Source organism: Mus musculus, chromosome 1, assembly GCF_000001635.26.
Source record: "Mus musculus strain C57BL/6J chromosome 1, GRCm38.p6 C57BL/6J".
Taxonomy (NCBI): domain Eukaryota; kingdom Metazoa; phylum Chordata; class Mammalia; order Rodentia; family Muridae; genus Mus; species Mus musculus.
The window spans coordinates 89,296,094-89,422,516 of NC_000067.6; the positions used below are offsets into that span (position 1 = coordinate 89,296,094).

The window sequence follows — 126,423 nt, forward strand, 5'->3', positions numbered from 1 at the left end:
GTGCCCACGTGCACATACTGCACACACACCAATAATATAACAGCAACAACAATAATAATAATAACAAACAATACTTTTAGAAGGCAGGTCTTTGGTGTGGTTGGCTTAAAACAAAGAAAGAGAAATATGACAAGATCTAGCACAAAAAGACCCATGAGGTGGAGAAACACAACAGGGCCAGAAGGAAGACAGACATGGCATCAGAAGATGTGGGAAGAGAGCTATGCTGAAGAGCACTGGCTGCTCTTTCAGAGGTCCCAGGTTCAGTTTTTAGCACTCAGGGGCTCACAACCACCTGTAACTCCAGTTCCAAGGGATCTAACACATTCCTCTGATCTCCAAGCACACACGTGGAACAGACTTAAATGCAGTCAAAACATTCATATACATAAAGTAAAATAAAAAATAAAACTAAAGCCAGGAGTGGTGGCACATGCCATTAATCCCAGCACTTGGGAGGCAGAGGCAGGCAGATTTCTGAGTTTGAGGCCAGTCTGGTCTACAAAGTGAGTTCCAGGACAGCCAGGACTATACAGAGAAACCCTGTCTCAAAAAAACCAAAAAATAAAATAAAATAAAACTTAAAAAAAAAAAACCAAAAACACAGGGTCAGATATGGGAGAAACCCATCGTCTTAAAAGAAGGGACTATAGGAGTCACAGGTGAAGGACATTAGGCTAGCAGCAGAAATTGCACACCCAACTGGTCTGCAGCTGGCCAGGAGACTGGGACGCCAGCCCCTATTAGGCCATGGTCTACCCTGCCCCCTACAGCAGAAAGTGCCACTAGAGACCCCTCAGGGCTGCTGTGTGATTATCACCCCTGTACAGAGCTGCAGTGAGGAGTACACAAGGGACAGGGACAGAAGAGCAGCTGCTACAGGACATCACTCACCGTTGTCCCAGTGCAGGTAGTCATGGCCACTCCCATTGCTGTCTGGAAAATCCCAGAAGATGGACAGGGTCTTTGTAAGCCATGAAGCCCTTTTCAACATGCAAAGTAGAATTTAGTGGTGGCGGGGATTGTATTTTTTCACGGGTTCATAAAGAGTTTCTCAATACATGTTAAGGCAGAAATGTGTCCCTCTGTATTTATGGCCCCAATAAAACAAGTTCTCATACCTGTCATCTATTGTAAAGCTGGAGAAAGGCCAGATTTTTAAGCTCCCTTTCCATTAATAGTTACAAAACAAAGAAACTAAATAATTCAACAGTCAAATGATTTGTAAGGTGTGGAAAATAAAACACCACATGCTAAAGTATAGTTATAATAGTGAATCAAGTCAAGTCTTAAAATTGAATTGGGCATTAGAATTTGGAGGTAGGGTTAATTTAGGAGCTTTCAAGTAATAGGGGAAAAATCATGAAATAAACATTCAAAAGGTTTGGTAATAAAAATGTTTAAAATATATGTCCAGATGAACTGAGATTAAATGTTCTCAGAAATATTTATATTATAAAATTCACAGAAATTGGTTAGAAAAGAGTTGAATACTAAGCACACAGTGTCAAAGGATTTCAACCCACGCATGGGACACATCTTATTAATTCATTCATGGGGGTCACAGATCAAACACCCGTGTGTTCTCTGTGTGTCCACGTGGTGTTCTAAGCACTGGCGTGCTGAGCCTTCACCTCTACAGCAGCCTTCTCAAAGCTCCTGTCGCTTCTCTTTTACAGATGGGGATCGAGGCGCAACGAGGTGAACTAACTCCTTGCAGCCATGCTGCCAGGAAAGGGCAAAGCCATGGTTCACACTCAAGGTCTATTTTCTCTCACTCATGATATTCCATGATGGAAGACAAGGAAGAGGGGCGACGCATCCAAGGCAGTGGGGGATGAGCAAGCTTTGCAGCAGTCAAGGCAGCAGGAGCAACCGAGGATGTAAGAACGCTGGAATGAATTAGTGCCTCACAAGCACGGAGCTATGTTTGCAGTAACATGTTCATGCATGCAGACGATGATGGTTGGGAGTTATGTGTGGCCTCTTAGTATGTCTACTTCCCTGTGACCAAGTATCTGACAGGAGCCACGGTGGGAAGGAAAGGTTTCTTTGAGCGATTGGTTCCCAGGGGAGCTTCAGTCCATCGTGGCTGAGAAAGTATGGTGGCTGGAGTGTACAACAGACTTCTCACACTACTGCTGGCCAGGATGATCAAAACCAGAGGCAGCTACCACCTCCAAGACCTGCTCCTCCTGACTCAACCTCCTCCGGTGAGGCCAAGGCTAAACAATAGCATCACTAGCTGGATCAAGTATTCAAGTACAGGCGCCTGTGGGACATTTTAAACACAATCCCTGCAAAGTGAAGGTGGTTGGCATGGTGATCAGATGCCAAATAGAAGGAAAAGGTCAAGCAGTGTCAAGACTGCCTGTTCCTGGCACACAGTGCACACTTGCTCCCTGCAGAAGCTTCCAGGCACTCAGGGGCCCTTGGATGCATCCCTGGAGGATGCCTGTCTGTTGTGCCACATTCTTTGGGCATCTTTCCGAGTTCCCTGGTCATAAGGCAGCCCAGTCCCATGGTGTGAGGCCCCATTCACCCCAATCCCCATTGTGGAGCCTCAGTTCCCACCACAGACTCAGCCTGGGGTGTAGTGTGAGAGAAAACCCATAGGTGAAGTTCAAAGGTGTCATTACACTCATCCAAAACACACAGCTCTCCTCCCAGCATAAATCCGAGTCCAGAATATCATATTGTCGACTGGGTAGTGCAGAGGGACGCGCACAGGAGGTTTACTGGGTAATTTCTTCTATGGAAGGAGAATACAAGAGCACAATACAAGACATCACACCACTCATTCTGGATTTGAAATGGGACAGTTCCTTGGTAACCAGCGCTTTCAAAACCTGCACATCTTTGCATATAGCACACTTCTGTCAGAAGACGTTTAAGGATGCTGTGTCTGACGTTGACAGTGATCCTGACAAGGGCATTTTTCTGCTTACTCCATTTTAACTGCACAGGTCTGAGGCCTGGGAGCCATTGAAGGTGTGTAATTTAAAACACAAACTCAAAATAACCCTGTCTTAATAGACGGAGTGACTTCTAGGGATGATAATCAGAAGGGGACTGAGCAGAGTTCTTTCTTTGGTCTAGCTTTGTGTGTGAGAGTAACAGATTAGCTCACACTTGCTCAGTACCCTATCATTTTTTTTCCTGTGTGCCCTGTGAAGTCCCCAGGGCTGACCCTGCCCTAAGGACTTAGCCCCAGAGAAACCAAAGTGGTGAGACAAACAAGCCTCAGTTCTCTGTGTCCTCTCTCGGAGGAGGGTGCTTTTGGGTGCCAGTTTTATAGATGAGGGAACTGAAGTAACACTGTTCCACTCTCCTAGCCAATGAATGAAAGATCAGCATTGAGCTGTCAGTTCTAGGTCAACAGATTCTAAGCAGAAGTTCTCAACATGGAGTCCCTGGACACGCAAGGTTGGCATCACCTCACTAGATACTCAGCTCACCTTCCAGTGCCGCATCCACACTCCTGAAGGCAAGAGCCGAATGTGCAAGCCCTGTGGGCTGTTGATGCTCTCTCCTATACCTCCACACCTGCCTGTGTATCTGTAGAGATCACATCTCCATTCTTCTGCTCTGTGTTTGTATAGTTGCGTCTCTATACCATCTATGTCTCTAACACTGGCCACTGTCTCCAAGGTATGAGTCCTAAGCCTACATACTTTCCACCAACCATGTCAGTTCTTCTTAGCTCTGCCTGGACAACTCACCCTCTGCCTCCCAACACACACACACACACACACACACACACACACACACACAAGCAGATAACAACAAAACTCATTGTCCTAACAATGCCCAAGGCAGTTAGACAGGAAGCTCTGTGGTGGTGCCAGGCAGAGCCTGAGAGATGAGATGAGAGAGATGAGACCAGCACGCTATGAACAGGTTTCATAGGCTGTGAAGCTGGCCCACACCCAGACTTCTCCAGCCATACAAGAGCCCTCATGGTTTGAATGTGAACTGATTCTCACAGGCACATGTCTTTAAATTCTTGGCCCCCTGATAGTGGCACTGTTTTTGGAAGGTTGTGGAACTTTTAGAGGGTAGTCTCAGTAGAGGAAGTGGGTTGTAGCTTGACTTTGTAGCTTGGCCTCACTTCCCACTTTCTGCTCACTAACTCAGTTGCAATGTAATCCAGTCACCTCACTCTCCTGCCGCCATGCCTGCCCTACCATGATGGACTAGATTCCCTTAAACTCTGAGGCAAAATAAACCCTTCCTCCTTAAACTGCCTCTGTGTATGGACAGTAAAACCACTGCAGCCCATAACATCTGATGGCCATGCATGTGAGCTGAGATGTTTTACACATCGTGTGTGTGTGTGTGTGTGTGTGTGTGTGTGTTTACCACATGGTGTGATGCCATGTGCAGCGAGGACCACATGGTGTGATGGTGGCCTGTGCATGCTCAGAACCAAGGCTAAAGCAAACTCACAAGATACAACATGAGTAAGCACTGACAAAAATACCCCAGATTCATTTTACATTTGATTTTGAACCATTTTTTGGTCATTAAATGCTCAGTAACCTTTTCCTGTTGCCTAAATTTTTTTCCTAATGTCCCCTACTCCACATTCAGTTATGCCTCCAACCCCATATAAGTATTGTGAACCATGGTTTAAGAACCCCTGCTCTGGTCCAAGGGTTCATACAAACTGTCACTATGGTGCTTCGCAAAGAAGGAAGATCCTGTTATTGGAAGCAGGATGTCTGTGAGCCACCCTTTCCTCTAACACACCCACCCACACACCAGGGTTTGTGCAGTTCCTGCCAGTGGAATTTATCAGCAGTCTTCTGTTGGGTCCCGCCCCCCCCCCCAGCCTGTAGCGTATTTCATCAAAGGGTGCAGGAGAATCAGCATGAAACATGGCCGACCATGGATGTCACAGCCTTAGCCAATAGAATCCCTTCATTTTCGCTACATCCTATTGTCCAGGTAAATGGCTACGTTCAGGCCATTGTCAAGGAGGAAAGTGTCCTATTAGGGGTAGAGACGGTTAGGCCAGGTCTTCATGGAAGCCACCTTAGGAAGAGGGCATTCATGGGTGCTGTATTCGTTTTCTGGGGACTACCCTAACAAAGCACAGACACAGACCACCTTTGACCCTCTAGTCTCCTGTCTCCCCCACCCCTGTCTCTATCCACCCTCCAGCCCAACTCTTCTCTCTGATCTGTTGTACAGTGCTCCTTCCAGGCTGGTGGTGGCAGAAAACTTCCAGTAAATCCCCCGGTGTCACCACCGGGGTTAGGTATGGGTTACGCCCTCCCTGGCAGTGCCTCTTACAGGGGATTACATTTCCCCTCAGTTGCTTCACTGTGGGCATTCCCTGCCCTTCACTCTACTGCCCCCCGCCACTCTCCTCCCTACAGAATTCCAGCCACTTCTCTACTTCCACAGCCAATGGCATGGCTCTTGATGAAACAGATGGGTACACACGCCAGGCTAGAAAAGTCTTTCTAGAGATCATTGTGCAGGGCCTACATCTCAGGCCACCTTTTCAGTTATGAAAGAAGAGAAACAAAACACCCACGTCTTAAATGTGACAGTACTGGGGTCGCGCGAAGGGGCAGATGGCACCACAACCTGGGTGAAGTCCTCAAAGTCACCAGTCCACCCTCCCCCACACCTGACACACTGAGGCCCATGAACTCAGGCCAGGGCAGGTGACCTACAGGGCTCTACCTTGGGGCTCTGCTGACAGAACCCAGAGCTTACCACTCCCTCATGGCTTCCCAGTCCTACAGTTGTGCTTGTTTAGTCAATCCCCTATCTCCTTTCCAATGATGTCCTGGGAACTACGTATAGAGATGCATGTTTGGACCTGGCCTGCTCAGAGACCTGGCCCACCCCATGGCTCAGGTACACAGAAGAACTAAAGACTCCCTCTGGAGAGGAAAGGATAGGTTCTATCAGGAAAGGTTCCTGTGACACTGGAGAGTGATCCAGGGGCCTATTCTGGGTCTGTCACAATGTGCCTGAGAGAAGAGTTTGAGTGAGTTCTACCATTCTGACTCACCATTTCCCAAAGCCCTGATGTCTCACTTGGAAAATGGCATAAGATGAAGACTTATCACATGAACTCTGTAAAGGGAATACAGTTCTTGGGGGGAAGGGGGGAGGGGGCGGGACCTGGGGGTTTGGGAGGGGGGGCATCCTACCATGTGTAAAGCCAATGGTTGTGTGAAGGAAATAAAATCATTGAGACTCAAAGGAGCCTTGGAGGTGCTCCTGTTAAGAAAGAAGTCAAGGTCCTGAACACGTGTTATCCCAGACAGTCAGCAGTCACAGCTGGCCTCTGTCCCCATGCCTGCCTAGCTGTGGGCCCAGTCCATGCCCCGCCCCCACCCTCAGTCTGGGGGTGGGGGGCGGGAAGCTTTCTCGGAGAGCAGACACATTGTCTACGCCCACCAGAGAGAGGTTGGCAGCCAAAATGATGCCCACGAAGCAAACAGCAACATTTCAGGGTGCCCGACAGTGTGAGAGATGCAGAGGAGTCACGCTGCATCTTCCAGACACACACACACAAGCATTTCTCAACCCAGAAATCATTTTCAAAGGAAAACGCCAGGGAGATAATAGTGGGTTTGTAGAAAAAGAGGAAACCAGCACGGCTGGGCATTTCTGCTCTCTTTGGAAACCACAGAAACCACATCAGGAACAAATGAGACTAAAGAAGGCTTCCTGCCAGGGAGGGGAGGCGGATGAGACTCCTGAAGTCCCTGAGACAGAGATGGGAAGCGGAAGATGCTTCTCCAAGCACAGGCTGTTCCCACGGTCGGCAAACACGCGTCTTCCGCGTCTTCCGTGAGACACACAGTTTGACAATTCAGCGTTCAGCCGACTCGGCCGCCATGCAGCCCAGTGCCCAGGAGGCTCCTCAGCAAAGCTTAGTGAGAAGTGGGGGTCCGGGGATCTGACACCAGGCCTGACGGGAGCCCCGCCACAAGAAGAAATGGCATCCCGCTTTCGGTTACATTTACGTTTGTAGGAGATCTTTCTCCGGATCTGCAGCGCGTCTGCTAGCTTTGATTGAGTCACCCTCAGGTTCTCCATCATCCCCTAAAGCTGCGCAGAGAGGAACGCCATGATTCAGAGTTCAGGGTTAAGAGTAGCACCAAATGTCTCCCATCCCTCCAGCTGATGAGTCCAGTCGATGAGCTGACGGTGGTAGCCAAAGGAGACTCGCAGGCCCCTTGGAGGAATGGATCATTAAACTCATTCAGATGGTTCCGGCAGCTGAGTTGGAGGGGGGGGCACCCTGACAGGGTGGGAGCCGGGGAGGGGACAGCTGTGATGACATTTTGCACGGGCACTCCTGATCCCATTACACACCGTTTCTCCTCTTTCACTTTTTAAGATCACATCAACTGCAAATATAATCTCTGGGTGTTCTCGGAGAGATAATGGCACAGCTTTTGGTAGGTACCCCTGTTTTACTACCAGAATTTCTGAAGCATTTGATCCTGGTTGCAAAGCACATTTCTGAGGTCAAGATCAATGCTACTAACCCAGGGAAGTAAGCTAAAATGACTTGGGACACCTGACCACATTACCTTTGCCCTGCTTTTAATTTGTATTTTATTTATGTGTGTGTGTGTGGGGGGGGTATTTTTCCTGCACATGTGTCTGTGCATCATGTGAGTGCTCCCCATTTTGGAACTTTTATTTTTATTTATGTGCATATCTATGTGTCTCTCAGTGTATACCACTTGTGGATGTAAAGATCCCCTAGAGCTAGACTCACTGGCAATTGTGAGCCACTCCATGTGTGCGCTGGGAACCAAATGGGACTCCTCTCAGGAGGAGCAAACACTCGACCTCTGGCCATCTCTCCAGCCCCTACAGAAAGAAGAAAAAAACCATTTTTAAAAGGGGGGTCTTACTATGTAGCCCAGGCTATCCTTGAACTTAATATCCTCCAACCTTAGCCGCCTGAGTGCTAATAGGAGTGTGGTTCCACAGCCATGCGTGTCTGAAACTTTATGAAAGAACGAGTTCTACCAGGGATCTGCAACCCTATAGGTGGAACAACAATATGAACTAACCAGTACCCCCAGAGCTCGTGTCTCTAGCTGTATATATAGCAGAGGATGGCCTAGTTGGCCATCACTGGAAAAAGAGGCCCCCTGGTCTTGCAAACTTTATATGCCCCAGTACAGGGAAATGCCAGGGCTAAGAAGCAGGAGTGGGTGGGTAGGGGAGCAGGGTAGAGGGAGGGTATAGGAAACTTTCAGGATAGCATTTGAAATGTATATAAAGAAAATATCTAATAAAAAATAAAATAAAAAAAAAAAAGAATGAGTTCTACCACAGTCAGGCACACAGCTATAGTTGTGGGATTAGCTTCAGACAACTCAGAGAACAATAGATGAAGGAAGAAAATAGCACACAGACGTCTCAGCAGACGGAGGGAAAGTACTCAGCAGTGTTTACTATGTTTGAAGAAATACTTAGCAAAGTAAAAAGGGGGGATTTCCCTTATTTGACTTGTTGTGTAACAAACATCTGGAGACAGCCAGAAACCCTCTAAAGCCATTCCATGGGGGGCCATGAGATAGAATGGCCATTTCACTGGCATTGGTGGATGCCGTGGTCAACAGCACAAAGGGCTTAAGATTTCAATGGGGAAGGACAAGAGGTCATTACCATGAGATGGTCTACCTGAGGTACACAATGGGTTCCATAGTGTGTTGGAGCCAAAAAATACTGTTCACTAAAGGTTTATTATGAGACCTTTTCAAAATAGACAGTTTTAAAACAACAGGGTCTTGCTATGCAACCCAGTCTGGCTTGGACCTCTCCATCCTCCTGCCTCAGCTTCCAAAGCACTGCGATCACCACCCTGCACCACATCCCTGCTCAGACCTTGGATGTCGTGTTCTAAGCCAGTGAGAAGCACTCCCAGGGTAGCACATGCTTGGGTGCTCACAAGTCAGATGAGCCTGTAATCTGAAGGTTTCTGATGGAGAAACAGAACAGAAGATGTGCTTGAATGGATGGAGAGACGACCCGGACTGTTGGGAGAGGCGGTTTCCTGCCACAAAGATGTTAACTATTCCCAACCCGATCTATAAATTCGGCGGGAGCTCAGTGAGACTTCAGTTTGTTTTTAGAAATGGAGTAACTCATTTGAAAACTTCATGGTGAAATGAAAGTCCACTAATACTTAAGTTGATCTTACAAACAAGGAACAGATGGTTTGAATTAACACATATTAAGTCTGTCTTCAAGGTCGTGGGAATGTGGCATTGAGTCTGGAACAGACAAATAGATGAGTCGGGCAGAACAGCGAGTTCTCAAAGAGGGCACTATGGGAACTCAATGCCTGTTAGTGACACAGTGACACATGCCAGTGGAAGGGTGTATCTTGCCAATGATCTTGGGAAAATTGACTTTATACATGGAAAAAATTCGACAGAGATGCCTAAGCCCAACACCAGGAAGAGAGGCATCTGTTCATATGAAAAACCAAAACGAGGCAGGAAAACTCTGAAGTCAGGAGAAGAAAAGGTCGCATAGTGTGATGAATTGGGTTAGGAAAATCCTTCTGAAATAAAGGTACAGATTACACGGCAAACTTGATAAAAAAGGAATAAGTATATTAAGATAAGGATTTGTATTCAGAAAAGAACATAGTGGACCAGGTGGGTGGAGGACAGTTACTACAGATAACACTGACAGGTGTGCACATGCAAAGCATGCTGGGAATCCTCCAACTCTGTTAGGGAACTGCATAGATGAAGAGCTCAGTAGCCCTTTGATCCCAGCACTTGGGAGGCAGAGGCAGGCGGATTTCTGAGTTCAAGGCCAGCCTGGTCTGGTCTACAAAGTGAGTTCCAGGACAGCCAGGGCTATACAGAGAAACCCTGTTTCGAAAAAAAAAAAAAAAAAAAAAAAGAACTCAGCAGCAAAGAGCTATAAATGAGAAAATTACAGAGAAGAAAGCAAAGTCCCAAGCTGAAGGGGTGGGGCTACACAAAATCATTAACTTGAATCAGAATTAACTTGAATCAGAAAAATACTTATCTGAATCTGCTCAACCTTCCCAGTTTTTGTCTGGCGACACAGCTCAAGCTGCACCACAGTCTTGACTACTATTCTATTGCTTATGATGAAATACCATGACCAAGGCAACTTCTAGAAGAATTTATTGAGGGATTACTATTTCAGAGGGTGAGTCCACTGACCACTATGCAGGATGCAGGGCAGCAGGAAGGCAGACATGGCTCTGGAGCAGTAGCTGGACACTCACATCTTGAGATAACAAGCAAGAGTCAGAGAGAGAAAGAGGGAGAGGGAAGGGGAAAGGAAAGGAGAGGGACAAGAAGAGGAGAGGGGGAGAAAGGGAGAGAGAGAACTAGCTGAAGATGGTTTCGGCTTTTGAAAGTTCATAGCCTATCCCCAGTGACACACCTCCTCCAACAAGGCCACACCCCCTAGTCCTTCTCAAACAGTTCCATCAACTAGGAACAAAGCATTCAGATATAAGAGCCTATGGAAGCCACTCTCATTCAAAACACCACAAGGAGAAACAGAAGTGGAAGAGGGAATGTAGGAGAGTGGGAGATGGGAGCAGGTAGGAAATTAAGGAATAAATAACTAGATAAGCCAAGCCAACTTCCTACATGTTTAAAAATAGACACAAAACAAAATACAAGACAAGGGTACCATGCAATGGATAAAATGGTAAGAAAATGTGAAGCATCCCATGGTCCTGGTGCCATGGGGAGTATTGAAAGTGTGACTTCATATCAAATACTCAGAAATCAGGACTGTTAGTCAGGACTTTGCCTTCATGGTATGAGAGCATATAAATAACAAACTAGTGGAGAAGAGAAAGAGATAAGTTAGGATTAACTAGTAGAAGGGCTAGTCAGAGGGGTGCAGCATCACAGGAGTGAGACAGAATGACAAGGGGATGTGACATGAGGGGCCCCAGAGGCAGAACACCTGTCCAGGGATGCTGCTCAAGCTATGGTTTCTATCTAAATGAGTCAACTCCACCTTCACAGAAGCTGGTGTACTGGGCCAGCCAGCTAGCCCCGCTCTGACTCTTTCCTGGAGGACCTAGAAGCCTGGAAAACAAAGGGGAGATGATCGTAGGAAACAAAAGGGAAGATGTGAGGGATCAGGAGGTGCCAACAGTGTGTGCGCTGTGCTGTGAGAACACACAATACTGTGTACACTGCGCTGTGAGAACACACATAGTGTGTGCACTGTACTGTGAGAACACACAATACTGTGTACACTATGCTGTGAGAACACACATAGTGTGTGCACTGTACTGTGAGAACACACAACAGTGAGTGCACTGTGCTGTGAGAACACACATAGTGTGTGCACTGTGCTGTGAGAACACACAACAGTGAGTGCACTGTGCTGTGAGAACACACATAGTGTGTGCGCTGTGCTGTGAGAACACACATAGTGTGTGTACTGTGCTTGAGAGCGAGCAGACTGCCCATAGTCCCCTCGGGGCCACATTTTATCCTTGGAGCGGCTGGCTGGTCCCAGCCTCCCCTGAGGAGTAGCAACACAGTGTTCCCTGAGCATCTGCACATCTCTTAAGGGCTAAAGGTGTATGGACATTTAAGTAAGTCTCTGAGGGTCCTACAAACCCACATCAGATCCTATAACCATTCTCGGAGCTAGAAGTTCCATCCAGAACTGACAAGGCAGGGTGGCACACAAAAAAAAAAAAAAAAAAAAAAGCCTGGATTCCTGCCTATTATTTAAAAAGAGTTTGGACACTGGAAACATGAGTAAGTAATAAATATTTAAATAAGGAAAGTGGGGCTTAGTGGGGAAATGTGCTTCCTGCCAAGCTTGCTAACCTGTGTTTAATTCCTGGAACATGTATGGAGTAAGGAAAGAGCTGACTCCCACATGTTGCCCACTGACCTCCACATGAAAGCTATGGCATGTAAACGCATGTGAATGCATGTGCATAAGTGTAATAAAAAGAAAGAAAAGGCACATTTTAAGCTTTAAAAAAAAAACAAAACAAAACAAGAGAAGGATAATGTTAGAAAAAGATAATGTTGCAAGAGGGAGGACCAACTGGAAACCCAACAGTGAGAGGCAGAATTAAATGCATTAGTAAGTTAAATACATGATATTAGACTGAACACACTGAACACTACAATTAAAGTAGTGGTGTGTAGCAGGGGAGGAGAAGTGAGACATCTTGAAATTTTAAAGCAGTAGAGTTGAGGAAAGGGCTACCACACACTTTGGTCAGAACCCTAAATATACAACACTAAAAGGGACTGTAGCTGTAGCCAATGGGTTTTAGTTAACGACAATGTAGAATTAAAGGCTCATTCGTTCTCAGATTTATTCCATACTAATGCAAGGTATTACTTAAGGTTGGAGGGAGGGAGAGAGGGGAGGGGAGAGGGAGGGAGAAGGAGGCAGTATCCAGGAATTCTATTCAATTTTCATTTTTTTAATAAACCCAAAACTTTCCCAAAGAATAAAGTCCATTAATTTTTTTTAATGATAAAGCTGTCAACTGGATACAGTAGCAAATCACAACTATGTGTTTCACACAAGAGACAGATTCAATGCAAAATACGGAGAGATGGATGAGCAAAGCCGGGAATATCAACCAAAGCAGGCTGGGCCTGCTGCTCTAATTAAGTGGCATCATTAATAAAGCAGGAAATTGTTAATTGTGGGGCACTCTCAGAACAAGGGCAGCCCGGCCTGCTGGAGAGGCGCTGTTCCAGATTTAAATATACCACACAGCTTAGGCTCAAGGCACAGAGAGCAGAACTCAGCAAACCGGGAGGAGGTAGCGCTGGGCCCAGAGGAGACATGTCGTGAGACACTGGCTTCCAGCCAGATGGGTGTGTGCAGCGCCCCGAGCAGGTCCAGGAACGGAGCTTCCTCCGAGAATCTGCTCCAAAGCCTCCTGCTGCCCAGGCAGTGAACACTGGGCTCACCTTGGAGGGGACCCAGAGGCCGGCGAAATGGCCAGAGGTCCTTCTTCAGAGAGCCTGGCGTAAAATGGAGGAAGCTAGGGAACAGAGACCACGCTGCTGCCAGCAAAGCAGCAGGAGCATGAACCTAGCCTGGCTGGTCTTATTAAATTGTTGTCCACATTTGCGCATGCTTGAAAGGAAGCCCCAAGTTGGGAGGAGACATTAATGGATGGATATGATCAAACTTCATTGTGTAAGTGTCTGGATTTAGAAAGATTAAATGTGAAGTATTATTTAAATAAAAAAGAAAATGCCCTGAACAAGGATTTGTTTGTTTGTCTTAACCAATTAAATGGAGAGTAGAGCTGGAACTGCGGAGCAGACTCCTCAGGACGCTGTCTGATTTTGCCCAAGAAGCCCGAGCAGGTGTCTCATAATGGACTTCCTCACTGGGCGAAGGCCTGAGAAATAGTAGTGCACAAAGGCTGTGTTCAGGGCCCCGAGGGTTCCACTGTGTTCTGAGACAACACCAGCCCTGGCCGGGGTGGTCAAGGTCACTGACCAGGTGGGCATAGCCAGCAGCCAGGAAGGGAGCGAGCAAGGCTCAAATGCATGGCAAACTGCAGTGGCCAACCACAGTGAGCCGCTGAGGTCCAACAATGATGGTGGGTGGGCCCAAGCTGAGGGTCTCCCTGGAGCCTGGCTAGGGCAAGAGAGACCAAAAGCCATAGCAGGGGCAGCTGACGTCCTGGATATTTATTCTTTGTTTAGAGAGACAGTTGTACCTTTTACAAATGTTTGGCAATATAGGAAATAAAAACGAGAAAAGAAGACATCACAAAGCCATCTTAGACACACTGGGGACTAACATTCTTTCTGAGAGAGACAGAGACAGAGACACAGAGGGAGAGAGAGAGAGAGAGACAGACAGACAGACAGACAGACAGACAGACAGACAGAGACAGACAGCACATACCCATTAGGGTACTGAAGGTAATTATGTATGTCTTAAACTTGGAAACATCACCCTGGGCTTTTCCTCAGAGGCTCGTCATTTTAAGACCAGTAGATAAGAAAGCCCATTGGTTTTAGAAAAGGAACTTCAATAAATTATACTAGAAAGTTCCAGAGATACAATCTACCAGCATCCTCATCAGAGGAAAAAGTGGTACCCCACAACACAAAGCCAATAAAGGTGAAGTTGATAGTCAGGGATGTTAGTGGTGGACCTCAAACAGGAACCAAGGCTTCATAATGCTCTTCAAAGTCTTGACATCTCTGTCCCCCATGTACTAAAATCTTCCTGGACTCCTTGAGGATATTAAACAGGTATTTTATTTTAAAAGCAAAATCTAAGGTCTGAAAACAATGGCCAACAGTTCCTTAAGGCACAGGGGGAGTGTCTAAGATATTCAGCTGCAAACTGGGGAGCCATATTTTTCAAGAGCGAGGGAATCAAATGAAATATGCACTAACACGAAGTGCCTTGGGATGTAAATTATATTTCAATATCAATCTGTTAGTATTGCTCATGTGTTTATGTGTCAAAATAGCTTCCCAAAGAGAATGTCTCCACCCATGATTCTGACTTAATATGATACTCAGGCTTGATGTATCGGTGGGTTCGATGTGCTGGTATCCATGACGGCAGGATCAATATTTTAATCATGCAGAGGCCGAGTGAGTTTATCTACTCTCTGGTGCTGTGTGTAATTTACAGCTCAAAAATGATAAATGCAACTCTTCCATGTTGAGGACCGACCCAAATAGCTCAGTTTCCATTAATGTTCCTACACACCCTCAAACCACAAACCACTAATCAGCTCAGCTTTGAAGATAAGCACAGAGCACAGATGTCAATCTTGAAACACGGCTGAAGAGGTCTTGCTCCTGCCTGCTTTTGTTGTTTGTTTGTTTGTTTGTTTGTGAAAAGGTCTTACTATGTAGCCCTAGCTGGCCTGGAACTTTCTGTATGGACCAACTGGCCTCAAATTCACAGAGATCTGCCTGTCCCTGACTCCTGAGTGCTGAGATTAAAGGCATACACCATCATTGCCAGCTCAGTATATTTAGGTATGAGTGTTTCCTGCATGTTGTGCACCATGTACATGCCTGGTACCTATGGAGGTCACGAGAAAGCATACGATCCCCTGGAGTTGGAGTTCTGCACAATTGTAAGCTGCCACACAGAAGCCAGGGATTGCACCTGGGTCCCCTGAGAGAACAGCCAGTGTTCTCAGCCTCTGAGCATCTCTCTGCTTCTTGGCCCTCTCTTGATAAACTTTTCTTTTAAAATGCTAAGTAGAACAAGTTTGCATTTTTAAATTTTGTGATTCCTATTTGTCAGTGTTCTCTGGCCTCCATACTTCCTAAATCAGCCTGCAATACTACTAGCCCAAGGCTTTCTGCCCTCCAGAGCACCTTTCCAATCAATTGCTGCCTCTCTTGGATTTCAGCTAAAGCACGTGGCTTGAGGCTTTGTGGCTCAGATGCAGTGCATAAACAGATGCAGTCACCCCCAGCCCCCATGTGAATCCTGGGTTGATGGCAGTGTCTCTGGAGTGACAGAGACACTATTTCTAGGAGCTTTTGGCTCTCCAGCTTTGTCTCCTAGACATTCATTTCTCTCTCTGTTCTATTTCTCTCTCAGTTTCTTTTCTTCTAGCTCCCGTTTTTCTCGCAGGTAAGTGATTTTCCTCTCCCAAGGCAGAAGGAGAATGTAATGGACTCCAAAGTCCAAGACCTGGTGCATCAGAGTCTCCAGGGGAACAGATCCTCTTGATTTGCAGAGGTCCTGCTCTACAAATCACCGAGAAGACTGAGTGAGTGAATGCTGAGCCCAAGACCATAGTTGTAGAGCATTCGGAGCTCAGAGGGATGCGGGATAGCCAGCAGCCACTAAACGCATGCCCTTAATGTAAATTTCTGTTGTGTGACTCCTGGCTAACGTACAGTCTGTTTGCACATGTGTGTACATATGGGTGGGGATGTAGAGTGTACACATGTGTATGCAAGTGCATATATGTGTACGTGCAGATACATATATGCGCATTGCGCACTTGTGTGTGAGTGTGTGGAAGCCAGAGGCCAGTTCTGGCAGTCATTCCATGCGTTCTATCTTTCTTTATTTCTTCTCTTTCTTTTTTCTTTATGAGACAGAATCTCTCAGTGGGGCTTGGAATCTGCCAAGCAGACCAAGCTCCTCCTTAAGCACTCACTTCCACATCAGTTTTATTTTAAGTAGGTTCTGAGGATCACACCGGGGTCCTTGTGGTGGGCTCAGCTGTGCCGAGTGAGCCAGCTCCCAGCTCCAATGTCCACTCTCCCTTCATTAGCCTGGAACTCCTGGCCAAGGGCAGTACAGCACATGCCTGGAGGAGGTGTGTTCAGACATATTTCCTCCATAAACCTGGTGATAGGAGAGCCAAATAGCTCACTAGCCCTTTTTGGAAGATACTTTTAAACAGCAAAATCACCAACAAAAGTAACAACAATGTAACAGAACAACAATAACAACAACAAAAAATAACAACAATGTAACAAAACAACAACAACAACAAAAAAACTAACTTTAGCTCTAAACAGACTGAAATATATTCTGCAGCCTGACAGAAAGACAGGACCTGGCCTTTGGCCTCAGCAGAGAAAATCCAAAGATGCTTTTCACTTTTTTGTGGATGTTTGCTAATGACTTCAGCGGTGCACGAGGCATCATCAATTTGGGGCTGCAAATAAATTTTAACAAGTAGTCAAATTCCAAAGTAAAGAATCCATAAGTAATGAGCACCAGGAACTGTATTTTATGCCTCCTGTTTGGTCCCAGTCTGCACACAGCATCTTTAGAAGAGGAGAGAGTGGGATGGAGTTGCATGGTTTCCAGCTGCTCTGGGGGACTCACGGGGTGAGAAGCAGGGCCCTCAAGACCTGTGAAGCAAAGATTGCAACCCACTCCCTCCTTACGTTCTCGCACAGCACCTCCTTCCTTCAAGGAAGAACTACTCCCAACCCTCTCGCCATGGAGGCTACAGCTGGATTGAACCACCCAGAGCTGGGCAGGTGGCCCAGTGTGACCCAGCCTGAGACTCACTGCCCCACTTTCCTAGTCAGTAGTCCAAGGAACAGAAACTCTGGGCAGAGCAAAGTCCTGGGCACGAAGTTTCTAGTGCACACTTTTAATAGTGTGTGTCTTCCCGACTGGAGTTGGAGTTCTGCCACCTGAGAAAACGCAAAACACCGATGTGAGCACATTGTGTGGACAGCTTGGGCCCACTCAGCAAACCTTCAAAATTCCTTCTCTGCATTTTAAAGTTCTTTTTCTTTTCCTCACAATCTTCTTTTGCTTCCTTGACCCACTTATAGCACGAGGCTGCTACTGATTTCTTTTCTGGAGATGGAACACACGGGCTTTTGCACACGGTAGGCAGTACTTCAGTGAGCCATGAACATATCCCAATCCTTGGAACTGAAGACCTTCGTGTGTGTGTGTGTGTGTGTGTGTGTGTGTGTGTGTGTGTGTGTGTGTGTTACTGAAGATAGAGTCCAGGACCTCTTGTGTGCAAGGCAGACATTCTACCATGAGCAAACATCCCCTGCCTTCTTTCTGATTTTTGGTTTGTTTGTTTGGATACTGGGTCTCACCAAGTTCTCAAGGGTGGCTTGGAACTTACTTCATGGCCCAGACAGATCTTGAACTTGCAATCCTCCTGCCTCAGCTTCCTAATTAGTAGGGATATCAGGCCTCATTCCAGGGCACAGCTACCTTTTTGAATCCAGCTTTCTGTCTGTTTTTCTCATTCAAGGAGCTTTAGGAAACGGATCTCTTTCCTTGCACGGGCGGTCGTCCTTCCGATTTAAAACAGGTAGTGTCGTCTTTCTAGTTGATGGTTGAAAGGGAACAGTTCATGGCTCCAGGTGCAGCTGGGTGGCGAAGGGAGCAACCGGACTCCAATACCAGCTAAAGCAGCTTCGTGTGGCTTTTGACTCACATTTCTGCAGGGCGCCCTCAGGGCTCTTTCAGTACAGAAGCGGCAGCTTCTGCTTCCCCTTGCTCTCAAGAACTGTTGGAGACTCGTGATGTGTCAGAGTGGAGAGCTAGCCTCCTAGCGGCTCCATCACTCACAAAGCCCAGACCTCTGATCTTGTCCTCTGATCTCCCTTCTGGGCCTGGAGGTCAGCACTGACGTACCTTTGCCTCTCTTTATTCTCTGACCTCCTTCTCACCAGTGTGAGACAGTAGCCACCACCTGCTAGGCTTGTGCTCTGTGTGGCTTGACACAGACATTCATTCAAGAAAGGATCACATAAAGAACAGCTAGGTTGTTTGGACCTTGTAGACTGCTGGTTCTCAACCTGTGGGTCGTGATTCCTACCTAAGACCATCAGAAATCACAGATATTTACATTGAGATTCGTAACAGTAGCAAAATTATAGTTATGAAGCAGCAATGCAAATAATTTTATGGCTGGGCATCATCACAACATGAAGAACTATATTAAAGGTGGCAGCATGAGGAAGGCTGAGAACCACTGTTATAAACTGAGGAAGTGAACGTCAGAGATGTCAAGTGACTTGCCCAGGCTCACACCACTCAAGAGATGAAAGAGGTAGGACCAGAATCTAGCCTGGCTGACTCCAAACAACTAAAATATGACTGCCTCAGCAAAGACGCTGCTGTGAAGTATGAGGAGGGAGGATGCTGGGGAGGGAGGATGCTGGGGAGGGAGGATGCTCTGGTACAAGCATGTAGTACCCTCCTAGAGATTCTGAGATTCTGAGAGCCTAGCTCTCTTACTTGCAATCTTCTCAAAGAGAGGTTCATCTCTATCTCTATCTCTATCTCTATCTCTATCTCTATCTCTATCTCTATCTCTATCTCTATCTCTATCTCATCTCCTACTGAAGCAAGAACTTCTTCTTTTACAGTGGTGTTCCACTATGCAGCCTTAGCTGGCCTGAAACTCCCTATGTAGACTAGATTGACCTCAAGTTCACAGAGCCCTGCCTGCCTTGCCCTCTCTGTATCAGAATTAAAGGCGTGCACCTTCATGCCCAGCCTCTGGAGCAAGAACTTTAATACTTTAGTGAAGAAAAAAAATATATATATATGGAGGAGTTAATTTCCAGTTAGATGGAAACCAAAGTTTTTGTAAAATATATTAGAATACAATTTATATGAATTCAAAGACTTTTAGCAAACAAACCCATTCTAAATTTCCTTTAAATTTACTTAACTGTATTGATAGCTAGAATTTTACAAATTTATCTTTAAGAATGCTGTGCTTCAACCAAAATCCTTTAAGAATAATTATTTTCCTATCTTTTTTTTATCAATATCAAGTGTTGTCTTTTTTTTTGTTTGTTTTTCCCCCTTGTTTATAGTATAGGGACTTACAATCTCATTTTAAGTATCTCTGTAGTGTGGCTTTGAGATCAATTCTATAAACAGCCAAAAACACTGTGAGCTAGCAACACCTATAAATGATTTTAAAAGAGAAAGATTTTTTCTCTTTTTATGAATTTTAAAATTTATTCTCTGACAATTTCATACAAATCCACCCCCGGGTGCCCCTATTTCTCCTCCTTTCACCTGTATGCCTTTTTTTATAACCCACGAAGTCCAATTAGTACAACTCGTATGCGCATGAGCATAGGGCTACCCGGCCCCCCTCGAACATGGACAACCTACCAGCAACTTAAAAATGGATAGCTCTTAACCCAAGTATTGCCCTTTTTACCCTGTCAGCATTTTGAACCAATCGGTGTTCCCGAGAAGCCAAGGATGAAGGCTCAGGTCCTCTACAGAGCATGTTTTGCCTTAGTCTTGCCCAGCACATAGGGAAGGGGTTTGGCAAGCATCCCAGCTGTGACAGGGGCCTGAGTGGAAAGATCAAGGGGAGACAGGTGTGCTTAGAACTGGATGGAGTCAGCTCAGCACTGTCACACCACAGCTGCTAGCCATGTGGGCTACTGGGCCTTGGACAGGACATACCCAAGCTAAACTGTGTGGTCAACATAATGGTCCCAACAGATTTTAGAGAGAGGGGTATAAAGAGTCTCAGCAATAACTTGTTTATGTTGACGAGTTGTCAGGCCTATTGGGCTAAATATGTCTATAACTAACAGTAGTAAGTGGCTCTTTTCTCAAGTTCATTGTGACCCCCACATCATCAGTAACATACTTGATCCACATCTGGGTTCACAATTATGTTTTTGTTATAGAACATTAAACTAGATAAACAAAACACTGGAGCAAATTAGCATTGTTCCCTCCAGAACCTTCTGGAGTATGATGGCTGCTCTTCAGTCTCAACTGGAGTGGATTTTAGAAACACCTTGTACACATCTCTAGCTCTGTGAGTTTCTAGAGAGATTTACTGAGAAGGGAAGACCCACCTTGTGGGTAGCGCCATCCCCTGGGCTGGGGTTCCAGACTGAATGAAAAGGACAAAATAGCATCCTTCATCTCCCTTGGCTTCTCTGGCTTTGGATACAATGTATCCAGCTGCTTCAGATACAATGTATCCAGCACCTCACGCTCTTTTCTCTTTCCTGCCTTCCCTACCATGATGGAAAGTACCCTCAAACTGTGAGTGGAGACAATCCCTTCCTTCCTTCAGATGCCTTTGTCATATATTTTATCACAACGATGAGAAAAGCCACTAATGCATAGAGTTTGGAAGGGGACAGCTACTTAAGGGAAGGATTCAGAAGCAGAAGAGCTCTCAAGAGAAAACTCTATCCAGACAAGCTGTTAGATTTGTAATGTGCATTTTGCTATAGTTAAGAACTTGTAATGGATTAGAATGAAGCACATGAATGGCTTTGGGACATAATTAAAGCTGTGAATTAATCAGATAGACAGTATCCTCGTTTGCTTTATGTTGCTGTGATAAAACACACTAAGAAAGGGTTTATTTGGCTTACAGATTACAGTCTATCAACGAGGGAAACCAAGGCAGGAGCTCAAGACAGGAACCTGGTAGCAGGAACTGAAGTGAAGACCACCGAGGAGGGCTGCTTGCTGGCTTGTCTCTAGGCTTGTAGTCAGCTACCCTTCTTATATCCCCCAGGCCCATCTGCCTAGGGATGGGACCGCCCATAGTAGGCTGAGCCCTTTTACTTCAACTAACAATCAAGCACGATGCTCCACAGGCCAATCTGATGGAGGCAGTTCCCCAGTAGTGGTTCTCTCTTTCTAGATATATCAAGTTGGTAAGCGAAGCTAACTATGGAAGATAGGGTGACCTTGAAGCAGACACTAGTATTCCCTGTTGGTCTCACTGGGATTCCTTCTTAGTAGATGGGATAGATATGGCCTCCTTTATATCTCATGATAGTCAGACTAGCTAGAAGTGAGATAGTGGTAACAGGAAGAGGTTAATATCAGGGCACTTATTTTTGGCCCATGCTATATGGGCACATATGCCACCCATCCTAGAACTCCTGACAGACGGCCACTCTTAGAGCCTGTTCTGGCTGGTTTTGTGTATCAACTTGACACAAGCTAGAGTCATAAGATAGGAAAGAGTCTTCAATTGAGGAAATGTTTCCATGAGTTCCAGCTGTAAGGCATTATCTCATTTAGTGATCAATGGGGAAGAGCCCAGGCCACTGTGGGTAGTGCCATCCCTGGGATGGTGATCCTGGGTTCTATAAGAAAGTAGGCTGAGCAAGCCATGGGAAGCAAGCCAGTAAACAGCACCCTCCATGGCCTCATCAGCTCCTACCCCAATGGACTCAGATGAAATATAAAAATGCAAATTTTACCTGAGGGTTAATTCCCATCATGTTCCAAACATGAGGGGAAGAACACCTTCTAAAGGCAAAAGAAACCAGGAAACCAAACAGTGGGTTGGTTTCTCTGGGGTAACACAGAGCCCTGTGCAGAGCCAGCAGGGTGGCAGGAAGTGGGTATAAAGAAGAGGGAAAATTGCCTCTTAAGCCAGCATCCTAGGCCTCACGCACACGGCTAAGATCTCCCAGCTTTGTGTCTATATTACCCAACCACCCAGCTTCCACATCCCTGTGTGCATGTCCCCTTCTGACTATGGGAAGGCTGGCCCAGAGAGAAGCCTGCTGCCATGCAGACCACAGCTTATTGCGTGCTGACTGGTTAGGGAAATGTAAGCTATCTCTAACCTGACAGTGGCAGTGACCGTTCCTGCAAGTGAGAAGAGGAAGCAGAGACAACTTTTTCTTGACTTTTGGCTTCCTCCTCAACCACCAGCAGATGGATAGTCACTGTGAATCTTCCTCAGATACCACCACCAGGTCTTGGCAGGAAGGAACGATACTGCGGGACACTGCACATGAATCACCTGTCGGCCACCTGCGTGAAGGGAGGTTGTGGCTGCTGGATGGTGCGCGTGGTGCCTCCATCATCTCCTGCCACACCAGAGACCTTGAGGCTAACACTCCACCTGGGTTTGGCTTCACACTGCCTCCTTACCTAGCCCAGAGTCTCTCCCCCCCCCACCCCACCCCCCCCCCCCGCTTCCCATCAGCCTTGCATCATACATCATCCCAGAGAACCTTGCAATCCTTGCCTCTTTCTGGATATCCAGGCCTTGTAATCCTCCTCAGACTTTACTCAGGACAAGCTCTCTTCTCATCCTCGGCTCCTCATTAGAAAGCTGTCAGCACCAGGACTTCCTGGCTTCCCTATCCCCGTACTATACCCAGAGATCACTGTTCAGTTCTCAAAACCCCCTCTCTATGGCTTACACACCCTTATCCTTGGCATTTCAAATCCAGATCTTTGAGCTCTGTGAGTTGCCCATCAGCAAGTATGCCCCTCCCAGCACCGGGTTGAGCATGGAAAATGGAGTGACTTGAAAGCCCCTGAGCAGGACAGAGCCCTGACCCTCCTCCCGTCTCCTATCACTGCCATGGCAGTGGCTGACATTGCCCATTGCTGATGGTTTGCTTGGTGGACACGGTGGGTAGCTATTTTCTCAGCCTTGAAACATCCCCCATAGAGGGAGCAAGCAGGCTTTGTAGACTCTGGAAATAAACAAAGCACTCAAGGTCCAGCAAGCCCCAGGAGAATGGCAAGATCTCAAGGCTCCTCCCCAAGGTCGCACAGTCGGGAACAACTGCTGAGGAGACCTGCCAGTCAGCAGTCCATCCTGCAGCTCCAGGGATGCTGGGGTCAGGTCAGGGGTCTTTTTGGGTGATACAACTGCTCTGAGCCACCCAAGCTTCTTTAAGTGACACCTTTGGCATCTACACTTGTAGGTAACTGCAGTAAGCTCACTGGCTTGCTAAGCCTAACTCAGGTAGGACCATGTCTTTGGTCTTCAGTGCCCTGTCTAGAGTCAAGAGACATTTGTTCACACCTCCCCCAGGCAATGTCACACGACAGACACTCCAGTTCTCTGTCCCATTGGTCCCCTTCCTTCTGGTCTTTCAGATGATGTTGACTCCTTCATCATAGAGAGTAAGAATTTCTTCCACCTCTGCCCCCTGCCCCCTGCCTCTTGCCCCCTGCCCCTTGCCTCCTGCCCACCTCCATATGTCTTCTTCAGAAGAGATCTGGCTTGTCTGCTAGCCCTACTGGCCCAAGTCCCTCCAGACTTCCAGGACTCATCTGTCTCTTGACTATATTCAACAGTGGGATCCTGGCCCATCTATAGGAATGCACTGAAGACCCTGACAGTACAGGACTTGGGCCAGGCTGAGGGCTCACATGGCCTCTTGGGCCCATCTAGGCTTTTCTTTGCTGTCATCTCAGTCTGGTCACCACCATCATCCTCTGCTTTCTACCTCCATCCCCACAAGGTGCCAACCACCCTGCCATCTCAAACACCTGTTCTTTCTTCACCAAAACAGAAGGAATTTTGCATGACCAGGGGTCACTGTTTCTGCCTAGATCCCACCCTCCAAAATGCACACCATTTTCCCTTGTCTACCATTCTCCTTTCATGGTGAGGCCCAGAGGATCTCATTGCATGCTGCCTGGGTCTCTGTCTAAAGCTATTCCTAGCTTCATAACCTGGCATTCTGCGTAGTCTGGCCTGAAGCATCCTTGGACACCCCATGGACACCCTTGTGCTAAAGCCCCACACGGATGATTCCTGCTGCAGATAATCAATTTGCGGTGCATAACAAGTGAATGAATGCTTCTGAAAGGCATGGGTAGCCTGCTGCAGTTATTAGGACAAAGACCACAAAGAGGACTTTGAGATGGCAGGTGACCTGCTCCAACCTCCCCTTCAGGGACACACAAATCAAGCAGGTGGGATGACTGAGTCCCACTTGCACACAGGAAGTGACTCATAGGCTCAGGCTTCCTGGGAAGAGTCAGTGGCTCCGAGAGTTCTGTACATTCTCATTTTAAAGTGGACCACAGAGTTATTCTAAGTGAGACCTAAAGTTAATAAGATATCTAACTTCCCACCCTGACATCTACATGTCATGCTTTCAACCAGATCTGACCTGGAGACCCACGGGAACACTAGCAGTTCAGTCTGTAAGCCCCTGGGAGACTTATGGGAACACGGGCAGTTTGGTCTGTAAGCCTACTGGCTCTGCTAAGCAGGCTCTGTCTTCTCTACCAGCCGCACAGCACGGGGCTATTTGGCAGTCCCTCCTTGTTCTGTGGCCCTGGGTCTTCCTATGCAGCACAAATGAGGCACCTGCTGGTGTCCATCCCATTAGCAGGAGACCCAGGCATCCTTCCAGGCTGGCCTACTTGTCAGTCATTCAAAGGAGCTCAGAGGTAGACATGTGGCCACCAAGAACTCAAAGGGGAGAATGCCTAATGTGTCCTTAGGTCTGCCCAGCTCCCAGCTCCCTGTCACAGTATCCCAGTTCTGTTCTTCTGGAAATTTCTTTGGTCCTTCTCTCTTTTTCTTTCACAATCAAACCATGGGGGGGGGGTCTCTTCCTCTTCATTAGTTCTGTGTCCAAACCTCATCAAGATGACATGACTGTGTTGACCAAGGTGGATTGGTCTCAACCAAAATAACTTGTTTCAAACAACTGAGTATAATGTTAAAAATATCTCCAACCGCACATGACTACGTCCCAAACTGCAAGAGTACAGCATAATCTGGCTTAGGTCGTTTCCTGCTTTCTTTCCTGGTCAGTGCAGGAGGCTGCTGGTGCAGCTGGGTGTGGGGTAGAGTGAGACGACCCCTCACAAGCTCAGCCACCCACCAACCCTAGGCTCTGCAGATCACCTGGGAGCTTCATGGCACCACACAGAACCACGTCTGCTGCACCGTTTGTTTCCACCGCTGGAAGCAGAGCATTTGGGACAACGCCCAATGGTGTTTCTTAGCATTATTGTACTCATTTTCTTGCCTGTGTTGTTGTCTGCACTGGATATGGTTCATATGTTTAAGGCTTGGTTGCCAGCTGATGGCCTTTGAGTTCTTCCCAATGGCTGAATCCCATGATGGATTCATAACACGATAGCATCATTAGGAAGTGGTAGAAAACAAAAATGGGTCCTCATTGGAGGAAACTGATCACAGGGCATACCCTGGAAAGATAGACCTTGTCCAGAAATGTTTGTGAATTCTCTCTGCTTTCTGGCTGCCCTGCGATAGCCATCTGTGTTCTGTCACATACACGCCCCTGCTGTGATGCACTGCCTTGCCTTGGACCAAAGCAATGGAGCCAGCCAACCATGGATGGAAACCGTACGTCAAAGTAAGTTCTTCCTCCTTTAAGTGATTTATATCAGGTGTTATATCACAGTGACGGATAACTGGCAAACAGTGATACAATAACAAAATGTCAGACCCAAGCAGCTCAAGTGATAAAAACTTATTTTCGTACAGGAAGTCCAAGATCAAGGTATTGTCAAATGTGTGGTTCCTCCTGAATCTCCCTGGATTTTGGGTAGCCTCCTTCCTGCTGGATTCTTGTGGTCTTTGTTCCATGCACGTATACTGAATGTCTTTCTGGGTATTCAAACTCCTACTTCCTGTGTGTGTTGGGGGAGGAGAGCTGTTCGTGTGTGTGGTTTATGTACATGAGTGTGTGGTGACTTGTGCAAAGGCAAGAGCAGAAAATTCAGATGTCTTTCTCTATTGCTTCCTCCATGTTACCTCGAGATAGTCTCTCAGGAAACTGGACACTCACACCTTCAGCTAGACTGGCTGCCCATTGAGCCCTAGGGATCCCCCTGTCTCCACCTCACAGTGCTGGGGGCTACAGGCTCATGTAGCCCTGCCTGATTTCTTTCTTTTTCTTACCTCCATGTTGGGGATTTGAACTCAGGCCCTCAATCTTGCAGAGTGAGCACTGTTAGCCTCTGAGCTTTCTTCCCAGTCTCCAAATTCCCACTTTTTATGGGAATTCCAGTCAAATGACATGAGGGTCCAAACCTGATAGCCACATTTTAGCATAGGCACCTTGATTAGAACCCATGGTCTCCTCATCTAGACAGATGCTAGGGCACTGCAGGCTTCTAGAAACTGAATTGTGGTGGTGGTGGTAGTAGTGGGGACATAAGTTAACCTATAATGGACAAGGTTCATTCTCTATTGTGGCTTTAGATACTGGCTGTACCAGTCTAACCATGCACCCCTGAATGTCTTAACCTCTCAAACCACAGAGTTCAGAGAGTGCTGTAGAACATGGGGGCTTCTCCAGTCTGGATAAAACATGCTCTCCCCTCTCAGTTCCCTTCCTCGCCAGCTATGTACCTGCAGACTTGCCTGTCTGGAGCACGCCCATAAGGCACTACAACACAAGCCCTCTCCCAAGAGCTCTACCCTAAGAACCACCCAGCAGCCTCCAGAGCTGTGGGAAGCTGCTGTCCTTTGTTTTGGCAGGGATCTTGTATTTGTATTCTGAGCCTAAAGGAAATCACAGGCATTATTCTAACTTCCTGTAAGGAGAGGCAGAGATTCTGCCTCTGCTGAAGTCACTGAAGGGTTCCAGGGCCATCGCCCATTTGTTTTCCTGACTTTCCATTTCTCAGTTACTATTTAAAGGTAACTTTCTGCGTTTCAGTTTGTTTGTTTGGTTTGGTTGTTTTTCATTTCTCTTGGCCCAATATAGATCCATGATAATTAACATATTGTCACTTAGCAGATTGACACCCACAGTGTTATTTGCACCCAGCCCTCTCCTGACTTTATAAACTAAGGAACAAGATAATTTCTGACTTTTTAAAAAGTCCCCCAAAACGTCATCAACCAAAATTCTGTTTTGAAGATCTTTTAAAAGAATCTTGCATATCTGCTTGCATGTGTGTAGACGCACCATGCATGCAGTACCCACAGAGGCCAGAAGATGGCATTAGATTCCCCTGACACTGGAGTTACAGATCTGTGGGTGAGACTGGAGCCTAGGTCCTCAGCAAGAGTGCTTAGTGCTCTTAACCACTAAGTCATTTCTCTAGTCCCTGAAATTCTATATATATATTTAAATTTTTTATTATTTTTTCCAGTTCTCTGACTTTTTTTAAGCTGGCTTTCAATGGGCACAAGACTTTGAGAAAAGAAAAAAAAATCATTTTTCCAATAATACAGTATTCTCCTCTACTCATAAGCAGTGATATACAGGAGCCTGCTTCTCAGATTCTAATTTCTCCATCTAATCTATTTAAAAATTATTCTACTTTCTACTTGTAAATGCTATCTGGAGCCCACCAACATCCTCAGCTCCAGGTGGCTCTTTTAAAGCAACTACCTGAAAGTATAGGCTGTGGTTCTTGCCCATGGGGGTCCAATTCTGGTTCTCAGAACCTAGATACACCTGCTGCATGGCCACCTGCTCTGTCCCATGTCCCCCTAAAGGTTCACCATGAAGGTCCAATGAGTGGCAATGGCTATCACTGGAATTTTGTGCTAAAGAACAAAAGAGGCTCTTTTTAGTCCTGGGTTCTAGCCATTTGCAGAATGCCTCGCAGTCCAAATTATACTGGCTCTTTCTCTGTCACAGTCTGCTGGTCATTCACTCTACTTCCATGGACAAACACTGTTACCTTTTAAAGGAAGACAGCCAGCCCTTTGCTTTTTCCTCCAGAAAATAGAAGAAAACACACTAAATATGAAACACACACACACACACAACATTGGAGGAAAATCTTTTCCTCAGACTGGACAGAAGATAACGAGAAGATGGGAAAAGATGCTCCTGTTAGTCTGGCCTAGGTCCTGAGTAACTCTCTGCACAAGGCAGAGGCTGTGGTACTGAGTTCACAGGTAGACTATCTCAAATCTCTGGGCCTGACACCACTGCTTGCCTTCATGGGATCCAACATGTTAGGCCACCACAAACACATGTCCTATAGCTTCAGTACAGGTTTGAAAGTCAATGTGCATTAAGTAGGGTCTAGAGAGATGGCTCAGTGGCCAAGAGCACTTGATGAATAGTCATGAAGATGGAATTCAGAATCCAGCATCCATGTAAGATGCCACATGTCCCCTGCACTCCTGTAAGCATATCTCTGAGGGAGGCCAGCCCAGGAGCATCACTTGGTCTTGGTGGCTCCCAAACTACCAAGAAAATGTGAGCCAGGGGCTCGTGGAAAGACTCTATCTCAAAGGAATATATGAATGGGAGAGGAAGACAGACAGCTGGTGTATTGTTCCAGACTCCACACAAAAGCACAGATACAAGCACCTGCATACCCATGCGTGTATATCCTCACGCACAAAGACACATGCACACAGAGATAAATGCATCTTTAAAAATGTATTGAGTGAATAAATGAATGAATGAATGAATCATATGAAGGGCTGGATGAATGAGTAAATGAACACTGGAACAAGAATTACATCTTTCTATCTATGTGTGCCTGAATCTCTATATGACAAATTCTGGGATCTAGGCATTTCTTTGGGAAAGCCCTCTTCCTTCTAAGCTGGAGGGAATACAAATCAAAATGGATACATCCTCACCCTCCCAGATTGCTCATTAAGTATTATGTAAGGCAGAGACTCTTGTCAATGCTTATTTCTCATCTGAACAATGGGATGGAAAGCCTGATGGCCTCCTACCTCACTACAGAGGAAGGGGAGAAAATAAATAAAAAGACAGAAAAACCATGATCTACCAGTGTCAGCAGACAAGGAGACACTCCTATAGAACCTATGGCTGTCAAAAGAGTAACAATGTAACATTAAACAACTCTGTGCTGATAGCCTTGACAACTTAAACTAGAGCGGACTTAAACTAGCAAGCAGAGTCCTGGAAAGACCATCAAACTTACTCAAGAAGAAATAACATCTGTTGTTATGTCTCCCTTTACATTTCTGATTTTGTTAATTAGAATGCTTTCCCTGTGCCCTTTAGTGAGTCTGGCTAAGGGTTTATCTATCTTGTTGATTTTCTCAAAGAACCAGCTCCTCGATTGGAGGGCATCATCCTGAGTGAGGTAACCCTATCACAAAGGAACTCACACAATATGTACTCACTGATAAGTGGATATTAGCCCAGAAACTTAGGATACCCAAGATATAAGATACAATTTGCTAAACGCATGAAACTCAAGAAGAACGAAGACCAAAGTGAGGACACTTTGCCCCTTCTTAGAACTGGGAACAAAACACCCATGGAAGGAGTTACAGAGACAAAGTTTGGAGCTGTGACGAAAGGATGGACCATCTAGAGACTGCCATATCCGGGGATCCATAATCAGCTTCCAAATGATGACACCATTGCACACACTAGCAAGATTTTGCTGAAAAGACCCAGATGTAGCTGTCTCTTGTGAGACTATGCCGCAGCCTAGCAAACATAGAAGTGGATGCTCACAGTCAGCTATTGGATGGATCACAGGACCCCCAATGGAGGAGCTAGAGAAAGTACCCAAGGAGCTAAAGGGATCTGCAACCCTATAGGTGGAACAACATTATGAACTAACCAGTACCCCTGAGCTCTTGACTCTAGCTGCATATGTATCAAAAGATGGTCTAGTCGGCCATCACTGGAAAGAGAGGCCCATTGGACTTGCAAACTTTATATGCCCCAGTACAGGGGAATGCCAGGGCCAAAAAGTGGGAGTGGGTGGGTAGGGTAGTAGGGGGGAGGGTATGGGGGACTTTTGGGATAGCATTGGAAATGTAAATGAGAAAAATACCTAATAAAAATATTTTTTAAAAAAGAAGAAATAACATGCAGGGCATGGTGGTGCACGCCTTTAATCCCAGCACTTGGGAGGCAGAGGCAGGCGGATTTCTGAGTTCGAGGCTAGCCTGGTCTACAGAGTGAGTTCCAGGACAGCCAGGGCTATACAGAAAAACCCTGTCTTGAAAAACAAAACAAAACAAAACAAAAAAGAAATAAAATAAACAGACCAATATTGATCCAAAACATTGAATTTGTATTTTAAAATCTCCCCTCAAAGGAAATCTGTAACTCTAATGGCTTTACCGGTGAACTATAGCAAGTATTTCATGAAAAAGTTCTAGTTCTGAACAAACTTACCCAAGAAATTGGATAAGAAAGACAACTTTTGAACTCATTCTACGCAGGAACCCAAAAACCATTCAAGAGGCTAGGCAAAAGCTGTACAGAATAGCTTCCCTGAACACAAATGTAAAATCTTAACATTTCAGCAAATAGAATTCAGATATAGAAGGAAAGAAGCCAGTTTAGAAGGAAACATACTGGATCACTTAGTCAATGGAAACCCACAGGTCATGCCATGCCTAATGTTAAAATACTGAAAGTTTTCTCCCTAAGATTAAGGATAAGGTCTGGAATATATATTCTTATAACTTCCTCCACTTCTAGAGGTCCTAGCCAGTTCAATACGTAGATAGATAGATAGATAGATAGATAGATAGATAGATAGATAGATAGATAGATAGATAGATAGATAGATAGATAGATAGGGATGTAGCTCAATTGCTAGTACCAGCCTAGCATGCATGAAGCCTTCCATTGGTTGCCAAGGGTAGTGGCTCATACCTGTAATCCCAGGACTTTGGGGGTGGAGGCATAAGATTAGAAATCTACTATAAATGGCATTTAAGTCTGTGTTGGAGAGAGTGGAGGTAGAAAGGATGAAGGAAGAGATTACAGTCACCCTGTGTGGAAAGGGAGGGTTAGAATTGCCTTTATTGTATTGTGACACACCTGCATCCTTGCATAAAGATATCTAAACATTTAAGATGCCACTTACTGTCACACTAAATATAGGAAATAGTTAGGGGATAAATTAGTTGAAAGATGTCTGAGAGGCATATACAGAATCTATCCATGCTTCAAGGGAATCAAAGGGACCTATATAAATGCACGGGACCTGGGGCTTGTTCATGGGTTTGAAGGCTTGACGTTGCCAGGCAACAACTTCCCCCCAATCCTTCCACTGAATCATCAGAGCTCCAGTTCATATCCCAGAAGAGTTTATGGTTTGAAAAAAAATTTCAGGCTGATTCTCAAGTCTAATTTAAATCCTAAGAAAAGGACCTCCAATATAGGAAATAGCACTGAAAAAGAATAAAGCTATAGAAGTAAATTCCTGATCTCAAGAGGTCTAAACCCACAGAAGTTGACACATTTCAGTGTTAGCATAAGGCTTCAAAATAGAATCATCGAAGGAAGTGGAGTGTTCAGAATTAGATCCCCACGTCCATGTGAGCATCTGATTTCAAAACCAATGTGTGAGGGCAATTCGATGGAGAAAATAGTCTCGTCACTAATAAAGCTGGAATCATTTGGCTGGATTCATGCATGTTCAAAAAACTGAATATTGATCCACATCTCATGTCGTGTATAAAACTTAATTCAAAATGGATGGCAGACCCATATACAAAGCCTAAACTTACAGAAGCCTGCACGCTAGCATAGCAGATTCTGGGACCCAAGTTCAGATAAAATCACTTAGATACCATATTTAAAGCATGAGCTGGGGGGCGGGGTAGACTGGACCTCATCTAATTCATATTGATGTGTTTACCAGAGGGGGGATGGGAAGGCTCTTCCCTATTCAAAGGTCTGGGTTATAGAATCATACTGTAACCAGGATAAAGACAAACTCAGGCAAAAACTCATGATGGATACCAAATCTAGGGGAAATTGCAGATTATCTAGTGGCCATTCTAAAATTTAAATGTAAACGCAAAAGATCTAGAACATCAACACAATGAAGGAGGAGAAGGAAGAAGAGGAAGAAAAGGGAGAAGAGGAGGAGAAAGGGGAAGGGAGGAGGGGAAAGAGAGGAAGGGGGAAGGTCAGGAATGAGTTCTCTCTCCAGGCAAACCTGCAGAACTAACCAGAACAGAAAAGGGAGGAGGGGGCAAAGAAGGGAAGGAAGGTGGGAGAGAGGAGGGAAGAAGATCGCATTCATGGAAGGCCTAGAAGCTGACCTCCTTGGATTTCCTGAACCAGGCCACAACCAGGCTATTCTGTGTTCATCCTGCCTTGGAGACACTCTACAGAACAGCCTCATTAGATGGAAACTCCTTTCTGCTTCTATGTGTTAATGGGTCCCAACATGTCACCCTAGGATGTTACTGTGAACCAGGGACAAAACTTTTCCCACATTGGTGGTTTCTGACCGTGAGGTCCACAGATCCTGTCGATCCTATAGACCAAGAACATACTAAGAAAGCCACTGCATGGGGGTTCCTTCCACTTCCTTGCACACCCTTCTTGTACACAAATAGCCAAGCTCTTCTAGCCCATCCCACTATGACAGCGAGGCAGGGAACCTGTGTGTGGTGAGCAAGTACATTCAGGGAAAGCATGGGAAATGGCCAGAGGTTGTGTTTTAGGCCTTTTTCTGTATATGAAAAAGATTTGGGGTCATTTACTGCCCTGGCTGGTTTTATGTCAACCTGACACAAGCTAGAGTCATGGCCTTCATGGCTTGCTTAGTCTGCTTCCTTTTATGACCTAGAATTACCAGTCCAGAGGTGGCACCTTGCACAGTAGGCTGGGCCCTGACACATAAATATTAATCGAAAAAATGTCCTACCAGACATGCCTACAGGTCAACCTGTTGGAGGCATTTTCTCAACTGAGGTTCCTCTTCCTAGATGACCCCAGTTTGTGTCAAGTTAAAAACAAAAAAACAAAAACAGACAAACCCTAACAAGCACAGATACTGATGGCTGTTCTTGGTTGTCAACTAGACTCCATCTGGAATTAACTAAAACACACATAACTGGGCACATTTCTAAGGACTTTTTTCTTAATTAAATCATCAGACATAGGAAGAGATACCTTTTATCCAGATCTTTTGAGGTGGGTAGACACACCTCTAATCTTGGTCACACTTTCTGCTGGCAGCCTATATAAAGGGCATGGAAGAAGTAAGCTGTCTCTCTCTTTGCCTGCTAGCTATCGCTCTTGATCTCCCCAGCAAGTCCATTCCTTCACTAGTGTTAGAGCCTATTTCTTCAAGATTCCAGTGTATACCGAAGACCAGCTGGACATCCAACCTTATGGACTGAACAACTACTGGATTCTTGGACCTTCCCTTGATAGATAGCCATTGTTGGACTAGCTGAATTGCGGCCTGTAGACCAAAGGGTCTTAGCCTGGGGGTTGCAACCCCTCTAGAGGTTGAACAACCCTGTCACAGGGGTTTCATAGCAGATATTTACATTATGATTCATAACAATAGCAAAATTACAGTTGTGAAGCAGCAATGAAAATTATTTTATGCTTGGGGGTCACCACAACATGAGGAACCGTATTAAAGTTCATTAGGAAGCAGAATTAGGAAGGATGAGAGCCTGTCAACCTTTATCAAACCATTAGAAGAGTTTGAAACCATTCTAATAAATCCCCTTTATATTAATATATATATAAATATATATATATATATATATATATATATATATATATATATGGGATATAGATATATAGATAGCCGTAGATATAGATCCAGTTCTGTTTCTCTGGAGAACCCTAATATAGGTGTCTTCTTTCAGAGCCAAGACTTCATGTTCAAACTCAACCTTTTCTGACTTTCAAAACCCTGCTTAAGGAGATCAGTTATTGAGATGATAGTTCTGTTGTTGAAAGCAAGTAAGTTTTAGGATTCAGCTGCAGGCCCTTTTAAATGAGGAACGCTTGTGAAAATCATAGTGTTTTAATCTATAAAATGTCTTTGGAAAGTCACACTTTTCTGAGAAATATGTACATTACACTAAGAAGATTGACCCTTCTCTAGGCAAAGGCACTGTCTTAATTACTTTTCTACTGCTGTGATAAAACACCATGATCAAGGAAGCATTTAATTGAAACACACAGTTCCAGAGGATTAGAGGTCATGACCATCCTGTCAGGAAGCATGGCAGCAGGCAAGCAGGCATGGCGCTGGAGCAGTGACTAACAGCACAAGGCAGAAAGAGAAAGCTAACTGGGAATGGTATGGGGTTTTTTAAACCTTAAAGCCTGCCCCCCCCCCACCCCAGACACATCTCATCCAATAAGACCACGCCTCCTAATCCTTTCAAGCAGTTCCACCAACTGAAGACCAGGCATTCAATACATGAACCTTTGAAGACCATTCTCATTCAAACTACCACATTTCACGCCCTGGTCTCCACGGGCTTGGAGCCACATGTAAAAGGCATTTAGTTCAACCCCAAAAGTCCTTGTAAGCTATCACAGTCTCAACACTGTTTAAATATCCAAAGTCCAGTTTCTTCTGTGGCATGCAGTGACTAACAGCACAAGGCAGAAAGAGAAACCCCTTGTAAAATCAAAAGGTTAATTAAATGCTTCCATACTCAATGATACAGCATATATTATTACCATTCCAAAAGGGAGAGATCTGGTCACATACTGGACCAGAATAAGACCAGAACCCCAAATCCTGTGACTCTATGTCCAATGTCAAAGGGCTTAGATGGCTCTGCCCTTACAGCTTCTCTCTCTTAAACTGTGCAGGGACCAGAAGATGCTGTTCAAGTCCCTGTAACAAATTACAGGCAGTTGTGAGCCACTGTGTAGATGTTGGACATCTGAACTGGGTCCTCTGAAAGAACAGCAAGTGATTGATTGATTGATTGATTGATTGATTGATTATGTAATGTTCTGCCTACATACCAGAACAGGGTGTCAGACCTCATTATAAATAGTTTCAAACCACCAGGTGATTGCTGGGAATTGAACTCAGGACCTCTGAAGAGCAATTAGTGCTCTTAACCTCTGAGCCATCTCTCTAGCCCCCAGTGAGTGATATTAACCACCACACCATCTCTCTAAACACTCTCCAACTTACTTTTCAAGACAGGGTCTAGCATTGAATCCAGAGGTCACAGGTTGGTTAAGCAGGTTAGCAGCTAGTTCCGGAGATCCACCCAGTACTTTTCCTGTCCCCTAAGTACAAAGGTTACAGATATGCACCACCACACACTGTTTTTACGTGGGTACTAGTGATCTGAGCTCAGGCCTTTAAGCTATACATTAGATACTTGGCTGACAGACCCGTCCCCAACCCTTTAGATTTTATGTTTAAGACAAGTTTTCCACTTATTTCTTTGTTATTGTTGAGAGTGATGATTGGTTTTAATAATTAACTTGACACAAGTTTGAGTCATCTAGGAGAGAAGCCATAAAGAGGAGTTATCTTGATTAGGGTGCCTATGGGCCTGCCTGTGAGGGGTTTTCCTAATAGGGTTCACTGGGGTGGGAGCACTCTCTGAGTGTGGATCGCACCATCTCATGGCCCACAACTGAACGAAAGGCTAAGGTGAGTTAAGTACCAGTATGCTTTAGCCATTGCTCTTGACTGTGGATGTAACACGACTGGCTGCTTCAAGTTCCTGTTATCTTCTCTGCAGTGATGGACTACAACCTGGAATTGTAAGCCAAAGAAATCCTTCTTCTCAGGGTATTTTTATCACAAAACCAGAAATGGAACTAAGTCACTAAGGCAGAGTCTCATGTAGCTCAGGCTGACCTTGAACTCATGATGCAGCCAAAGATTACACTGAACTGATCCTTCGGCCTCTACCTCCCAATCTGGGAAATCAGAGACATGCACCATCATGCCTAGCTTTCATCCATTTTCAAAACCCCTGGCTTTGTTTTGTGCTCCCCTCACCAGAAGCTCTCCACTGAGCCTTGGTGCACCTGCAGGCACCACTTCACTGGAGCGTTGGAACTGTGCTTGGGCCCATTGCTTGACACTTCTTTCTTATCTTTACCAGAATGAAACCTAATTTATCCCTTACAAGGCACCGTGGGCTTCATCTACAGGTCTATAAGCCCATGCACTGTCTTATGTAGAAGATCCAACACTGAACTAAAATACAGATCCCTGGTCTGCATTACTCTGAGATTCCAGAGGAATTTCTTCCCAGATTCAGGCTGAGGGCAGGCTGAGGGCATGTCATGTACAGCTATAATCTTTAATTTTTTTTCTTCTGCTGGCTGTTGGTGGGGGCTGTCTTAAGAACCAAGAGGCCTCTCTCAGTCGTGGCCTGTAGCTTCTGTATCTCGGCCCTAGGGTGTTGAAATGTGTTCGTTGTCCTGGCTTCCTTTATAGCCTCTCCAATTTTTAAAAGATTCATGTGATTAGTCCAGGCTCCCTGGATAATCCAGGATAATCCCTCCATTTAAAACCCTCGTTCAATCAGATCCACCAAGTCCCTTTCGCTGTGTCAGATCTTATAGTTACAAGCTCTGAAGTCCGGTGGGAATTTGAGGGCAGCACTGCTCCTCCCGTCACACACCAAGACCGAGTCCTTTTCTCTCTCCAGGAGGTGAGTGTACAGGGAAGGATGCTGAGCTGAAAATGGAATCTACTGGGCATCTCAGGATGGTGTGAATGGATGTGTTGGACTGAACACAGCCTCCACTCATGCCGGTTCTTCCTGGAGCAAGCTGTAAGAAGATTGACACTTCTGTGAAAGGAGATGGTCATTAGTGAACCCTGGTGGCCAACTGCAGTGTCATTCAGGGTGACATCCAAGCCTCCTTGATTGTCACCACCCCAGCTGAGAGCATCCAGTTTCCACAGTGCCAGCTGCAGCTGCTGAGAGCACTGACATCGTTTGACTTCAAGTCACGGCTCTGAGGCCATAACCACTTACCATCAAAATAAACCGCTGCCTTCGAAAAATAACAGGCAAAGCAGGACGAAACAGGCACACGTGTGCACAACTGTGCTTTTGATCCACTGACTTATCTTGTCTCCTAGCAAAGAAGGATGCTGGTTATATAAGAGACTTTGGGTGCCGGGAAGGACTTCTTTGCTCAGGGTAGATGACACCTCTGTGATCCTGAATGGACAAGGTTGTAATGAAAGAAGACAGCTGATACAGGCTGGCACACCATCTCCCCTCCTCTTTGGAATATTGATGCATGGAATTTGTTTTCACTCTGGGCGTGGCCACCAGCTTCCTGTCAATCATCCTGTCACCTTTTCTCCGTATGACGTCAGTGTTTTCCTTGAAGCTTTAGCTCCATCCAGATGTGCTATCATCAAACCCTCAAGGGGTTTTCTCGGGATGATTCGTAGCCATTATTCATCTTCGAAGAGATCTGTGTCTTTAACTGATATGTTGTCAAATGAAACAGCCTGTGTTTGGGTTTAAATGAATCAGAAACTTCTAGAAGTATGATAAAGAAAACCCACAAATTCCTCCGTCATCCCTCCTCTTCTCTCATACTCCGGGGTCTGCTTAGCCTCTTGAGGTTTTTTACTAATACTACCCTACCTATCTCCGTGCACAAAACCATAAGTTCTGATCTGTCCATCTGTTATCCGTTGGTGGCCTTATCTTATTACGTCACCAACATCCTTCCCCACAGAATCATCTCTCATTGTCAGTCACTTCCATGGGCCTGGATGCTAGTCAATCTCTCTCAACCCTACATCTATCTCTTTATAGCTCCTTCCAAAGGATCCATCCAACCCTGTGGTCCAGGGGTGTCTGAGGCAGCAGGCAATAAGATGAGTTTCAAAGAGGATGGTTCAACCCAAGCCAATTTGTAAATCTGATAAATTCCAATAAAATATCAACAAGTAATTTCATGAAGCTACAAAGGTTAACACCAGTAGCCAGAGAGGTGGCTCAGTGGCTAAGAGTGTTTTCTTTGCAGCCGTCAAGGCTGGAGTTCAGAGGCAACCACACAACAAGCCAGGGACCTCACAAACACTTATAACTCCTGTTCCAAGGGATCAAGTGTCTGCTTTTGACCCTTAAGCATGCACTAGCATACAGGTGTGTATACATGTACACATACATACACAAATAAAATTAATCTTTATCAAGAAAAAAACTGTTTATGCTGATGTCCACATGGGAAATTAAAACTATAAAACCAGCCATAGAAACAGCGAGGGGAAAGGAGAAAATCTACAGCAGGCTTGCTAGCCCAGCCTTCCTCTAGCCTCCCCTCAGTTGCCCAGTCCCTGTGAGCTCCAATTAATTCAGCTAGGATTTGCAGAATAAGCACTGTCAGGAGCCAGAGAGACCATGCTCAGGTAAGGGTTATACATTATTTTTGAAGTTTGGGGGGTCAGACTCCGGGGGGGGGCATTTTTTTCTGGCCAGGTGATTGACAGATCCATATGGATTCACTCTTAAGAGAGAAAATGAAATATGTCTGTCCTTTACCAACATCCCCCCATCCCCCCCTCACCCCCACTAGATAGTGAGCTTTTCTTATAAACTATGCCTGGATAGAGTTACTAGAGAAGTCAAAGTTTACTTCCCAATTTTTAAAAGTTTTCTTAGCAGAGGGAGAGAGAGAAGGAGGGAGGGTGGGAGAGAGAGAGAGAGAGAGAGAGAGAGAGAGAGAGAGAGAGAGAGAGAGAGAGAATATAGTCAGACACTTGACACACCACATAGGAAGATCCTTAGTTGTTTCTGAATTCACCCACGAGATGTTGCAGTCTTACAGGCAGATATTTGAGACCACAGAAAGAGAAGAAGACTATGTGCTCACGGGTTTGAAGGACTAACATTGCTCATGTCCAAAATCCTTCTGCTCACCTGTGGTTTTTGTGCAAATGCAAGAGAATACAACAATTCAAGAAAAAAAGTAACAAAAATACAGTTTGGCACTGGGACCTAGGGGTACTTTTCCCTAAATACAAGGTTGTTTCACCCTGTCTATGCAGATGGGAAAAAAACAGCAGCCAGGTATGTGGGGGGAACAGTGATATTCACACAGTGAGAATGGTGGTTAAGTTGGAAAGTTAGAACATTGGAAGAAGGGCCCTGCAATCTTGAACGTGTACCTGGAGGCAGGGCTGGGGAAGGGGCGTCTATTGCTTTGGGAGAAGAAGCAAGCCTGTGAGATGTAGAACTGAGCTGCTGACTGCTCTCTGCAAAGTGGCTGAGGAAAAACCTTGAAGTTGACAGGCAGGAGAGAAGTGCGGATTCCCATGAGGCAATGGGGGTGGAGCACATACTCACTGCAAAATTATACAAAACAGGAGCAAAACCTGTCTGCTTCAAAGTGCAAAAAGTATGTGTGTGGGGTGTGTGTGTGTGTGTGTGTGTGTGTGTGTGTGTGTGTGAATATATGTCATGTGTGTGCAGGTGCCCTCAGAGGCCCTGGAGACAGAGTTATCAGTGGTTGTGAGCCACATGATATGAGTTCTGGGAACTGAACCCTGGTCCTCTGCAAGAATGTCAAGTGATCTTAACCACTGAGCCATCTCTCCAGCTCCCAAATTGAAATTTTTTGCCACCTTGAGAAACTAAAACTCTAAATAAATGAATAAATATGTTTCTAATGTAGACAAATGAAACTACCCTGAATTTTTATGTCTTATACATCAAACTGACCAAAGACATGACAAGGACATCTACTGTGAAAACCAGGAAGTAATAGGCCTTCTCCTACATTTTGCCAAGAATACAAGTTGGCTGGGACTGGGATCTAACTCATTTGGTGTGGCATTTGTCACAAAAAAAGAAAAAAAAATCAAAAACAAAAACCAAACATCTGAAGGTTTCTAGGAAAGATTTGGGCAAGAAGATTGGCCAGAAATTGTCATGCTGCAGTAATATGACTTATGGTAATATGGTTTTAAGACGAATAGATAGATAATATATAAGATAGATAACAGATAGATTATAGATAGATATATGGATAGATAGATAGATAGATAGATAGATAGATAGATAGATAGATAGATAGATAGATTATAGAGATGGAACATGAATGATAGAAGATAGATAAATGATATTGATAAGTAAAAGAAGATAGGTAATAGGTTAACAATAGACTGACAAATGACTGACCAATATGGTAGAAGTTAAAGGAGTGATAGATGATAGATAGATAGCCAGAAAAGATAGACAGAAGATGGATGATAGCTATCGATAAGGAGACATAGATAATAGACTGAGATAGAGTTAGATGACAGATTGATAAATGAGAGCTAGATCCAAAATAGATGACAGAGAGGTGACAGGTAGATAGATGTGACAGAGAGCTTAGATTGACAGGTGGTAGATAGATTAGAGGATGATGGATAACTGATGGTCTGAAAGATGACAGGCAGATAGACGACAGATAACAGGGAGATGCTTGCTTTTGCTTTGTCTGCTGGGAGAGACTGAAACTAAGGATGCCACATAGTCCTTTATAAGCACCACTCACTCTGAGGAACAGGGCTCCAGGCAATGTTCTGTCTCCAGAACTAAAGCTGGGAAACTGCTTATGAGCCTGAAGAGGCTTCTGCTCAGAACCAAGGGGGAGCCCTGGGAACACACCAAAGGACACAGGGCATCCGAAGGCCAAACTGTCCTGCTGGCCAAACCTGGGACTATGTGAGCATCAAAGCAGATAACAAGAAACAGCCATCTCTCCCAGCAGCAATGGAGACAGAATTCTGCCTAGCCCATGAGCCTAAGGGTGTCAGGGAGGGCAGTTACCAGACCAAGAGGGCTCTTCGATTGCAGAGCCAGACCTGTGATAGAGCAGCGTAATGGCTGATCAGACAAAAATGTTCCCCATGTGATTATTCTGTTCTTTGCCTGTCACCATCAGGGGTATGAAGTACAGTACCTACTGCCACCTTGAGAGCAGCAGGGATTTGTTAGCCACAGTTCTCAGGCTAGAAGAATTTCTTAACCAGCTTTAAGGACATCCTGGCAGCAGGTTAACACAGGGCAAAAAAAAAAAAAAAAACAGCCAGCAATCTGCTGCAAAACAGTGAGCCATGATGTAGGAGCAGTGCCCAGACAGGTCCACCCTGGGACATACATCATCCTTGGGATTCATCAGCACAGACACCTTGTCTCTTTGACAGCATATGATTCTAAACCCCAAGTCACAGACTGGGGCTCTTGTACACTCAGGGTCTCCTGTGACTTGCAGTGCTGTTTGGTTGGTTGGTTGGTTGGTTGGTTGGTTGGTTGGTTCATTGGTTGGTTTTGATCATGTCTGTAGTGGCTATTCCTGGTTGCTGACTTGATTACATCTGGAGTGAATTTTAATCCAGAATTGGAAGGCTCACCTGTGATCCTGATTTTCAGGCTTGGAGATGCAAGTTTCTGACCTGGATCTTGGCATGGAGACCTTGAGGCATAGTGGCTATGAATTCCAGAAGATTAAGACTGGGAGATCTCTGAGTTCAAGGTCATCTGGGACAAAGCAAGTCCCAGATCCAGGTGTGGTGGCACACACCTTTAATCTGGGCCACACCTTCTGCTGGAGACCTACGTAAGGATGTTGGAAGAAGGAAGGTTTCTCTCTCTCCTTTGCCTGCTTGCTGTGTGGGACTGAGCAACTGCTAGATCCTTGGGCTTCCATTCACAGCTGCTGCTGACCATTGTTGGGAGTTGGACTGCAGATTGTAAGTCATCAACGAATTCCCTTACTATATAGAGACTACCCGTAAGTTCTGCGACTCTGGAGAACCCTGACTAATGCAATGTCAAGACGTTCCTTGTCACTGTTCAGATGGAGCATGACCTACCTGGGCTGTGTGATCATAGCATGATCAATCTCACTGCCTCTGATGTCCCTCCTGAGTGATGCCCGGGAGAGCAATGAGCTTCTACCACACCTAACTAATTCACACTGACTCCATAACCTGTGTGTGTCCCCACTGCTAATCCTGGCTCTGCATGCCCTAGTTCCTGGAAGTCAGCCTGGTTGGGAATTCAATTAACCATGCACCCTGGAGGAACAATTTCCTCAGTCGCTATGGCTAGGGACACAGACTGGCAGCAGGAAGAGCGAGATTGTGGGTTCCCACGCAGTCCTTTGTGTCTCATGAGCAGCAGGCTGGGTGTGTGGAGAGGAGTAGGGGAGAGCATGAGGGCTCTGCTGCTTCATCTGTCATCGCCAAAGTCCTGTTTTTCCATCTACTCACTGATTACCATCTATCTGTCTTAGCTACAAGCCTCAGAAAACTCTAGTTCCACAATGTCTGGTTGGGAATATCTATGTGACGGCCAAGTTTCCCCTCCTGTCTGTTCTTTCCTCCCACCCGTGGGGCCAAGAGATCCAAATTAAGTGGTCAGACTTGAAGGTGAGCACCTTTGCACACTGAACCATCTCACCAGCCCCCCAAAGGCTGTTTTGAAAGCAGAAGTTCAGCTGCCTAGAGGATTGAAGGTGACCAATGGAGGGGGAAAGGCATTAGGTATGTGCCCAAAGTACAATACAAATATGTCCTTATGAACATATTTTAAAAATTAAATCAATGGAACAAGCATTTTAAATGCTGTGTTCATCTTCCTTTCTTTGTGAATTATTAATTATTATTTTAATCACTCAAATGTTTTGTTCTAAATTGCCCCACCCCCAAAGTCTAAAAAACAAAACACAAAACCCCAAATAGACTAATGAGGTTGTATCAAACTAAGAAACTTTTAGCCTGCGAATAATCAGCGCAGTGCGCAGGCAACTTCCAGAAAGGGAAAATGAAAACATAGTCTTCTCGGAAGAGTTGTGCAACCACCCTGCAGAAAATAGAAAATATTGCCCACAGCTCCAGAGTCACACACAAATGCTTAGTGTTTGTCGAAACTGTTTTTACACAGTCTGCTGTTCAACTTCTGATTTTTATGTAATAGCCTTAATCTTTTTCATAATCACCAGGACCCTAGAATTGGTCTTTCCCAACCCCCACCACTCTAGAGAGCTTATCTACACAGCATGGTGTCCCAAGAAGAAAGCTCTCATTACCACAACCTCCATCCTGACACTGAGCAATTTCTCTGAGCTTTCTGACTCATTTCTAGGTACTTTGCTTTGCTTAGAATTTTGATTCTTAAGATACCTCAAACACAGGAGGGTGTCTTAGTCGGAGTTCCTATTGCTGTGATGAAACACCATGACCAAAGTGACTCGGGGAGGAAAGGGTTTATTCTGCTTACAGTTCCATAGAACAGATCATCATGCAAAGCCATGAGGGCAGGAACTCACACAGCAGAAAAATGGAGGAGGAGCTGATGCAGAGGGCATGGAAGGTGATGCTCAATGACTTGGTCCTCATAGCTTGCTCAGCCTGCTTTCTTATAGAACCCAGGACCACTAGTTCAGGGATGGCAATACCCACAATGGGCTGGGCCCTCCCATGTCAATCACTAGTTAAGAAAATGCCCTACAGGCTTGCCTATGGCCCAGTCTTATGGAGACAATTTCTCAAGGGAGGTTCCTTCCTCTCAGATGACCTCAGTCTGTGTCAAGTTGATATAAAACCAACCAACAAGGAGGGTATTCTCAAGTTCAAGTATATATATATATATAATATCTGTTTGAGGGCTAGAAAGATGGCTCAGTGGTTAAGACCACTTGCTGCTCTTGCAGAGGACCCAAGTTCAGTTCCCAGCACCCACAAGGTGACTCCCAGGCATCTGTCATTCTGGCTCCAGGGGATTCAATGTCGCTTCTGTCCTTTACTCACGTGCATACCCCTGCAACCTAAACACAGGTATACATGACATTTAAGCACTTAAGATAACATTAATCTTTTGAAACTATGCTTTATAAAGATTAATGAGTTAATATAATACAGAAGGAGAATGCTGGTAAGAGTTGTTTTTAATACCCAAGTCATAATCACACGTTTTAAAATACCCTTCTCTGTTCTGGAACTGGAGAGCTCATTTTTATTCATTAATTCCCAGTTAAAGGGACACGTGACTGCAGCTGTCACCCCTCTGTAAGGCAAATTCCATTTTCTTGGGGAGCCACTAATGGGATTTTTTTTAAAAGACCGATCATGGGGGAGAAATAACGTGGACAAAACCTTTTGTCCCCAATAAAGCCTTTGCTGTCACCTGCCCACAGGACCACAGTGTGGTCTCCCCAGGCAGCCACCTCTTTATCCCTAGTGTGTGTGCTGGAGAGAGGGTTTGACCAGCTCAATGCCGAGTACACTGGGGACTACATGGTGAAAGCCACCAACCTTCCTCTAAGAATAATGGGGTTCATAGCATTTCTCAGGGGCTGGGGAACAAGGGGAGCTTGCTCCAGAGTCCTTGGCAAAGGGTCTCAAGCTTTCTTCCAGCTCTTGATTTTTTTTTTGTAGTTTTAAGTCGAGGGTGCTTCTGTGGGAATGGAGACAGAAGAGCTGAACCAGCCACCCTGAGCTGCAGCCTGCCTGGTGCACTGGTCCCCAGTTTTCATTCAGTAAGACTTGAGGGTAAAAGGAAAGGCACAATAGGGTGGCAGCTGTCGCGTGCAGCCTGATACCAGGTGTACATTGTGTTTTTCTCTGAGACTGTATTCCCAGGTTCTGCGATTGTCTGCCTGCCTTCGAACAGGAATACCGGATCACATACCCTGCCTCCACAGCAAGACTCCTGGGGTTCATTCTCCGAATCTTCCCACACAATAGGGACAATGGGCCCTTGTCCTTTGCACCTCCAGCCTTCTTAGCCTACCCTCAGTGACTCAGAGATGCCACAGACTCACTCCACTTAACCCAGACCCACGTGTGCTGGCTGGACACACTTGACCCAACCAGTAAACGTTTCTGCTCTGAGTCTTTTGGATTTCAGGTCACAGAGACTCACCCACTGTCTGTCTCTCTCCACCACCTCTCCCAATACAGATGTTTAGGAAGGAATCAGAGACTTGCAAATGAAGATTTCAAATGATAAAAAAAATGCTGTGAATTTAACAACTTTGGGCTATCTCAATGACTCAGCAGTCAGGTGCCATCTCAACTCTCAAGTAATCACACAAAGACACACCCCACTTCTGTAATCTCAGAAAGACATGCCCCCTCTATAATCTCAGGGAGACACACCCCCCTCTGTAATCTCAGGGGGATGTGCCACATCTCTGGTTTTGCTTCCTCAATTCACATAACTGGCTGTGGGACTTTATATGAAATCATGGGCACCTGGATAGAGCTGTTGTCTTGTTCCCGAGCCCTACACCAAAGGCCACACAGCACAGTTGCTATCTTGAGTCAGGTATCCACTGAAGAGCTAGCCCACTTCAGCCAGCAGGTGTCATGAGGAGCACGAAAGGGAAGAGAGGACAGTAGAACAAACACTGAGAGGGGTGGGCACACTGTGGCGGGCACACGGTGGCAAGAACAACTCCTCCTCCTCCTCCTCCTCCTCCTCCTCCTCCTCCTCCTCCTCCTCACATCCTACCAACCCAGTCTGCATTCCACACCAGTCATTTACACACAGCTCTCATCTGGCTTTTTTTATATGTTTGTGTGTGCAGGTGCACACCTGTGTGAATGCATATGGAGGCTAGAGGTCAACTTGGGCTGCCAGTCTTCAGAAGCCATGCATCTAAATTATTAGGACAGGGTTTCTCTCTCTGTCCTGGAACTTTCCAAGCGAGCTAGGCTGGCTGGTCACCTTCCACCTCCCTAGCACTGGGATCCTAGTCCTGTATCACTGCACCCAGCTTTTCAACATGGGTTCTGAAGATCAAACTCGGACCCTCAAGCTCGCAGAGCTAGCCCTTTACTGACTGATCCTCTCCCCGCCTTGTAAATAGCTCAGAGAGGATCAGTCGCCCTGAAGTTCTCCTAAAGCTCTACACTAGGGCCCTCTGTGCAGTCTCTGGACAGGTCCAATTGGGAAACTGAGGCTTAAACACATCTTCCAGGAAGCACCCTTGTCTGTCACATCCACCAAGGACTAGGCTCTGCCATCTGAGCCCTTCCCAGTTCCAGGCTCACATCTGTTCAGTGTAAGGGAAAGTTTGTCCAATGCCACTAACATGGAGGTGAAGAATTCCCAGTACTAAGAGGAACAACTTCAATATACATTTATTTTTAATTATTTTTAAAAGAATAATTCTTTTTTAAATATTATTTATTTTATGTATATAAGTATACTATAGCTGTCTTCTATACACCAGAAAAGGGCATCAGATCCCATTACAGATGGTTGTGAGCTACTATGTGGTTGCTGGGAATTGAACTCAGAACCCCTGGAAGAGCAGTCAGTGCTCTTAACTGGTGAGCCACCTCTCCAGTCCCTCAGGATAATTCTTAATCTCACTTTTATGTTTTTCCAAAACCATGTCCTTGTCTGGCTTTGTAACACACTCTCTCTCTCCCCCGCCTTGGTCCCTCCCTCCCTCTCTCCCTCTATCCCTCTTCCCTCCCTCCCTCCCTCCCTCCCTCCTCTCTCAATGTGCACTTTTTCTATCTCTCTATATCCTCCTGACATAGGGATTCTTCAGGATGAGTCCGAGGGGTTTCAAGAGATTTTTAATTGTTTTAATCTCTATGACAAGTGTCATTTGTTAACCACACTGTACAAATCGATGAGGCAGAATATTCATGCAAGAAGGGTGGTGTTTTCAAAGGAGTTTCAATAGAAAAACAGAAAAAAAAAAGGAAGGAAGGAAGGAAGGAAGGAAGGAAGGAAGGAAGAAGGGAGGGAGGGAGGGAGACAGGGAGGGAGGAAGGGAGGAAGGAAGGAAGGAAGGAAGGAAGGAAGGAAGGAAGGAAAGAGAATAGCTCCTGCAGACACATATGTGCACTTGCAGAAGTGCACACATGCGTGCACACACACACTTGAACATCCCTGAACACAAATACCCATAGCAAGAAAATATTTTTATAAGGGTTGGAGAGATGGCCCAGGTTTGACTCCCAGCACCTATATAGCAGCTCACAAGCCTCCAGTTGCAGAAGATTCGTCGCCCTCTTCTGGCCTCCAGAAGTACTACATGCGTGTAGTGCATAGACACAGGTAGGCAAAACACCCACACATAAATTTAAAAGAAAGAAATCTTTTTTTCTTAAGATTCCACTATTTATATAAAGCTTTTTTAACATTCAAAAGACATATATAATACCCTGATTCATCCATACAGCATGAATACCACCTTAAATTACATTTAAAGAATCACTGTTCACTGTACACATCTATGAAAATATATCCAGCCCAATCAAGATATATAATTAATTGATCTGTTAGCTAAAAATAAAATAATCCTTAAGTCCTTGGGCCCAAGTACATTGCTATACTCTATACTAATGTATAGAGTTGGCTGGCTCAACAGGGAACTCACCCAAATCATGGACCCATGAGCCTCACTGTTTTTTGCTTTTTAAGCATAAAACCCACATCCTGGGTTGACACAGTTAACAATATTGGTTAGCAAGAAGCAGAACAACAGAAGCCCAAAAGCAAGGTTAGTATATTTAAGAACTTTCCCAGCCACATCCTGGGACCGTTAACTTAGCCTTTGTCTCTGTTTTGGCAGTGGACTAGGTCTTTGTTTCTGCTTTGGCAGGCATTGCTGCCGCCATGCTGTGTTCCAAGGCCTGCAGGGGCTTTTATCATGGTGTCAGTTGTGCTAGGGTCTGGAGGGCCTGTTACAATAATTAAAATTGCTACAAGGGTTCTCTACAGTTTTTCAAATTACCCCAATTTTAGGTACTTTTAGTATCTCCTATATCGATTTACTTCCTCTCTGGCCAAAAGCAGTTTTGAGAGAGAAAGGTTTGTTTGACTTAGATTTTCTCATCTCAGTCTATCACTGAGGGAAGTCAGGGCAGGAACCTAGAGACAGGAACTGAAGCAGAGGCCACGGAAGAATGCTGTTTATTGGCTTGCTCAGTCTGCTTTCTTATAGAACCCAGAACCACCAGTCCAGGGGTGGCATCGCCCAGAGTGGGTGGGACCCGGGTGGGACCCTCCCATATCAATCATTAATCAAGAAAATGCCCCCACAGACACGCCCACAGGCTGGTGTAACGGAGGCAATCCCTCCATTGGGGTTTCCTCTACTTCGTGTCAAGTTAACAAAGGTTAACCAGCACATCTTAGTGCTTAGTGGAGTCTTGGTGAACTTCAGATAAAAAAAAACAAAAACAAAAACAAAAACAGAATTAACTAATTTACAACAACCAGTCAACAGATTTACCCAGGTTGAGCATGGAGTGTAGCTCTCCCATCTTGTCCAACATGAAAGGCCACGCTCACATCCAAGTGACATTTCTCTTAAACTTCATTGACTGTCCTACTAGATACTGGACTGGGACCAGTAATCAAAACCCATTTGGCTTCTAAAAAAAGGAAGTGGAAAGTGACCCACAAAGTTTGTCTGTGTGCGTGTTACACAGAGTGGGCATCAACTCCAACAAAGAGATGCTTCATCTCACCTGCCAGACTGGGCTGATCAAGAGGTTAGAGGGAGTCCTCACTGCCAGCAATAAAGATCAACATTCCAAGACCTGTCTAGTAGCCAGCCTTACACGAGACTGTCTGTGTGCTTAGGGGTTTGGCAGCCTTTGCCTTGCTGCCTTGCTGTCTGGAGCTGACCATGATCTGTGAATATACTTTGCACAGGGCACAGGAATTACTCTCCTTAAAGGGTGTGGACAGTGTCACTACCCTGTTTCGCCTTGGGTGGCGCTGTTGTGCCATTGCAGAGGCTGGCAAGGCTTTACAGGTTGCCGTGGACCTCTGGAGTCCAGGAAAGGAGTGGCCCTCATGGCTGGGATGGGCTGGAGCTGGCTTGTCTCTGCTCACACAAGCCAGTTACAACACTGATAAATGAAACACTGCCAGAGTTTTTGCGAGCCAGGTGCTCGGCCATTGGCAGCTAGAAATCAGCACAATGAAAACTTCTAAGCCACCAGACTCAGTCAGCAATGCAAAGCAGTCAAGAGTGTGGGATTTGAAGCCCTCCCCTGAGGAAGACAATTCTGGGATCATTGTTGCATGCTTGCCAGTGGTGCTGGATCATCCCTTGGCTACCCAGAGTACCCGACAAGTTTACCTGATTGTTTTCTTGGGCTGTTGAAGAGGACCTGATGTCCCAGATGATAGCCAGGGCTCCATCAGAAGTTAACTCCTCCAACTGGTACTAGGAAACAGGACTCCCTTGTGTAAGACGTGGCTGGGATGGATGGTTGTGTCTTAGTTTTCTTTCATTTTCTAGGTTGTCGATCTGAGGGTTGGTGGAATGGCCTGGGAGGCAAAGGTGCGGCTGAAGTGAGTGGCTGATGGGGCCAATGGATGGTCCCATTCCTGGAGTGGAGGTGAACTGCTGAATGCTTAAATGACAGCCAAGGTTCATTATGGACAAGATGATGGCTCATGCATCAAAGATGGATTGAACCCTCCTTACATAGTCTTGGATTTAACCTCACCACGAAATCCACCCTGTCTCTGACCCCAGCACATGCTTCTGTTCACCTAAAGACTTTCAGCTAGAAAACCAAAAGCTTCAAGGAGCCACAGACTGCCAGGAAGTGGTGTGTAAATAGCCAGTGATGTGTCCAGGCTGTTCCTCGATGTTGCTCAGAGTTCCAAGCTGCTGAAGGTCAAGTGCCATTGGCTGAGTAAGACAGTCCTGTTGGATTTCCTTCCTCTTCATCTCTCTCTCTCTCTCTCTCTTTTTTTTTTTTTTAGGTATTTTCCTCATTTACATTTCCAAAGCTATCCCAAAAGTCCCCCATACCCTCCCCCGCACTCCCCTACCCACCCACTTCCACTTTTTGGTCCTGGCGTTCCCCTGTATTGGGGCATATAAAGTTTGTGTGTCCAATGGGCCTCTCTTTCCAGTGATGGCCGACTAGGCCATCTTTTGATACATATGCAGCTAGAGTCAAGAGCTCTGGGGTACTGGTTAGTTCATAATGTTGTTCCACCTATAGGGTTGCAGATCCCTTTAGCTCCTTGGGTATTTTCTCTAGCTACTCCATTGGGGGCCCTGTGATTCATCCAATAGCTGACTGTGAGCATCCACTTCTGTGTTTGCTAGGCCCTGGCATAGTCTCACAAGAGACAGCTATATCTAGGTCCTTTCAGCAAAATCTTGCTAGTGTATGCAATGGTGTCAGCATTTGGAGGCTGATTATGGGATGGATACCTGGATATGGCAGTCTCTAGATGGTCCATCCTTTTGTCTCAGCTCCACACTTTGTCTCTGTAACTCCTTCCATGGGTGTTTTGTTCCCAATTCTAAGAAGGGGCAAAGTGTCCACACTTTGGTCTTTGTTCTTCTTGAGTTTCATTTGTTTTGCAAATTGTAACTTATATCTTGGGTATTCTAAGTTTCTGGGCTAATATCCACTTATCAGTGAGTACATATCCTAGGCAAATGGTTGGACCTGGAGGGCATTATCCTTCCTCCTCATCTCATGGCTTCGTTCTTCACCTGTGTCTCCTGGGACCACACACACACACACACACATACACACACACATTCCTAGAACTGGAATCCTGACCCCAATCCCAGAGGCATTGGACTACCATTTCTTTACTGACCTGTGTTCCTGAGTACTTGACCACCTGTATCCTCCAGTTCATAAAGGAGCTGGAACTTCTCAGAGACAGAGATGGCAAAGCACCACTTGTGGGGTGCATCAGACATCAGAACCTAGGCTGGATGTTGGCCTCAGTATCAAACACTCAAAGACTTCTTCCAACCCTAAACCCTTTAACCTATTTTTAGACTGAAGACTGAGTAGAGGACCAGTGTCTGGAGGGCTCTGTAAGAGTTTTCAAGTAAGCACAAAGTAGGCTGATCAGTACAATGAAAGCTTTTGTCCTCGTCCCAGCTCTGATAGCTATGAGGACATTTATAGCCCACTATTTCCTTCTCGATAACCCATTTTAAAGTAAATCTGAGATATCTCATTTTCCTGTGAACTGTTCCACTAGGTATCACCCAAATGTGATCTCCTGAAAATAACAAGACAAAATTGTCTATTAAAACACACAGCCAATCCCATGCTTGTAGCAAAAGATTAAAGCATTTCCATGAAACTAGGAGGGAGCCTAGAGTCTCAGGAGAGATGATTAAAAAATGTTCTAAAACCAGATTGTGGTTAACAGTTATAGCTTTGTGAATATATAAAAATCACTAAAGTATACACTGTGCATGGTTGGACCATACACCATATGGGCTGTACATAAATATGGAGGGCCTATGAACTACCTGGAAATGGAGACTCCAAGTGTGAGAGGATTTGCTAATGTCCTTGTAGATGAGGGGTCACTGTGAAAGGAGGCCTTTGGAGACAGAGTAAAAGGAAACAGGTGCCTCATTCTTAAAGCCACCAGGAGCTTAGTCCAGCCAACAACTGGAATGAGAGATCACAGAAGGAGAACTCAGTCAGCCCTCCCATCCCTCCGAACCAGTGTAGAGCCAATAAATGGGAGAGCTGTTTGGGTTTCATTTTGATTTGGAGTCTGAGTCTCACTGTGAGAGCCAGGCTGGCCTGAAACTCCATGGATCAAGTGATCCTCCTGCCTCAGCTGCTCTCAAACCCCCTGAGAAGTTTGAAATATAGCATGTCCCTCTGTCCCTGGCTAAGCATATTTTAAGGTACAGTCTTCACAACAAAACAAGAGCAGAGGACGGATGCAGCTGACTGCTTGGTGGCCTGCCCTTTCTGTCGTCTTTCAACAGACCTTCAACAGAGGTCTAGGAACCCACAAAGAATTTTCAAAGGGGAGGCAGGGACACGCATGAAAGCTCACTTTAAAGGGACGGTCCACAGCATCTACACTTTGAAAACATGCAAAGTGACACTTGAGAAATTAAAAAAAAATAGGAGGAAAACAAGCTTTGTAGTCAAGGGGTGAAGGGCAGGGTAATTACCATGAAATTTAAATATTCTACTAGCCAATGTTATAAAAAAAAAAAGTGATGAAAATCAAACAGAAATAGAACAAGCTGAAAGATGTGTCTAAATCTGAAAAGTCCAAAAGTTACCAGAGAAGACGCATAAGAGGGTATTAACATTTAAAAGAGGAACCATACAAGTGTATGGTGTGTATGCATGAGAGTGTGTGTGTCTGTGTGTCTGTGTGTCTGTATGTCTGTGCCTGTGCCTGTGCCTGTGCCTGTATATGAGTGGCTCTGTGTATGGGTGAATGTGGGTATGTGTCCATATATGAGTAGCTCTGGTGTGTGTGTGTGGCTTCATGTGGGGGAAGTGCACATGTGTGTGAGTGTGCTGTATGCATGTGTTGGTGTGGATTTACATGTTTGTGTAGAGCTCAGAGGTCTACACTCAGTATCTTCCTCAATCACTTCTCCATCTTACTTTTTGAGTCAGGGTCTCTGTGATGGTTTGAATATGCTTGGCCCAGGGAGTGGCACTATGGGGAGGTGCAGCCCTAATGGAGTAGGTGTGTCAGTGTGAGCATAGGCTTTAATACCCTTGTCCTAGCTACCTGGAAGAGTTTTCTCCTGTTTGCCCTTAGAACAAGATGTAGAACCCTCAGCTCCTCCTGTACCATGCCTACCTGGATGCTGCCATGCTCTTGCCTTGATGATAATGGACTGAACCTCTTAACCCGGAAGCCAGTCCCAATTAAATGTTGTCCTTATAAGAGTTGCCTTGGTCATGGTATGCGTTCACAGCAGTAAAAGCCTAACTAAGACAGTCTCATTGACCCTTGAGTTTGCTAGGCTGGCTGTATCAAACACTTAACCCACAGAGCCACCCCTCCAGACTCCAGTAATAGAGCTATTTTGGAAGGAACAGAAGTACACCACTCTTAGCCACAGCATGTGGTCTGGTCAAAACCATGAAATAATGAAACAGAAGCAACAGCCAGGACAGTTAAGACTGAGGGCCTTGAAGCCTGAGATTTTAGGAAGCATCTAGAAAGTAGATGCCACTTGGAGGCCAGGAAGACCCAGCAGGCATGACACATCCCTGCATTTTCCTTCCCTCTCCCTCCTAGACAGCCAGTGTCCTGCTAGTGCAGACTTGCAGCTTAAAGCAGGGGCCTGAATGAGCCCTGAGCCTTCTGGAGGGCAGTGCTTTTTCTCCACCCTTCAACCATGTGCAGGGAAATGGGGAGTTACCCTGACTCACAGACAGTCAGCCTCTCTGCCCCCTTACCTAGGTGCCAACAACACCTACCCATGGGAAGTTCCTGAAGTACAGAGAGGCTGCCTGAGTCCCAGAGGCCACTGGATTTCTGGAGGGTGGGGATGGGGCATGGTAAGTCCTGGCAGTAATTCCCAGCTGCCTTGCCTAGACTCTAGCTCTGCCTGACTGTCACAAAAGGTATGGTCATTCCTGCACACTGCTGGCTGGTACCAAAATTATCCAGTCAGACAGACAATCCCCTGGACCATGCCTAACCCAGACTCCAGGGAGAACTTCCACTGGATGGTAGTAGAGACAGGGACCTGGTGACTCCTCATGGCCTGGAACCCTGAGCAAGTGTAACTTGGTATCATTCTGCGACATACATCAGGATAACTCAACGTATGGCTTTAGTTCACTGTCCCCAGAGCATCCACTCTAATGGAGGCTGAACTGTACATGATCCATGTGCCTTCTCACAACCCCATCTGTAGCAGGATTTTTCCCTGTCCAATTAATTTAATTATTATTACAACAAGAAGCCTGTGATTGGACAGGGAAAAGGGAGGTGGAGCGAAGAGTTGCAGGGATGGGGATGGAGGAGACAGGAAGGGAAGTAAGAAAGATGGAGCAAGAGAAAGATGATCCAGATTTTGTGTGGCTTTAAATAGCCACAGGTAGCTATAAATAACACAAAGGGTAGAGTAATTGGGATAACTTGTCTAATCTAGGTAGGCAGCTTGTATCATTATCAATTGGCTCTGAAGTTATTGTGTGGGCATCTTGTGAATTGAGAATTTATTGGTATATAAATCTGACTGGTTAATTACAAGCTTCAAGAATTTTGATCTTACCAAGTTACTGGGTATTGTGACATCTAACCTCGAGGTGGGTGGTCATTTCATGGGGCTGGCAGGGCAGCAACCCGCCAAGGGAACTTAGTGAGTTGTGTGGAAACTTTTCTGGAGCTCCGGGCCAAAGAGTCTGCCGAGCTGAGAACACTCTGCTGGAGCCATGTGGCCCACTGCTACCCTGTGTACTGTAGTGTAATATAGAGTTTTAGCCCCACATCCCCACCAAGGAGCCCCCTGGTGACCTGTGTACCCTTGCAGCTTCCTCCTGAGAGCAGCACTGTGTAGTCTCCAGGACACACTCAGAGGCATGTAGCTGTTTTACTCAGCGTTCACTAAAGCCAGCTCAGATGGCTCAGAGTCCAAGAATGGTCCAGCTCTCTCAATTTCCTAGCTCTTATGCTCAGAGCCACTCTCTCAAGGTCCCGCCCAGCCTTGATGGACAGGAGTACAGAGCTATGTGCCAAGCATAGCTTGATGAAACAGCTACTTTTCTCATAGCCAAGGAGACCTCTCTAGTCTTCAGAAAACAGCCAGTCTCTCAAGAAGATGATAAATCAAAATCAAGTCTTTGAATGGTATAATTTCCAGAGTTGAGAGAAAATTAGAATGAGAATATAAAAAAGGGAACCACATTGAGGGACTTTAAAAAGGATACAATTAAAAAGCAAACAACTGAAGGCTTGTTTGGCACCTGGCTGTCAACCTCCAAAGTCAAATCATTTTGCCTTTATCTCTGTTGGTAGGGGTGGTTGTACAAGCAGGAATCAGCCAAGGGCTCTTGACAGACAGATGGCACTTTCCATTATTACAGATGGAGACAGAGGTCTCCTTATTGGGGAAGGGCCAGTGAGCAGAGTCAAGTCCCTGATCTCAGAATAGAGATGGAAAATAAGCTGGTGCCTGAAGTGAGGTCACTGTGCCCTGCTGCTAATGATACCATAGTGATGACATTGGTGAGAATCCGGGCAGGAACATGACATGCAGCTCAGATGGTGTGGGAATGGCATCCTGTTTAGCAGCATCAGTAACATCAGACACTCCCAGTAACCATGTCAATGGAACTGCCTGCCCATGGCCAACTGCCTCCATTCTCTACTGAAAAATCACGGCTCCAGGGTAAGTGCAGGAGTCTGCAGATCTGTGAGGTCAGAGCTTCAGAAGCCGGCACAGCATTGATGTGTGGCTTCTTCCAGGGCCTCAGAGGCAGGATGGGGACACAGTAGTCAAAGGACACACAATGAGCAGAGGAGATGGCTCAGTGGACAAGTGTTTGCTATGCAATGTGAGGATCTGAGTTCCAAACCCCAGAGCACATGTAAAGCTGGACATGTTGCTATGTTGACATAGGACATAGAAAAAAATGGGAGAATCTCTGGAAGCTCCTGGGCCCAATAGACTGTCAACTTACCTGGTGGTAAGAGACTCTGTCTCAAACAAGGTTAGGACCAAAACCCAAGGTTTCCTCTGACCTGCACATGCCTGCATTCACACACACACACACACAGATGCACACGCACAGGCTCACACACAGGTGCATGCACATACAAAGATTTAAACAAATGGTCACAAGTGACAATTCACAACAATGATTAACAAGAATACATTGCATACATTAAACGTACCAGAAACCTAGAGTGTATTCTCACTACACATGCACACACCTATACATGCATGCAGATACATATGCATATATTTGCATGTACATGCACACATACACACGTGCACACACAAATTGGCAGCTCTGTAAAATGATGGTCGTGTTACATATTGATTAGACTGATCATTTCTCAATGTAGACACATACCTGATCCTCAGATTGTAGACCTTAAATACACACATCAATTTTACCTCAATAAAATTTGAAACCCTTGTGAATCTAAACAGAAGAAAAATAACTGACACTGTAAGTGATTTTGGAATCCAAAACTATATTTTATCCATTCTTCAAACTGGGGTGGAAGTGAAGCAGATGAGAGCTTCAGGATCCCATGTCGAATCAAAGGAGCTGTGGACAGCCAGAGAAATCAACAACACAGGAACAGAACAAGAGCCCAAAGGATGTACTCCTTTGAAGAAAGAAATGGGCTCTGAGGTCTCAATTGCATTGTTACAGACTATGAAAACTCCGCAGAGGGAGTAGACAAGGGCCAGCAGGAGGTCTCCACTTCCAAACCCATCAGAGGCCAAGGAACAATGGCAGCACAAGTGTCACTGAAGTCATTTAGCAGCATCCCTGATCATGTGGGGCCAGTGACATTTGTAGAAATAAGCTTAATATATAGGAAGGCCCAGACGTAGGGTATTTACCCAACAAGTATGAGGCCCTAGGTTTGATACCCAGCACTGAGAAGAGAAGCAGTGCCTTAGTTGGGGTTTCTATTGCTGTGAAGAGAAGCTATAACCATGGAAACTCTTGGAAAAAGAAAGCATTTAATTGGGGCTGGTTTAGACATTCAGAGGTTTAGTCCATTATCATGGTGGGAAGCATGGTAGCATCCAGGCAGATATGGTGCTGGAGAGGTAACTGAGAGTTCTACATTTTGATCCACAGGCAGCAGGAAGAGACAATGAAACACCAGGCCTGGCTTGAGCATCTGAAACCTCAAAGCCCATCCCCAATGACACTCTTCCTCCAGCAAAGCCAGCTACTCCAACAAGGCCGCGACTCCTAATAATACCACTCCCTATGAGCCTATGAGAGCCATTTCATTCAGACCACCACAGTGAGAAAAAGGGAAGAATAGTTAGCGATGGATGCATTCCATATACACAGAGGCACCAACCCCATCAAACGCAGACATCCACCCCTCCAACTGACTGATGAAGAAACACAATCTACATTTGATTTCCTGTATGTAAATCATAGATTTATGATTTACAGTGTGTGTAGCATAAGGCTCTCTTTTTATCAGTGTGTGTGTGTGTGTGTGTGTGTGTGTGTGTGTACTCAGCACATAGGTGCAAGAGTCAGTTCTCTCCTTCCACTATGTGGGAGCCACGCATGGAACTCATTAACCAGGCTTAGCAGCAGACTCCTTTATCCACTGAGTCATCTCACCCACCCGGCATAAGGCTTTCTTCCAGGACTGGAAATCAGTTAATATGTGTAACAGAGTAACCAATCTATGTGTTTAACATCCTAATGAGAATTCCCCCAGGAGAGAATTTATGCAAATGCAATTTCATGCAGATGCACTCCATATTCTCAAGGGGGGCCCATGCATGACTGCCACCTTGAGCTGTGCTTCTCTGCTCTCTGGGAAACGTCACACCTTTTTAAAGCTCTGTCGTGCTCTAAGAGCTTCTTGTTTGGAGCTCTGGTAGCTGCCAGTTTCTGAGACCCACCCACACATATTCACTTCACTTATTGGTGAAGGAATTGACTAGTTCTTACTGACACTCACAATCCACTCTCCCTCACTGTGTTTATGGTTAAATCAATTAGCAAGTAAGTTACAATGTCAAAGGCTGTTGGTTCTGCCAAGGAAGGAAATAGATATTTCACCCTGCTCTACCTGCAGTAAAGGCAATTACTGTCACTCTCTTGGTAAAGTTCCCAAAACACCACACATTTTCTATTGCTTTTCTTATTGGGGCTCATGTTCCCCAAACTACCAATGATATATTTTGTCATTGTGAGTCAAATACTGCCTTAAGTACCTGGTGACCTTTCTTATCGGTGATCAGATTATAGTGACAGAGACAGTCCACAGCTACCACTGTGACCCTGACTGTGCCTAAGTGAGGCACAGGACAGGCAGTCAGGCAGTCCTCTCCCAGAGACACCCCTCCCAGGCCATCTGTGGCACCAACACAGCCTGAAAATCCATTGCCTGTCCAGATGTTGCTCACAATAAATTAAGCCCTGGCTACAGAAAGGCAAAGTCCACAGGAACTGGCATCTGGAAAAAGCCCATTTGGCTACAGAAGAGCCTCAATACTGTGACCCTTAGAGACCATTATCCTCTGAATGCCTCTCCTTTCTGCCTCCCAGAAGAGCCAGATAGAGATGAGAAACAGGAATCAGGGGAAGAGTACATTTTTGGTTTTTTAGTGTTTTGGGACTCGGAGCTAAATATAGCCCAGGTTGTGGTCAAACCTGTGACAATTCTGCCTCTGTCTCCCATTACAGACATACACCTGTCTCTAACAGGAAGGGCACAGAAGCCAGGCCACACAGGCTGCTCCATTAATGTGGCAAGATCCCATAAAGGCTTCCATCCACTGGCTACATGAGACACCACAGGAACTGGTTGCAAAGAGTGCAGGTTAATCTTTGCTCTGGAGCGCAGACATGCCCTCATGTGGGAATAAAAACCTGAAAATCTGCAGCCAGCTTAAAAATATTCACACTGTGTGGGCTTGATAACCAGTCAGCCATAGACAAAGATCAGTGTAGGCCTGTTGTTGGTGAATGGAATCGAGGCCACCTGGGATTGGAAAACAGGAAGGGAGAAAGTCTGATAGCTCCTAGCCCTTTGTAAAGCTGGGGATATAAGAGGGAGGTCCTGATGTGAGGAAGGAGGAGGGAATTATGAGGAGCTCTACATATGGCTGGGGGCAGGGCAGCCCTGAGAAACCTGGGGAAGGAGTCTTGATAAGCAGGGGTATTAGTTACTACTCATCTGCTGCTATGATAAAACACCACTAAGCAACAATATTCTTAGTTAGGCTTATGGTTCCAGGGGGCTGAGAGTCCACCATGGTGATGAGCCATGTCAGCCAGCAGTGAACATAGTGGCAGGACCAAGAAATTGAGAGCTCACATCTTCAACTTCAAGCACTAAGCAGAGAGTATGAACTACACATAGAGTGAGGTTGCCCTGCCCCTGCCACTGACATACTTCCTCTTGTAAGGCTACATCTCCTAAACCTTCCCAAACAGCGCCACCAACTGGGCATCAAGTATTTAAACACCCGAGACTATGAGGGACATTCTCATTCAAACTGCCACAGCAGATGTGTTGGAGAGTCAGGGAGAGGCAGGTGGGAAGGCAGAACCTTACATGTTCTGAAAGCCAAGCTTTAATGCCCAAGAACCACATAGCAGCTCACAACCATCTATAACTCCAGTCCCAGGGGATTTGATGCTTTCCTCTGATCTCTGTGGGTACCAGGCATGCATGTGGTGCACAGACATACATGCAGGCAAAACATTCATATACATAAGATAAATGATCTTTTAAAAATCAGAACATACAGGTATGAAAAATGTACATACCTGCAACATTAGTAAATTTGGTCTCATATTTGTGATTTCATTCACTGTCAAGAGTTGGTCAGATGTCTGCCCCAGAGTTAGGGACAGCAGCTTCCTCTCCACACATTCTGCATGTCCCTCCCCAGTGTGCTGCTCTTCTGTACAGAGGACTGGAAGGGCAGACATCTGCATTTGAAAAACTGTTTGTGGGTTTTTTGTTTGTTTGTTTGTTTTTGTTTTTGTTTTTTGTTTTTGGTCTCTCTGCATGCCTCCCATTTGTTTTCATTACTTGCCCTATTTTTAAAAAAATGATCTACATAAATGCTATGCATCCAGAATATACGATAAAGTTACACAAAGACAAGAATGCACTATCATCTGGTCACACATCCAAGTCCCTCTACCACCACCCATGGGACCTGGCTATAATTATAATGCTAACCAAGAAGTTCTGGGATTGGATTCACTGCAATGGGATATGTCCCTTCAGATGGGGACCCCCCCACCCCATCTTCAGAAACTACTCTTTTATACCATATAGCACAGAGCAAGAAATCCCCCTGCCTCCTGAGTTTATGAGTACAGTAGACAGAAGTTTATTCTTCTAAGAGTACAAGATGCATCTCCAATTCTCTTTCCAGAGCAGAAGGTAGGCAGCTATGCTAGTAGACACCCTGAGACTTGTTAGTGTTGGTGCGATATAAAAAAAAAAAAAAAAATGGATGAGCCACTGTCCTTCACACATGATGTAAGTTGATGCTGAGTGGGAAACACCAGAAGTCTGTGGACCTCTCTGGCATCAGCACTAGTGCCTATGATGATAGCCAGACACAGTTCCCTTCTCTCCACATATCATGGAAGGTACCCAACACAGCCTGCCATCCAAAGCCTCCTGCCGCCTGTTCCTCTTGAAGCCTGACTGTGTAGGGTTGCCCACTGCCTCTCCATCCCTACCCCAAGCCTGAGCATCTGCAAGCTCTTATCTCTTTGACGGGGCTTTCCGATGACCTTTTCTTCCTCATTCAAATACCAGCCCTCCCAGATCTCAGTGTTGCAACCTCCAAGGACTGGTTCTGCTTCTCCAGGTTCCCACCTCTGCTCCTCCATTGCGAATTCATTGATGTCCACAGAATGGCCTGAGTTCACTCATCAAAATGTCCACGTCCACCTGGACCCTCAGAAGGGAATGACTTTAAAACAAGGTCTTGCAGGTATAAGCGGTTGAGTTCATCTCAGCTCAGAGTGGGGACAAAATCTAACGGCCATTGCCCTTATAAGAGAAGACACACAGGTAAAAAGGTCAAATGAAGATGGAGGAAGATATTGGAGTGGTATGCCTAAAAACCAATGGGTAACAAAGGTTGCTGGGAAATTCCAGAGGCTGGGAGAGGCCTGGGAGACTCCCTAAAGGAATCTTAGAGGACCCCAGCTGAACGATCTTGGACTCCTGACCTCCAGAACTGGGTGAAGACAGATCTCTGTTTCTTTTGCTACCTAGCCTGCTGTACGTTGTTACAGTGGCTGTAAGAGATGAGCAGCCTTACTACCCTAACAGCCTCCATACAGACTACAGTGCTATGTCTGCAGCACAGGCTGGTAAGGAATGTTAATATGAACATTTGTAAAATGATCAGGAGAAACCATTCTGGGATCATGCTGTGCCCCACAGAACCCACAGTGGCAGTGGCAGTGGCAGTGGTGGGCAAGCTTATTTTCATTGCAAAAGGGAGCTGCAGCCTGCTGGCTTCCCTGAGTCATCTTCCCAGCTCTGGTTTTATAAAACTGTCAGCTTGTCTCATCACGATAAGATCTTGTCAATGAGCATCTCAAATTACATCTCCCTACCCCCGTGCCAGTCCCAAACCACACCAAAAAAAGTTGTCCTCTTGGACGCTTCAGATTCTGGGGAACCAAAACCAAAAGTAACTACTTAGAAATCACAACCCACAGAGGCCTTGGTGGCCCTGTCCTATTTGTGTCCTTTATGAAAAAGTTTCAGTCCTCCATCTGTGTCACCTGTCAGGACAAATGGAAAGATGTCTCAGCAGTTAAGAACATTGTTCTTCCAGAGGTCCTGAGTTCAGTTCCCAGCAACCACATGGTGGCTCACAACCATCTGTAATGGGGTTTGATGCCCTCTTCTGGTGTGTCTGAGGATAGTGACAGTGTACTCACATACATAAAATAAATCTATTTTTAAAAGGGAAAGAGAGAGGGAGGGAGGGAGGGAGGGAGGAATAGTTGCTTTTGCCTGTGATGTTCTGAATGTGGCATTTTCTCTGCTGCTAAAGTGAAGGTCACTTCACAGCATAGTCAAGCATGGAACACAAGAGTGAGCACAGCCAGCCACTCTCTTAAACCCGTCGCAGAATCGCATCTTCGGATTCCCTCATAAAACGCAGCCTGGAATGGGCTCCACTGGTGTCTAAGTGGCCATGGGACTCACTTCCAGAACTGTTTAGGATGGCAATTAAGGTATGGTCAATTAACTTTGCTGCTAACCAGCTAAGCTTAGGCTTGTCTGTGATGCAGGAATTCTAAACAGAGGAGGTGTCAGGGGAGGATTTGTCCTGACAGGTGACACAGATGGAGGACTGACAAATATGGAGAAGTTATTCAGGGGAAACGTCAATCCAGCGTCGGGGCAGCAAGAACTGGGAGGGCCAGCTTGTCTATGAGCCAGCAGCCCTGAGAGCTGACCAGATCTCCTCGTTTACCAGAGGGTCTCGCTGGTAAGGTCACTGTGGTTCAGGCTTCCCCTGGAAGGGACACCCATGCGGCCTGACAGTGCTGAGCCGCGGGAAGTCTGCAGTGCTCCCCTGAGATCCCTGTGAAATAAAAGGTGGCAGAGTAAGGCTAGAAGAAGCTGATGAGATGGTGACAAGGGAGCTTTACCTCACCAGGTACAGAGTTGACAAGGTCCTTCCCTGCTAGATATCACCACTCATCACCGGGCTGCTTTCCCTGGGGCTGGATAACCAAGGGCCAAGCTGGGTCACTGTCTGATTGGTAACCACGGTTCTATTTACAGGCTACAGCACAGCCATGCCCACTTATTTGTAATCATTTATAGCTGCTGTTCTATCTATCTCCTTGGTGGGGTTACTGCGGCCAGGCCCTGAGGCCCACCAGCAAGACCTCTCCATAGCCCCATTTTTTGTGGTTGTTGAAATATACTGTGATCCAAATAAACATAGTTCTTTGTAAAGTTGTATTTTTATTTTTAATCATGCGTGTGAACGTTACTAGTGTACAGCGACCCAAAGAAGCCAATATGGGGCATTGTATTCTCTACAGCTGGGGTTTCAGGTGGTTGTGAGCTGCGTGATGTGGTTGTTGGGAACCAAGCACCAGCCTTCGGGAAAAGCGGCAAGCACTAGCCACTGAGCAGTCATCTAGCTCCTAAGTGAGCCCGTGTCTGCTTGCTCCATACCAGTCATGCTGGCTGATAGTTTCTCTCAGTGGCCTTCTGGGTGCCCCTACTTGTCACACATAAGCACCCTTTTCAGTGTTTTCACAGATGCCCAATCATACTCACAGGTGGGAGACAGACTAAGTGAGCTGAAAGTGAGGAATCACACCTGCAGGGCATGGGTGGGTGTCTTAGTCTGGGTTTCTATTCCTGCATAAACATCATGACCAAGAAACAAGTTGGGGTGGAAAGAGTTTATTCAGCTTACACTTCCATGTTGCTGTTCATCACCAAAGGAAGTCAGGACTGGAACTCAAGCAGGTCAAGAATCAGGAGCTGATACAGAAGCCATGGAGGGATGTTACTTACTGGCTTGCTTCCCCTGGCTTGCTCAGCTTGCTTGCTTATAGAACCAAGGACTACCAGCCCAGGGATGGCACCACCCACAATGGGCGCTCCACCCTTGATCACTAATTGAGAAAATGCCTTACAGCTAGATCTCATGGAGGCAGTTCCTCAAGGGAGGCTTCTTTCTCTGTGATAACTCCAGCTTGTGTCAAGTTGACACACAAAACCAGCCAATACAGAGGTATCCCTTTCTACCCTCTCCAGGAACTGCCCATAGGTTTGACTATATTTCTTGTAAGTAAGACGATTAAAGTTATTGGATCAGGCTCAGGAAAACCTGAGCAATGAGAAATAGCTCCTTTTGTGGGGGGTATAACACTGAGAGAAATCCACCAATATCCTCGCAGCAGGAGCAGTGGTCTGGCTCTAACAAGATGAAGTCTGATCAGGTTAATTGCTCAGCCTGGTCCTCACAGTAAGACAACAACACAGCTGTGAGCTGCAGCTGATGGAGCTACGCCCAGGGGAGGCTTAGGGGAGTCACTGTGAGTCTCAGCTCACCAGGGCCTGAGCCTCTACAATGATAAGCTTTTGTCTGTAAAATATTGAAGATATTGTAGAGGGGGTTCAGTTCTCAATAATTAAGAATAAAAGTGGAAACCATTGTTTTAAAGAAGTGTTGAGCAATATAGAAGAAATGTCCAGTTATATTAATAATTACAACAAGCAAGAGGGTGTGGGTGCATAACCCAGGATATATCACAGACAATATATATCATAGACAACTTACAAGAGCCAGAGACCACAGTTGATTTTAAAGAGGCAGAAAAGGGTGTCTCAGATGAATGTCGACAGAAATCCAGCAGCCTGCGGCTAGAAAGCAGCAGTTGTAATGCTGAAAATCTGCAATCAAACATTCTTTACTTTCTCCATCTTAATTCTGCACAGCACATTCTCTCTGTGTCTCTCTCTGTCTTTGTCTCTCTGCTTCTTTCTCTCTGTGTCTCGCTGTCTGTCTGCCTCTCTCTGTCTCTCTCTCTCTGTTTCTCTCTGTCTCTCTGTCTCTGTATCTCCCCCCCCCCATGTTAAAGCATAGTCACAGGAGAACAGAGCCTTTGTCTGATCAGTGCCTAGACCATTTCATCCATGGCACAGGATAACTAAAGGATTTTGGAAGGACAAAGAAGCTCCCAAGTCTCCATGGGGAGCGGGGTTCTAGCTAGAGGGAGTCCAGCTGCACCCCTAAGTCCTGGGATCGATAGCTATGGCTCAGGAGACCTCTCCTCCCCTCCCCTCCCCTCCACTACTCTCCCCTCCCCTCCTTTCTCCTCAGCAAAGCCATGGGGAAATGAAAGTCAGGGCTAGAATCTTCCATGTTTTTGCTATGGTTAATTTTTAATGTTGGGCATATTTGAGAGATTACTAATTTCGTCCCTCACTCTCTTACCTCTTTTTCCAAGGCTGTAGACCTGCACTCCCACAGTATGACCACTCTTCATTTAGGTGCCCCATAGACTTCCTACAGCAGACTGAGTCAAGTGCCTATGTCCTTGATCCATAGCCAGTCATCATGGAAGAAAACCCTGGAATCCTTGTAGTCATCCATGCTGTATTTCTGTGTTATTTGCTTCTGGTCCCAGAGCCTTCCAAGGATTGAACAAGAACAGGGACTTGTCATTGCAAGCCTGCGGGCCTGAGTTGGAATCCCTAGGACTCACAGCACTGCAAATCTGTAATCCCAGTGCTCTTTCCTATTGGAAGATGAAGGCAGAGACAACAGAAGTTCACAGGCTGGCTAGCCTAGAGTGTACACAACAGTAACTAAGACATGCCATCTCAAACAAGGTGAAGGTGAGGACTGTCACTTGAAGTTGTCCTCTTGGGTCCACAAGTACCATGGCACTATGTGCCTACACACACACACACACACACACACACACACACACTTCCCATACACACATCAAACACACACTGCATACCTACTACACATATACCACACACATAAACGCCAAATACCCACACATGCACATACCCCGACACATACACAAACTCATACACAAAAGCACCTCACACAAGGACACACCATACCACAAATACACACACTCACAAACCATGCAATTATATACACACCACAAAAACATGTTCACACCATACACACACACACTTTTTAAGTACAAGAAATGTAGGAGCACCCTGAGGTCCTTTAATATAAGTTCAAGGTGCTATACAATTCTTTAATTTAAAGGTAATCATGGCTGGGAGCCTCCCTCTACAGAGAGCCTGCAGAACAAAACTACTTGGCTGGTTCCATTAGCCTCAGCTTGACGTCTCTGGATTGAAAATCAAATCTAGGGAGAAATCAAGGTATTTTTTTTTTCTAGAAATATTTAGGAAAAAAATCCAAAGAAAGATGGTAGGGGTTGCACCTGCTCCCTGACTGCACACGTGGAGGGAGATGCCAAGTATCTTACAAGTAGTAGAAGAAGCATTGGGGAGCGGTTTTCAGGGACTGCAAAGTCTGAGTACTGAACCTCTGGGGAGAAGGCCAAGTGCACACATTCAAACGCCCTTCCCACAGACCTCTAGCAAAAACTCCAAAAGAGAGGTGAGGAGCTGCAAAAGACATAGGAGATGGCTTCCTCTGCAGCGAAGGCCTGGAGAGAGATGTGGTCACAGGTTCAGTTAAGACACGGTACCTCTTGCCAGGCGTGGTGGCGCACGTCTTTAATCCCAGCACTTGGGAAGCAGAGGCAGGCGAATTTCTGAGTTCGAAGCCAGCCTGGTCTACAAAGTGAGTTCCAGGACAGCCAGGGCTACACAGAGAAACCCTGTCTCACAAAACAAACAAACAAACAAACAAACAAACAAAAAACAACCAACCAACCAAACAACAAAAAAGACACGGTACCTCTTAAACATAATCCACCAAGAGGGGCAATGTTTGAGCATCCTGGAAGGGGTGCAAGACCAGCATCCCATACAGCATGAGAGTAGTCCACTGGGCTGGGGGCTGTCTGCCTCCGGCTTGGGTAAGGAAAAGAGAAAAATGGGCCAGTGTTAATAAAGTCCTCACCCACAGGAATAAAAACAGCATTTTCAAAGTCTCAGACTAAAGACTCAGGCATATAATTCTGCCTGAGACTAAGGGCATGACCAGGTTTATGTTTTCAAACTAAGTCCTAGCTTTATGACCGCCCATAACAGGCCCTGGTCAGTTTCCTGCATGGGTTCCCAGCAGTCTACAAGCCAAGCCATGCTGGAACATGGCCCCACCCTGATTCCAGATGCTGTTGACTCCACAACATTAGCTAAGGTAAACCAGGTATTTGCAGCCAGGATGGGGTTCTCTTAAAATTATGTTTAGTTGTGTGTGTGTGTGTGTGTGTGTGTGTGTGTGTACATTTGAATATGGGTACATGAGTGAAATTGCCCAAGGAGTCCAGAGATGTTGGATACCCTGTATCTGGAGTTCCAGACGATCGTGAACCACCTGATGCGGGCACTGGGAACCAAACCTCGGTCCTCTGGAAGAACAGGTGCTCTGGACTGCTAAGCCATTTCTCTTTGCCCCAGAGAGATTCAGTTATGCTCCGACCCTTATATGTTGTCTTAAGGTTTTACTGCTGTGAACAGACACCATGACCAAGGCAACACTTATAAGGACAGCATTTAATTGGAGCTGGCTTACAGGTTCAGAGGTTCAATCCATTATCATCAAGGTGAGAGCATGGCAGTGATCAGGCAGGCATGGTGTAGGAGAAGCTGAGATTTCTACACCTTCATCTGAAGGCCAATAGAGAAGACCGACTTCTAGGCAGCTAGGACGAGGGTCTTACTTCCTTCAACAAGACCACACTTCCTCTGATAAGGCCACACCCTCTAATAGTACCACTCCCTGGGCCAACCATATTCAAGCCATCACATGTTATCTTATCTTCTGTCCCGAATAGTGGGTATCCAACCAGTCTCGATGCTAGCCAGACCCATGCTGCTGTGAACCCCCAGTCACTGGTTTCTATAATGCTGGATCTCTCTGTCTGTTTTCTTCTGTCTTAGCGTTCCTTAGGTTTGATCATCAGACCCTTGGACTGCGTTGCTTTGAAATGCCAAGACAACAAAGAATAGAATCGCCCTGTAACCACCCCAATCACCAGGCTGTATTACTGAGTTAACAAAGTAAGAACACATGCTGAGGGAGATGGGGCATGAGGAGTCCGGCCTGCGGCAGAAGCACACAGGGATGCCCCCACTGCATGTGGAGCGAAAACCTTGAGGAACACACTCCAGCCTCCAGGAAGTGCACAGCAGCAAAGGAGAAATCCTGAGGGGACAGTGATGGATGGAAAACAGCCCTAGCAACAAGAAAACCCAAATTTAACTCAGCTTCTGACTGGAGTGACTCAACCACACATTAACCAGATAGGAAAGAACCATTACCCACCCGAGCATAATTCCCCACAGATCAATCTCCGTAAGATGGTAGGCATCAGCAGGGGAGAGATGTGAGAAAGTGAGACACAGTCATCGTTTTCCAAGAGCCCAGGAAATCCACCAAATCAGCCTCTGATGGCCCAGTTATTGCTTTTCCTCAGATATGAGACTTGAAATGAATATGATTATTAAGAAGTCATGGCTGAAGTGTGTGAACCAGCAGAGAATATCAGTATCAAGGTCAATTGCTACAGGAGCCAAAAGGAAATGCTAGACACTAAAAGCTGAATCGATGGCACCAGAGACAGAGCCTCCCAACACTGCCACCCACCCCACCCCCATTCCCACTCCCACCCCTCTGGGCTCATCAGCGGGTCTGAAATTTCTAGTGAAAGAAAAAACAAGTCCGGAGAGAGACGCTAAAAGAGAAACAGGACATCCCTGAGGATGAGATGGTAATCAGAGACCTCCACTCTAACATTTACACTCATGGAGGGATAAAAGAGATGGAGATGGGGGAGGGCTGCAACAGAAGATGGCTGAGAATTCTCCAAAAATAGCTAAAGATCCAAAAGTATTAGAGGAGTCTCTCCTTGCTGGTGGACTGCCTGGTTCTATCTGTGGAGCAAAGTTGGGTGTCTGTGTTACTCCTTACGTAGGCTGAAGGCATGGAAGTATGTGGTGGCCTCAAGTCCACGGTGTTAGCTGAGGTTCCTGAACTTCAACACAGGAAAAGCCACACGTGAAGGACTTGATATTGGAACTAGTGAGAACTAGGTCAAAACCCTCCCAAGTACCCATGTTGAGGGTGAGTCTTTCCTCCTCTCTGGAAACACCGGACTACACCTCTGGGTGTGTCTCAATCTCCTAATTTAGAATTAGGCGATTCTAAACCCAGTCAGATTGACAATGATGATTAACATTCACACCCTTCTTCACTTTGAAAGCCATAATTAAATCCAATCCAGTTACCTCCGTGTTCCTAACATACAGGCAGTGACTGAAAAGAAGAAATACACATGTAAGCGACATGTAAGCATATTTACCATAAACCCCATCTTTAGAAAAAAAAACTTCCCGCTCAGTCTACCACTTGGTCTTACATCCTTTCACCCTTATATAAGACAGATCAACTCCTGGTTAATATTTATATCAATGCCACCAGACAGCTCACAGGTCTGCCCGAATGCCAGATGGCTGCATGTTAAATACAGCTCAAGGAGGCTGTGCCTGCGGAATGACAAACACCCAGCTGTAAAGGGCGAGCTCCCGTCTGCTCGCTTCATCAGTCACTGCTCTGCAAACGTTTTTTGGCTGCTCCTGGACCATACAAGGGGCATTCCGTCAGGGTCCATTACCCAGAAGCCCCTCCCAGGACAGCGGGACCTGACACCACCTCCATGGTTCCCACTGAGCTAGCAGAAGCAGAGCTCTGTGCCTGCAAACCCAGATCCACACTTCATCCTGATCTGTCATTAAGGAGCCATATGTCCTGGGCAGGTTACTTCCTCTTCCTCCAGGCTCCAATTCCGGGGGTATAAAGTGAAGAATTGGGATTAGTTAAATATTTGTACCTGCCATCTGTCGCATCCTACAGTTTTGATAATTGGTCATTAGTTGTCTGGGAAATCATGTGTGCAATCTGTGTCAATGCAAGGCCAGGTAGTGAGATCAGGAGAGCTTGCTCTGGCTGCCCTAGCTGGGCTTTGGTCCTGCGGTTTGAATGGCATTCAGTGTCCACCTGGTGGTGCTGTTTGGGAAGGTTTTATGACACAGATCACGTTGGAAGAAATGGGTCCCTTGGGACAACCTTGAGGTGGCATAGCCAGGTATACCACCCACCTGCAGTTCACTCTCTAATTACAGCTGCCAATGCCAACATGTCCAGCTGTTTTCTGTTTTTTTTTTTTTTTTTTTTTTTTTTTTTTTTTTCCATCCTGAAGCCCTGCCTCCGTGGTCATGACTGGCTGTAGTCCTTCGAACTGTGAGCCAAAATCACAAAACAAAGCAAAAACCCCTCCTTTTAGTTGCTTTTGGTTGGGTATTTGGTCACAGCAATGAGAAAGTAACCTATACAGGAGTGGAGCTTTTAAGGCAGCCGATTAGATCTCTAGGAGCAGGGAGATCTATCTCCAGGCGGTGTCTTAGGTCTCACAGGGCTGGTGTGGTGATTGAGAGTGGGCTTGTCAAACAAGTTCCACTGCCTGAGCTTGCTATCTTGCTTCTTCTCTCAGCATGGGAGCCCTCGTGCTTGGGTTCTGACTGTATGATGCCATCTGCCACGTGGCACCACCATGCAACCCTCGCCGAGTGCTGGTGCCCTGTCATTAAGACTTTGAAGCCAACAGAATCATGGCAGTAGGTTTCTTTTCTTTATATGTGATCTAGCCTCAGACATCCTATTAGAGAAAACTCAAAAGAATAAGATATATGGCAGCTCCCTCAGGCTCTACCTCATGGCCTATTTGCTCTGGCTACCCCATCATAACCTCAGGTTGACTGCACCAAGCCTAAATGGACTATATGAATCCTTTCCCATCCTTGGGCTTATAAGAAAAGGGCGAGGACACTACTGAACAGTGTGACTTGGAGGCTGGACTTGGATGGAACAAGTGCCCGAATCACATCAAACTTCTCTCAGCCTGGAACACAGGCCAGTCATGTCAACAGTTAACTACACTACCACAACTTGGGTAGAACTCAATAAATGAAAAGTATTGCTACTCTTATCAATCTTTAGCATGGAATTATCAAAACATTACAATGATACAGACAGTCAGAACCCAGAGAATAAATGTCTGCAGCATCAAAGGGGAACTCTAGGTCCCACAATGTTGGAGGAACAGCATGGCCCCCTCTGTATAAACTCAGGGGACTATACAGCATGGATGGAGACCTACCTACAGAATGAGCCAGGACAGGAAGTTAGGGACAGAAGGAATCATCTCAGCGGGAAACCTGCAGAAGAGGGCGCAAGCCCACAGTGTTTCCTTCCAGATGCAGCTCCTTCTCCAGGCTCAGCTCGCCTCCCTGCTGAGCTGGGCTGAACCACAGAGAGACTACAAGACCATGTGTTGCTTGTTTCCCTCCCCATCCCTCCAGACACCCCCCCCCCAGGGGGAGCTGCTTGGAAATCTCCGGGCTGGGACCCACATCTGGAAAGTCAGCTAGCTCCTTTTGGAAAGCATTGGCACACTCTGTTTTAGATAAGCTCGAAGATGGAAGATGGTTTGTGTTTGCCCAGTAGGGCTCATCTCTCTCTCCTTCAGGGCACCACTCTGTTAGTGGTGGCACCCCATAAGCTAGACAAGGTCACTGGCAGAGAGAAGGGGACCAGTTTCCTTTTGCTTTTTCAACCACTACCAAGTCTTTCTTTCTCATACACCTATTTGCTGAGACCCTCCCAGAGGGGTCTTTGCAGGAGGGCAGGGGACAGTGGCAGTGGCCTTCTACTGATTACTCTCTCAGAGGTGACAGGAAAGTTTCAACAGGTAACAAGATGGCCATACACACAGGGTGACATGTGGCAGGAGCTTCATGCTCCAACATAGAAACCCATAGAAAGCCCACAAGAAAGGCTGAACACAGCTGGCCTGTGAGAGACTTGGAATCTGGATGTGTGAAGCCCACTGCAGCTGGGCCCCTGAGCTGGTTTGGAAATATGACTGGTATTTCCTCCTTGTGTTCAAGGAAGCTGGAATTTTACTCCAACTTTTATGGAGGTGCTGAGCCATCCCTGCCCCCACATGTAAGCGCTATCCCCCATCATCGGAGCCGTGCTCCATACTGCACACCCTTATACTTCATGCACACGCGTACTCAGCAGACTCATACCACACACACTTACACACAAACTTACAGCTGTATAAGCTCACTTGTACTCCCCCACTTTCACCAGAAATACACACGGGGAGGGGGGATAAGAGAGGGGAAAGGGAAGGAGGGAGGGAAGGAGAGAGGGAGGGAGAGAGGGAGAGAGGGAGGGAGAGAGAGAGAGAGAGCGAGCGAGCTGTGAAACACCAAGGAAGAAGAGTCAAGTCAAAGCTACCCTGTGTCAGCAGAGATGCCATTCAGCTGGTCTCAGCACTGTCAACACAGACTTCCTGGCTACCTGGGACTGTGCAGGGACAGCACTCATTGTTGACCTGTAACAGCTTGTACAGCCTTCTCAGTAGTTACTGAAGACCACTTGACAGTCTAGTTCCCATCAGGCTGTTTGGTGCAGCTATTGGGGGTAGGGTCTAGGAGGTAGTTTTCCTGTGTGATATGGATTGTACGTTGATGTCGATTATGGGGTGGGTGGTGTATTTGGGTGGTATGATGGGTTAAATGTATGTGTCCACACAGGTTAATTTGCATGTGAATATTTGTGTGTTTGGAAAAGATAGATAGATGATAGATACAGAGACATGATAAATAGATAGATAAATAGATAGATAGATAGATAGATAGATAGATAGATAGATAGATAGAGTGTCCATAAAGGTGATAATATCTGTGTGATGTGTATGATTTTATATAGAGAATGTGTTGTTATATGTGATCATGTGTGGCAGCATGTGTTTGATAGATAGTGAGTGGCATATATGTTTGAGGGGTGTGATAGATCTAGTGTGTGTCTGCACAAGTGATACCTGTGTGTGTGATGGCTGTGGTGTGTGCTGTGTCTGCATGTGTGAGAGAGCTGTGGTGTTTGACTGTGTCTGTGTGATGAATGTGGTGTGGGCCTATGTTTGTGTAATGGGTGTGGTGTGTGCTGTGCCTGTGTGTAAAAGACAGCTGTAGTGTTTGTGTCTGTGTGATGGGTATGGTACAGGCCTATGTTTGTGTAGGTGTAGTGTATGCTGTGCCTCTGTCTGTGTGATAGCTATGGTGTGTCTGTATCTGTGTGTACATGAATAGAACAATATCCAGACCAGTATGACCAAGGATTCTGGGAAGATAATTTCCCCCTAACCCCAATTTTCCAGGATTTTCCTGTTTGCAGTTTTTTGTTTTTGTTTTGTTTTTTTGTTTTTTCCCTCTGACTGTCTTTTTGCAGCTTGGCCCTAACCCAGTGGTGAATTTCTTTTCTGGAAGTAGAAATTATCTAATCAATAGACTTCTGAGCAACATCAGCAAATTCAATTTAAGAGCAGATTAAAGTTCAAATTTTCCCATCAACTTCTAGCAACACATTAGAGTGTGAAATGTCAAAACAGCTCGCCTGCAGCTGAGCGAAGCACCTTCCCTGTGCTGAAGAGGGCAGTTCTTAGCTGCGCGGCAGCAAGGCAATCCGAATGTCAGAGTCCTCTCCCTGCAGAGCTTGCAGCACGCCCCAGCAGCACCAATCCAGAGCTTCCTTCCTCACAGAAACTTTGACTTCCTTGTCAAGTGTGTCTACAAGACCCAGCACTCAAATATTCTGCAAAGGACTCCCGTTGAGAACAATGTCTGGTTAGTTTTTGTCAACTTGACACACCTAGAAAGAAGAATCATCTACATCAAAATGGCCTGTGGCCAAGTGTGTGGGGCGTTTACTTTATTAATGATTGATGTAGGAAGGCATAGCCCACTATAGGGGGCACCATCCCTACGCAGGTGTCCTGAGCTGCATAAAAAGACTAGCTAAACAGGGGTCTGGAAGCAAGCCAGTAAGCAGCGTCTGCTTCTTGCCTTGAGTCCCTGGCTTCCTTCAGTGGTGGACTTGTAGGCTATAAGAAGAAATGAATCCTTTCCTCCTTCAGTTGCTTTTGGTCATGGTGTTTATCACAACAACAGAAAATCAAGCTTGAACAGCACCAAATGCCAGTACCACAGAGTACAGAGCAGGCAGGTCACCAGCCATCATGCCAAAGTGGGGTTTGTGTGAGACAGCCCTGATGCCTCTTCACTTTCTCTCATTTCATACCAGCTTCCTCTGGGCAATGGTGGGGTCAGGGAAATGCCCACTCCATGGGGGTAGATACTGATCCACAAACATCAGGATTGTTTCCAGGCAAAATGTCCAGGGTGGTCAAGGAAGGATGCCCAAATGAGCAGCAAGCAGTTCACATCCTGACTGACCATCTACAGTTGACGACTCTCTCACCCTCTGGATCCCAGAGTGGCCTATCCTATGGGAGCCCTGGGAAAGCAGGAAGCCAGGGAGAGATGGGTCCCTGCTCCCTTGAATGGGCTCTCCATCGGCTAACCTCTCTCCCACTCACTGATCTCAGTTCATTGGACCTGCTTCGGTGCCTGTAAGGGAATAATAATCTGTCATCTTTATATTGACACAATAGCAATCCACATTCAAATAATGGATTTGGATCGTTTTGTTCTTCAGCCTTTCAACACGGACCCAATACCAGCTCTGCTCCAGGGAACTTCCAGCCTTTCAGCACTGTGGTAGTTTGAATGAAAATGACCCCCTTACGCCCATAGGGATGGTACTATTAGGAAGTATGACATCCTTTCTCTGATGCCTGCTCATCCAGATGTAGAACTCTCAGCTAGTGCTCCAGCACCATATCTGCCTGCATGCCACCATGCTCCCTGCAAGATGATAATGAACTAGCTCTCTGAAACTCTAAGAAAGCTCCCAATTAAATGTTTTCCTTTATAAGAGTTGCTGTAGTCATGGTGTCTCTTCACAGCAATAGAAACCCTAACTAAGACAAGCACCACACTGGGACTGCTCAGGTGTCCTACTTCCTGGATCACAACCTGCTTCTCAGCCTTTCCAGGGATGGCCATTGTTGAATTACCTAAATCCTGCCATGTAAGTTGAACCAGAAAAATTTCCTTTGATAATATAAACACATGCACCACAGTGCACTCTGCTCTAGCAAGCTCTGCCCAACACATGTGCAAGAGATAAATTTTCCCTTCAATATGTTCCTTATGTTTTATTGAACACTACCTCATTGTAAGTTTTGAAGGGTGCCTGCAACATTGGCTGAATACCTACTAAACAATAGATACTTATTTCCCATGTCCTGAAAGGCTGAACGTCTAAAAGCAAGCAGGTTTGGAGTCTGCTAGGGACTGACTACTTCTTCTTCTTCTTCTTCTTCTTCTTCTTCTTCTTCTTCTTCTTCTTCTTCTTCTTCTTCTTCTTCTTCTTCTTCTCCTTCTTCTTCTTCTTCTTCTTCTTCTTCTTCTTCTTCTTCTTCTTCTTCTTCTTCTTCTCCTCCTCCTCCTCCTCCTCCTCCTCCTCCTCCTCCTCCTCCTCCTCCTCCTCCTCCTTCTTCTTCTTCTTCTCCTTCTTCTTCTTCGCCGCAATTTCTCCAACTCTGTACTTTTCTTTTCTTTTTTTTAAAGATTTATTTATTTTTATTTATATGAGTACATTGCAGCTGTCTTCAGACACACACCAGAAGAGTGTATTGGATCGTATTACAGATGGTTGTGAGCCACCATGTTGTTGCTGGGAATTGAACTCAGGACCCCTGGAAGAGCAGTCAGTGCTCATAACCTCTGAGCCATCTCTCCAACCTTGGGGACTGCTTCTTTACAGGCAGTGCTTCTGTGCCCACATGGAGGAAGAAACTAGCTAGCGCCCTGGGGTGGGGTTACAGGGCACTAGCCCCTCACAGCTCAATTTCACTGTCCCATGGCCCCACCGTGAATGTAAGCCATCAGCAAGAGAATTTGGGGACACAATTACTCAGTCTATATAAGAGCATCTCTGGGTGCATTAATCGCAAGGCATAACCACTCTTTTCCCAACTTGATAAATTGCTCCTTATCAGCCTTGCCTCTGAGGGCTCAGCCTAAGAACATATCTACAGATTGCAGGACCCTCCAATGCATCCTGTGTTTATGGAGACGCCCTGTCTCACTTCTTCTGCAATTAAATGGACATTCCATCCATATCCTTGAGCACAACTATACCTGTGACCACACCTGACATTGAGATCACTTGTCTCAGTTCAGCTCCAAAACCAATAACTTCAATCAGCCCTATCTCCTGCTCTGTCCCAGTTTCCCCCACGTCCTCTTCCTTCAGAACTTTGCTGTGGGAACCTTTGTTCTGTTGACAGCTGGTAGGGCAGTGGTTCTCAACCTATGGGCTATGACCATTTTAGGAGTGGAACGACCCCTGTGGAAGAGTCATAGCAGTAGCAAATGACCAAGATGAAGAAACAATGAACTAATTTATGGGGGGGGGGTCGCCACAACATGAGGAACTGTATTAAAGGACTGCAGCATTAGGAAGGTTGAGGACCACTGTTCTAGAGAGTGAGTGACCCAAGACCCTAGCAGAACCAGGGATTGTATCAAACCCTGTCTATGTTGCATTGCCTCTTATAATGTATACACACATATAATGAGGTTAATTTATAATTTTCTATTCTATCTTAGCCACTTCTGCAAACTTTTCTTTCCTTATTTAGTAGAGAACGTGAAGTATCTTACATTATTTGGTTGCCAGCACCGTTATTTTTATGTCTGGGGGTCATTAAAGGTCACATGGTCACAGTGTGATAATGAAATGTTTACTACATGACTATCAGCAGATAGAACATACAGCACAGATACAGTGGTCCCAGTGGTGATTCACACCCTGGGTGGGACAGAGTAGGACATCAAGAGACTTATCACATGAGTTGCTTCTATCAGGGATTTTCCACTTAGCATTTTTGGAACATAGTTGACTGTGACTAAAGCTCAGGAGAGTGAGGCCACACATATATAAGGTTGGGGGCTGCCGCATCCCAAATTCACCATCCCTTCCCAGAATGCTATTACTGCCCCCTGGCTTTAGTAAAACTGGTTCCCTCGCAAGGGTATTGTTTAACTGACACAACCCTCTCTGTGGTATTAATCTCATTTGCTGGAGTCATTGGCCACAAGGAGTGTGGAGACTCCATTGTTGTGGGAAATACTAAAAAATGGACCAGCTGGCTTCTAGTGCTACCACGTCAACCGGCGGACCACATAGCTCCAGCCAGGTGCTCTCAATTCAGCCTGCTCTCTGGGCTGGAGCTTCTGAGTCCCTTGGTGGATGGCTGCTGCCAGGCCTACTCAATGACCACACACCCCACAGTCAGCCATCTCAACACCCATTTCCCTGGTAGAATCAAAACTCTTAAAGCTTATAATGAACCAACCAGACTTACGTGTCAATAAATTCTCAATTTACAAGAAGCCAATAGAATCATTTCTGAACCAATTGATAAAAGCTCTATCCCAATTATTCTAACATTATGATATCATAACTACCTGTGGCTGGTTAAAGCCATGCTTGCTCACATCTGCCTCCATGTTGTCCCTTCTCCTTCTCCTCTGTGACATTCTCTGTCCCCCCAACTCTTAGCTCTGCCTCCCTTTTCCCTGTTCAATCACAGGCCTCTTGCTGCCCTAATGTAATTGGACAGGGAAAATCCTCCATGTTTCCACTGTATCTCTACCTTTACAAGTGAACTGGGACCCAACTGGGACCAGGGTTTAGATGTCCCTCATTTAGGATGGACCTTCATTTTCCAAGGCAGCTTACTAATGCTCAACTTTAGCATCACAATTTAGTCTGTCTTCTCCAGAATCTCACATTTCTTCTCCTTTCAGGACTTTTTTTTTTTAATACATAGAAACTTGGTCAAGTTGTATTCTTCATTTGGGGTACGTGTCTGTGCATGTGCATCTGTGTGTTCATATAGAGGCCAGAGGTCTTCCTCAGCATTATTATTTTTAAGAACAGGGTCTCCCACTAATCTGAAAACTCATTGATTCAGTATGACTGGTTAGCCAGCCATCAAGCTCCAGGGTTCCTCCTGTCTCCAGGTCCCAGCAATGTGATGACAGACATGTGCCACCAAACACAGCTTTTTACATGGGGACTTAGAGTCTTAACTCAGGTCCTCATTGACTGTATCTCAGTCACTTTACCAACTGAGCCATACCCCAGGTCCCAAGCTATGTCCTCAAGGGTTATGGGTTGCCAGGTTCAGGGGCCTGTGACCTGCCTGGGCAGTTTTGAAATGATGACAGCCATCATCTAGAATACACTGGGCCATTGAAGAGACTTTGTCTAATACCAAAGCAGGATGGAAGTATATCATCCCTGGCTCCCGACAGCAGCAGAATCCTGGCTGGGGAACAAGAGATAAAGATCTCACTGGAGTTCAGAGTAATCAGTTCTGCTAATAGCATTTTGCCAATTTAAGTAGAATTAAAGACTTGATGTAGAATACATGTCTTTCCTTTCAGGAGAAATGGTGCTGTCATACATAATATCTAAAAACAAGATAAAGTAGCAGGAGTAGCTGGCTTTACTGTAGTGACTAGAGCCCACTGTGATTGGTTGTAATATTATTGATAACATAGTGCATTGTCTTAGGAGAGCAATTTTTCTCTCTTGCAGAAAGGACACACCTGAGAAATAGGGCTTCACTCAGAGTGGATAAAGAAAGGCAGAAAGAAATGTCCAAAGTTTGGCTCAGTGTCTGGTGGTCAGCAGTGGGTTATCAGGAGTGGATCACTGCTGGCAGGGGTGTACAGCAGTGCTGGTCATATGGATCATATCTCAAGGGTTCTGAGAGAGAGAGAGAGAGAGAGAGAGAGAGAGAGAGAGAGAGAGAGAGAGAGAGAACAGAGAAATGGACTATGCCCTTCCTGGCAAGGCACCTCACTTGGTGTCAGCCTGTACCCAAGGCAATCTCTTCAATTCCCACCCCACAGTGGCTCAAGCTGCCAAGGGAACTGTGTGGTCATTTGGGGAAGATTAGGTGAGTGGAGACATTGCTTGGTTAGTAAGGTGACTTGAAACACCTCAGCTCTACCACATTCTCTGCTCATGGCTTGATTCTGATGAGAAATCAATTGTCTGCTGGGCACTTCATTTGAGTGTGAGCAAAATATGCTTACTACCAATTGCACACCTACTATAATCCAAACACTGTGCTGAGCACCTGGCATGGCTAATCTCCCCAGAACTATGAGAAAGTTGCCATTCCAAAGGACAGGCTCAGGGTGGCTCAATGACAGAACTAGCCACATACCTGGCACCTACACCTAAGTGTGACAAACCATAAACCTCAAGTCATAACCTCAGCCCTAAACCTCACAAAGGCCTCCAGACAGAATCCCCAGGAATGTCAAGGTCATTGACGTTGGCGCCCAATAGCAGAGTTGTTGGCATCCACTCATTTGACAAATATTTCTGTGGCCTGAACTGAGTGTTGGCCCATGCAAATGATCTGTGAGCAAGAGACAGTCTTGTAGAAAAGGGTAGGTACCTACAGTTAGCTCAGAGTCACCTCTCCAGCCTTCTAAGCTCCCTTTACAAAAAAGAGCTACCTCAAATCAGAAGGAATGTACCTGGAAATGGTGAGGGGTGAACCCCCTTGGCTCAGATTGTAGGTTACAGAGAATATATAAGAAGCTGAAGGAGTGGATGGGAGAACAATGTCAGAAGTATGAAGAGAAGAAAGATGGGAGTTGACAGGTTACACCATACAGGGAACAAATGTTTACCTGGGTACCAGACTGTCGTGTACTGAGAAGTGTCAGCAAGCAAATTAAACAAAAGTCCTTTCTTCTGAGGGTCCTACCATCTAGCTGGAGGAGACTGGCCACAGAGAGACTGCCATGTGTTAGATCTTGAAACCTACAGAGAGGAGGAAGGTCAGGCAAGGAAGGGAAAGGGTAGCCTCTGGGACTAGGGAGGGAGGTTGAAGTAAATAACCATGAAGAGAGTGGACTACATTAATCAGATTTCCACTGCTATCCCAAGGCAATTGGTAATAAAGAGAACAGGAATCCTAAACTCATTACTTTGGAGATTCTAGTCCAACACCAGGCAGCCATCACACTCTTGGTTCTGGTGAGGACACAGGATGGCAATGGTGAAACCATAATGGAACACACCATTTACCTCATGACCAGGAAGCCAAGAGAAAGGGGATAGATGGTTTCCCATAGTCCTCACTGAGGACCTAATTCACCATTAACCCAAGAACCTCTCCCACCAACCTCTGCCCTTAATGGTTCCATAGCCTCCCAGTAGCATCAGGGCAGAACCAAGCCTCAACACATGGGTCTTTAGGGGATCTTCAAGATCCAAGCTGTAGCACAGACCACATCAAGCCACATTAAGAAGGTGCTAGGTGCTGTTTGAGTGCCTGGTAGCTGAGCGTGCAGAGTCCTGGGCATGAGCCTTGCAGGCAGAGGGAGCAGCAGGTGTAGAGACTCAGAAAGACAGCACTCAGTCCTGTCAGGGAACAGCAAGGCACCGGGGTGATATGAACTGAGAAGGATAATGGCTGACATGGACCAGAAGGCCACAGAGCAGTGGTTCTCAACCTGTGGTCGCGACAACCCTCTGTCTCCAAAACTATTTATATTACAATCTACAACAGGAACAAAATTGAAGTTATCAAAAGTAGCAACAAAAATAATTTTATGGTTGAGGGTCACCATGAAGTGCATAAGGAAAGTTGAGAGCCACTGCCATAGAAGGTTGGTGATGCATGCTGGCCCCCGGATGCGTAGTGAGAATTGAACCTCTGTTTTCATTTAGAGCAGTGGTTCTCAACCTTCCTAATGCCATGACCCTTTAAGACAGTTCTTCATGTTGTAATGATTCCCCACCACCATAAAATTACTTTTGTTACTACTTCATAACCAATCTTGCTACTGTTATAAATTGTAATGTACATATCTGATATGCAGAGGGTCTTAGACAACCCCTGTAAAAGGATTATTGGACTCCGAGAAGGGGTGGCTACTCCTAGGATGGGAACCTCTGCTGAAGAGGAGGTCATTCTTGTAGCAGTGATTTTGAACTGAGGAGTGACCAAGTCAGCTCAGATTTGAAAATTCTCTTGGCTGAGAATAGGTGGCAAAAAGTGATCTGGCAGTTCGGGGGCTCCAAAGTAGCCCTTCCAAGGATGTCCTTAGGGGAAGCCAGGAATCTCAAAAGAGCCCTGATGCCTCTTTCCTTGTTTCATCCTAAACGAGCATCTCCCTGAGAGGCTGTGGTGCTTTTGTGACTAAAACTGAGTAAAGACACCTGGACCCTGTGGTAGGGACAACTGAACTGACCACTCAATCTCCTTCCCATTTTCTGCCCTAACTCCTTCTAAAAGACCCCCCAGACAAGTAGCTAAATGTTACCCTATGTTCTAGGATTCCTCCTGCTATTCAGGAGTTCCATGGACATGTTAGCGTGTTCTCTCTCCCTTCCTTCCTCCCTCTTAAGCCAACCTTTGAATCTATAATAATGACTTCTCTCTAAAACTCACTTTCTATGGACATGAATTTTCTTCTTCAAATTCTTGAGATAAAGAAACCCAAGTCCACTGGCTCAGGGCAGCTTCAGTAGCCATTGAAGTTGGGGGGAACTGATGCTCCTGAAAAAGGCTCCATCATTGTCAAAGACGCCCCCATATTCCTGTTTCATTTCTCTACTGTGTTAAGGAATGATGGAGGGAGGGAGAAGGGGTGGGGCAAGGGTGGTGACAGGAAGGCTGCTCAGGAATGCAGAAAGAAGAGTAAGGACTAACAAGGCAGTAGTAGGGATGGATGAGACGTGCTCAGTTTCAGGACCTCTTCTAAAGTTTGCAAGTGGGGAGGAGTGGTTAGAGGAAGGGAAGCAAAGGATGTTATGGGCTCTACAGTTTCTGGAAGGAATCACCAGAAGGCAGACAGAAGTAGGTTGATGCTGAAGATGTACACTATGTGTCTTGTCCTCTAGACAGATCTCAACCATCTCACTGGCTTAAATCAATCTCTCTGTGTGGTGTGAATAGGCCATGTTTAATCATGACATGATGTATGTAATGGGATACAAGGTTGTGTTGGGGACTTTCTATGCAGTCTCTTTTGGCTTGACTACTATAGTGCATGCTTCCCACAACTGATGACCAATGATGTAACATGGTTTCAGCATCCCCCAGGCCACCCTACTAGATGAGTGGCCACTAAAACCTGCCCATCTATATTTGCACCTCTGACTGGTAAGTACTCAGAGCTGTGGGTGCAAACGGAAAAGCATCCCATGGTGCTCACCAATGTCCTGGCAACAGATGGGTTTTCATGGCAGTCAGCTTCCAATTACTGATGCTGTAAAAGAAAACCTCAAAGAAAGAAACATGTCAATTAGGATTAATAGTAAAGAGAATAAAAATACCAGCAAGTGGGAAAGAAAGTGATAAAAATAAATCAATCTTTTATCAAGTCAGACAAAAATTCAGAATATTTGCAGGATGGGCTTTGCCTGGGACATTGAATGCTTTCCAATACTTTCTACTGATGAAAACAGGACAGAAGCACATCTTGAGATCCCAGCAGGGACACCATCTTTTCAAAGTAATAACGAAGTGCTCAAAAATTTCACAGCCTCGATACCTGAACCACTCTCTGAACACTTGGGAAGCTGTAGACCTAAATACCAAGTATGGCCAAGTCTTTTCTTGCCATCCCCACATCTCTGCCTCTGCCCTCTCCCTAGCCTTTACCCTTGAATATCCCACACAGATTATCCAAGAGCCATAACACAGATTCTAAACCTTACAGCTGGTTTGGAAATTCACAAGTCTATCGTCTCATAACTAATTAGCTAATTACTACTAATATGATGCCACAGGTGGGTAGGTTGGTGTAATTTGGTTCATAGGTATGATCCTAGGTCAAAGCACTACATCTGGTAATGGCCTTCCTTGCTGGTGGAATCATGAGACAGAGAGCATGCATAATGACTAAACCTGGCTTGTTGTTACAGCAGACAGGTTGGCTAGCAACCCCTGGGATCCTCTTGTTTTGCCTCCTTGCCACTGGGATCACAGGAAAGTGCAGCACACCTGGTGATTCACATGGCTGTTGGGGATACACATTCAAGTCCTCATGCTTAGATAGCAAGCACTCACCCACTAGCCATCACACTTCTCTTAGCTATGTAACTATGCTCAGACCCTCTTCCTCATCAGCTTCCACTCATCTCAGCTCATACTGGAACCAGGAAAGATTATGCTGCCATAACACAGGCTTTGCCCAACATTGACCCCTAGAGGGTCTTGTAAAAAAATAAATAAAATAAAATAAAAAGTAGAGGGAGAAACCAGGCGAGTCAGCAAATGGTATTTTTAAAGGTTTGGGATAACCACAGGCTCACATTTTGCAGAACTGTTATGGCCTAAATCTTAACTTTCCTCCATAGGCTCACAATTTGGGAGCTCAATTCACAGCTTATAGTGTTATTTGTAGACTGAAGGGGCTTTGCTGGCAGGAATAGCTCACACAGAGCAGATCTTTGAGGGCTATGCTTGCCCTGGTTTCTAGCTTGCTTTCTCAGTGTCTTGTGGTGTATCACCATCACACACCATAACCACCATGAACACATTCTGTCATGTCCTCCCCCATCATGAGGGACTCTGAAACCATGAGCCAAAATAAACATTTCCTGCTTTATATTGTTTCATCAGGTGTTAGATCACAGCAATGAGAAAATAACTAAGAGGGGAAGGTAGTATTAGACAAGTGGAGGGTTTGCTATGAGTAAATCTGGACAAGTGGTTCATGGGTCTTTGGAACTTATTTATAGAAGGAAAGTGAACGAGTTTGACAACACAAGAGAAAGGACACCCCAAAATCAGAAATCTTGGAGTTTCCAAGGCCAGAATGCTGATAAAAACACAGACAGTATTCTAAACGTAAACAAGGACTCTAGCAGCAATCAGACTAGAGCTCATTTGTGCTACATTCTGGCAATGGCCCTAGTTATGTTTTGCCTGGGTCCTGACATTTTGAGTGAGGCTAACTTGCTTGCAATTGAGATTTCAAGACAGCACAGCATTCCGGTAGTAAGAAGCATAGTTGCCACTGGCTGCTTTTAGTCATGTTTATAGAGAGACTTGAGAGCAATAAATAATGGAGCAGGAAACATGGACTGTGGGAACATGGGTGTATGGGAGTTACAGATTAAGTCAATGGAGACAGAATGTTGTAATTGTTAAAGATATTGGTGTTGTTAAGAGAAAAATAAAAGCCTCCCCAGGAAAGGCACCTGAAGTAGCTTGTACCAATATTCCAAAGAAAAGTGGATGAGGCCAGGCTATGTGTAATAGGACAAGATTCCATGAAAGGAGCCCTGAAGAGGGCTATAACCCTGTAAGGATGAAGCCTAAGTCATAATTGTGACCACAAAATGTTGGAACTTCCAGGAATATGGAATGTCTGCTAAGAGAAACTACTGGCAGAGTGGAGCAGACCCAAGGGAGGGCCCATGTATGTTAAACATGGCTGGACTCTAAGGAGGAGCAAGCCAAACCTGTTGGAGCCCAGATGCTGACATCAAGTTCTCTGAATAATGGGCACAGAACTAGTTTTGTTCTGCATATTGATTTGAAACAATCTTTCCTTGCTGATGTCTGTTTCCCCTATTTTAGAATGAGGATGGCTTCTTTTGTTTCATTGTGCATTGAAAGACCACAACAGCTAGAAGATTGCCTGACCTTTCAGAGTAGACTGTGAGCCTTTCCAAGAGTTTTAGGACTCTTCAGACTGTGGGGACTTGGGTGGCCACGAACCTTTGCGAGCCAGGGCTGAAATCTCATAATTTGAATCTGAAATGTGTCCTCCTATAAGCTTATGTTCTGAATTCTCAGTTTGGGATGCTATTTAGATGGAGCCTTTAAGAGGAGAGGAGAAGTGGGCAGAAGTTGTTACTGGGGGGCTTTGAAGATATACATATCCCTGACTCCAGACTCTTTCTGGTTCATCACCATGGGATGATCCTCTGCCATGTGCTTACCACCATACACTCTACCACATTTGACTATCTTCTCTGAAGCCATGAATCAGAGTAAACCTTCCCTTCCATATGCTGTTTCTGTCAGGGATTTTGTTTGCAGCAACAAGAAAGTGCAACACAGTGGGTGGTGGTGACATACTTCTTTAATCCTAGAACTCAGAAGGCAAAGGAAGATGGGTCTCAAAGTCTGACACCAACTTGGTCTATGGGGTGAGTTCCAGGACAGCTGGGGACATACAGAGAAACTCTGCCTTGAGAAACCAAAGATAGATAGATAGATAGATAGATAGATAGATAGATAGATAGATAGATAATAGATATATGTAAAAGAAAGATGAGAGAGATGAGGAGAGAAAAAGAGGGAGAGAGAGAGAGAGAGAGAGAGAGAGAGAGAGAGAAAGGACTATCATAACATTTTCATAATAAATGGAAGTCTAAATATAGATAGATGTAGGATCATAGCAGATTTTACACTTAACTTGCCTTTTGTGTTGTGGAGTGGCTCTTTGTGAAGCCCCTGCAAAGCTATAGACCACAGGGGAAGATCCAGAGGCCCCTTGTCTGTGAAGACTGCATCCCATTGCCCCCCTTGCTGTCTTCTTAGACACTGAGCGTTACACACACACACTTCAGGATATAAAAGGTCTTTATATTTGTGAGTTGTGAGAATGCAGTTTTGTCCCTTGTGTTTTCCAGCCACAGGCATATTATAAACAGAGGTGGAAAGGGAAGTGTGACTGTTGGAAGACCCGTGTCTCTGGTAAGATTTACTTAATGAGCTATTTTCCCTGGCCATGGCAATACCACAGAGCACGCCATCTCTACAGAGACACTGTAAGAACACAGAGGAATCACCTTGAACATCCTTCAGGTGACTATAACAAACCCAAATACAGGTGGGAAAGAGACCTCCCAACAAGGTAATCCAGCCAGCTGCTGGAGCAATGCACTCTGACTATAATTGACCCCTTTCCTTTTCCCTTCAACCAGGAAGGTCTGCTGAAAGCCAGGGAATCCAGCAGGGCACAGAGGGTGAGGAGGGAGAAGATGACTCTGTTCATGGCTACAGGTGATAGAGATGGATGTTCAAAGGACCAGTGTTTTGCTGGTAAGAAATACTTAAGGCGATTTTATTTCAATTTCTTTTATTTTCTTTTTTTTTTTTTCCTGTGGCATTGGTTTAAAGAACTAAGAGCATGCTGGTAAGGGAAGTGGTATGTGAGACTCAATGTTTCCTGTCTGGGACTGAGCAGGTTGGGAAGACTGTAATAGTGTCAGATGCCAACCCTATTCGGTTAGGATCATGAGATTCAGAGGTGGTGGGCAGTATGCATTAGACAAGGTGGCTACATGGTGGAACAGGAGATTGTCCTGGTTAGCTTTAACTGTCAGCATGACACAACCTAGAGTTATCACTGAAGGGAGTCTCAAATGAGGGTTTTCCCAAATTAGATTGGCCTGTGAGTGTGTCTGTGGGGGGATCTTTTTGATTGATAATTAATGAGAGAGGCCACAGCCACTGTGGGAAGTACCATTCCCTGGTCAGGTTGTCCTGGGCTGTATAGGGGAGCTAGCTGAGCATGAACCTGTGTGAGCCAGCTAGCAATCAGCATTTCTTCATGATTCACGAGTGAGTTCCTTACTCAGTGATAATGCTGTGTGGAATAGCAACCAGACTTACCACTAGGTCCCTGCTTCCTTTGATGAGGGACTGTGATCTATAAGGTGAAACAAACAATTTCCTCCCATGTTTCTTTGAATCAGACTGGTTTTTTGTTTGTTTGTTTTGTTTTGTTTTGTTTTGTTTTGTTTTGTTTTATCACAGCAATAGAAAGGAAACCAGAAGCTGAGCTCTCAAACTCATCCTGTGTCTCATGAGACAATGACAGGGTCAATCACCTGGATGCGGCATGGTGTGGTAGAGTTTGGCAGCTCAGGAGAGGAGGAGGAACTGCAGCAGCTTCTGTAGCAATCCTTGGGTCTGCTTGATTTCCGCACAGTGCCATGCAAGGAGAAAGGATGGAAATGCATCCAGGTGCCACGGTGGGGCTCCCAAGAGGAATTCTCTTTCTCGTGGCTTTCTCTGCAGGCACCAGGGAACATGATGTCCCTTCATCTTCTAGGCATTGTTGAGTCCAATTACATGTTAGGAAATAATAGCACCAGGAAGTGTTTGTCATGCCAGCCCTGCTGTGATCTGATCCAGATTTGGATGCCTGAGTGATGCGCACACTTTGCCATCCCAGCCCGAGGCATCCTCCTCCTTGTTGGTTCTGGGTTGCCTATGAGCGTCAGGGGTCCTGCCATGAGAAGCAAAACTAAAAGCAAGAAAGATCTATGCTTTCCAAGGTCTGCAGGCTTCGAGTTCCAAATCAAGTGTCTACAGAGCACACTTCCTGAAGGTTACAAGGAAGGGTCCTCCTCCTCCTCCTCCTCCTTCTTTTTCTTCTCCCCCCCCCCCCCCATAAGCACACTACTTATTGGCCATCCTGACCCAGGACAACCTCACCTCAACTTGATCACATCTGCAAAGACCCTGTCCCAGATAAGACCACATTAACAAGTAAGGACTTCCGCATGTGATTTCAGAGGACATGGTTCAAGTAGTCACTTTTATCTTTTACAGCCCAGGGAGGCCTCGAATTCACTATGTAGCTGAGGATGGCTTCAAACTCTTGATACTCCTAAGTGCTGGGATGACAGGCCTGTGCTACCAGATCTAGCTGAACCACATCAACTAACGTGAGCCAGGCATGGGGTACATGCCTGTAATTCCAGCAAGTGAGAGGTGAAGGCAGGATTATCAGCCAGCTTCAGTGATACAGTGAGTTTGAGGCTGTCTTGGGCTACATGAGACCTTGTATCAAGGAGAGAAAGAGAGAGAGAGAGAGAGAGAGAGAGAGAGAGAGAGAGAGAGAGAGAGAGAGAGAGAGGGAGAGGGAGAGGGAGAGGGAGAGGGAGAGAGAGAGAGAGAGAGAGACACTTTGACTTCTGTCCCATCTCTCATTTCTAAGAAAACCATTATCTATCAAATCATCACAGGCTGTGAGTGTCTGGAGAGTGTTGGGTCCAGAAGCATCCCAGTTTGTTTGTTTGTTTGTTTGTTTGCTGGCTTTCTAAATAGTTCATATAGCACAAACATACTAGATTTCTTCAGGATAGAACCCAAGTTTAAGCATGAAATTAATTTGTTTCATGTATACTTTAATAATTTTTACAACTTTACACATGAAACAGTTTCTGAATATGGAATCTTCTACATACATAGGACATCACAGTGTTCAAAAGGCAACAGATTTTCAGTTTAGGGTTGCTCAGCCTCTGCCAACAGAGATCCCCAAGGGCCCATATACTCTGCTTGCCTCTGAGATCCAGGGACCATCACTGAAATAGAAGCCTGCAGGGTAAGTGCCCCTAAGCCCATCTCTCCCAGTCCTGGAGGAGCCCTTCTGATTCACCCCAGCCACAGAGGACCAACCCCCTGACATTTTCCGAGATGCCAGTGGCCCTCTCCTAGGCACTTCCTGCCTGATCAGTGCCAGAAGTATCCTCTAGACTTCCATGAGCAGATCCCATGTGGCAGATCTATTCTGTGAGTATCCAACACCAGGCACGAGTTACTGCCAGGTCTGGTAGCTCAGTGGCAGCAAGGGAGCTTGGAAAAGGAGACATCACAGCTAAGGTACAGCTGTGGAGGGGAAGCTATCAGGCCAAGCGGCCCAGTAGGAGGCTCTGCCCCTGAAGGAACTATCCCTGGCACATGCCAGCACTGTGTCCTTCAACCAGAAAGCAAGATACACATGTGGGCATGGAGAGCCCTAACTTGCTTTGGATGCATGTGTTAGGAGGCACTACCTTCTCCATCAGCATCCTGATGCAGGCACTGGGAAGCTAAGCAACTTGCCCAAAGTCATGCAGCCAGGTAGGCTGGGCTAGGATGTGGTCCAGCTCTAGAGAAATATGCCAGTGGTTCCTCTGATACTATGGCAGGCTCACTGCTGCTTATTAGCATCTATGGTCAGGAAAGTAGAGGCAAGGCCCCAGTTCACAATGAAGACTTAAGATTGGAATGTGTTTACAGTTCAGAAAGACACGTGTTCTATTGATGTCACACACTCTGAAGAGTAAGAGATGCTTCGAACAGCTTCCTTCTGCCTTCAGAGGAGTATCAGAAGCGAAGCAGGAGAGCTTCCTTCATACAGACTTCCTGAAGCTACAGGAGAGCTAGAGATGGAAAGGAACCTCCAGGTGAGGTGGGACACTGGTCTTAAATGTCAGTAAAGACTAGTGGCCTCAATGTCTCACACTGTCATTTCCTTAAATATAAAGCAACTGAATTAGATACCATCTGAAAAGCCCCTCCCATGATGCAACAGTTTGTGTAATGGTTAATATGTCCGCACTGATGGGCCACAGTTGCCTGTTGTGCATTCAAACTTTGTTCTGGGTGTGCTGCTGAGGCTGTCTAGGGATAAGGTTGATATTCAAATAAGTTGACTTTGAGTAAAGTTCACCCATGGCAGATTGGCCTCCTCCAACCTTAGGACTGGCTTGAATGAAGCACATCCCGAGGGAGACCTTCCCCAAGGCTAGAAACAATCTTGAGCAGATAGTCTTTAGTTTGGAACTGTCCCACAGTCATGCAGATTTAGGACTTATACACACACACACACACACACACACACACACACACACACACACACATACACACACACACACCCCATAGGTTCTGATTCTTTGGAGAGTCCCCACTGATGCATGGGATTTCAGGGAGTACAGATAGAGCAGAACCCCCAATACTGCAGGCTGAGTCCAGCCAGGAATGGTGGAGTCTTCTTCAGGCTTCCTGGAAGACAGAACCTCTAATCTCAAAGCTTCTGGCTTTCTGTTAAATAACTACATGCTTACTTGCTGTTTTTTGAAAATGCCGTGGTGCAAATCAGATGTTTGCCCTCTAGAATCACAGTGAGCTGTTTGGTAGAGAAAGCCGGGGGACCTTGGAGAGCACGGGTCTAGGTCTCCTCTTGTCTGCACAAGGATTCCCCAACTCCATCTCCATGGCACATAGGACTGCATTCTTTTTCACTCGTTTGGCACCCAAGTCAGTACTACCAGTCCTTAAGGGCTCCCTTTTACTCAGAGGACATTTCCCCAGAAGGGGACAGTGCCCACTTTCTGTCTCCAGGGCCCTCTGCTGTCCGCATCGCAGCACAGGCTTGTTGAGTAAGTGGGGAGAGCTCTTAGCCAAGCAGAGTGAGCTGTACTTTCTTCTTGACTACAGCCCAGAGCCGGGAGTGGAGGGAAAAGGCAAAAACTCCAGGAGAGACGTGGGAACTGGTCAGGCTGCTGAGGTGAAGGCCAGTCCTGCCCTAGCATCAGAGCTTCAGGGTGTCCCTAACCACTGTGTCCCTGGCATAAGGTCCTCCATACCTGGCCCTCACTGCTGACAGAGGGGAAACCATACACAAGCTTTCTTTACAATGCTTTGTTTTACTGTCCAGTATCCCTGAGGTCCTGGGTTCAAATCCTAGGACTGTAAAAGAAACATGGAAAAAGGATGCTTCGTTGTTTTCAAGAAGCTGAGGGAGCAAACCAATGTACAACTTCCTAGAAACGGAAACCAAGGGGCTGGAGAGATAGATGCCTCAGTTGTTGAGGACACTAGATGTTCTTACAAAGGACCCAAGTTTGATTCCTAGCATCCGTATGATGGCTCACAACCATTTGTAACTCCAGTTCCAGAGGATCCAACATCTTCTCTGGCCCCTCTGGTTCTAGTCATATGCATGGTACACAGACATACATGCAGGCAAAAACTCATGTACATTAAAAATAAATTAATTAATTAAAAAAAAAAAAACAGAAACCATGCTGCCATGCTGACCTTCGGTGTCATTAGAAAGGATGTCTTTTGTGTGGATGGAGACAGGTGAGGAGCCCACTAGCCTCCTGCGTGCCATGTGACTCCATCTGTCCCTCTCACCAGGAAGCTTCTAACAGCCCAGGTATCTCTAGCAACTACAACCCTTTGCTCTTGGCTGTTTAGGTGCCTTCTTCTTCTGTAAGGAGAGCAGACAGACAGACAGACAGACATAGAAAAGGGTAGGGTTGCCTGGAGGTTGAAGAGCCACCATCATGTGAGGAGCCTGGCTTAGTTAATCCAGTGCATTTTACTTACGATCTCTGCCTTCCCCATCTCAAGAGGAAGTGCAGAGGTCCAGTCATCCAAGGGTATAAATGAGCTAATTAGCAAGGAAAGCTCTGTGTAAGGTCGATGTGGTGTTATTTTTAGGCAGGAGCTTGTCTCGTGGTTAGAGACATCTTTGTGGTAGGAAATGCCAGCTTTAGTGAAGCCAACAGTGCAAATGAACACCTGTCCGAGACCAGGTTCCTTTGGCTGTGAGCTGTGCTGGGTCCCAGGGGAAGCAAGCAGTCAGGAGCCAGGTTCTAAGAGCTGAGGTCTTAGGAATCAGCCTTGCTTGCTTGGTGGCTTCTTGACCTGCTTCTGCCCCATTTCCAGTTCTCTTCTCAGCACTCCAGACAGCTTCTCTGTCATACACACATCCCACATACTCACCTTCTGCATCAAGGCCTCCTTCCCACTCCCCTCAGTGCAACCCAATCAAGATCGCCAGAGCAGCCAGGCATGGTAGCACACGCCTTTAATCCCAGCACTTGGGAGGCAGAAGCAGGTGGATTTCTGAGTTCGAGGCCAGCCTGGTCTACAAAGTGAGCTCCAGGACAGCCAGGGCTATACAGAGAAACCCTGTCTCAAAAAACCAAAAAGAAAAAAAAATCACTGGAGCTTCTAGGTTGCAAATCCAACACTGAGTGGCTCCAAAGACACTTTCTTTCCTGAGGGGCAGTGGCCTCTTCCCACCGCTCCTCAGATGCCTCTTGAGTATCTAAACTTGCCTGCCCCCGGAGGGAACCATCTGTGATGGGGTCTGAAGAGAGCAATGGTGTACTCAATACATAAAAAATGAATAAATAAATCTCTTTTTTTTTAAGCCATTTTTGCTCCATGTCAGCTGACATTGCAAACCTGCTCCGTCACGCCAGAAGCACTGACAGCAGAAGCAATGAGACTGATGCATCCATGTCAGACATGGAGTCACATGATTCACTAGTTATAAAAGCCGCTAAGGGCCAGGCTGTATGTAGCTCAGTAGCTGAGGGCTTGCCTAGCACTTAAGAGGCCCTGGGTTCAGTCCCAGGGCTGCATAGCTTGGGGATTGTGGTGCACATGTGTAACCTCAGCACTTAGAAGGTAGAGGCGGAAGAATCAAGAATTCAAGGTCATCATCAGCTACATAGAGTGTTCAAGGTCAGCCTGGGAAGATTGACATCCTGTCTCAAAAAAGAAGAGCCACTGAGGTATATCAGCAAGGGCATGGTAAGAAGGATGTCTACACAGCTTGCCAGGAGAGTGGTCTCCTCTTCAGGTGTCTGACATAAATGGCAGAGATCTCCTGTTCTAACTATGAACTGTCACATATGTCACCATGGTTGCCATGTCACTAGCATGACAACCCAAGACCTAGAATATCAATGCTCTATCTGTCATTCTCCCTGCTGACAACTTCAGAACACAGACTGGAAGGCCTCCAGCCTATGACATGAAGAAGGGCAACATGTGACAAAGACTAGAGCTGTCGACCGTGTACAACCTGTGAGGTGATTTGGAACAGGAAGGGTGACAAAGGAAAATAAGCTCATGGCGCATCAGAGAAAACACCCCAGGGAGACCTACGGAACACAGCAAGGGAAAGCAAGCATCAATTCCATGGGACCCTGAGAACCAACTTCGGTGGAACACTTTTAAATGCTTCATCTTTGCTCACAGGCTTCAGATTTCTCCGTGAAAAGGAGCAGTGCACTCCATCTGTGAGAATCTGCTCTGAACAGGAGGAAGCACATTTAAGTAGCCGAGGGCTCCCTGCTCATTTTACCAGCAAGGGGTGCGTTCTCACGAAGGGCTCCAGAATCACATCAGAGTCCTGTCACCAACTCTACCCATGGGATAAAAGCATAAGCAATTGTTGAAGGTGAGCGTTGATTCCCGTAAGTTGTCTTCTGACCTCCACATACCTGCATGTTCAATACATACATACATACATACATACATACATACATACATACATACATACATAATGTTATGGTTTTTTTTCAAAGCTCCCATTACTCCCGCCCACTCTCTCAGCAGCCTCCCTTCCCATTCGTACACCACAGACCTTACTAATGACAGATGCTTTTTCTACAAGCCTTGGCCAAGCATCCACAACAGAGCCTTGCCATGTGCCAGCTATGACACAGGATCTCAAAATGACTGAGGAAAGGGCTGTATGGACAGAGAGTTTAGCTAGATCCAGAGATGAGGCCAGAGACAAGCTCTGCCCCCCTGGCAGCAGTGGATGAGAGAGGAGAGAGACAGGGAGGCTAAGTCTTAAGCCAGGAGGAAGGACAGCTCCACTCACACAGGACAGGGAGATGGCGCTTGAACCTGACCTTGGATTTCAAATGACAGAGACAAAGAGACCAGTGAAAAAGCATGTGAAGAAAACAGTGGTCATCTGGCTTGGGTGCTATGTCATACACAGGAGTGACATTGGGCTTAATGGCTCAGGACAGTAACTCAGCATTTAGGAGGCTGACAAGACACTGGGGAGAGGATAGGAGGGGAAGAGAGGTGTGAGGAGGATAAGGAGGAGGGAGAGGAAGATGAAGAAGAAGAAGAAGAGAGAGGAAGAAGGGGAGAGGAGGAAGAGAAGAGAGAGGAAGAGGAGGAGGGAGAGGAGGAAGAAGAGGAGCGGGAAAGGAGGAGGAGGAATGGGGCATGCAGTGGAAGATGGATATGAAAAGAAAGGAAAAAGAGGAGAGTACGCTTCAGGGAGGAGTGGACCAGAGTAGAGGAGACTTAAAGCAGTGGTTCTCAACCTGTAGGTTATGACCCCTTTGTGGCTGATTGACTTTTTCATAGGGTCACCTAATGATATCTTCATATCAGATATTTACATTACAATTTATAACCATAGCAAAATAACAGTTATGAAGTCGCAACAAAATAATTTTTTGGTTGGGTGTCACCACAACATGAGAAACTCCATTAAAGGGTCACAGTATTTAAAAGGTTGAGAACAGCTGCTTTAAAGGAGATTATAGCATGGAACTTGAACTTGATTCAGCCAAAAGATCTCATTCTCCTACAACTATTTTCTGAGCATCACAGGTCTGCCCTCCCCCAGGGAGAGGATCTAGATACTGTCTCTTAGATAGCACAGCCATGTTTCTGGGATCATCCTGACCCCAGTTCATAGAACTATTGGGAGACTCAAAGAAGCAGAGACTCATCCTAATTCCCTAGAATTACCCACACCCTCCTAATTCCCTAGAACGAGCTAGGGTCCACCCATAAGAAATCGCCTCCACAACAGCAAGATAGGCACAACTGGACTGGGCCAACCTGTGGTTCTAGATCAGGATATCCAAGGAAAGCAAGAAAGATTGCATCCACTATTGTTTCTGTCCGTGTCACCACACAGGGAAACCTGGCAGTCAGAAGCCCTCAAGCACACGGTGGATGCTGGCAGAGGCCTTGGGGTGTGGCTGTGATCAGGCTTCAGGCTGATGCTCTTTATCCTGCTTGCCCCATACATGACCAACTCTCTGAGCCAGACTGTCAAAGCTTCCTACTGCTTATGGCTCCGTGAGGGTAGATGAGGTTCCCCTCTCCCTGTAGCCTCGGAGCACAAGATCGAAGCAGAACAGAGCAGCCACAGATGACCTCGAACTTCTGAACTTCCTACCTTTTATTCCCCAAGGACCTAGATCACCACAGGTGTGTGCACTGCACCAGGTTGTGTCATGCTAGGGTTGACCCCAGGTTTTCTACCCTACCGACAAATACTCCATCCTCAGCCCAATCTTTTTATTTTTCTGATTATTTATTGATTGAACTGTTTGTCTTTTTACTTCTAATCTTGAGAGACTTTTAAACTCTGTGTGTGTGTGTGTGTGTGTGTGTGCTGGGGCTAGAACCGCCATTGTGATAAGGAGTGTGTCAGCAGGCAGGCAGGTCTGGTGCTGAAGCTGAGAGCTGTGAGCTGAGAGTATACATTTGATCCACAAGTTTGAAGTGGGGAGCCGGGGGAGACTGGGCCTGCTACAGGTTTTTGAAGCCTCTAAGCCCAACCCTTCGACCTATCGCCTCCCAAAAGGCTGCACATTCCAATCCTTTCCAAAAGAGTTCCACCGACTAGGACCAAGTACTCAATACATGAGCCTCTGGAGGCCATTCTCAGGAAACCACAACACCAAGCTTTCTAGCGCTGAGCAATACCCAAGCCCATGAGGTCACTCTAAGGTTAAGAAAGCATGCAGGAGTTTGGAACTCAGCGTCAGAGAACTTGCCTGGGATGTTCGTTAGATTAGAGGCCCAGGGTTTATACAACTGAGCATGACAGAGCACACCTGTAATCCCAGCCCTCAAGAGGTGAGGCAGGGAGATTGCTACAACATCAAACCCAGCCATGGCTACATAGCAAAACCCTGTTTCAAATGCTAAAACAAACAAACCACAAAAAGATATGACCCCTTTCCTGTTGTGCATACATGATTTTTTTCCAAGAAATTTGTTGCTTGGCTTTTTTTTTTTTTTTTGTACACAGTATGTTCTGGAATGCTAAAGGGTTTTTTAATGTTGTAAAATCTGTCAGTGTTTTGCTTTATGATTTCTGCCTCGGTTGGCAGTGCATCACTGTTAAATTGCATTTTTGAACTGCTGTGCATTTCACACTTTTTATATGCTGCCCATATTTTCTGTCTTATCAGTGTACATTGTAATTAAATATTGATTAATTCCATTCTTAACAGAACACTTGGGTGCATCAAAATTTTTGTCATTGCTTAATTTCTGTCACTTATTGCCCAAAGGAATCAATTATCCTACAAATATGTACAACTTGTTCCTGCATTATAGATGGCCCTCAGCCAAGCGTTCTTTCTAACAGCTACAGTCCTTTGTACCAGAGACCAGGTAAGTGACCTGATGTGATGACTGATCTAAAGCAGCATTTCTCAACCTGTGAGTTGTGACCCTTTTGGGGTCCCACATCAGATATTCTGCATATCAGAAATTAACATTACAATTCATACCACTAGCAAAATTACAGTTATGAAGTAGCAGCAAAATAATGTTATCGTCAAGGCTCAGCATAACATGAGGAACTGTATTAAAGGGTTGCAGCATTAGGAAGACTGACAGCCACCTCTCTGAAGTGTCAGCCTGACAGGAATGGAATCACCTAAGAGACAAACCTCTCCACTTGTCTGTGAGGATGCTTCCAGAAGAGTTAAACTGAAGAGAGAAGGCGCACCCTGACTCTGGGCAGTACCGTGCCAAGGGCCGAGGACCATGACTGAATAAAACGGATCCGGTTGGTGAGCACGGGGATTCAGCTCTCTGCTTCTTGCTGTAAGTAAAGTATGACCAGGCAGCCCATTCTCTAGTCAACCTACCTTCTTCTTCAAGATAGGATGCATATCTGCATATGACCTTATGGGCGCATAGTGTAGGGGTAGAGACCAGAGGTCACCCTCAGGTGTCACTCCTCAGTATGCCATCTATCTTACATCCACCTTGTTTTTGAGGCAGGGTCTCTCACTGGTCTGAATCTTGCTGAGTAGGCTGGGCTGGCATCCCAGCAAGCCAGGGACCCACTTCTGTCCAGCCCTACAATCTGAGAATTATGAGCATGCACCAAGAAGCCTAGCCCTTTTCTGTGAGTCCCGGGATTCAAGAACAAGTTCTTAGGCTTGTAAAGCAAACACTTTACCAACTGAATCATCTCCCCAGCCCTACCTATGTTGTGGATTTTGTCTAATGCTACTTATGTTATTTTGCTCCCCAAAATTACATGAGAATCCCCACGTCTGCAGGTAAGATGCTGAGGGTCCCTGCCCCCAGTTGATTTTGATTGGTAAATAAAGTTGCTGCTGGCCAATGGCTGGGCAGGGAGACAGAGGCGGGACTTTTATGGTTCCCAGGTAAGGGACCAAGGGAGGAGGAGGGAGATAGCTGCCCTGCCAGGAAGAGAATGCCAGGCCTGAGAGATGCCAGAGAGAGTATATAGCCATGATGTAGGTGCTGGGGAACTCAGCCCAAGAGGGCTGAAGTTTTGGATCCGGGGCAGCCAAGATGGAAAATAGGCTTTAGTAAGTAATAACTCAGGAATATCGGAGGGGACCGTGTGTTAGCTGTGTGGAGGTTTGGAAGTGGCCCAATCATTGAGCTGTTTAAGGCATATTAAAATATAAGGCTTTGGTTGTGTGTCTGTCTGTCTGTCTTTGATTCCGGAACCCAGAACTTTAAGATGGCCACTGCTACTGGGTCAATTCTCAAATACCTATGTATACCTACATACCTATGTCTGTCCTCATGTGATACCTGGTACTGTCTTGAAACAGTGCCAACAAGGCCTTCACCATGTGACACCCTGATCCTTGAACCTCCAGAAACATAATGCAAAATAAATGGATTTAACACCCACTCTGTGATAAGACCTTCTGCAGGGGAGAAACCTTTGAATGTCTCAATCAGGTGTATCGTCCCAAGCCTCCAGAGGAAAGCCTGACACAGGCACCCACATTAAGATGAGGCATGGAGTCATCTGCCTCGGTTCACTCCCCCCTCTCCTGGTTGTTTACTGGGTTAAGTCAGACATAGAACAATGACTAAGGCATGACATCAGTAGTTTCACAATGTGTCACTTAGTGGCACATATGCACATTCTGGTGTCACGTCAGCAGCAATATGTCTTCACAGAGACTATCTGCATCAGCCAGAGGGCAACTTCTTGGAGGAAAGCCACCTAAATGTGGTCATTATCTCTACTGTTTTTATTTGCAGCTCTGTCTCATGCACTCAGATTTCACATCCCAGAGTGCTGCTGGTCACAACACAAGTGGATTCCGGATGAAACCCTCAGATGGTATCTTAGTCAGGGTTTCTATTCCTGCACAAACATCATGACCAAGAAGCAAGTTGTAGAGGAAAGGGTTTATTCAGCTTACAATTCCATATTGCTGTTTATCACCAAGGAAGTCAGGACTGGAACTCAAACAGGTCAGGAAGCAGGAGCTGATGCAGAGGCCATGGAGGGATGTTCATTACTGGCTTGCTTCCCCTGGCTTGCTCAGCCTGCTCTCTTATAGAACTCAAGACTACCAGCCCAGAGATGGTCCCACCCACAAGGGGCCTGTCCCCCTTGATCACTAATTGAGAAAATGCCTTACAGTTGTATCTCATGGAGGCATTTCCTCAAGTGAAGCTCCTTTCTCTGTGATAACTCCAGCTGTGTCAAGTTGACACAAAACTAGCCATTACAGATGGAATAAATGGCCAGTCCTTTCTCCAGGATCTCACCCACTCAGCATCATTATCATCTCCTTGTAGAATCCTCTCCCATCCCTTGTTTCTGGGACAACTGTTGCTGTTTCGAAGCTATCCTCCTTCCTCCCTAGGGTTCCTGATTCCTGACATCCTACTTCCATCCTTCCCCAACCACCAGCCACTGGCAGCATCCTCAAGTGCTGGCTCTCCTGTGACTCCAGCTAGCACCGATGTGATACCCCAGAGGAGCCTAGCAGCCTCAGGTAAACCCAGACATCTCCCAGCATTCATAGTTCTATCTGTGGACTCATCTAAATAGACCTCTAACATGTCTCACCCTAGGCTGCACATTGTTTTCAGGTATCCTGGTTATTCTTACTCATTATTTCTTCCCAATAAATTCTATAACCAATGACTTCAGCCCCATGGCAGGGGTCTGTGGGAATCTTCATTAGGGCTATGCTGAATGTGCACACGAGCGACCTGTTGGCTCCTTTCTCACAGCTCACATCTGTTTTTCCATCTACGGCTGTTCTGCTTTTTTTGTTTTTTTAGGAGTGTTTGGTGACTCTCTTCATGCGTGTGGCAGACACTCCCGAAGTTCATTTTTGGCTATTTTATTCTGTCCATCCTGCCTACTGCTGTCAAAAATGAAATCTCATTATATTTTCTGTCTCATCTCAGATCTGTCATATACAAAATGTACAGAGTGGGTTTTTGTAACTGGCCTCTTTTGATTAGCATAATGGCTTTGAGGCACACCTATGCTGTAGCACCTTCATTATGTCTCTGAAATTATCTACCCCTCTCCCCATTTTCAGCCTGCCAGCATTCTCCCTCCCTGGCCACTTAAGGAGCCTCTAGCATGGTCTCCCTGCCTCCAGTTATCCACTATAGCAGCCAAAGTGATGGTGTCCTTGCCCCAACATACTGTCTCCAGTAGAAGCTACCTCCTTTCCCTGAGCTTTGTACCTGAGGCAGCTCATGGTTCCAATAACCCTCTTCATCACTCTTTCTTCTTCCTTATTTTTCTGAGCACGCTGGTTCTCACCCTCTGACATTTACAGTGTTCCTTGCAAGCACAGCTTTCATTAGCCAAACACTGGGAGCAATCTGAGCGCCTGCCATCCACGGGGCAGGGTTGGGGTAATTACATTACATCCCCAGCGTGGAATGCAGTGGTCATGATGGTGTTGTATGCAGTAAAGTTCAGACACTGACATCAGGAGCCTCCTGGCGTGAGACACTAAGCAAAACAGCAGCTCGGACACAGCCCTCGGCAACCAGTGAGCCATCCAAGGCAGCTCTGGGATGAGCCCAAGCTGAGGGGCACAGCACCACTGGCTACAGGTCTAGAAGAGATCAGTGTCATGAAACACAAAGAAGTGACCAGCAGTCCCGGATTAAAGACGAAAGAGGCCTAACGGCCCTGGACAGGGGGTGCTCTGGGCTGGGTCCTGCATCAGAAAAATGAATTGCAATGAGAGACATTCCTGAAAAACAAATAGAATTTGAGTGCAGAGTGTGCATTAGGAGACAGTGGTGTGTATATGATTTACATTCTGCACATGTGAGTGTTCTTTGCTCTCCAGAGATGCACATGGAAACAGTGATGAAATACAGCTTGTCTTGAAAGTTCAGTTCCAAATGTATCTGCAATATCAATCTCTGTGTGTGTGTGTGTGTGTGTGTGTGTGTCTACATGGGGGCTAGGGGGAGAGCAGAAGAGAGAGAGAATTCATGATCAAATATAATAAAATAAAACCCTGCATTTGGCACAACCACATGAAGGAGTAGGAAAAAAAGAGAGTCAATTATCATACAACGCCACAGAAATAGGCCTTGATGCATCTACTGCTAAGTGTTTGTGAACTCAGACACAGATGCTCAGGGAAATGCATGCCAGCCAAAGAGTATTTACAGAGGCTGCTACCTAGGACAGCCTGGCTTCCACCTTGTCCTGAAATGCACAACAGTCCCTCTTATTAGGACCCTTTCCTGGGAGGTAAACCATTTGTTCACCACACTCCAGGGCCTGCTCCAGGAAGGCTGGGACATCTTACATTTTATGTCATTTTAACCTGTAGAGTTCTGTGTCTGGGGAGGGTTCTTTCACTCATTTCTTTCTGCATTATTTATTTGGGGCCCTCACACCTTGGCATGGGTAGAGGAGTAGAGGAGAGCATGCAGGAGTTAGGTATTCCCTTCTACTATGTAGATCCCAAGGATCAAACTTGGTCTGTCAGTCTTGGCAGCAAGGACCTTTCCCAGTGGAGTCATCTCACCAGCACAAGTTTTGCCCTTTTTTTTTAACGGTAAGCATTCACAATTTTATATTAAAATAAGCTTTTTAAAAGTCAAAACTATTTGTCTCTTACACATTCTTCCTGATATATAACTGACGCAGTGGGTGAGTAAGTTACTCATTAAGACATATTGCAAAACCCATAAAATATGTTTGCTCAATCTTGACAATTCTTAGTGAACCCTGAAAATTAAAACAGCAGTGGGGTGTCACTTTCATTAATCAGACTCATAAACACTAGATTGAATGTACATAATATAAACAGGAACTGAAGGGGACATTTTTTTTCATTTTGATTACATCCATGTATTTATTCTGTGTATGCATGTCATAGAGTATGTTAGGAGGCCAGGGGACAACTTGTAAGAGCCAGGTCTCTCCTTCTCCTATGTTGGGTAGAGGGACAGGACTTAGGTTGTCAGGCTTGGTAACGGGCACCTTTTCTTGCTGAGCCACCTCACTTGCCAGGGTTTATCTTCTCTTAGCATCACTGTTGGGAAGAGAGATTATCCCAGCCATTTTGGGGGATGTTTTTGTTGAGTCTTTACAGTGTGATGATCCCAGGGAAATGCATAGACGCATGCGAAACCATCCCCTGGAAATTGTCATCGACAGCAGAAACTGGAAACTAAAGCCCACAAGTGTGAGGTGAGTCAAATAAACAGCCACAAGGATGGACTATGCGAAGAAATGTACTAGGTCTGTATGCAGCTCTAAGTTTAGACTTAAAAAAAAAAAATGGAAGAAAGAGACAAGATAATAGGTATGCTCTAAGTGTTTAAAACCACAAACAAAAAGTCAATTGTCATGTGGATACATTCTTACTTATTTAACTTATTATTTTATAACTATTTGGTGTGTATACATATGTATATATGTATCCACATATGTCTGTAGGCATGCATGAGCCATAGTGCACATGTGGATCACACAAGAACTAGCTCTCTCTTCCCACCATAGGGAACCCGGGGATCAACCTAAGTACCTATACCCACCCACTGATCCATCACAGCAGCCCTTAATTTATCTTTTAGTTAAAAAGAATATATATAAGTCTTGAATGTATATGCCCAGCCAGCCATCTGCATTCTTAGGTTCCATGCGCACAATTCCAACCAACTGTAGATCAAAACACTGAGAAAAGGAGAGTATGACTGGCCTGAACATAGGCATCTCCAGCGTCTACTTATATGGCTTCCTTGTCACAGAGATGATGCAAAATATTCAGGAAGCTGCACACAAGTAACGTGTGCGCACAGTCTAGTGGACTTGAGCATGTGGATTTGGGTATCTACAGGGTACCCAGAAACAGCCTCCTGAGGATGCACAGGAACATGGTGGATGCAGCTGTGTGCACCTCTTCTATTTTCTGAACAAACTTAGCAAAAGCAGCAGCTATAGAAAATGATCACACACACTTCACAGAAGGGACATGCCAAAGAGAGGAACTTGACCAATCTCACACAGCTCCTGCTAGGATTAGGATTTCAGATGAGACTCCCTCTAACAGGGTATGGGCCCCACCTTGGTGCTTGCTCCTGTATGCCCCACTAATCATCAAGGTAGGATAATCACTTGCAATAATCCACCAAGGATGATAAACCCATTGAGAGAATGAAGATGTCCCAAACGTACCTGCTAATGTTATGGAAATAGTGACCAGTGAAGAAATAAGCAGGTACTTGGAGAGTGGAGAAACCCAGCTTTATTCTCAAGGGCTGAGACCTAAGCCCAGCAGCAATGTACTTTCTTTATAGCTTTTATATACGTTGGTCGACAATGTTGAAATCCCAGTCTACATGACAATGTTAGGGTGGCCTTTGAGTCCAATGTCCACTAAGCAAATTGTCCATCCCTGTTAGACATGACTGCAGGAACAAACACTGCAGGAAGCAATTCAAACATCTTTTCCTTAGCAAACTGGCTCTGTGGTTGGCCAGATAGCTGTGGTAATCATTTCTTAAGGCAGATTCTTGCAGACATTTGTTTTTCTAAGAGAAGAAGAAGGGGCTTTATTTAGCAAGCTAGCAGAACTCAGCACACTTAAGTAAAACCTTAACTTTATTCCTACATAATCTTATAGTTTCTAAGCAAATATGATCATTAGGGTATCATAACGCAGAGCAGGAATCTTATTTCCATTAGATTGAAGGTGAAGGTGATTATAAAAAAGATACATAGATAGATAGATAGATATAGAAATAGATGATAGATGAATAGAGACTGATTGATAGATGATAGATAGAGATAGATGATAGAGATAGAGACAGACAGATGAATAGATGAATAGAGGTAGATAGATAGATAGATAGATAGATAGATAGATAGATGATATAAATATATCCTTCAGCAATGGTCAATAGTGTCATCTTAACAGAATCCAGAACTATCTCATATTCTTTTATTGTCACTGTGAAAAATTATCCTGACAAAGCAGCATAAGGGAAAATGGTTTTATTGTAGATCACAGTACAAGGCACAGTCCACTAGGGCAGGGAAGTCAAGGCAGCAGGAGCTTGGAGCATCTGGTCCTATTGCACCAGTAATCAGAAGAAGAGAGTGTTGGATGTAAGCACATTAGTGTTCAGCTCCCTTTCTCTGTTTATACAATCTAACATCCTAGCAGGGAATGGTGGCCAATAGGTAGGCAATTTTTTTAAAGTAAAGATTTGTTTGTTTGTTTGTTTGTTTGTTTGTATAAGTACACCATAGCTGTCTTCAGACACACCAGAAGAGGGCATTTGATCCCATTACAGATGGTTGTGAACCACCATGTGGTTGCTGGGAATTGAACTCTGGACCTCTGGAAGGGCAGTCAGTGCTCTTAACTTCTGAGCCATCTCTCCAGTCAGGTGGGCAAATCTTTACAAGTCAATAAACACAATCAAAACAGTTCCCCATAGCATGCTCAGAGGCCCATCTCATGGGTGGTTCTAGATTCAATCAAGTTGCCTGTCAATACTTAGCCAGAGACAGACCACTATGCATGTCTGTGAGAAAGTTTCTAGACTGGATTAACTGAGATGGGAAGATCCACCCTCAGTGTGATCCCTTGGCCTCATCCCTTGGGCTTGGGTCATGGACTGAATGAAAAGGAAGAGGCTATCTGAGCACCAGCATTCACCCCTCTCTGTTTCCTCATTGGGTGCAATGTGGCCGGCTCACTTCATATTCCAGCCACCATGCATTCCTCGCCATGATGGGCTATACCTCTTCTTTATACAAATGAACCTTCCCTTTCTCAAGTTGCTTTATGTCAGATACTTTGTCAAAGCAATGAGAGAAAATTAAGTACACATGCACATAAGTTGCAGATGATGCCCAGAAGGGTTCTTCCTCCATGTGGGTGGAGTCTAACATCTGTCTAACCTGTCTGTGTAGTTCTGGGCTCCTAGAAAGTTCATGGAAGGTTACATTTTGCTTTATGTAGACATCCATCTCCTATACCATGCTCTGTGAGCCATGTGTGTGGCTCTGACAATCCTTTGTGCTGCTGGCCATTGTGTGATTTAACCAGAAATGAAAAGGTTTGACAATGAACAGCCTGGGATTTCTACCGTGTGGTTCTCTGCAAGATGATGGTAAAGGCTAGCTGGCCGGGCATGGGAGTGGGACGGAAACTAAGATGCTGCCCCTGCCATGAGCTGAGAAGTAAACCATAATAAGCCTCAGAGTGGAAGACATCAGAGCCAATTCTTCGAAGCCGCGTGCCCTAGTTTGGTTTCCTATTGCAGTGATAAAAGCCTGGTCAAAGCAACTTGGAGAGAGAAGGGTTTATTTCAGCTTACAACTCCCAAGACATCATCCCTGAGAGACATCATCCCTGAGAGACATCATCCCTGAGAGACATCATCCCTGAGAGACATCATCCCTGAGAGACATCAGGGAAGGAATCTGGAGGCAGGAACTGAAGCAGAGACCTCGGAGGAGCACTGCTGACTGGCTTGCTCCCCATAGTTTGCTCAGCTACCCTTCTTACATAGTCCAGCCCCACCTGCCCAGGTATGCCATTGCTCATGGTGGCATGGCCCACTTTCACATCAGTCATTAATCAAGAAAATGCTCCCTGTGCTGCAGAGATGGCTCAGTGGTTACGAGCACTGACTGCTTTTCCAGAGGTCCTGAGATCAATTCCCAGCAACCACATGGTGGCTCACAACCATCTGTAATGGGATCTGATGCCCTCTTCTGGTGTGTCTGAAGACAGCTACAGTGTATTCATCCATAAAAATAAACACTTGAAAGGAAGAGAGAGAGAGAGAGAGAGAGAGAGAGAGAGAGAGAGAGAGAGAGAGAATGCCCCCCACAGACTTGCCAACAGGCCAATCTGATGGAGGCAGTTTCTCAACCAAGGACCTGTGGCAAGGGCAGGCCCACTGCCTCACCCTCAAAAGCCTATCTATCTAATGATCCACCTCCATCAACCAGCCCTCCTGAAACAAAGTTCCCAACTGGGGACCAGCTGTCCTAATATACCAGCTCATGGGGCATATCTCAAATTAAACTGTGGAAAACTCCTTTTATTTCAGCCATGGCTGGTATATACTTTATAAAGTTTGATCTGGTGGCCATCTGGTGATGTGGGCTGTGTGACATCTTTAAAGACAGGGGGACAGTCTCAGTGCTTCCAAAACTCAAACCTGTCCCTTGCAATTGGGCATCTTATGGATGCTCGCCCAGGGTTCAATCGCCCAACCTGGCTTTGCATTATGGCTGTGTTCATCTACATTTCCTCCCACAGGGGGCTGTAACAGTAACCCAGAGCCCACCCCACTGACTCTAGCACACAGAGGGTATTTTGTGGCTGGCCCAAGCTCCACATGATTGGCGTGGCAATCTTTCGCCAAAACACTCTCTCACCCATTTCTTGCCAGGTCTGGTCCAACACCCTCTCCCTCATCTACTTTCCCAGAATTGTCCAGGATTGGCGGAAGAGGTTTTTCCCCAGTGCTACCCACAGCCAGGGAATGCATAATGAAGTCACCAGCCTACGAGAGAAAAGGCCTCTGTCTCCCTGGGCGATGGGGCTTCAGCCCTGGGACATGCATTGTATGGCTCTCGGCCTCAAAAATAAAGTCGTGACTGTGTGGGGCATGTCATCTGGCCTGGTAACTCTGAGCCAGGACATTTCATTTCCGCTCTGTAGAGCTCCCGCACAGCCCTCTGAATGGTTCCCGGGCTGTGTGACCACACGATGACCTTTCTCCCACCATGATGTGAGCCACCCAGAATGAAAAGCTCTGATTTACATGCCCTCCCTACACCCCTCAGCCCCAGCGTGCAAATTGCATTGTGACAGAGTGTCTGCTGGGGACAGAGAGGCTCCTGGCAGCTGTACTGACCCACAGTGACTGTCACTTCAGGACAAGATGACATGTTCTTGCCTGCAGTGGGTCCAAAGCATAGCTCTGCCTCTGCTTCTGCTGTGAAGCAGAGCCATGAACACCCCGCCCCCCCTGCACCCAGTTGGGATTATGACCATAATATAGGCCAGCAAGGCAAATGATCAGGAGCTGCTAGGGCTCAAATATGTCTCCCAGCATCCACCTGTTGGGAACAAATTCCTCATACAACAGTGTTAAGAAGCTGGTCTTTTAAGTGGTGATTAAGTGATTAGGGAGGAATTAATACAGTTATCAAGGGTTAGTTATGGCAAGAGTGGACTTCTGGGTGACTCACTTGCTCCTCTCTCTTAGACACACTCTCTTATTTATCCACCATCCACCATAGGATGGCACAGCACAGAGATGCTTGCTAAAAGCCAGAACTAAGTTCTGAGACCACACAGCCTCTGAAACCATAAGAAATAAATTTCTATTTATGGCAGTCCTTGATCTTGGGGTTGCTATAATAGTAGGTAGAAGACTAGGACAGAGGCAATCTCATGTCTACCAAATAAAGCCAGAGTGAGAATTGTGCCAGTTATGGGCTTCAAATAGAGCAGACCTCAGATCCCAGCAGAAAAATACTGAGGATCCACAGACCAAACCAAGGCTTAGTCAGTAGGGGGCATCAGAGCAACTGTGGGATATCACAGATATCCCCAGCCCCTCTCCCATATGCCAAACCCACCCTGATGTTAACTGAAATGGAGTTAAGTACTGTGGTTTGAATGTGAAATGCCCCACCACCAACCACATGTGTTTAAACATTTGGTCTTCAGATGATAGAGATGTTGGGAAAGTGTGATAGTGTGGATAAGAATGACCCTATAGGCTCCTATGTTTGAATACATGGTTGCCAATTGGTGGAACTACTTGGGAAGGACTAGGAGATGTGACCATGGTATAGAACATTGTGTCACTGGGTGAGGGGGAGGTGAGCTTAGAGGTAAAAGCCCATAGCATTCCCAGTTAGCTCTCTCTGGCTCTCTCTCTCTCTCTCTCTCTCTCTCTCTCGATCATGATGTAAGCTCTCAGCTCCAGCTCCATGCCTGCCTACCTCCTGCCATGTTCCCTGAATCACCTTCTATAAATACAAGTCTCTAGTAAGTTCTTTCTTCTATAATAGTGCCTTGGCCACGGTTTCTTAGCACAGCAATAGAAAAGTGACTCAGACAGGAAAGTTATGGAACCCTTAAGGGGTAGAGTAGAGTCTTGCTACAGGAAGTAGGTGACAGGAGGGAGGGGTTTGAGGTTTTACATCTCAGCTCCACTTCCTGTTTCTTGGTGGGACCCTAATATGATCAGCCCTCTCATCCTGTTGCTGTGATATCTTCTCCACAGTGAGAGACTGTATTTCCTCAAACTGTAAGCTAGATACAAGCCCTTCCTCTCTTGAATAGTTTCTTGTCAAACATTTAGTCACTGAAACAATAAAAGTAATGAATACACCGAGAGATGTGATTCCAAGGGTTGTCAGAGGGATGAGAGAAGGGGAGGGGAGGAATCCTGCTGGGACCAATCCCATGTCACCCTCTAGCCTGGCTGTGTTCCCAGACAGCTTCACTTCCATGGGGGGGCTAGTTAGTATTTCCTTTTTTTTTTTTTTTTTTTGATGAAGATTTTTGCTCTCCTCACTCAAAACATGAAGAACTGGAACCTGTTTGTTTAAAAAAAAAAAAAAAAAAAAAAAAAAAAAAAAAAAGAGTCCTCTCTTATTTCAAGTAATCTAAGGTTTTAAATGTAGACACGGCATAGAAATAGAGATGTGTCATATATATTCAACACAGTACCAAGCCATATGTGTGTTTTCTGTAAACACATGAGATACTGTGAAGACGCAGCTTTCCCACAGTCCTGTGTATAAATATGACTGAGTCCCTCCGTATGTATCCTTCATAGCTGACTTCCACAGAGCACAGGCGAGTTCAGGCAAACAGCATTCTATTCTAGCATTTGGTTGGAACAGGTGCCTTTGGGAAGCAGAGGGCCACAAGACTCCATCTTCTCTGGGATTTTACCCAGACAGGTGTCTCAAGAGCAAAAGGGAAACCTGTGAAGAAAACCCCGTCCAGAGGTGACAGACTTGACTCCTGACACATTGGAAATTTCCTGAGAGAAGAGACAGACACATGCCACACCAGGAGGAGTTAGTTGTGTGACACACACAGGGTAGGAACAGCAGTAGCAATGTGTCTCCCAGAGGAAGAAAAGGAAGACTATGAGCCCAATCCAGGCTATGACTGTAAGATCTGATGGTGAGTAGCACAACACTTTGGATCTGTGTCATCATGTGCAGTATGTCTGCAAAAGAAACAACTAATAAAAACACCACTACACATTGCTGAGTATAACCAACACCTTCTCTCCGCCGTGTGAGCTTCTCAAAGAACATATAGCTGTTGCCCATGCTAGGTCACCTTAACCCTAGGCCATTGGGACATCTTCCCACCACTGCAAAAGCGGCGTGTGTTCAGTCTCCCACTCGCAGCAGGTATTTCTGTGCTACAAACCCAGAGGTATTTAACCTTTGAGCTTTTCCTCCAAGAAAATTAACCCTTCCATCCCTGGGAGGTCACATGATGAAAGAGCTTACAAGTCACCAGATCAAAGTAAACAAAAAATCAAAGGTCTATACAATGTAGCAAGCAGAAAGTGTGAGTTGCACAGTGTGCCTAGCTCCTGGGACGGCTGATGGCATCCAGACAGGGTGAGGCCCTGCAGATGTAGCTGGCTGGGGTGCAGGTGTTTATGTGGCAGGAAAGGACAGGGAAGCAAGCAATGTGGTTCAGCCAGGGCTTCCCATTTCACATGGGATTTCACAGTTAAGTCGATCCACTTTCCAGGCTTCTTGTCAGCCCAACTTGTTTCCCCAAAACTTAGAAGGGCTAGAGACAAGAGCTCCGGGGTACTGGTTAGTTCATATTGTCAGGGGAACGCCAGGGCCAAAAAGGCGAAGTGGGTGGGTAGGGGATTGTGGGGGTGGGTATGGGGGACTTTTGGGATAGCATTGGAAATGTAAACGAGGAAAATACCTAATTAAAAAAAAACAATAAAAAAGAAACTTAGAAGGGCAACAAAGGTGACTTTGCCAAAGCCTGCAATGACCCTAAAGGTAGGTGCTGGCAGGTGCTCTCATTTGCTGAAGATGCTACCCATGAAAGACAAAAATCCAAGGATTTCAAAAGCCACAGTTGTTGAAACAGTCTATTCAGACCACTTGACCCTCAGATCCAAGCTGAACTTGACATGTTCTGAGTTGTTACTCAAGCCCTTGAGTTTGGTTCTCTGATATCTATACTCTAGACTCTTTGTTTCAATGTCTTATCTCCCTCTATCTCCAGCAAACTCCGAACAATCCACTGGATACAAATGAGAAACTTCAATTAAATGCATGAAGGAAACAATTGGGTAGGAAAGTTACCAAAAAAAAAAAAAAAACTGTTGCAAAACCATCTTTGTGCTACATGGGAATTAATAATTTTCAAAGTCCTGTGGTGAACTTCCATTGACAAATCTGTCATTCCCAGATGGGCACATGGGCCACTTTGCTTTCTCCAAATGGCTTTGAAGTAAATTGTTTTCAGCTGTGTGGCTCACTCCAAAGTCCATCAACCAGATCCTTATATCTTCTAATGTCACACTTTCACCTGGAAGACAGCCATCTCTACTGACCCACATCTCCCTTCCAGCTCCCTGCACATTGGGAAAACCCCACTACTTTCAGAGAAATCTGTGAGCCGAGTAGTCAGGGGTCAACAATGTCTGTAAACTCCTGGCCAGTACCCCACTAGCAGGAAGGGTGTAGGACAATTCAAGTAAGGCTGAAGGTGATTTGGTGAATTGGGGACCAGTTAATGACAAAAGCTAAGCTTGCTACCCCTTACACCTGGTTTACACTTCCACATCATGGTCACAGCCAGCACAAATTAAAAAAACCAAAGTATAACTGTGTGAATAACTTAGTGTCCCATGTCTAGGCTCACAGGCTTCTGGGCTCCTTCAAAGGCCTGGGATTTTGTGGCAGAACTGGAGTTCCTGAAGAGAGCCCAGGAGAGGCTACTGGTGAACGCAGAGCCCAGTGACAGCAGAAGATCCCAGATTTCTGGAAATTCCAGTACCATGGGACAACCACCAAAACCAGCAACAGCAGTGGAGTGGAGGCAAACCAGAGCCTAGAAGACAAGCTGTGTGCGCTGCAGAGGGCGGAGCTTACGACCCATGACTATTTGAGTACCCTGTATAACTTGGTCCTTTGAGCTGTTACTGGAAGTTTTCCATCTCACACCAGTTTCTCTCTCAGAACAAGGCTGGAGTGGTGGAAAGATTCCCTTATGTCTTAGTCAGGGTTTCTATTGCTGTGACTGAACACCATGACCCAGAGCAACTTGGGGAGGAAAGGGTTTATTTGGCCTACACTTCCACATGGTAGTCCATCATGAAGGAAGTCAGGACAGGAACTCAAACAAGGCAGGAACCTGAAGGCAGGAGCTGATGCAGAGGTCATGAAGGAGTACTTCTTATTGGCTTGGTCCTCTGGCTTGCTCAGCCTGCATTCTTATAGAACTCAGGACTACCAGCCCAGGGGTAGCCTCACACACAATGGGCTGGGCCCTCCCCAATCAATCACTAATTAAGAAAAATGCCTTACAGCTGCATCTGATGAGAGATTTTTCTCAATGGAGATTCCCTCCTTTCCAGTGACTCTAGCTTGGACCAGGCTGACTAGCCAGAACACCATCTTTGGGGTCGCACATGGATGTGAGTCCCAGACCTGCAGTTAGTAGAGTAGGAGTAGGGGAAAAGTCATCACCCACCCCTTATTCCTTCTCTGTTGCTGTATTTACCTTGCAGGATGGTAGTGTCGTGTAGCCTGTCAATGCTTGCTTCTTGCCAGCATGCTTCACAGGGTCTCTGCTGCGTCTACTGCTCCCATGGCCTGACCCCTCTCATGGGGTTTCCAAAAGGCCAAACAGTGTCCTGATGCACCAACCCTGAACTTCCTCCTGGACGACTTCCAATCAGAAGGAGCGAACGCTCTCTTGCCCTTTGAGGGGAATGGTGCTGTCTTCCACCCATCCATCACCGCTCAGCAGATTCTATTAGAAACTTCAGTTCCTTGGCAACCACCTAGCAACAGAAGCCTCCCTGATTTTTTTTTATAAGGCTTTCCAAAAATTGTTTTCTAAAGGACTTTTATTCTTTCCCAACATTTTTGCCCTAAGGAAATAATTTCTCTTTATTGCTTTTCCTGATCACAAAAGTAATACAAACTTGCTTCAGAAAAGCAGAGCAATAAAGAGATACAGGAAGTGAAACCTCCTGGTGGACAGCATTCTCTCCCAGCACGCCCTTCACTAGCCAGGAAACTCTCCCAATTAACACTGCCAAATAGGTCATATGGAGGGAGGAGCCATTTGCTTTTGGACTCCTAGAATCGACATGGAGGATCCTAGCAAAACTTCCATGAGTCAGTGCACAAAGCACTTGCTATGCAACCTCGGAGACCTGAGTTTTATCCCTGAGAGCCACATAGAGGTGGAAGGAGAGAATCAATCCCACAAAGTTGCGCTCTGACCTCCACACACATGCCCTGACATAAATTTTCAGCATAATAAATAGAACAACGGTAACACCTTCTTTTCTTTCGATGGCATTTTCTACCTGTGTCTGCCCAAGTTGGAGGTTGTTGAGTTGCATTCTTGGTCTTTCATTTGTAGATATAAATGGTTCCTTCATCCTGAATTCCAACATTCGAAAATGTCATGGTTTGAATAATAATGCCCCTCTCCCCTCCCCACAGGCTCATGAGTTTGAATGCTTGGTCCTCAATTGGTGGAACTGTTTGGGAAGGATTAGAAGGTGTGTCCTTGCTGGTGGAGGTCTGTCACTGGAAGTGGGCTCTGGGTTTTCAAAAGCCCGTGCCATTCCTGCTTAGCTCTCTCTGCCTCGTGCTTATGAATTAAATGTGAACTCTTAGCTACTATTCCACCATCATGCCAGCCTGCCTGCTGCCGTGTTCCCCACCATGATGTTCATGGACTCTTACCCCCAAGAACCATGAACCCAAATTAAATGCTTTCTTTTATAAGTTGCCGAGGTCATGTCACTCTTCAAAGCAATATAAAAGTAATAAGACAGTATCTTAGTTTGGGTTTACTGCTGTGAAGAGACATCATGGCCAAGGCTACTCTTATAAAGGAAAACATTTAATTGGGGCTGGCTCACAGTTTCAGAGGTTTAGTCATGGTGGGAAGCATTGTGGCATGCAGGCAGACATGGTGCTAGAGAAGGAGCTGAGAGTTCAACATCCTGATCTGCAGGCAATCAGGAGGAGAGTCTCTTCTTCACTGAGTGGAACCTGAGCATAGAATGCCCCAGAGTGACAAACTTCCTCCAACAAGGTCACAACTACTCTAAAAAGGCCACACCACAGAATAGTGTCACTTGCTATGGGCCAAGCATTCAAATACACAAGTCAGTGGGGGCCATTCTTATTCAAACCACCACAGGTGGCATCCTCCAGGAGTTCAATTTAATGAGCATGCATGGGGCTGAGAATGATGAGAGACTAATTCATCTCGAGACGTCCACTTGATTTCCAAACCCAGAAGCCGTGATCCAGTCAAGCGAAAGGAATGAGCTCAGAGGAAAACGGTGACATGCGGGCCAGGGGAGACAACTCAGCAAGTAACACGTCACATGAGGGCCTGTCAAGTGAGGGCCTGTGTGAGGATTCCCAGCACTCAGGTAAAAGGAGGAGACAGAGGTTAGAAGTTCAAGCGCATCCAACTTCTTGAGTTTGAAGTCACCATAGGCTATACAAGACCTGGTCAAAAGAAATAAAGAAGTGGAGGGGCGGGAGTCAAAAAAGAAGGAAGTGTCAGAAAACACCTAGGAAGAGGAAGAAGAAAGAATGCAGAGCTGGGGCGCTGTGAGTGACTGTTTTCTGGAAATGTCATGACTGCTGCACCTGTGCACTCACAGCAGCAGGGGCCAGCAGCACAGGACAGCTGCGATCAACTGTCCATCATTAATGGGGGAGGGGCTTATAAAGCTCCGCCCCTCCTGAAGGCACAAGGAGTGGGGAGTCACATTCTTCATCGCTATGCTCATTGCCTCTACACACGCAAATAACCATGGACCTATGCTCATTCGGGCAATCCTGAGTAAATTCAGAGGAACACACACGCATGCTCACACATTCACGAAAGTAAGAGGGGGACTTGGGAAGGTGAAGGATTTGGGTGGGAGGGGAGAAGGATAAGAGGATAATTAAGAGAAGATAATGGGAAAGGTGTCTAAAGAATAGTCTCTCTCTCTCTCTCTCTCTCTCTCTCTCTCTCTGTGTGTGTGTGTGTGTGTGTGTGTGTGTGTGTGTGTGTTTGTAAAAAGATAAACACAATGTTCAAAAACAACGAAGAGAACAATTGGATATGTGTGCCGGTCTCCTGCAGCTGCTCTCACAAACTGGCAGAGACACAGTGAGCAGCAGCCTACCCGCTCACAGCTCGGGAGGAGTCCAGCGCAGAATCCAGGTGCCTGCGGGCCACGCCCTCATCAAAGGCTCCTGAGGAGAACCCATCCTTGCCACTTCTAGTTCCCAAGCTCTGCCTGAGCTCTGTGTCTGGCTTAGTTTTCACATGGCCTTCTCTTGTATTTGTCCCTCCCTGTGCCCAAAGCTCTCTTACTTAAAGATAATGATACTGATTTCAGGAATCAGCATTGAGCTTTGGGAGTGAGATGCACCCCACTAGGCTCGTGGGTTCCAACACTCAGTCCCTAGAGGGTAGCACTGTTTGGGAAGACTGGAGAGTCTTTAGGAGATGGATCCTTGCTTGAGGAAGTGAGTCACAGAGGGTGGGCCTTGAGGTTTTATAGCCTCACTTCTTTCCTGTTCACTCTTTGCTTTTGGGGTGTGGGTGCTATGGAACCAGCGGACTCCTGACACCATGGCTCCCAGTAATGGAGAACTGTAGACCCCAGAATCATAAGCCAAAATTAATTCTTTCTCCCTTGAGTTGCTTCTCTTGGGCGTTTTATCACAGCAACAGAAGAGTAACTAGCACAGCCAACCCTCAGCTCAACCCCGCCAGCGAAGACCTTATTTCCAAATAAAGTCACACTGGTGGATCCCACAGGACTTGACTCTAGAGTGACCCTCAGCCCACCGCAGGATGCAAGTACTTAGAAAAGAATGTTTAGCTCAACTTTATATCCAAGTAACCCTTTTAAACTCAGTTTTGTGGGGAATATGTTTGACTTGGGCATCATTGTATCAAGGGTAAGGGGCAGCCACAATAAACTAACATCAATTAGCTCTCAGAAGGATATGTGCTCTGGAATGGGGATCTCAGAATGAAGACTCGTCAGCCTGGGTGCTACTGTGGTGAAGCAGCCTCCTCTTTGGAGAACCAACAAGCTTGACTACAGCTATTTACAGGAACATGGACAACTTATGGGCAGGTATATCACTAAAGTCTATATTCCCCAATAATTGATAAGAGAACATCGATGGGTCCAGTCTTGTATAGTCCTTAAGTGGATAACCATAGATACTGAGAATTCACGAAGGCAGTGTCAGGTCATGCCAGAGGATGCCATTCCACAACAGGCTACAATGTGACTCTCTGTACAGCTCCAACCCTAAACAGCACCTACCCTGTTTAGAACATCACTATCATAGCTAAGGGCTGTTTTCTTTGCAACTTAAAAACATAGTAAGGAAAAATGGGGGAAAGTAAGGCAGTCGGTATTTGCAAAGCTCTCAGTATAAAACACGCTTGGGAGGAAGAAGCCCTGCCATTGTAACCTGTCACCCTAGGAAAGACAGCTCAGGGCTCAAAATGACAGCCATCATTGAAGAGCAGAGGGTCAGAGGCTATGCACCACCATTTCTGGCAAGGTCTCAAAGCACAAAATCTGATGCATACATTCATCAAAATGGGCTGGAGAGATGGCTCAGTGGTTAAGAGCGCAGACTGCTCTTTCAAAGGACCCAGCAGACATGCTGGTAGTTCACAACTCCCTGTTAACTCCAGCTCCAGAGGCCCTATGCATACTTCTTCTGGCCTCTGAAGACACCTAAACTTACATACACATGCACACACACACACTCACATGCACATACACACATTTTAAAAATTAAATAAATCCCTAAAAATGTGCAAAAAATCAGGGCAGATAGCATTTGCAAATCCCTAGGTGGTAAAAGAATACGTGGGCTCTTTATCTCACGTGCGGGTCTGCACTCCTGTTTTCAGAGCAGGCAAGTAGCTTCATCTCTCTGGGCCTCTGTTTCCTCAGCTCTGAAGTGAGAGAAGCAATCTACAGCCACTGAGCTGAAGGGTGGGCATAAAGCACATAAGCGCTTTGAATCCTAGAAGCACAATTTAAATGCAATGTATTTTTGTGAGAAAGGCACAGAAGAAACCTTATTTATTCCACGGTCCGCCTGAAGCACGGTCAGAATGGGGCATCATTCTGACAAGAAAATCAATCCCACTGCCTCAGGCCTGCATTACAGTTCTGAAATTGTAGGTTTCTTCCCCAGATGAGAATAATACTTTTAACACCGACACCATGTTTAAGACATGATTCAAGGACTTTGTTATTAGAGAAGAAACACTCCATGCATATTTAGCATAAAGTGGGGCAGAATGTGGAGAAAAAAATTGACTCCGGAGCACAGTACTTTCCAGTTGGTGCCTCCTAACCACATCAAAATTGCATCATAGTTTTCAGTGATGAAGCCAACATTTTTAAAATTTTTACTGCATTGTATGTAGTAAACACACACACACACACACACACACACACACAACACAGCAAACACATGGAGGTCAAAGCACAGCTTTTGGGAGTCAGTTATCTCCTTCCACTTGGGTCCCAGGGATTGAGCTTCATCTCTCAGGCTTGGCAGCAAGCACCTTCATCTGCTGAGCCATCTAGCTGGCCCCCAGCCTAAGCTTTTTAAAAGTAACACACAGGAAGTTGAAGAGCTGGCTCAGAGGTTAAGAGCACAAAGGACCTGAGTTCAATTCCCAACACCCACATGGTGGCTCACAACCATCTGTAACTCCAGTTCCAGGGGATCTGACACCTTCGTTTGGACACCACAGACACACCAGGACACACAGACACATATGCAGGCAAAACACACATACATCATAGACAGAAGAAGAAGAAGAAGAAGAAGAAGAAGAAGAAGAAGAAGAAGAAGAAGAAGAAGAAGAAGAAGAAGAAGAAGAAGAGGAAGAAGAAGAGGAAGAAGAAGAGGAAGAAGAAGAGGAAGAAGAAGAGGAAGAAGAAGAGGAAGAAGAAGAGGAAGAAGAAGAAGAGGAAGAAGAAGAAGAAGAAGAAGAATAAGAAGAAGAAGAAGAAGAAGAAGAAGAAGAAGAAGAAGAAGAAGAAGAAGAAGAAAAAGAAGAAGAAGAAGAAGAAGAAACACAGAGACTTGTGTATCTGAGGACCTGGGCTGCTGAAGAGCCACTATGCTGTGAAGTCCCATGGGAGACAGCTTATCCGCTCTGTGCCCTGTTATCTCTTCTGCAATGGTGACAGCCTGAGAGGGGGGGTTCCCCTGGTGGATGGGGAATCTATGGGACAGTCATGGGAGCGCTAGTGATGTCTTCTTGTCTTCTGAGGGCAGGGCCAGGAAGATGGTGTGTCTTCCCTTCTCTCGGTGCACATAAGTGTCTGCTGAAATTATGTGGACCCTGACAGAGGACTTCCAGACTGTACAGAGTCAGTCTGAGGGGGAGTCCTGGTTGAGAAGCTTTAACCCTTCTGCATGCTGTACCCCAGCTCTCAAAGAAGCAGCACCAGAGTCTCCTCAGAGGTGAGACTGAGGCTCTAAGAAGACAAAGTAGAACACTTATTATTTTACTTTTTTCTCCTTCTCTTCTTCTCTCCCTCCCTTCCCTTCCTCCCCTCTTCCTTCCGTTCTTCCTTACGCTTTCTCTTTTCTTTCCTCCTCCCATCTTTTCTCAGTCCTTTCTTTCCTTCCCTCCCTCCCTTCCTGTCTCCTCCTCCTCTTCTCCTCCTCCTCTTCTCCTCCTCCTCTTCTCCTCCTCCTCCTCTTCTCCTCCTCCTCCTCTTCTTCTTCTCCTCCTCCTTCTCTTTCTTCTCCTTCTCCTTCCTTCTTCCTTTTCTCTTCCTCCTTCTTCTTTCCTTCCTTTTTTCTCTTCTCCCCCTACTCTCTCCTCATCTCCCCTTAGTTATCCTTTCTTGCATTTTCCTTCATCTCTTCCTCTTAAACATCTTTCTCAGACAAGGACTTCTGTAAAACACTGTTCATCGGAGCAGAAGCCCTGTTGCCCTGGGTTACTGAGTCAAGGGATTGGGTGAAGCTCTAGAAGTTAGATTCAGACCATTGCTTGAGGAATAGTTTGGTCTACAGACTCTAAAAGACCTGAGCTTCTGCTAGGGACCCACAAGAAGGAAAGGACCAGAGGCTGCTGCAGTGAGGGAGTGGAGAAGGGCAGGGAAAGGGAGCCACAGAGAAGGAAAGGGCGTGGATGTTCCAGAGAGGCACTGGGGGTTGGGACATTCTGTCCACTCTTCTCCCCACAACATGCGCACAGTCAGCCTACAGTTAGACATTCTCTAACACTGAACTCAGCCTTTTGGCCTTCCTTTATTGAGTTCATAGTGAGCAGGTTACAAGTGAAGACTGGCACCTTCTCTGGCCCTGACACCAGGCAGTGCTTTGCAAGCTACTGAATCAGGACTCCAGATCCAACCTGGCTTCTCATCTCCCCATCCAAGGGGGCCAGCCAACAAAGGAGTCACAGCCATCCTGGGGGAGCACCAGAGCCACCCTGGGGAGCATCAAAATTTCTAGGAAGCTGCCCCGAAGCCCTCTAAGAAAGAAGGCAAGCAACAAGACCAGGTGGTTTTTTGAGGCAGCAGAGGGCTGAGCTCTTGCCTGGGAGTCTCACAGGACCAAGGCCAGAAGAACATCTTGTCTCGAGTTTTCCAGACCACAGCCTCAGGCACAAGAAGGTGCTGGGTGATCCTTCTCAGTCCCCCAGCCAGGAGAGGGGCCTTAGAGAGGCACAGTCTAATGGACACAGTTAGGGAACCAGCCTGCCATGTTGGCATGAAGTCAAGACACAGGAACAGCTGTGGGTGTTGAACTCTGTGAACCTGATGTAGGAGAAGGAGCTCTCCTAGGTTTGAAAATGCTGCCCAGGGCCAGGAACTGAGCCAACATTTCAGAATAAAAGTCTCCATGTTGCCTTCTAGAATTCATCCAACTTGCTTAAGCATGTGCTTGATCTCAGATGTGCTAAGGAGGTCTGGGGAGTGGGGAGGCAGAGGCGCACAAAGCTGGCCCTACAGTGGCACCGACACTCACTGGCAAGACGAGCTGGAGGTGTCTTCAAGGTCTCCTCAATTCTGGACCTACTCAATTCACTGGTGGCCCAAATGCCAAACAGGTTTTCCTAATTTTGATGCTATGGACTTTCAAGGCTAATCGCCTAAGCAAATATATATCAGGAGTATATATCTTTATGCAGAAACAAAAACACCAATCTATTAGACTTTAGTGTATCTGGTTTTACATTGAGGTCTTTGATCCCCAGGGACTGAATCACCAACTAAAGAGCTAAGCACAGGCTGAACCTAGGCCCTCTGCTCTTATGTAGCAGACAAGCAGCTTAGTCCTCATGTGGGTTCCCCGACGACTAGTGCAGGGACAGTCCCTGAGCCTGTTGCCTGTCTGCCTGCCTGTGGATCCTGCACCCCTGAATGTACTGCCAGGATGTGCCTAGTCCCATAGAGACTTGATGTGTGGGGTTGAGGATGGGGAGGTGGGATTGTTAGTGGAGGGGTGGCACCCAGAGTGAGGCTTCCCCTTTTCAAAAAAGAAGAAGGTGGAATGGGGGGAGGACTTGCATGAGGGGACACTGGGAGGAGAGGAAGGGCTGATGTTGGGTGGTAAAGTGAATGAATAATTTTTTTAGAGCATGCTAATGGGTTAAAGGTTTGCATCCTCTCAAATATCCTACATGGAAATCCCTAACCTCGGTGTGAAGGTTTCTGGAGATGGAGCTTGTGAGGATAGCCAGAGTCAGATGAGGTGGCGCAGGAGTGACTTCATGGTGGCACTTGTGCCCTTGTAAGAGAGAGTTTCGTCTCTCTCCAAGTACACACAGAAAGAGGGTCATGCTAGCTCACGGGGAGATGGCAACCATCCACAAGTAAGAGGAGAGAGACCTTGGAGTGAGACCTACCTGTCTAGTGGAACCTTGACCTTGGACACCTCCTCGGCCTCTGGAACTGGAATGTGTAAACGCCTGTTACTGAATGCTCTAGTCTGCAGTTACTTTATTACGCCGCCCCAGGTAACAGATAATGCACAGATGGTCCCAATCCACAATGGCTCCACAGGATTTCCCAGCTTCACTGTGGTGCGAAAGTGAAGCTTATTCAGTAGTGAGTGTACTTTGAAATTTGAATTTTGATCTGTCCCCCAGGCTAGCAATATTTACAGCACTCTCTCGCGAGGGCCCCGCAGCAGCGGGGCGCCAAGGTTTGCAGCCCGCTGTGTGTATTATTCCGCAGTTTATTATGAATGGGCTTGTGTAAGTTGATTTTGCCCAGCTGTCAGCCACTGGGAGTGTTCTGAGCACATTTATGGCAGATCAGGCTAAGTCAAGAGGTTCTGTGGGTTAACAGTATTGGACCTGCTTTTGTTACTGTGAGTCTTTCAGGACACAATCCCGTCATTTGTCAGAGACCATCAGTATGCACACAGATACTGCTTACCAAAACTCTTGAAGTAACCTGTTATAGGTGTGCAAAAAACAAAGTTTCTCTTTATAAATAGTTTATCAGCTTTTAAAGTAACCATTAATATTTAAGTTGTTTTCCAAGAAATGCAGATATGTGCCGTATAATAAATGACCATGTTGGGACACACTCTCAGCAGAGCTCCTGGCTGCTGGGGTCTTCAGGAGATTTAACTCACTGAGGGGCTCAATATCTTGGGACAACGGTCTTGACCCTTTCTACCACGTGAACCCTTGGCCTTGAATTTACCTATCTATAAGATCTCAACAGCTAATATTTTTTATCATGCTCTTCTTTTTACTGATTTATTGAATTGTATTTAATAATTTGTGTGTGTGCATGCCCACATGTGTGCAGCTGTGTTTGTGCCTGTGCAAGAGGGAGGTGGTCACAAAAGGCCATAGATTGTCCTCCTCTATCAGTCTCAGCTTTGTTCTTTTGAAAAGGCCTCTCTCTCTGGACCTAAGTTCCATGTTTTGTCACCTTGGTAACCTTCCCTGCTGGTCCAGGGTTACAGACATTTGCAGGGACATGTGACCTACTACATAGCTGCTGGAATACAAATCCAGGTCTTGATGATTGCCGAGAGAGCACTGAGCTCTGAGCCATCTCTCCAGCCCCTTATGCCAATTTCTACTTAGGACATTGTCTTAGTCAGGGTTTCTATTCCTGCACAAACATCATGACCAAGAAGCAAGTTGGGGAGGAAAGGGTTTATTCAGCTTACACTTCCATACTGCTGTTCATCACCAAGGAAGTCAGGACTGGAACTCAAGCAGGTCAGGAAGCAGGAGCTGATGCAGAGACCATGGAGGGATGTTCATTACTGGCTTGCTTCCCCTGGCTTGCTCAGCCTGCTCTCTTATAGAACCAAGACTGCCAGCCCAGACATGGTCCCACCCACAAGGGGCCTTTCCCCCTTGATCACTAATTGAGAAAATGCCTTACAGCTGGATCTCATGAAGGCATTTCCCCAACTAAAGCTCCTTTCTCTGTGATAACTCCAGCTTGTGTCAAGTTGACACAAAATTAGCCAGTATGGACATGTACCCAAAAGACTATATTAATTGTGTGATCTAGGACATGCATCTTTTTTAAAGACATAAACTATGGAGTCCCTGGAGTATTTTCCATGCAAGCCTATCTCTGTCCAGAAGGTCTGGAAGATACTGAGTTAGAGAACTGCCCTGATCTAACCTTTTTTTTTTCCAGAGAAAATGTGATTAAGTAGAACCTAGATTCTTTCAAACCATTTACATAAAATACCCTTTTCCCACAGCACCATGTGTTATTTGAATGTGAACATTACCTGCCCACATCCAGCATCTTATTCTGCAGCTCTGTCTTCATAGCAAGCCTCTTTGTCACATCACAGGGTGCCACAGTGTGCTTGTGTGTGAAGATATACAACCTTCAACCTCACTGTGAAATATCTGACCTACCATTTACACATAAAGGAAATTTCCATCAATATCCTCAGTAGCTGTGTACATTGAAAGATTGGGGGGGGGGGAGAGAATAGAATTGGCTACCCCAATGTTATGAGACTTTGGGCTTCCATTTGCATTCCCAAGACTGTTGTAGAGATTCCCACCGGACTGCCACCTTGGGGCTTTTCCCATGCTGTATGCACAGCTTCAGAATCTTGTTCCCTTGCTGTCTGTTCCTCTCAGCTACACAGCGCCAGGACCTAGCAGAACCAAAGTGTTCAATGAAAGGGTCTTCGGAGGTCACCCATCAAACACCCAGGGAGGTGGAGACCTTGACTTGCAGAGGTGAGAAGTAGTGGAGCAAGGTCTTTGGTGAGTTCAGGGTTGAGCCAGGGTTTGCATCCTGCACCCCATCTTCACTCTAAAGTCCACTCCCCTGTCCCAAGCCATTACCTGCCTGCCCCCCATAGCCTGGCCTTTGTGACAGCCATAGCCAGGAGGCCCGGATGCTCACCATTGCAGCTGGCCTTTCCTGGATGTTCCATTCAGCTAATCACCGTGTTAGTCACTTAATTGAATGGGGAGGCACAGCCACCACCCTGGCCCTTCAATTACTTGAGTGCATCCTGTTCTCTTGGCGTTTGAACGCCTCCTCCCTCCCCTGCTCCACTCAGCATCCACCCACCTTTCCAGCAAGGGAAATGGTTTGCACCAGAGCTATCTTCCCAGGAAAGCAGCCAGTGTGAGGATGGGTGGCACAGCTATTTAAAAACTTCCTTCTCCGCATGAAGAGACAGAACTAACTCAGGCTCATGATTCATGGTTCCCATCACCCAGGCTCTTGAATGCAACTTCAAAAGCAGAAGGAACCGTTCATAGGGGAGAACACTCCAATGAGGCTTTCTAGTTCAATTCAGCAAATGCTTAATTAGCACCTACTGTGTACAATCTCCCACTGTGATGGGAAAATAAAAGACAGGGTTGTATTATCTCTGGCTTCCAAGGAACAGGTAGTTTGGGTAAGCAAAAAAGGTGTGTAAACAAACAGTGTGTAGATGGGGTGCTAATTACTAACTTAAATGAGGGAAGGCTTAAACAAGCCCAGAGTAGATGGGGTAAAGACAGGCTCCTGAGCCTGGGACACACAGAACCACAGGACTTGCTGTACCTGTAGTGCCACTCCCCAGGCCCAGGCCCAGTCCAGTCCCAGAGTACTGCTCTGCTTTCACATTGTAGGGTGCTAAAATTCCAGGCACACAGGACCAGACTTCACCAGCAGCCACAGCTGAGAATCCTCTCTATTTACTTAGTTTTCCATATTGGTCACTTTGGGAAGAGTTGAAGGATATGTGGGGATGCATCTTGGAAGTCAGATATAGAGACTTCCCAAAGCCTTACTTAGAAGCCCAAAGACCACCACAGGGGCCTCTGAGGAGCACGTGGAGCTCAGGCAATAGTACTACCTTAAACTGTAGCATTCTGTATTGGCAAAGCAGGAGATGGCACCTCATAGCAACCCTTACTAGGGTCCTGGAAAAAGAAGGGACTTGTTCCAAGCTGAGGAGAAGCCAGTGAGTCCAGATGTTGAGACACAGAAGCAGTCGGTAGCCTGCCAGCTTACTGGTCTACTAGGCTCTCACTAGATCTTCCAGTCTGCGATGGATGCTTCTTGTCAAGTGCCACATTGAATGGACCTCTGATGCAGCTTCCTCTTCACAGAGGCCATTCTTGCTCTTCTGAGGTGAGGTGCCCAGCATCTCCAGCTATTCCCACTTTGTGTTCATTCCCTGCCTCCCACGTAAGTTGACTTCTGGTGCCCCCCCCTCACACACACACCCCAACCAGGATGCCATGTTTCCTGCAGCAGTACCACTTTGGACATCATGACCTTACCCCTTCTGGCCTAGGTGCCCAATTCCTAGAACACTCACCCAGATGTGAAACCCTCCCACTGTGGCTCCAGACAGACAGACTCATCAGCACTCACAGCAGCCAGCTGAGCAAGGTGTGGAAAGCATGGTGCCATGGGAGAGCAAGAGTGTGCACTGGGGGAGGACAGCAGCTGTGGCATCCCAAGAGACCAGAGCACACTCAAGAACTGTCCCTTGGATAGATTACAACAGAACCACAACCCATTTTGTACCTAAAGGAGCTCAGCTGCAGGGAACATAGAGCTTTGGGTCTCCCAGACCTTGACTCTCAAACATCAACTTGACCATGACTCATAATCAAAACAATATTTTGTATGGTGGTTGCATTCACTTTCATACACACATATACATATATGCATGCATACAGTCATACACAAATGCACACAGACATATATATACATGCACACATATATACACACATATGCATATACACACATGCACATATATATGAACACATGTGCACATACATACACATAGACACATATACACATACATATGCATATACATCCATACACATAGATACATATGCACATACACATATACACGTACATATACACACATATATACACATACATATGCATATACATACATACACATATACACCCATATGTATTATTGCACATACACATATGCACACACATAAAAGCTCTATACAGCAAAAAGATACTCTTAATGAAGTAACTCCCAAGTTTTCCCTATTCAGCTTCACCTTTCTCAAATGCAAATCCTAGCTCTCTAAATTGATTTCATAACCCACTGAAGGTCATGGTGACTTAGTATGCACAAGTTCAGGCCTGGGTAGCAGGTACTCCTGAGGTAAGAGAAGCATGTGGTTGTAGGTCCTAGAGGAGGGGCTGATGGAGAGGCCTATGTTGCATCTTCTCTCTGGACAGCTCAGAAAGCATGCAGTTCTGAAAAAGCAAAGGTGGCAGACATTCCACCATGGTCTCTGAAGGCAGGAAAGGCAAGAGAAGAGCATGAGCCACTGTCGTTAACAGGCATGAGATGGTGGGATTTCACCATGACCTTTCGTGGTAGAACTGTGGCCTATAACCTGAAAATGGAACTCCCTGAGAGCACTCACCTTGTATGCTTCAAATAACGAAATCTCACAAGTGCCCTACACCTGGAGGAGATGGGGGTCTCACCAAGATGAACAGCAGGGGCAGGGACAGTTCACACTGCATGTCCAAAATACTGGAAAACTTAGCTAAAGACTAGCTGAGGAAACACTTATTCTGCAGAGGGGTAACCTGACATCCTGCAGGGCTCTAAGTGTATATATACATAAACACACATATACACATATATACACAAATATACACATGCACATTAATGTGTACACATATAAGGCTGGGAACCCAAGCTCAGGTCCTTGTGTTTTCTTGAGAAGTACTCCTACCCTCTGAGCCATCTCTCCAGCCCAATATTTTTAAAATAAAGAAATGGGATGCCCATGCTCACTCAGTTGAGGACTGTGTAGATGAAACACTGCTCAGAAAAGAGAAGGAAAGCCATTGGGTCCAACCCCAGGGGAGCCACCATGCCACAGGACCCTGAGGCTTTTCTCCAATCTGTGGTCTTTCTTTCAGCTCTGCAGCCACTCAGGAGCAGGACCCAAACGAGGTTCTCCAAATAGGAGTAAGCTACCAACACTGCTCCTCCTTGTTCTCACTGCACATCAACCATATTAATTCTCTGCACACAGTTCCAACCTCATCTTTGACACCATATCATTCCCTTTCTCAGGATGGTTTGTCCGCCAGCAGCCAGTCAAGCAAACCTCACATGTACACAGCTAAGATGAAGACCAGGATTTCTATGTTCTCCGGGAGCAGTTTAGCTAATTGGGCTTTTTTATTTCTAGATTGTTTTCTTTAGTTGCCGTGAGCAAATGCCTGACTTAAGGGAAGAAGGGTTTACTTTGGCTTATGGTTTGCGAGGAATCCACCATGTTGGGGAAAGGCACTGCACCAGGAGTGTGAGATGGCTGGTTACATTGACTTCCCACTCAGGAAGCAGAGGGAGAGGGATGCTGCAGCTCAGCCTGCTTTCTCCTTTGTATTCAGTCCAGGATCACCAGCTCATAGAACAGAGCTGCCCACATCCAGGGTGGATCTTCCCACTTCAGTTAACCCAATCTAAAAACTCCCTCCCAGACACGCCCAGAGGTCTGTCTCCTGGGTGACTGTAAATCTTGTCAATTTGACTGACAGTCATCAGCCATCCAAGTCTACTTTGCTGTTGCTACGATCTGCGTCTCCCAGGAATAAAAACACTTGACTCTGAAACACTTCTCATGGGAATTATGAGTCGGGTACAATTGAAAGAGATGCATCGTCACAACTAAAGCTCTTGGTGCCAAGTGCGGTGTACTTGGCCATTTGTTGTTGCTCTCCAATTCAGGGAGATAACTTCGTGTGTCTCCAGGAAGCAGATCTTAGGCAGAATGCGGGGAGCCAGACTGGGAGAGCATCCGGCTGGACCTAGCTGTTTTGGCGAAATGTTCCTCTGAGACACTGTCTGCAGGAAGGGCAAAAAAAGAAAAAGAAAAAAGCCTCTAGGACAAAGCATGAGGGACTGTGAGCAGAGGGAGGCCTCCGGGCTCAGGGCTGACTGCGCAAGCAGATTCCGGGAACAGGGACAAGGAGAGAAAGCTCGTATCAAGGAAACTCAAAAGCACTTACCTTCTAACTTAGAATGGGACCTGCACAGCAACGTGACCTCCATGAAGATGGAGAAGACAGAAGCCCAGAGCAATGCCATTTTAAAACTGCTGTGTAAGGAACGGTCAGTAAGGTGCTTATCTTGCAATTATGAGGACCTAAATTCAACCCCCAGAGCCACATAATTTAAACAACAGCAAAGCATACAAAAGACAATAATAAAACACACACATACACATTGTGGTACGGTTGTAACTTTAATTTTTTCAAACCTTATTTTCAATGATGGTTCTTAATACTTTAACCTCCCTTCTAGCCCACCACCCACCAGAGGTAGTGGAAATGAAAGTATACAGGGAAAAGTGGACCTGTTTAGAAATGGTTTCTTTGTAACAAATCCCATCTGGGTTGTCAGGAAATCAGCAGTTTAGTTCACAGGTCAGCAGCTGCAGCTCGATCTACTTGCAAATATAATTCACGGATATACCAATATTCCAGTTTGATAGAGTCAGGATAGCAGCAGCAGTGGCACGACCTAGCAGGAACAGCCAGGCCTCAGCCAAATTGGCACAAGTCAGAAGGATGGACCAGGGCCAACAGGAACACCATAAGCAGTTCTCAGCTGTGCCTTGAGACCAAGAAGAGTTTAACTATGCAAGCAAGTGAAGCAAGCTCCCGTCACTGTCCATTGAGTCCTCTTTATACTTCCTCCAAACATCAAGTGTCCTCCACAGGTCTTGCCTCACCATGTGAGTCTGTCTCAGCTGACATCACTCTGCCAATCAGCCTGAGTCTGAGGAAGTGGCAAGAAGCCTCAGCACACCAACAGAAGTTTTTTGGTGCGTTTCTTTCTATGGAGTCCTGATAAATGGGCCCAACTATGCAATGTAAGGCAGGCCAATACATGTGTGCTGTTAGCAAAGAATCCTTCATCACATGTCCTTTCACGTGCTTGCTTTAGCAGAACATCCTTTCACCTGGGTCTGCTTCATTGAAATGTTCCTTCACGTGTGTGCCCCAGCAAAGCACCGTCCAACGCAACTGACTTTCCAAAGAACCCTCAAGTTTCCACTTCATATGGTGACCAGGATAAGGGAAGGCATTGATAGTAAATATCAGACAAAGAAAAACAATGATTAGGAAAAGTCTTCTGGCTTGAGCTGAGAGCAGAGCCAGCTTTGTTTTCTGAAGCAGCTCAGCTCCCAGGTCTGGACACAGGAGCCCCATCTCCATTCAACTCCCACCGTGCCTAAGAAAGGCAAAGGTGATCACACTGCCTCTCCCAGAACACGTGACCATTCAGTATAGGAAAATATGTTCGGCCCTATAGTTGTCACAGAAATTCAAGTTAAAGCAAGAATCAAGTCATGATTTGCCTATTAGCATGAGCTCTTAAGTATTTATTGCTGGGTGAGAGGCAAAGCAAAATGCATGGGTGTTTCTGAGAATGGGATCTGGCTGGCCCTTCCAGGAATGTGTACATGGAAAAGAAGCCTGTGGATG

The 126,423-nt window shown here is 45.9% G+C and overlaps 2 long non-coding RNA genes across 2 annotated transcripts; one reads left to right on the forward strand and one right to left on the reverse strand.

Moving 5' to 3' along the window:
- Positions 1–64,248: 64,248 nt before the first annotated feature.
- C030007H22Rik (RIKEN cDNA C030007H22 gene) lies at positions 64,249–110,040 on the reverse strand. The gene is made up of 3 exons (NR_040482.1): positions 109,941–110,040; positions 65,781–65,896; positions 64,249–64,623 (listed from the first exon to the last, which is right to left on the reverse strand). It is a non-coding gene; the product is annotated as an RIKEN cDNA C030007H22 gene (long non-coding RNA).
- On the forward strand, positions 91,603–98,214 carry Gm41913. Its single transcript, XR_878362.1, has 3 exons — positions 91,603–92,065; positions 95,255–95,490; positions 97,539–98,214. It is a non-coding gene; the product is annotated as a predicted gene, 41913 (long non-coding RNA).
- Positions 110,041–126,423: the final 16,383 nt, after the last annotated feature.